We start from the raw sequence: 141,226 nt of genomic DNA, 5'->3' as shown, positions 1-141,226 counted from the left end.
ATCATGACCTGAGCCGAAGTCGGACGCTCAACCGACTGAGCCACCCAGGCACCCCAAACATTTTTTTTAATGTTTATTTATTTTTGAGAAAGACAGAGACAGAGCATGAGCAGGGGAGGGGCAGAGAGAGAGGGAGACATAGAATCCAAAGCAGGCTCCAGGCTCTGAGCTGTCAGCGCAGAGCCCGACGCAGGGCTCGAACCCATGGACCGTGAGATCATGACCTGAGCCAAAGTCAGACGCTCAACTGACTGAGCCCCCCAGGTGCCCCAATGCTGACATTTTGAAGAGCATAGGCCAGTTATTTTGTACAATGGGCTTGTTGACGTCTCCTCATATTCAGATTCAGGTTGGGCACTTTCGGTGGGAAAATCACAGAAGGGACATGTCCTCAGTGCATCATATCAAGAGGCATACACTATCATTTAATGGTAGTGGTGGTGATGTTATCTTTGATAATTTGGTTAAGATGGTGTCTTCCAGGTGTCCCCAGTGTAGTTACGATTTCACCTTTTGTAATTAAGAAGTATCACATGGGGAGACACTTCGAGACTATGTAAATATCGTGTTATTCCTCACACTTTTATCCATTAGTTTTGGCATCCATTGATAAATTCCTGGCTGATTTATTTATTCCTGTCATCATTATTACCAAATGGTGACTTTCTAAATAGGTCATTCCTTCTACTTTTCTTAGTTGGCTTTCTACTGTAAGGAAGAGTTTTGGGTCTCATTTATTTATTTTTTACTTATGAGTCACAATGGCCTCGTAGATTCTTACTTTATTCTGTAGGTTATCATCCCTTGCTGCCATTATTTATTTTGATGGTCAGGTTGTCTCAGATTGGTCCAGTGAAAGCCCCCCCCAATCTGGCTATGTGCTTTTCACATGTTTCCATCACTTTGAGGTACCTCCTCACCTTTTGCCACAGGAAGATGTACCAAGCTCATCTCGTACTTTCCCTGCCATTTACTCCTTTTAGTGGAGAATGATGTTTATATGCCGAGATCTGGTCTATACATACGTGCCCTGCTATTCAGGTCTGTTAGCACAGAGAGCTGGGGAATTTCACGTGCACATACATATGCACACTCATATACACAGTCATATACATTTATATTTACTTCTATGTTTAGCTATCCATATGTATTAAAACTATTAGTTCATATTAATAACCAAATCCAAACAATGCCTCATGGTCCATTTTATATATCCCCTCTCTGCATTGGCAACTCCTTTCTTGACAGTGAAGAGTCTGGATCCCACTATCAACAATATATTTGTATATTTGTTCCATTCTGGAACGTGCAGAGAGTAGTTTCAGAATTGCTAACCCGTTTCTTTGCAAAAAGGAAAGCCACTAATTAGAATTCAGGATTTGTTTAAAGTCTTTTTCTGCTGTCTGGGGGCACATGATGCAAATACTGAGTTCGAAATTTACTTAGTTCTCCCCTTTGTTTTGTTCTCCCCTTTGTATTGTTCTGTGATGTCTGAAACATTGCTCTGTGTTGTTTATATTCTCATTTAGGTCCTCTTCCCTAACCTTGTTGATTTTTCTTTTTCTTTTCTTTCTTTCTTTTTTTCTCTATTTCTCTCTTTTTTTTTTTTTTTTTTTTGAGTATGTGAAACATTAACATGGTCAGGGTTATACAAAATATTATAGTCAGAAAAGTACATTCCACCACCTCCCATCTTCCCTATTCTTCCCACTGCATTCTCACTCAAGCTCTGCATGCAGCTGTTATGGACTTATTATGTACCTCACAAGTCCATATGGTGAAGCCCTAACCCCTGGTACCTCAGAATGTGACTGTTATTTGGAGTTAGGGTCTTTAAAGAGGTAATCAAGGTTAAGTGAGGTCATACGGGTGTGACCTAATGCAACAGAACTCTTTGCTTTTAGAAGAGGAGGTTAGGACACAGATAAGCACAGAGGGAAGATGGTTATTTATAAACTAAGAAGAGTGGTCTCAGAAGAAATGAACTCCACCAACACCTTGATCTTGGACTTTCAACCTTCACATGTGAGGATATACATCCCTGCTGTTTCAGTGCCCCCCACCTCAAACCAATCTGTGATACTTTGTTAATGCAGCCCCAGCAAACATACAGTAACCAACCTCACTAGTCCTTCATTTCTTTCCTGTTTTTTTTTTGTTATTGTTGTTCAAATGAGCAGGCATGTACATATTTTTTTATTTCTCCTTTTCTCTTACATCAAATGTAGTATACTATAGTATGCTTGCATTTTTTCCTGTAATGTTATGTCCTAGAAATCACTCCACATCAGTACATCAACTGCTGAATAATAAGCCAACCATACATTCCTAGAGTAAATCCCACTTGTTCATGATGTATCATTCTTTTAATACGTGTAGTAAATTTTCTAATAATTTGTTTGGGATTTTCACATCTATGTTCATAAGGGATAAAGGTCTGTAATTTTCTTTTCTTGTGACAATCTTGTCAGGTTTTGGTATTAGTGTTATTTGTCCCCATCAAAGGAGTTGGGAAGTGTTCCCTCTTTCTCTAAAAAAATGCATAAAAATTGCATAAAATTGGTGTTATTTCTTCCTTTAATGCTTGGTAGAATTCACTGGTAGAGTCATTTGGGTATTTTTTTTTTTTTTTCTTGTTTGTTTTGTCGGGGAAAGGTGAGGAAAGAGGAAAGGAGAAAGGTTTTATTTATTTATTTACCATTATCATTATCATTATTATTATTATTTGAGAGAGAGAGAGCATGTGAGCAGTGGAGAGGGAGAGACAGACAATCTCAAGCAGGCTCCATACTCAACGTGGAGTCTGACATGGGATTCAATCCCATCAAGACCTGAGATGAAATCAAGAGCCAGGTGGTCAACCACTGAGCCATCCAGGTGCCCTGAGGAAGGTTTTAAATTACAGATTCAATGTTTAGCAGACATGACTGCTACAGCTTTCTGTTTCTTCTTATGTCAATTTTTATTAGTTGTGTTTTTCAAGGAAATTTGTCCATTTCATCTAAGTTGTCAGTGTTTTAACGTACAATAGGCTGGTTCAAGAGAGCCTCTCTGTGAAAGCAATATATGAGCAGAGACCTGAAAAGGGGGTGGGGGCAGCACATCATGAAGATATCTGGGGAAGAGTATACCAGAGAGGGAAAACAGAAGGTGCAAAGGCCTTGAGGCATGCATGTGCCTGGTGTGCTGAAGAACAATAATCAGGCCAGTGAAGAGCGAGAGTGAGAGAGAGAGAGTGATAGAGATGAGGTCAGCAAGGTAATGGAGCCTACACCACTTAAGACCATCTAAGCCATTGTCAGGTCCTTGGCTTTTGCCCTGAGTAACTGAGGGTTTTAGGCAGAAGTCTGTTGTGATTTGACTTATGTTCCAAAAGTCAGACTGGCTATTGAGAATAGATTCAAGGATGGAGAGAGAAAGACCACACAGGAGGCCTTTGGTCCAGGGAGGTGGCCGTGCAGGTTGTGAGAATTAGCAGGTTTTTTAGTGCAGAACCAGTGGGATGCGCTGATGGCTTGGAGGTTGGGTGTGGGACAAAGAAAAAGGGACAGGGAAGACTCTGAGGGTTTTAGCCTGAGCAATGACCATATACTGGGTTAGGGAATATTGTGGGAGGGGCAGGTTTGGGGGAGAGTTCAGAACTCAGTCTTGGAAAGGTATTATTAGTTTATTATTAGACACCCAGTGAGGAGTTAAGAGCACGTGGTTGGGAATGTGCAAGCAGAGTTCGGGGTAGGGATATAAATTAGGGAGACATTGGCATGTGGGAAGCATTTAAAGTCGTTTGACAGGTGGATGTCACCAAAGGAGTGAGTGAGAATTAGGAAGAGGTCTGAGGGATGACTCTGGGGCTGTCCTATGTCCACAGGTCGAGAGATGAGGGGCCAGGAAAGAGACTGCTGACCAGTGAGCAAGAAGAAACAACCAGGGGCATGTGGTCTCCTTGAAGCCCACTGAAGAGGAGGGAGGTCAGCCTTGCTATAGGCTGCCAATGGGTCTGGCACAGTGAGGACTGAGCGCTAGCCATTGGGTTTAGCAATGGAGGTCACTGGTGACCTTGACAAGAGCAGCTGGGCACAGCCGGAGAGCCAAAGCTGACAGAGTGGTTTCAAGAGGGAATGGGAAGACGGTAATTCATCTGAGTATGTGTAGACAGTTCCTTCCAAGAATCTGTCCTTCTTGGAGAATTGGGGTGGCACCTGGGGGAAATGTGGAGAAAGTACAGTATATTTTAATTAAAGCCACAAATACAAGAGCCATGTTCTCCATGCCTAGGATTTGTCATTGCTGCAGCACTCTGGGGACTCAGAGGTGATAGAAGATGCCATCTCTGACCGCGTGGAGTTCAGCAGCAGAGATGGGTCTATGGAGATTGACAGCCCAATGCGTGATGCACTGCGATGGGTGAAGCCCACGGGCTGGTGGGAGCCCTGCTGTGGGGCCTGAAACCAGCTGAGCAATCCGGGAAGTCTTCCTGGAGGAAGTTGGTGCTGGGTTGAGACTTGAAAGGGAGGCGAAGGGGCCTCCACCCTGGGGAGGCTTTTCCATAATGTCTCTGGTTGGTAATCTTGCCTTTGTTTTTGCACGGCATTCCCCATCCTTGTCTCCTTAGAACTTGCTTCATTCTGCTTCTATTGGTCATTTATCTGGATTCCATTTCTGGGTATCAGACACCTTCCATACCCAGATGCTAAGCTTGGTACTTTCTCCTGCATTATCTCAGTGCCAGTGCGTCCTCAGAGAAGCACTGAATTGCCCCTTGCCTTCCTTGATCTTTGAAGATTCCCACCACGCCCATCATTTCCCTGTCACCTGGTGTTGTCCTAGGTGACTGGTATTCATGGGCCTGTTCCAAGCCTTTGTCAGGCCTAATGGAGACAAAGTGCTATGGTTTCTCAACATCTTGTTTCTTATTTGTTGATGGCACATTTAAGAGAGAGTTGGGGGAATGACTGGGGCCGCAGCCCCAGGCCCCGGGATCAGGGGCATCAAGGCCCACCTAGAGGCCTCAGGCACCCGCTCTGGGCATGTGCCTCCTCCCCTGGCCTCAGACTCTCTCCTGAGGTAGGTGGACAGCATCATCTCTCGGTTCCTCCCAGCTGTAAAGTTCTCTGTTCTAAATCCATCCATCAAACACTATTTTGAGGGATTCGAAGTGCAGCCTGGGTGTTTTACATTATCCCACACACCTACCTCACACCTTCCAGAGTTCAAAAGTCTCTTTTGATTGGCACGGGCGGCAAACGGACACATTTCCGGACCAGAGGGGCTCCGTCCGCGAGCCTCTTCTGCCCAGGAGCTGACTGGTCGTCACCTCCAAATCCTGCAGGGTTGTGTGCTCCCGGCGGCAGGTTGCACAGCGAGGAGCGAATTCTCCTAAAGTTAGGCCTCTGAACCACCCGGAAGGGCCCTTATTTCTTCAGTGTGGCGCGGCCAAGCACAGGAAGAGTCGGATGGAGACACAGGGCCATCGGTAAACACCGGGGGATCGGGAGCTGGGGGGTGGGAGACCCCGATTGGCTCAGCATGAGTAGCCTAAGTCCAATCATGTCACAAATCCTGCGTGTTATCACTGTCACGGAGCCATACTCCCGCTCCGCAAATTGGTGAATACATTTCCAGTTAATTCCCCTTCGCCCTTTCAATCAGGACGCTCACGCGGTTCCTGGATACGGTGGCCGAGAGGCACAGGCCGCCGGGATCCCATCCACGTTCGCGCCCACATCTCCCAGCCTCCCTTGCGGTTAGGCGGGGTCACGTGAGGAGCTCTGGCCAATGGGCTTGAGTGCGAGCGGGCTGAGGCTCCGGAGAGCCGGCGCGACGCTACCGCGTCCTCCTTCCTCTGCGGTGGCCTCGGAGGCCCCGAGGTGAGGCTGGAGCGGCGGGAGAACCGCCCCGGAGCCTAGGCCGTCAGGGGAACCCGTGTGGACGCCTTACGGCCAGGGGTTGGTTTGTACCGCAGCCTGGCTCACCCTGACGGACATGAGGACGTGGAAGGGAATGAGTCCCGAGCCCCTGGCAAAGCAGCCTGTGGGCCCCGCCTCTGCTGCCGCGGGCAGGGCGGCGCTGGCCTGGCGCCGAAACTCGGGTGTCCCCTCCGTAAACTGGGATACGGAGTCTCACTGACAGGGCGGACGTGCCGGAAGAGAGGATTTGCACGTCCAGCTGGGGCCTGGGCCCCAGGAGGGGCACGGACCGGTGTCAGTTCTCCGCTCCCTCCGGAGCTTCGCGGCCTCGCAGGGAGACCAGCCCCTCCAAGAGCTCAGTGACATCAGCTTGCCATCCGGGCGTGCGTTTGGTCAAAGGTGCAGACGCCTGTGCCTGGGCGTGAACCCAGCACTTCTCAGAAGTGTGAACTCTCCGCTCGCCTCCCCCGCGGCTGCGCACGCAGGACCGAAGGCGGCGGTGGAGCCATCCGGAGTCCGCCCTGCCCTTGGCGTCAGCTTTCTTAAGAGGGTAGGTGGACGAGGAAGGTAGAGAGGCCTCTCCCTGGTCTTCCACATGTGCAGGAGCAGGGCTGGGTCTCTTTGCCTGAATGATACCACGGGTGCGTGTTGGGGGAGAGAGCAGGGCTTCTTCACTCGATTACATCCAGAGCGGTTTCAGCAAAAACGCAAGAGACCTGTCTTTTATCCGGTTCCATCTTCCTGAGCACTGTATGGTCAGTTACTACCACTACCACTTAGCAGTCGGTTCCTGTTGTGTGTGTGTGTGTGTGGGGGGGGGGGGGGGGGGTTAATTCTTTGCTTGTTAAACCCCAAAGTGAAAAATGAAACCCAACCACCCACCAAGCTAACACCTCCAGCGGCGGAAGAGTTTCAGAGAGGTGCTGGCTTGTTTTGAGTGTGCTTCCTTGGGGGCTGTGATCGGAGGCTGCTGGAAGCTCCCGGATATTTCCTCCACCAAAATGTGGCTTTGCCCCAGCTTCTGCCACTACAGTCGGAGTTTGAAGGATGCGCCAAGCTCCGAGCTAGGACAAGAGGTTGGCGAGGGATGCACGAGTGGGTTTCTGGGTGGAAGGATGAGTCTGCTTTCACCTTGGCCTCCAGATAGTCATAGTCCAGTCATTAGTACCCTTTTTTGAGGCCAACAGTTCTCATTAACATTTTTGCAAATGCAACATTCATGAGTTGTAGGGAGGGCCTGTGGCCTCTGAGCCCCCTGAGGGCAGGGTCCTCATCTGTGTTGTTCAGCTCTGCTCCCCTGTGCCTCGTTCATGCAGGAGCATTATTACTTTCCTGTGGCTGCCGTGACCGAAGTATCACAAACTAGGGGGCTGAAAACAACAGACATTTACTGTATCCCGGTTCTGGAGGCCAGACGTCTGAAATCAAGGCATTGACAGTGTTGTGCTCCCTCTGAACACTCCAGCTTCCCTCTGAAACCCTGTGTCTCCTTGCCTCTTCCAGCTGCTGGTGGCTGCTGGGCTTCCTTGGCATTGGATATATGACCTTTCCCCTGTGTGTCTACTCCTTTTCTTAAAAGAACAGCAGTCATTGGATTAAGAGTTCACCCTAATCCAATATAACATCACCTTAACTAATTACAGCTGCAAAAGCTCTATTTCCAAATAAGGTCATATTCACTGGTACAGGGGTTGGGGCTCAGCGTATTTTTGGGGGACACAATTCACCCCACCACAGAGCGCAATCCGTATCCACCAAGTGAAAGATCAGATGTTTGGGAGCAGAGAGGGCATGGGAAAATGAGGCAGAACGGGTCACAGAGAGATGGGCTTTGCATGGCAAATGTGCTTATGTAGCAGTCCACACACCGTGGTACGCCGTGATGCAGGAGAGAGAAATGCTCTTTACCCAGTTCACCACTTTGCCGAGGCCCAGGGTCTTTCTCTTCTAAGGGCCATTGTGCCCTTTTGCCATTCATTCATTCATTCATTCAGTGACTCTATTGAGGCCAAACCCCAAGCTGAGAAGTAAGATACACTTCGCTTGCCCCAGGAGCTCCCAAGCAAGCAGGGAAGGCAGCTGTGACAAGGATAATTTGGATACCTTGGGCTGGTAGATGTCGATACAGAACTCTATAAGGAATCTAGCAAAAATGTGGCAGAGCAAGGTTTTTTTTCTTTTTAAACATGCCCCTTTTTTGAGTTTTATTTTATCCAGATCAGGACCCCTGGCCTGAAAGCTGTTTGACCTCATGATTATTGGGGAAAATCTGGGTGCCTTGAAAAGGGTGAGGATGTTCTCTGCAAATATCAGAGCAGTGGCACTGATGACAAGGGCACTTCCCCAAGACTGCTCAGGGCTGGAAGCAAAACATCTCGAACACAGGTTGTGAAGGTTCCAGGGGCGAATGTCCTCTGCAGGAAGAATAAGAGCCATCCTGTAGACTTCCCTGTTCCAGAAGGCTCCGTGGTGAATACATAATTAGGCCCTCTGTAATTACCAGTTTGAATCTGCCTAGGACACTAGGGCTCCCACCCCCTAATTTACCTTATAAATTTATTCTGCTAAAAAAGTCGAAAATGTCAGTCTTCTGTGAAAGCTGCATAAATGAATTATCTCCCCGGATGACAGAAGGTGGGAAGGAGGGGGAAGCTTCAAGAGGACATTCTTCATTGTGAGTGTCTAAAAGTACCCCACACTTAGTGTGCACCCAGCACAGAGCCCAGCCGGGCTGCTTTCCGAGGCCGAGGCCCAAGCTGTGTGTGTGTGTGTGTGGGGCGGGGGGGGGGGGGGTGGGAAGCCTGAGCACCAGGGCCAAGAGCATGAGCTCCACATCCCTCGTGGGTGGGGGGAGGTGGCGTTTCAAACCAGCCTCTGCGGACCTTAGAAAATCTTAGCTCTGAGAGCTGTTTCACATGCTGGAGGCCCCCGAATGGAAGGGAATGAGGGAAAAAAGAGGGAGCTTCTTGGGAAGGGTCTCATCCAGTCCGACAGTCCCCCTGCACCCAGGATGGCCCCATGCCAGGATGGGGCCCTTCTGTGACCCTGCATGCATCTCAAGGCCAGATGCCCCCATGGAGCTCTTCACAGCCCAGTGCTGGCTTTTTTAATTCTTTCACAAACCTATATAAAAAATGTATGGCGAGTCTTCAGTGACGTTTTAGGAGGTTTGGGAAATCAAGTTCTTCTAAAAGCCCTTCTAATGCCATAACCCTAGCACAGTATCGGCCGCCATTCCGGTATCTCTGTCCAGTCTTTTTTTTTTCCACAGGTGGCTTGTATGTTCCCACCCCCACCCTCCAAGCACTGCTGCCGCAACTTTTTTAACTTCTGGGGGCAGAAATGCCGATCCTGGGGAATTTCGAGACTAAAAGGAGGGAATGACTGGTGGCACTCTGGTCCCCATCTCTCAAGTGACACCCACTCACATTCTGAGAGGCTTCCTCCCGGCCTCTGTTCTGCGGGCTTGGCTCTTCCAGCTGCCGTTCCAGGTTGTGGATGTATGAGTCTTGTACTGAGATCTAGCTGGCTCATTCATTGATGACCTACTATGTGCCCACCGAGGGCAGGGGAGAAGAGGCACGTCCCGGCTGTCTGCTTGGAAGAAATCAAGGCCCGGTGCTGTGTGGCAACCCACTTGCCGATAAAGACTGTGGGGTTTTCCTCTGGGTGTTTCCAGAGGCTGGTCGGATCCGTGGCACATAGTAGGGGCTTCATCAGGATTAGTTGAATATGTTCATGAATGAAACCTGGGGAGGATTCCTCTCTTCCTTCCTGAGATGAAGTGCTGAAATGCACGCAGGATGTGGTTCTCCTCCAGAGCCCAGCACGAGGCCACCAAAATAATAATGTATAGAAGTTGTTAAATGCTTACCGCGGGCCAGGCCCTGTGCCTGGGGCTTTCAGATAGGTGACCTGAGGTAATCTTCATGATCGTCTCAGATGTAACACAGGGGGACCTAGGACGCCAAGACCAAGAAAAGAGGCTGTTGACCTGAGGTCTACCAGCCACCAGTGGGCACAGTGAGGCCTGAACCTGCGCCTCTCGGAGATGTACGTCCAAGCTGCTCGTGCCCTGCCCTGCATATCTCACAAGGTTGCTGGAAGGACAGACTCAAGTCAGGGAAGTGGAGGGACTTTGTCCCCCGTGATGCTCTGTACTACTCTGAGTGAGTTGTCTGTTCCAGAACTTCAGCAGCAGAACCCCTGTCTACACCACTCCCTCTCCCTGCAGAGGCTCATTGCCTCTGTGAGTCCTTTTTGGGATTCCAGATCTTACTTCTCTCTCCTTCTTCATCCCATTTTTCTCTGCCTCTGTTATTTTGGTTTCAGAGCCATCGGTCATGTTTTTTCCCTGGATGTTGCCATCCCAAATGAAAGGGGAAAAAAAGCTTCTTCTGCTAATCCCGTCGTAGACCTGGTTTCTTTTAAAATTTTCTCCTTCTTCCTCTGTCCTCATCCTGTGCTGACTTGGCCTTTGCTATTGTGGTTCCGCATCTAGTAGTGTCCCCAGCTGCTCGCTGCTGTGGCCCTGCAGGAGGGCTGGAAACCGAGTCTGGGTGGAGACTGGTGTGGTTGGACATGGAGACAGCCTGGGGTTCATTCTGGCCCTGCCTCTTAGTGGCTGGCCTTGGCTTTCCTGGGAATGAAGGTCCTTGTCTTCCCAGGATTAGATCAGGCAAATGACCTAACAATGTCATTAGACCATCGCTCTTTGACCTAGTAGGACTTGAAGGTCTTGGAGAATTCTGTCATCTGTGACCAAAGACCCCTGCCCCCCATTCCTGTGCTCCCATGGCACTTAGGACACATGGGCTGGAGTACTTTTGGGGGGCTCTATTAGATCTGGCATAGTCCTGTCACTGTGTCATTGACTTCTGCTTTACCGTGTGTATTCCTCAGAGCAGGGGCGGTATGTGAAATTCAGGCTTGTCTGAATGAGGAACCCGGGTACTGACCGTCACACGATGCCGCCATCTGGGGCCCCAGCCCTCCACGTTGTGTCTAGCAAGCTGGCACCCTATCGGTGTGTGTTGTTGAAATGTTACGAAGTGACTGCCACGTGCCAGAGCCTGGGCCAGGCCCACTCACCTCTGCTCCCACGGGTTCTGAAGCCCTGTCTGATGAGGGAGATCACCCGGCAGAGAAATAAACGCCCTCTCCTCAGACCACCCAGCCGCTGGGTGCCTTTCACGTGGTGTGAGATGTCAGGTGTGTGCCCCCGGCTGCAGGTAGCGCAGGACGGTGCAGGGTGGGGGCCAGGGGCGGGGGGACTTGGGGCAGCAGGCGGCCCTCTTGGCTGGTGGGGAGGGGGCTGACAATTGGCCTGGCTGTCACTCCTGGCAGGCAGGGCTCAGGGGGTGGATGCCTCATCCAGACCCAATGTCCATTTCTCATTCAGAAGGAACCCTCGATGGGCGCTGTGGCGGTGGCTGAGGCCAGTCGAGTGGCGCTGGGAGCCAATGTCCTTGTCACCTGCTAACAACTCGTGGGGAGCTTCCACCAGATTACGTGGGATGTTCAAGGGCCATGTACGTCAGTGGCGGCTGTCACCACCAGAGGCCGCGCAGGGCACCGGTGCAGCTAGGGAACCTGTGCCACTGTGTGTGACCACTGCCCAGCCCGGCAGGTCCTTTCTAGTCACCGGGAACGTTGAAGTTAAAGACTTTGATGGGGAGCGGCAGCGGGGAGCAGCCCAGCGCATCGCGGAGGAGACGGTGTTTCCTAACACTTCTGGAGGAGAGAGTGCCAACTGGCGTGGCCATCTCCGCTTTGGGGGTCTCCTGCAGCCTCTGCCCAGGAGTCTGGGGGCTCACGTGCACTTGCCCCTTACTCGGGAACCGTAACCCTCAGAGATCAGAAGGAGCATGGGAGTAAGACGATTCAATAAACTCACAATAAAACATCCAAAGCCTTTCATACTTTCTCACTTTCTTTAACTCAATTTATTTTTCATTTTGTGGACAGAGATTTAGTCCGGGTATTAGTTTATGATTTTTTGCTGAAGGAATTACTCAACACACACACATATAAAAAGGAAATATTATTTTTATCATTTATTTTGTGCCATGTATACCATAGGAGAAAAAAATGGAGCGAAATCACTTCAGTACCGCTGTGTTTTTCATTACAAAGTTATTACATATAGAAATTACTCCAAATTATCTGAAATGAATGGAAATTATGAGGTTTAAATTCCCCAGGTTACTGCAGGCACAGCTCTGGAAATTTATTTTGTCATCTTGCTGAACATAATTGCTACAACAAAATTTCTTCCATTTTACAACTGCAGCATAACTTATTTATACCGGTGTAGCTGTAATTTTACATCAATAAGTTGAATGGGAAGGAATACACAGGTGGTAATTGAAAACAATAATTTGTGCTGAGGTCCAGGTGGAACGGTTGGCTGAGGAAAAGACTCCAGTTACCATCGGCAACAGCTCTGTGTCACTGCGGCCTCTTCCCGTCCCGTTTGCCAACACCCGTCGCGCCATCCAAACATCCTCAACCGTGTCCCCCGGGGCTGCCACCGTCAGAGCCAGGGTTTGCCCAGCTTCGAACGGTGGCCCGTAGATCCTGGTCAGGAAACTGAGGCCTCGGGGCCCTGGGGGGGATCGAGGGGCCCGTGCTGCCTCTGCGGCTCTAGTCCTTTCCTTCTCATGCTTTCCAACCTGCCTGTGGGTTGGGCGCCTGTAGGTACCCGCAGCTAATTAAGGTGTTTGATAGATTTCACTTGGAGTATGAGTTCTTGCCAGAAACATTGACAGTTCGATTCCCCGAACGCCACGCAGTGTTAAATCCACTAATGCTTTCTCCTTCCCAGCCGGAATGTGTGGTCTGGGTACAATCCCGAAATGGTCCCCAAGCAGGCGTCCTCACTCTTCAGTTCTCTAATTGTTCCTGTTAAGCAGATACAAATAATGAAACTGCAGATGCCAGAGCTAACTCCCAACAGCTGATGAATCTACCCGCATGAATACAGAGGTCCAAATTCAGATAAAAAAAAAAAAAAAAAAAAGACCGTAAATCTGTCCTGTTTAGATTGCAGCCCATTGGAGACAGGTAAGAGAGAGGTGGGTGTCTATGCTCCCGTCTCGTGTACCACTCCAGGACACGTGTGGGAGGGGACGAGGGGCTTTGTCACAAGTTCAAATGGGAAATGTTACTGCCACAGCCATATTTTAGAAGCCATTGTTGTTTCAGTGTTCCCAAAGGCTTAAAGTCACAGTGAAATCATCTTTTTTAAAGGACCCAGATTAAACTAATGCCAGAATGCACAGCAACCCAGCATCTCGGTTTTCCCTGGGTGGCATTAATTATCTTTTGTTGTAGCAAATTGTCTGCCTTGTAAATTGAGCCGAGAGAGTGTCTTCAAGCAGATGCAATGGTTTAATATGCGCACAATGAAACAACTTTTATAACTTCCATGTACTCTACATATATTATTCCATCCCCAATTATGTGCCTGCAGTTCAAACTTTGTCACAGAGGCTTGCTTGTCGTCCTGCACCCTGACCCCTTCTCTATGAAACAGAGGGGAATCCACTTAAGTGTTTTCTAGCATACAAAGTACCTTTGTTGAATTCACTGGGAAGCATTTGTGACTGTTTCTGAAACTACAAAACAACAGACGAGACCTCCCAGATCCCTTTTTCTTTTCCAGGTCTGGAAGGCATATCTGAAACAAGGTGTTGGCTGGTTCTTATTTTTATTTTTTTGGTAAGCGCCCCCTTGCAGCATTTCATTAGCTGTGCCTTCTGAGGGATGCTAGCCTGACTCATGCCTCTCTCTCTCTCTCCTTCTCTGTTTTTCCCTAAGCGAGTACTTCCCTCTCACTTCCCTTTCCCCCACTTCCTTTGTAGAGCGCATCAAGGCACAGACAGGAGTTTTCAGAGCCTGGGATGGGGGGGGGGGGCGGGTGGAGCTTGCAACTGAGTCACACTCACCTACAACTCCAGTTTAGCATTTCCTGAAACTTCCTCTTTCTCAAACTGCTTAAGGATACAAACTAATTAATCCTCACAGCCTCATAAAACCCTTGTTAGGAAGGTGATCATTATTGTCTCCAACCCCAGCTCCTCCCCATCTCCTATCACCAGACACCTCATTGTAGTGCCAGTCCTGACGACAGCGGTTGACAGCCAGACTCAGAACTGAAAATTCCCTTCTGGATCCTGGTTCTTTCTCCAAATGAACCATTTCAACTCTCTATCTCTTCCTTGTCTGTGCTCCAAATAGGGTAGATCGACAGTCACCAGACCACTAAATTCAGACTAGCGTGTGCATGTGTGTATGCACGCATGCATGTATGTTTTGCATTTTCAGTTACACAATTTGTAGGCTCGGTGACTAGAGGGAAAGCAGCATAGAGCCCCTTTCTGTGCAACACACACACACACACACACACACACACACCACCACTCAGCCACTCTGTCTCTGTATAAGTAGGGGTGGGGGGTGGGATTTGGTGGAGTTTGATCATCTTTGTGAACAATATTTTTTCCCAAGTCGACCAACTGGGTGATGCCAGTCCCTACCAAATTTGAATTGATGACTCAGAATTAAAATTAGCAAGGCAAGAAAATTCCAAATGAGGTGAGAAAGCAGTAGAAATAGTTCCAGATCCCCTAGTACTGAGCCATTCAATATCATTTCTGATGACAGGGACAGAGCTAGGAACATTCCATGTGGGTGTGAGTCTTTTTCATATACGGAGAGTTGGGTAAGTATTTTTAAGGAAAATAATACATGAATCAGGAACAGTGAATTTGGTTTAACCCCCTGCAGGCTGCAGCTATAAAGACAGCAGGCAGTGATGTTTCTTAGTTTTCCTAGAGCTTACCTATGCTTCATGTCCTTAAAGCAATAGTTGGAAATTTACCAAGGTATCAAGCCCAAGTGTTTCTTGCAGAAACAAGTGAGGTGCAATGATAACCATGTTTTAACAAAAGCAACGTTGGTAAATTCATTACATGGAAAGAATCAAGCGAACAATTGCCGGAAGGCAAGTGTTGTGGTCCTGTCTCTGCAATAAAGTGACAATGCAAAAAACCCCTCCAAATCCAGCACAGCCTTAATTGAGTCCTTATGGCATTTAGAGGTTTGCTGTAATTTTCAGAAATGTCTTAAAATAATTCTAGAAGATATGCCAGGAAGCACAAAAGGCCTCTTTCGTCTTTTTATGCTTCTGGATTTGAGAGCTCCTAGAGATTCTAGAACTGTAAGGAAGGAGATAAGGGCCATTTTGAGAGCCTTATTAATATGTATATTAGGAGGCACCTGGGTGGCACAGCTGGTTAAGCCTCCTTAAGCCTCCAGCTTCCGCTCAGGTCATGATCTTGAGGTCTGTGAGTTCGAGCCCTGCATGGGGCTCTGTGCTGACAGCTCAGAGCCTGGAACCTGCTTCGGATTCTGTGTCTCCCTCTCTCTGCCCATCCTCACTCATGCTCTATCTCTCTCTCAAAAATAAACATTACAAAAATTTAATATGTATATTAATATGATTTGCTTAGTACCACGATTACAGTTTCCTCAAAAATTAAAACAAGTCAATCAATCCACTGATCAGATTGATGTGTTTTATATGTCCTCATCTTTAGTCAATAGTGTTTATAGATCCTGAGGTAAAGAAATTAACAGGCAGTTTGCTTCTGAGTTTGCTTTACACCCGTGAATATGGAAAGATCTGCCTTTTCTTTGCAGATTTTTTTTTTTTTCTTTTTAAGCACCAGAAATGAAGCCCAAAGTAATTTGGTAAGATGTGTTGCTCAGTTTTCGCATTGCTACAAAGTTATTTGACTACATTTTAGAGGGTGGATCCCTGTTTAAAAAAAACAACAACAAATGAAATGTGGATTTTCCTTCTACAGAAACATTGGGAGTTCCCATTTCTATTGACACGACTTATCTTGGTTCTTTCCAGATTTTTGTAAAGACGTAATATAAAATATAACTGCTCAGAAGGCAAAGATAATATTGTAGGATCTCAAATAGAACCCCACCTCGGCTAAGAGCTAAATATTGAGAATCATTCGAAGAATTTCAAACAAGAAGCCTTGGCTTAGGGGGTCACGTGTGTGTTTAATCTGCCCCCACTGCATGGAATGCTGCATGCGAACACACAGGGAATCCGAACCCCACACAAGGTTAATAAAAATGCACTCTGATTTGATGAAATGATTTATGATTTTGAACTACTCCTCTATAAAGAAATTTAAAGTGACTAAGAATATGGGGGATTATCTGCTGGAATGCACTGTGAAGCTAGAAAAAGAAGAGCAGGGAAATATTTGTGAGTTCAGAAAGCTTTCTGACATCTGCTCTTTCTCTCTCTTTCTCCCCTCCCTCTCTCATTCCCTTCCCCTCCTTCCTTCCTTCTTCCTTTCCCTCCCTTCCTTCCTTCCTTCCTTCCTTCCTTCCTTCCTTCCTTCCTTCCTTCCTTCCTTCCTTCCCCTTCCTTCCCTGCAGAAAATATGGCATTTCTTTCCATCTAATTCCAGTCTGCATGAAGCCCCCAGTCTGGACCAGGCACACAGTAGGCCTACAGCACGTGCTGGAGAAATGAGTTTGAGGTATGGTAATATTACTTCAGGATCACATTTGTACCTGTACTTTTTATTTTTATATGTTACTGTGTTAAGCACCTGTGCGCACAAGTGCGTGCACACACACGCACACACACACACTTTTTGGGGACAGGACAGACTTTTATGTATAGAAATGTTTGGTAGATAAAGGGGTGGGGTGGGGTGTGTGTGCGCGCGTGCGTGCAGTGACCTTCTCAGAAGGGTACTGGACACCCCGCCTGTCTAGGGTCCTGAGTAAGGAGTAGGGCCCAAGCTCCGCCACCCCCTCTGGCACCGTCTGTGGTCTGGGCATCAAGAGAGGGGATATATTAGTGGGGGGCTAGCTGCCAAAGCCAGGCGGGGTCGAGGGAGAGGTTAAGGTCGGGGGAGAGGCGGCTATTGATCTTGCGTGGAACGAGAGACAGAGAGCGCAGCAAGACTAAAGGGGGAGCTGTGAGACCAGACATTAACAGCTTTCAGCGCTAATGATGCCCGTGCCAGACGGGCAGAGGGAAAAAAAGGAGACTGGAGCGGCAGCTGGGATTGCTCTCTGCCTGCACCCGGCCGCCTCTCGGGCGAGGAGGAGGGAGGTGGAGGAGGAGGACGACGAGGAAGGGGAGGAGGAGGGCGAGAAGGGGGGGGGGGGAGGAGAGGGCAAGGGGGCCAGCCCAGGGCTGGGCAGGGGCAGGGCGGCCTCTCCCCGGCCGCCGCGAGGTGGAGCGCGCCGGCGGGTGGCGGCGTGTCCGGCCCTGCGCCGGCCCGCCCGCGCGTCCCTCTTCCCGCCGTCGGGGCAGCGCGGGGCCAATGAGGAAGTGCTCTCCGGGTCCGTCGCGGCCCGCGCCGCCCCCTGCCCGCTACTTCCTGCCAGGGGTGGGGCAGGGGTGCCCGGGTCCGCAGACCCCGCCGCCGGAGCTCCTACCGGAGCTCCTGAGCGTCCTGCGCAGTACGCGGAGGGGGTCCCCTTTCTTGCAGAGGGCTGTCGCAGCCCCCCCCGCCCCTCCCCCCAGGCCACAGACCGCGTCCCCAGTCCTGGTAATTAACCCCAAGAGGGCCAGGGTCGCAGGTTGGAATTTTGGGCGCCGGGCCACCGGCGGTGCCGAGCAACAGGCTAGCCTCGGCGATTTGAGTCAGACCTGCCCCAGGCGCTGTGTGACCTTGGGCAAAGCGCTAACCCTTTCTGGACTTCACCGCGCCGGTTCTCAGACTGAGAGCTAACTCCCAAATTTAGGAGTGTGGGCCGGTTGGGATGACAGTTTATGCTTTTCTTAAGTTTATTAAAGGTGCGTGTGAGCATTTTTTATTTAGGCCACTTTCCTGGAAAGATTTTCACGCTGGGGCTGGATGGGAGGAGGGAGAGGTAGGTGCTTCTGGACTTTGGGCCACGTGGAGGTGGGGTGGAGGGCAGCTGTGTGTAGTCGAGGTGGGGGGAATGCCGATTCCTACCCACCCCCTCCCTGCCCAGTGCTCACCTCCTCGGACGCAGACCCTTCAGCCCAGTCCTTAAAATTGCATGCTAGGGCACATTTTATTGTTATTAAATTAGGGGTGGGGGTTTGGACTGGGAGTTCACTGCGCTCTAAGTTGTTGGTGCCTTCGCCCCACCCAAGACCTTGGGGGCGAGCTAAAACTCCATGTGTCCCCCAAGGAAAAGGCCCCGAGGGAGGCGGCGCGCCGGGAGGCGTCACCGCCCAGCCAGTCGCTGGAGTGCGGCCGCCAGAGCCCGGCCTGGGGGCGGGGTGGGGTGGGTGCAGCTGGGCTCGCCCGCGAAGCCCAGCCCTGAGCCAGGCCCCGACCCGCCCTGGCCGCCTCCCGGCCCAGACCAGAGGAACCCTGAGATGGGAGAGGGGTCCAGCGCGTGGCGCTCCCAGCCATGGAGGCAGATCATCACATAAGACGAAGTTGGCCGCGGCCTGCGGAGGGATGGGGCGCGGGGTGAGGGAGATGTCCACGCGGCCGAGGCCTGGCCTTGTCCCCAGGCCACGGACAGGCCCCCACAACTCCTCTTGTCCTCGCCGGCTGGAGATCAAACGGCTGACAAGGCAGCTGTGTCCTTCCCAGTCTGACGGGAGATTTCAAGTCCTGCCCTGGGCGGAGGCGCACTGGGGGTGGGGGTGGATGCTTACTTGCAGGTGTCACTAATTGTCAGGGGGGTGAGAGGGGACTGGGGGACCGGAGGGGGTCACCCACCCGAGTATCTTCAGCGATCCGGCCACGCCCACTTCTGGGCCAACCCGTGCATGTCCCTCTCCCACGCGGAGCACCCTGTCCCCTGACCCCTACGCTTCCCACAGACCCAGGCCTCAGGGAGTGGGACCCGTGTTTGACCTCAATGAGTTTATGGGGGAAAGGCACAGATTCGGGTGAATGAATATTCCCTCCGGAATGGGACTCACACAAGGTCTCACGTTCCCTTTTCCCCCAGTTGTGCTCTTAATTCTTTCCTTCTCTTACTGTCTTTTATTTTGTCGGCGTGGCTCTCCCAGAGTGTGTAATATAAGGATTTCTATAGGAGACATTTTTTGGAAGTTTAACCCCGACCCCCCCAATAAAACAAAAGTAAAAACAGCTAAGCTCTTCTCCAAGGGAGTGAAATAAACTGACCATGTCCCCTTGTCGACCCCAGTCCACTCAACACAGCCCTTCCTCGCTTCAGTCCAAAAGAGCTTTTGGCGGGGTAGGTGGGGACTAGCGTTGATTCAACTAACTTCCACGCACTCCTTACTCCTCCTTCCTTCTCAGGGGGTCCTGCTCCCCGGTGGGGAGGAGGGATGAACAGGATTTTCTTTTATTTAAAAATACCCTCCTACCCCCCCTTTTGCGCTGCGGGTGCACAGGGAGAAGAGGAGCGCCCCAAAACGCTGTTTGCACGTGTGGCCGGCCTGGACGAGTGTGCGCACGGGCGAGTGTGTGTGTGTGTGTGTGTGTGCGCGCGCGCGCGCGCGCGCGCGTGTGTGTCTCTGTGTGTGCTTTCTTGTTCTCTTACAGGGTACAATGTTAAAAAGCCACCGCTAGTCGCCCCCAGTGCTCCGACTCTCTGGGTCTTTTTGTCTCTAGTGCAGATTAAACGTCACGTCCGCACTTGAACTTGAATTTTATCCCATTGTACAGAGGCAGCCCCAGCCATAGAGAGACCGAGAGCTCCCAGAGAACCCGGACTCCGCCATCTTCACGTTGCAATCTATAGCTCCCAGTCCGCGCCCGCACCGACCCAGGCGCACTGGGCGAGCCGCCCCTCAGCCCCGCTCCCCCCGGGCCCGCGGCGCCAGGGGAGCGCTGGGGAGCGCTCGCGGGGACCCGGCAGCTTCTCCGGCCGGCGCCAGCCTGCCAGGTGAACTGGGAAGGAGCCGCTCCTGGAGTCCCCCCAGAGCCTCGGAAGGGTCAGTCTCCGAGAAAAAAACAGGCAGCCCGCAGAAAGCCCAGAAACAACCGAACCCGGGCAGTTTTACATTGCTTTGGGTTTTTTGAGGGGGCGGGGTGAGGGGGTACGAGACAAGTCCCCAAGTTTTCTTTGCTTTTTTTTCTTCTTTTATTTTTTATTTGTTTGCATTTTTCTCCCCCCCCCCACCCCACCCCCCCCACCTCCTGGTAGAAGTGCGCTTTCCACCTACCAGACCCTGAAAGAAAGTGTCAGGAGCCGGTGCAAAATCCGGTTTAAGTTCAAGAAGGCATTTGGAAGTCCAGGAGGCCAAGCAGTTTGAAGAAGTGTAAGCGATTTTTTTTTCCTTGAAAAGAATATATTTTTAAAGAAACCAGCCAGTCCGCGGCAAGCAACAGCAGATTTTTTTTTTTTTTTGCCTCTTTCTCCTATTTTAGATCGAGAGATTTTTCTTTCCTTTTTTTCCTTCTCTTTTTCTTTTTGCAAACAAAGCAAAAAACAGCATAGAAGAAAGAGCAAAATAAAGAAGAAGAGGAGGAGGAAGAGAGGGCAAGAGAGGAAGGGGGAAAAAAAAACACAAAACACCAACCCGGGCAGAGGAGGAGGCGCGGCGGCGGCGGCGGCGGCGGCGGCGGCGGCGGCGGCGGCGGCAGCGGCAGCGGCAGCGGCGGCGGCTCGGACCCCCTCCCCCGGCTCCCCCCATCAGTGCAGCTCTCCGGGCGATGCCAGAATAGATGCCGGGGCAATGTCCCGCCGCAAACAGGGCAACCCGCAGCACTTGTCCCAGAGGGAGCTCATCACCCGTAAGTGTCCGCTGCGTGCGCGCCAGGGGCCGGAGGATGGGGCTCCGGGTGCCCGGGGCTGGGTACACCGAGCCGGGCGCTGCCGGGCCGAGCGCCGGGGCCGCCCGCGGGCTCGCGGAGGCAGCTGCGTCGGCCCAGAGCATGGTGGGGGGCGGGGGGGGGCATAGGAAAGTTTCTTTGCAGCCCCGAGAGTCGGAGCGCTGCGCAGGCAGACGCGCCTAGGGCTCGAGGGCCTGCGGAGCGGGCTCCGGGCCGGGGAGGGGGCGCGCAGGCTGGAGGAGGTGTGTGTGCACGCGGAGCCCGGCTGGACGCTCGCCCCTCCGAGCGGCGTGTGTGGCGGCGGCGGCGCTGGTGGCGGGGTTTGGAGAGGAGGGGGAGGGGGCTGGGGGAGCGGAGGGGGAGGGGGGAGCCGGGAAGTGGGGAAAAGTTGGCGAGCGCGTGGGTCCGCTCTGACGGCGCGGGCGGAGGAGAGCGGGGTGCTCTCCGGCCTAGGGGAGATGCGGGGCTGTGGGCCGCCGGCGGCTCCGAGTCCCCGGTCGCTGCACTCGGCCGGGCAGGGCGCCGGCCACGCCGGTCCTAGCATTCCGCCGCCGCCTTTCTCTCCCCTCCTCTTGCTATTTGCAAAAGAATCCAGCTGCGCGGCTGTTTGCTGGGCTCTTGCCTCCCCCCCCCCCCACCCCATTTCCCCACCTCCGTCTGTCTCCTGGGATGATCTTGTCTTCTATCCCCCACTCCAAAAAAAGGTGGGGGGATTGGGGGCTGGTGAAAAAAACCCCGCCACGGGGAAAAAGAAGGATTGCCAGCCAGGATTGGTAAAACAGGGATGTGCTTGTAAAATAGGAAAAAGAAAAAAAAAAAAAAAGAAGAAGAAAAAAGAAAAGGAGAGAGACCTATCAATCTCTTACCCATCTTTCTATCTCAGTATGTTTCATCTCGCTTCTCTAAATAAACAAGGCAGGTCGCCGTGGAAATCCGCCGGCTGAAATCGTGTGGATTTCCAGCAAGGGGCCGGGCAGGCAAAGTCAGGCAGCGGGGCAGAGACGCAGCAGTTTCCAGCGCCCCAGTTGGGTTTATTTAGAAAGGGGAAAAAGCGAGCGCGAGCCGGCCAGGTACGGTGTTTGCAGGGGAGCTCGCCCCGAGTGCCCGCACAGTTGCAGGGGGAAGGACGGCTCGCAGCGATCCCGGCCCGGCGCAGCCCGCGGGGCCGCTGATCCGCGGCGCGCGAACATCTCCCCGCGGTCCTTTCTCTCGCGGTGCCTACCTAGATCGCCGTTGCTTTCTTTCTTTCTTTCTTTCTTTCTTTCTTTCTTTCTTTCTTTCTTTCTTTCTTTCTTTCTTTCTTTCTTTCTTTCTTTTTTTTTTTAATTGCAATAGAAATAAAACATCCTCAGGGTGCCATCGCGACCATGGACAGGTTGTGTTCCTGGAATCGTCCGAGCACCTCGTCGGGCTGGGGCCGGGCAGCCCGCGCGGAGGTGGAGAGGGCTGCGCGCCCAGCCGCAGCCGAGGACTGGCTGCGGGGCGGCCGAGAGCCGAATATTTATGTTATATTTTAAAAAATTTAAATAAATAAATAAATATATAAAGGGGCTCTCCCCTCCCCTGAACACCCAGCATAGGAGCCATCTGCTCGGAGCATTTGCTGCTGCCGTCTCTCCTTTGTTACAGCAGATACATTAGTAAGAATTTGTGGATTTATTATTGTTTTTTTGGGGAGGGGAATAGATTTTAAAGCGGGGTTCGCCTTGGGAGAGGGATGCGTTTTTGGTGGGAGGGAACAGAACTTCCCTTTTATTTTGCACCATTGAAGACTCACTGGTTGCATTTAAAACAAAATGTTTTACAACCAGACTTGAGCATGGTTTGATTAAGGTCCCTTTTTGGCCGGTTGACATTCCGTCCTTTTACCAAGCCAGCAGCCATCAGCTTATGCCTCTGCGCCCCCCCCCCCCACCCCCTTTAGATGGTGGACTGGTGGTTACAATGTCTATATTGGCAGAGGTTAATTTCTCTAGGAGGCAATTTGCCCCTCCATACCCTCTGTGTAATTGTGAGGGGTTTTGAGGAGGGGGAAGTTGAGGGGGGGTGTTCGGGCAGTGGGGAGCAGTCTTAGGGCTGCATCTCCAGGCTGGAAGCAGCGAAAGGAGTCGGGAGTGTTTGCAGCTGTGTTTAAGGGGGGGAAGAAGCAGGTAGGTTTGTTTTGCCTTTGCTCTCTCCTCCTCTGGCATTCCTGGGACAACAGGAGAAAGCCCTGGTCAGGAAGACTGGTGGCAGCTGGGCGTGGGGGACAAGGCGTGCCTGGTGCAACATCCTTCCATCCTCATTTGTTCCCCCTCTGTCTCTCAGCCTTGCTCGGAGTGGTGCTGGGGACAGACAGCCGCTGGCTGCCACTGGAGCAGGGCGGGAGGGAGAAGAGAGAGGCAAAGGAAAAGAGGGGTGAAGGAAATCTTGCCTGCCTTTCAGGGGCACATGGAGCTCAGGGCATGTGCAGGGGGTCAAGCAGAGAGAGTGGTTCAACCAGTTTTCAGACAAGGCTATTTATGATCAAAAAGCAGCTGGCTTTTCTGTTTGTCCTGTGTCACCCCGGGAGGTGGGAGGGCAGAAAGGGGAATGGCAAGAATTAGATGCAGTTTAGGCTGCGTGGCCTGTGGAAGTGTCTCTACACAGTGATGCAGGAGTCGTGGGTTTAGGGTGCTGGAGAGCCCTGGCCAGCAAAATGAGTTCTGTCACAGCCCTGACCCGGGGTTCGCATTTTAGATTTTAAATGTGAAAGGAACTGCCCCAAATGTGGTATGTGTTCAGTGGGGTGGCAGCCCGTGGTTCTTTAGAGACGAGCAACTTAGCATAACTGCTGGTCTGGGAAACGGGAAGAGCACAGAAATAGCAGATAATCTTGGGGGGGGGTGGGTAGAAGAGCTCTGTAGTGAGCTGGTTAGATATACAGACAGGGACGGAGAGAAGTATAAACCAGTGTGGGGGACAGCTGGGGATGGAAACCTGGGCTTCTGGTTTGTTTCAAAATATTTGACCCAGATGGGTATGGCTTTTAGAACCGGAGGACAGACACAGCTATTAATAAAAACAAACACAAAACAACACAGTGACAACAGTGAGGAGGGAAGAAGAAGGGGGCAGTGGCTGACCAGGCAGAGGGAAGGGTTGTGAGCCCACTGTGCCAGACAGAGAGAGTAGGGGGAATGAAGTGCAGTCCAGTCCATGAAGGAGCTCCAAGGCTTTTCAGAGAAAATAAGATGTCCATGGCAAATTATACAACCCTAGCGAAGGTGATTTTTCAACAACTTACCAACAGGTTTCCTTGGAAGATCAGTGATTTTCTGTATGAATTCACGATTTTGCAAAACAACTAGAGACCCAAGGTTTGACACGGGAAGTTAGGCTAACTGTGTTAATTTCACGGTTGCCTTTTAAATTGGGTTTTGCTGTGGCTGTGTGTTTTGGAGGTGGCTGGCTTCACAATGACCTTAACTCTCTGGGGTATAGTGTATCTCCAGTTATCCACAGTCTTTCAAGATTGGGCCTCCGATAAATTTCACAAGCCATGGGCCCCTCTTTTTTTGGGGGGGGGTGGTGGGTAGGGGGAGTGAAGTTTGTCTCCCACTCTGCACAGAAGGGAACCCCATATCATTAGAAGTGTGATATAAGTCAGCTGCTCTGATTCCACGGGAGAATAAAAATGTGTTCATCAGAGGTGTTATGCCAGGCTGATTTTATTCATTTGTAATTCACACCTGAGAGAAAACAGCCGTGAGCGTATTTTAACAACCCTTAATATTTTTAAAGGGTATTCTTTCCCTCCCTGAATATTATGTACATATGCATATTTCTTCCTTTAAGGGTGGGAGCTTGCTATCTGCCCGGACTTTGGCCTTGGCGATTTTTGTCTGGCCTTCAAAATATTTCGTAACCGAGAACGAATCATTTCTCAAGTGCTGGAGCGAATGCGGTGGCTTTGGTGAAGCCTTAGGAACATGGAGGGAGGCTGGGGTCAGACGGCTGGGGTGGGACACTTTGCTGACCACAGCGCGGGACCAAAGGGGGCTTCCTGACCGAAGAGAAGGCCAGCTTTAGGTGCATCTGACGGTAATTGGCGTTAGGTCTCAGGTCAGATGGAAACACGCAGAGCGGTTCGTTTACAGATGCCAGCTGCTGACTGTGGAGCGCACCAGTTTCTAGCGCCTTACCACAAGCGAGCTCTCGACGCTTTGAGCTTAGAGCATGTCTTCGACCAGCCTTTCCTTTTCTCCTTTTTCATCTCCCTTCCTGATTGCTTTGCATTCTCTGTTGCTTGTTGTGATAAAATACTTTTCCAAAACAAACTTTCAGTTGAATTGGCTTCTGGTTGATGGCAAGCCTGAAACGCCGCGCCGTGCCTGGTGCCACTTGGCAGCTAGGGGGAGCTCGGTGCCCGTGTCATGCCTTGGCGCCTCGCTACAATGGGCCAGGAGCGAGCTTCCGTGGGTTTCCACCCGCTGCCGCAGCACTTTGCATTGCTGCTGCAAAATGTCTTAAGTGTGAAGTTGTAATATTGATTTTCCTGCAGAGATTCGAGCGGGACAAAAATGAGAATATAAGTTTGAGAAATCATTTTCAAGCTATTGGCATTGATTTACAAGCCCTCACTAGGCAGATGGGGGCCTTTTTCTTTTTTCTTTTCCCGATTTTTTTTTTTTTTTAAACAGTTAGAATGGTTAGTTCGAACGGGTGTGTTTCCCCCTATTAGTCTGTGGTCTTGACTTTCTGCAAATTCCATTAGGCTCTTAAGGCATCCGTGATCAGATTGAGGGCGGGACTCTGGGAAGAGTATACATCATTTTGTCCATTTCTGTGTTGTATGTCAGAGACCCGGGGAACGGTCGAGAATCACTGCTTTTGGGAGTCATGCTCCTAAAACAGCTTGATGAATGGAAATCCTTTTAGCTCAGGTTTTATAACACTTGGATTCTCAATTCCATTTATTAGGTAATGTTCCCACTGTACTAAGGGAAATAGCACCATTCCCCAAAGATATCAAATGCCAACTCAAATAATGTGTAAAACTTTGTTTGGAAGGAGTATAGGCTTGCTAGACCCAGCGTTGCTAATACCTTTCGCCCCCAACAGTGCCCTTAATGGATGGCTCTTAATGAGACTCTTTCTCTCCTAAATGTGTAATTTAGTGCTGGGGCATATATGTGCTTTTGATCACGGGGTTTCTGGATCTATCATGTTGTCTCCAAGTTCAAGAAATCTGCAGACAGCACAGTTAACCCCGAGTCTTGTGCTTGAGTTCAGTATATGGGCAGAAGAGGTTGCCCTGAGACTGGAAAGAGTGCTTTATTCTAACCTGAAAGAGAAATAAATTAGGTCAGACAAAAGCCTAGTGCTGTCATCAGCTGAGAAAGAGGCTTCACTCTCCAGTGCGGAGGGCCAGCAATTTATCTGATGATTTCTCTACTTCATTCAATGTTTGAATTGAGCCAGTCGCGAGCATATCGCGGCTCATTTGACAACTCAAGATGAAGTGGCACAGTCACCTCACAGCCTTGGGCTGGGCAGTGGCCTTCGGCCTGCAGAATATCGTTAAAAAAATTCAGTTTAGAAATAGCCAATCCTTCACCTTGGAACTTGGGAGAGTTTCGCGAGCTGTAACTGAACACGGACTGCAGATATGACGGTGCTTGACAATAACAGTGTATGTGGGAAGGGTAGAGATGGGGTTCTTGACCTTTGGGGACGGCCTCCTGCATCCCGTGTGGCTAGAGGAAGGCCCCTCTGGCTGTCCCGTTAGGGCCTACCTTTAGCGGAAGCTCTCTGAGGACTTGGGACTCCAGGTTTAATGCTGGGGTCACACCTGGGAGGACAAGGAAAAATAAACGCTCCTTGGGGACTGCACCCAGCACCACACGGTCAAGTTGCTGATGCCGGCTGAGCATCCTTCTCTGAAGGTGGTGGTAGCTGTAGGCACACTGACGTATTTTTTCACGGGGAGAGGGCACAGAGAGATACTGGGAATGAATGAATGTCACCCAGCTGCTCTGAGTATGGCTTTGTCGCTTTGCAGTGCTCTCCATTTACTCACACGATCGGGTCTGGGGTCCTGCGTGCCCTGTGGGCCCCTCCCCCCCCCACCCCGTTCCCTCTTCCCACAGATCTCTCTTCCTTTCCAGGGAGGCAGTGAGATCTGCTCGTGTTCTGCTCCCCATTTCTCTACCCCTCCCCAAGAAAAGCTGTTTGTTGATTGCCTCTTTTGAACAGTACTTTCCCCAAGGCGTGTATAAAAAGTGCCAACAGCAGGCTATTTGGAGACCCGCGAAAGCACAGGGACACACTTCTTTCGTCTACTTCACGAGCCAGTGGGGGGGGGGGGCGCGGGGGGGTGGGGAACAGCATCGGTTTTACTGGCAAAAGTGACACCAGATCGAGGTTTGATTAATGGTGCTGCGTTCACCGGGACTTTGCGTCCGGCATTTTGACACACGCAAGTCTTTTGTGTAGTTGCTGAAATTCAAGAAATTCATTCTTTCTTTCCTTTTTTTTTTTTTTTTCCTCCAAGAGAGCTGATAATCTCTGCTTGGGTGTTGAATTAGCCAGCCCGAGTTATTTTACTAGAGTGAAATCCCAGACCACACAAAATTAAGTAACTTCAAAGTAAAAAAAAAAAAAAAATCCTCTGTTGTATACAACTTTTTTTTATGACCTCCTTCCACTGAACTGCAGAAATACAAATACATTTGTGAATGTGCTGGTGAGTTCTCTACTAAAACAACGCGCATAAATGACTCGAGAAAGTTGAATGCCAGTGTTGCTGTGATTAGCGCGTGCTTCAGAAATGGATGTGCTGCTAAGAAAAAAAAATTTTTTTTTTTCATGGGGTCATGTTTAAATTTCTACCTTGGAAAGGAGATGTTGAAAATGGCTTCTGTCCTTCCTCTGTCGCTCTCAGCCTCAGAGAATGTCCTCCGGCTAAAGGCTTACAGGCTGGTGTCCTGTAAGGGTCCTTCTTTTCTTCTGCTTAGCACCTTTGAAAAAGCATAGCATTAAATAAAACAAATCTCTTCATTTGGCCTCAAAGCGTGCTTTTATATCCTGTCATTATGAGCCCTGTTGTGGCTCTGCAGATTTAAGGCATTTGCAGCTTTGTGGACTCTGCTGAACGTGCTTGGAAGGGTTTCTATGGTGGTAAATCTTTTTTCTTTCTTTCTTTTTTTCACTTTTAAAGCAACTATTTTATTTATCAAAACATAGGTCACTCCATTCTCTGGTTTTGTGGAGTTGGCTTTTTATTAGTAACCTTTTAGTCATGGACAGGATCTGTGAGCGCACCTGAACGCTGTTTTCTTTATTCATTTCGCCCTTTTTTTTTTCTTTGGCTGCCTTTGAATGTGTGAGACCAGGCCCCCTGAGCTCAGTTTTTGGAGTTCTGGAGAGGTGGATGCGGTGGGGGGGAAGGGAAGGTCGGGTGATGGTCTGCAGTGCAAGTTGGGATGTTTTTCAAGGAGCTGTTGTTGAAACCAGGCTGGGTTGTGTAGGGCAGTGTGTGCATGTGGGGGGGTCCTCCTCCCACCCTCAGACCTCCCCATCCAGCCTCTGTCACAGGGCTGAGTGACTGAGATTCTTCCTGTACCCCCAACAGGAATCCCCGCCTTCCTGGAATGCAGGCCAGACTCAGGCCTTCTCCTGCAGGCCCCGTCAGCCAGACCCCAGGTCATGTCCACGGGTTGCCCAACAAGGAGGTGTCTTCAGTCTTCTCCCTGTCTTCCTACCCGGCTGCCAGAAATCGGGACGGTTTCACTGGAGGCTCCAGCAGGGGTTGGTGTGGAGCAGAAGGGGCCTGGTGGGGTGGTGTGTCCATCCTGACAGCGGATTTGAGGGCGGTAGACAGGAGGCCTTTGGAGCATCTGGGAGAGGCACAGGGTCTCAGCCAGCAGCTCTGAGACCTGGACCGGCTGCACTGCTCAGTCCTCCCGAGAGGGCAGGGGGTCAGGTGAAGGAGCTCACCTGTGCCAGGCGGCCTGCTTATACCTGCCAGGCTGTGTCCTCCCAGGGCCAGAGGCCGCCCTCGGCCTTGCTGGCTGCAGGAATTCGGTGGGCAGACGGGGCTGGGGCCCGGACGGTGGCTCCCACCCTCAGACGTGTTCTAACCCCTCCTGGCCCCGTGAGGCCATTCCTCCTAACGCATGCCTGGCTGGGCTGACGTTCTGCTCTTATCTCCGCTGCCTCTGCCGGGCACTTCATTATTCCCAATGTTCGGAGAACTTCATAAAACCTCTTGTCGTGCCTTTAAGCGCCATCTAGTCATAGATTATTTTCTCCACCAAGAATTGATTCCTTCTCTCTCCCATCCACCCGTCTCCTTCCTCCCCTCCCCACGGTTGTTATTTTCTCTTGGATCCAATAAATTAAAAATTGATGGCAGCTCAGAAAGTGTTGTGCTCCGTCGAGTGCGCGTGTTGGTGGCGGTGTCGGTGCCGCCTGGAGTCTCAGCCCCTCCCGGAACGTTCTCGGGGAGGAGAATGAAAAGATCCCTTCACAGATTATTGGTGAGCATGGCTTCCGTCTTCGTAGGAAGCAGGTGTAAAGTCTCCAGTCGGACGCAGAGCTCTGGCAGACAGATGCTGAACATTTCTCGTAAACACGCGTACACATCGTGATGGCGGCTGTGACGTTGGTGGCACACGATTTTAAGAGCCTGGCACCCCTCCCCCCACATCCTTCTCCTACCCACTCCCCCATCACCGAAATAATAATTCTTCATAGGTTTCTCTTGGACTGGGGCTTAGCGGTTAGGGATTTGGATTTGAATCGGTGCAGGGTAAGGGCGACATGGGCCTGTGTGCTGTATGTGAAGCAATGCACACACACTCTGGGGACAGCAGGCGGTCGGCCCCTTGGCTGGAATCCCCCAAAGGGCAGGTGCATGGGCAGTTGTTACAGATGGACCAGGGCGGGTGGGGCCCTTGGAGCCCTGCGTGTGGGGGAAATCACTGGCCAGGTAAGGCCCTGCTAAGCCTTTGCAGCTGCTGGGGGTTCCTGTTGGCTGCTTGGCCGGGTCGGTGTTAACGATGTCTTTCCATTTCTGTCTTCTGCCCCAAATTCCTTCCCAGCAGAGCTAAGGCATGGGGGAGTTTGTCTTAGGCTCAAGCGCTTCCCCATCTACTTGACAACAAATAACCATTATTATTTGCGAACCCTGATTTCATTGCTTCTAAATGCGTTTATCAGCTGGGAGGAGGCCTACCCTTGTAAATAAAATGTGGTTTTGTTGTAAAAGAAAATTAACTCTGTGTGTGTGTGTGTGTGTGTGTGTGTGTGTGTGTGTGTGTTTGAGAGGCAGGATATGTATTTGTCTGGTAGCTTTAGGATTTCGTAGTTCAGAACTCACCCCAATGTGACAGCTGACCCTGCGTCCACTCGTTTTTCCTCTTAATAAGTCAAACATTTTAGCAATCCCTGTACTTTATTCGGCTCATAATAGTGAGAGCAGCAAGCAGTATTTTCCAGAGCCGCCTGACAGTTGGGGAGCTTTTCACGAAAGCTGAAATCCTCCCAGAGGAAGGACCTCATCTCTGCCTTCTTTCTTTAAGGCCTGAGTTTGCTGGACAAGGCAGCCTGAGGGGCTGGTTTGTTGGGGGGGTCTGGGAATTCGAAAAGCTGTTTTTGTTGTGTGTCTTTTCTCTTTCCTGGTGGTTTGTTGTCTCTGGGTGACCGTTTGGGCCGCTCCGGCTCTTCCAGCAGAGGCATGGGGTCAATGAGCTGTGTGGGGGCCCTGAGCCCCAGGTGCCCACAGGACAAGGAAAGGAGGGTTCCCAGAGGGCCAGACGTGTCTCCCTTTGCCCTTCCTTGAGCGTGGCCAAGTGGCTTTTTCTCCTTTTATTTCTTCCAGCGTCGATACGGTTCTAAGAAGGGACGCACACGCGCGCGTGCACACGCACCCCACACACCCGGCTTGGTATCCGCCTGTCGGCGGAAATGAAACCACAGCCCGTCTTTGGGGGTGTCTCCGAGGGCTGTGAGCACAAGCCTCCAGGCTCAGCCAGCTGTCTCGGTCCACCCCCTGCGACCCAAAACTTGACAGTTGAGGGGTTCGTGCTGACTCTGTTCCCTGAACTTTGGGGGTGATGTTGCCACCTTCCTGGGAAGTATCTCACCCGGCAGGGCCCCACACCCCAGGGCTGGAGAGAGGAAACCCCATTCTTGGAGCTGTCATCTTTGAGTTTGACTTTCAACACTGACAGTGGGAGGGAAGATTTGTTTGTTTCTTTTGCCCCTGGCCCTCCCTAGGAGGCCGCTAGCTGGGCCCTGGGCCCTGGGTCTGGGAAGTCCGGGTTCAGAGCTGTTCTGTGGGACACCCTGCAGGGCTGGCTGCCCAGGAGGCTTGGCTGCAGAGGGGGGCTGGGGGGAGGGGCGGTGCCCAGAGTCAGGACTGCAGCACAGTGAAGGGTTTTGGATACTTTCAAACTCAGTGCAGGGGATTCACAGGGCCTGCTGCCTGAGGAAAGTGAAAAGGCAGAGAGAGCCAAATAAAGGAAAGAAAACCAGATGTTGCCAAAAAAAAAAAAAAAAAAAAAAAAAAAAGAGAGAGAGAGAGAGAGAGGTTGAGAGAGAGAGAGAGAGAAAGGAAAAAAGTGTTGGTACCCAGTCCTTAGCAAAGGATAGTAGGCAGAGTCAGGAGAGCTTGGGGACAGGCAGGCTTCCTTGACCTTTGCTAATTCTGAAAGAAGTCTGTGTTTCTTTTGAATTAAAGGGACGAATTGAAATTACGTAGCTTAAACCCTGGGAGCAGAGAGGAGGTGTTGGAGCTTTCTAGAGCTCCTCCCAGGGGAGCGGACAGACAGGGCTGAAAAAGTTAATGAAAAGCAAAACAAAACACAACAAGGAAAAGAAAGATTAAACTATTGAGCAGCAGGAAACACCTCCCGGTCCTCAGCGAGGATGGTCACGCTGGAAGGGTGGCCGCCTCGGTGACGGTGACGCAGCAACGTGCCAGGCCTACTTGCGAGTGGCAGTTCAGACAGGACCGGGTCCGGCCACCCTTCCCACCACGGAGCTTGGAGCTTGCCCCGTCTGTCGGAATGCTCTGTTTCATTTTGTACTTTTTTTTTTTTTTTTTTTTTTTGCTTTTCATCTCATTTCCTTTGTGCTTCTCTCCTTTTTTTTTTTTTTAACAAAACAATATTTTGACATCCTCCTCCCATTTATTAGAGCTCCCTCTCTAGAAATGGCGCACAATACATCCTTATATTTCTAAAGAACTGTTTTCACAGCCCTCTCCTTTGGCTCTGAAATTATGTATATGTAATTGGTAATTAAAGGTGCGAGCTTTTCAATATAAACAGTATTGCTCAATGTTAGATCATTAAAGGGAAAAGAAGCACCGAATAATTACCTTTTTTACATTCTGACAAACCGTTCGCAGGAATCTGGGTCCCCCCTACAACCACCGTTCAGGCGTGAGGGTTGTGATTACATTTGAGCCATACCAAAGCATCTTTTCATAACATAAATTGGTAAATTAATTATGTAGCATTGTCTTCCAACTCCTTTTTAAGTAAATTCTTGATTTCTTTTTTCTTTTCTTTTCTTTTCTTTTCTTTTCTTTTCTTTTCTTTTCTTTTCTTTTCTTTTCTTTTCTTTTCTTTTCTTTTCTTTTTTTTTAGAGTGTAATGAATGGTTCCCAGGGCTGGCTTGGTGAAAACCGTTTCTCTTACCTTTTAGGTTCTTTATGTTAGAGGTATGCCGGCAACAGATTTAGGATTTCCTCATCTTCGTGGTATTTTTGTGCTGCCATGGGTCTCATGCATGTCTCCGTGTAATTCACGGAGGAATCGGTCTGTTTTTCTGTAACCACAGGCAGGATCTCAAATCGTAACTTCCCTTCCCAGCAACACCTGCGTATCAACCTGTCCACGCGGGTTGTACCATGTTCTGTGGATTACACAACCCGTTCTAGATTCAGCATCACCCATGGACTCTCATGGGCCCTGAAGAAGCTGTGTTTAGAAAATACAGAACAGTGATTTACATGGAGGATAGAAGATGCCACAGAATTTTTTCCTTAAATTATCTGTTCTTTGGCTCTGGCCCGTCAGTAACTTCACTGCCACGGAATGTGTTTTCCTCCCTTCCATTCCTTCTCTCTGTTCCTCTGTGGTTTTCATCATCCCTCACTAAATACCATACAACTGAAAATTTACCTGCCTCCTCGGGTCGCAGACCTCTGGCTGTCCCTTGGCTTTTCTGAGGACCCCGATACTTGCTCTGTCTTTACGACTAAGTCGTTGGCTCCTGAAAAATCACAACCCAAGTTTGCTCAGACCCCGAGGGAGTGTGCAACCTCGTTGCCCACTTCCCTTATTTATGACACTTTCGGCTGCCGAGAGCCCTCCAGTTTTCCCCCTGGGGGTTGCTGCTTTTTGAGGCATTTATTGGTTTCAAAATATTTGGGTCCTATGTCCCCTACCAAAAAAAAAAAAAAAAAAAAAAGGAAGTATATCTGCTGCTAAAGAAACGTGAAAATGTACAGCCCATTGAAAGTGTGGCTTGTCATCTGCCAAGAAATGCGTTTGGAGCCTGAACAGTTTTTTTTTGTTTTGTTTTGTTTTTTTTTCCTTTTCTTTTTCTGGGAGTGAAAATAAAACCAACCAACAAAAAGGACAGTGGGGGAGTTGATGAGTGTTGGGAAATCTACAAAGTGGTGGAGGGCTGACCAGGAGCAGGGTGTTTGGCAGGAAAGCCGGCTCCCTCTTGCAGCCAGCCGACTCTCTCGGCATCCTTTCCCCGGCATTGTGTTTTTCTTCAGCCTTTCTTTTTGAACCAACACTCACTTGTTGCTTTCTGAGCATGCGGGCTTCTTTCTCTCCTAAGGACTGGCTGCCTGACGCCCGTCTGGGGTTCTGCTTTCTTGTCTGGGGTGCAGCCAGGTCTGAGGTAGAGGAATACAAGCAAGGCTCCCATGAATGGGGAGGACATGAATGAACGGTGGAAGGGAAGGGGGGAGGGGCGGCCGAGCCAGCCCAGGCAGGGGGAACCGGCTGGAAGCTCTCAGCCTCGGCTGCCCACTGGAATCACCTGAGGAGTCTTAAAAAAACAAAAAGACAATCTGATCTTTGGATCTCCCTGTAACTGGTCTGGGCTGCCGTCTGAGCACTGTGTGTATGTGTGTGTGTGTGTGTGTGTGGGGGGGGGGGTGTTCGGAGCTCCCCGGGTGATTCTCAGAGGATGTAAAGTGGGAGAGACTCGTCTCTAGCTTGAAGCACTGGGCTCGTGACACTGAGCCTCTTGTGAAAGCGGGATGGGTGTTCTGTGCACGCGCACGTGTATGTGTTTACATGCTATGTCGTAGGGGGGATGCAGGGAGGGGGGGAGATCGACAGCAAATAAACTACAAAGCAGTCAGTTCAGAAGTGAGTTAAGCAACAAACGGGAGCTGCGGAGTTGCTCCTGGGGCCTCAGTTTGCCCATCTGTGGCTTCCAGGGGTCATGCGCGGACTTGGTGACCTCTAGTACCCTGCAGCGGAGGGGCCCCCTCTTGGTGGGGAAGGGTTGGGATGGCCGAGGGGTGCCTGTGATTGCCTAAGCCCATCTCTGTCTTCTCTACCCCCCTCTCCTCTCTCTCTTCCAGCAGAGGCTGACCATGTGGAGGCCGCCATCCTCGAGGAAGACGAGGGTCTGGAAATAGAGGAGCCCAGCAGCCTGGGGCTGATGGTGGGTGGCCCCGACCCTGACCTGCTCACCTGTGGACAGTGTCAGATGAACTTCCCCCTGGGGGACATCCTGGTTTTTATAGAGCACAAGAAGAAACAGTGTGGCGGCAGCCTGGGTGCTTGCTATGACAAAGGCCTGGACAAGGGCAGCCCGCCGCCCTCTTCGCGCTCCGAGCTCAGGAAAGTGTCCGAGCCGGTGGAGATCGGGATCCAGGTCACCCCCGACGAAGATGACCACCTGGTCTCGCCCACGAAAGGCATCTGCCCCAAGCAGGAGAACATTGCAGGTATGGAGCGTTGCACCGGCCAGGGCACCGCTGCAGCCACCTCCCGGGTCCCACGCCTGCCTCCCCCCTCGCTGTGCCGGGGGTCGGTACTGGGAGGATCTGGGGCCTATGGGGATAGGACCACCAGCCAGGGCTGGCCCTTTCTGAGGGGCCACTGTCTGGGTGACCCTCAGGATGAGACAGGCCTGGGGCTTAGAGAGGCACAGCTGGCCGCTGGTGGCTTTGCTTTTGGCAGTGAGACTGTGTTGTGGGGCCTAGTCCATAGGTGGCCGGGAGTACGGAATGGAAATTCGGAAGGCTAACTGGCCCTCGGTTTGCTGGTGTTCTTGGCTCAGTCTCTGGCTGTGCAGCCAGATAGTCTTGGGTTGGCGTCTGTGTTCACGACTTGGACAAATCAGTTTTTCCATCTATGAAATGGAGCTAATGAGACCTATCTCCGTAGGGTTGTTGTGAGGTGGAATGAGATGTGGCCTGAGGGGAGGGCCTGGCAGGCACTTTGGAACAGGAGCCCTCATTTCCTCCTCTTCCTCTCTCTGGCCTCAGATTCCCATCTGTAAAAAGAGGTGATCTCAGAGGCCCCTTCTGATGTTGCCTGATCCTTCCAGGAGGTCTAAGGACGGGCCTGTGGGGACTTGTTGGAGCACCGCGCCCCTCCCCTTTGGCATGCCCACTCAGCTGACCACCTGGACAGCCGACTCTTACCACCTGGACGAGCAGGTGTCAGGTTGCGTCCTCCAGCTGGGTCTGCTCGCCACAGTGAATTGGCACCCGTCGGGCCATGGCTGTGGCACACCAGAGCCTCGTCCGGGGAGCCCACGCTCTGTGCAAGCTTCTGGTTCGTACTTCTGAGCCTGGGAGGCCCAGCAGAGAAAGAGGGCCTTGGTTGCCCATGTTCCCTAGAACCTACAGAAAGATGGCATCAGGGTGCCTGCAGATGAGGGTTCAAATCCTGCCGGTTGACATTGGACAAGCTGCTTCATGAGTCTAGGACTCAGTTTCCTCATCTGTTAACAGTGGGTGAAAATACCGGTGGGCCTGGGGTGAGGACTGAATGAGCAAGGGGCTCCATAAATGATTTGCTAGTGGAACTTTCCCATCGGGGTCCCCTCTGGTGCCTCAGTGTGCGAGTAGGTGCCGGCTGAGTTTTCGGCATGGCAGCTAGCAGAGGTGCTGGAGGGACTGAGGCTCTGGGTGCTCCTCCTCGGAGGGTGGGCCTGCTGGAGCAGAGGGCTCCATCACCCAGGAGGCAGTCAGGGCGATGCAGGAAGCAAGCCACCTGGCAGCTTGGAGAGGTTGGGCCTCAATGTGCCCATCTGTAAAATGGGATGAATGAGCTCTCTCTTGGGAAGAGACTGTGGTTGTGTGCAGACTCCCACTGGCACATGCCGGGTGCTGGGGAGACCCTGTCAAATCCTACTGGCCTGTGGGCTTTGCCTTCTGGTGGGGGTCCTGGAGTGACCCCTCTCACCTTGTCAAGTTGCCAAGGGCTTTGAGGAGAATGTCCAAACACGCTCAGGGCCATGGTCACATAAACCCCGGTTTCTCAGAATGCCCTGTGGAGCTTAGCGATGCTGCCTTCGTTAGGGTTGGAACCTCTGGTCGAGAAAGGTGCTGGGTCCCTTAGGTTGGTGTTGTTGGTGTTCCCGTGGCTTTCTTTTCTTTGACACTGGCGGCGTAGTTTTCTCCAGTAGAATAAACACCTGGCGTCAGTGTCCACAGACCTTTCTGGCACGGGGGGGGGGGCTTCTGCCCATGAGACTCTGGTCCCTACTACTGTTTCAATGGATGGAAAGGCATTTTGCTTTCACCAAAAACCGTCCGAATCCTCGTTTTACGTTGAAGGTATTTCCCAGCGAGAGCCTGCCGATCACTGTGGGCAGGTGGTTTGTTTAAGAAAGCCACTGAATGTGATTTCATAAAAGGCAAAGTTAATCTGCAAGGCGGCTTTGTCCTCATCCCCCCACCCCTCCCCGCGCCCCTTTTCTCGGGTTCTAATACTGCAGCAGCCTACAGTATTTTTATTTTATGTGTGACGAAAGATATTCTCGGCCTTTTCTGTTCAGCAACAGGACGAATGGATTTCTTCATTCTCGAAGAAATATGTAAAATAATCCCTTAGAAGTCTAAAGAGATATGTTTGTTCAAAGCATTTAAAATGTTATTTTAATCAAAGGCACAAAACAGTCTCCATGCTGTGTCAGCTGAAGACAACCACGATGTCTAAAGACATCATGCTTTCTTTCCAGTCTCCCTTTTCCCTTTTTCCCCTCCCCACTTGGGCACCAACTTTTCTTTTTCTCCTTCCTCTTCTTCTTCTCCTTCTTCCCCTCTTCCTCCTCCTCCTCCTCCTCTTCCTCCTCCTCCTTCTTCTTCTTCTTCTTCTTCTTCTTCTTCTTCTTCTTCTTCTTCTTCTTCTCCTTCTTCTTCTTCTTCATTTAATAAAAAGGAAAAGATTAAAGAATAAAACTTCAGTGGCTCCAATGTGTAAAGGAATTTAATATGGTGGGAGCATTAATTATTTTAGCTTAATTGAATTCTGAGGACTTGCATTACTTGCATTTCTGTAGACAAGCCCTGTTTATTATTTCTCTGTGTAGATTAACAGTAAAGGAAACACAGATAACTTTCAGTTATTTATTGTAAAATAAATGTGTCAATTCATGTGTAAAGCAAGCTGCTCAAAGATAATTGAGTCTTTATATTTTAAGAGGGGGACTAGGAATCACAGGCGCTTCTCCGCCCGGGCTTCCGGAAATCCGCACAGCTGCTGCCCAGGCCCGTGGCACCGCTGGCCTCGCCCGGGCCTCCCCTGTTCCTGCTTCCCGTCTGTGCTGGGGAGGGATGCGCTCGAGCAGCCCGTCTGTGCCCCGCTATGCTTCCCAAGGCCGGTTGCCGGTGAGCCGGTGGCCGTTAACCTCTTGGGTGTTGGTCTCTGGCTTGGCTGTCGCGAGTGAGGTGCTCATGGTGACCCCGAGTGCCTTTTCTTTCCTGGAACCAACAGTCTGTGTGTTGTCCAGACGGGTTCTAGCCCTCCATGCTTCCAGAGGCGGGGATCCCGAGATGGAGGGGTGGGGCTGGCCTGTAAATATGTGGGCTCCCTTCCACCCTCACGGCCCGCCCCCCCCAGGGTGAGATGGGGGTTGAAATTCGGTCAGTCATTGCACCCCGGTAGGATTCTGGATCAGCCCTTTCCTTGGGACACTGCAGTTTGGAGATGGGCATAAAAGGAGTAGTTGATTATTTCTTTTCTTTTTTTTACTGACAGAGAAGTAGGAGAGTGGCAGGAGGAACTTTCTGGACTTTGTATCCCGGAGGGCGTTCATTCTTCGTTCGTTCATTCATTCATTCGTTCGTTCGTTTGTTCATTTACTAAACAAGCACCTGTTGTTCTTCCCCTGCCCGGAGCCTCCCCACCTGGCCAAGGGGTGACAGAACCCCCAGGGGGTGGGAGCATGGCCTTCTGGGCTGCTTCTCTGTCCCCCTTGGGGGACATGGCGGAGTATGAGTAGGTAGCAACCTCACTCTTGATGTGTGCAGTTACGGCCCTGGGCCCTGCACCTTGGCCGTGTGCTGCGGCCAGGGGAGGTCCATGGTGCCTGTGTCTGAGGCCCATCTGGGGACAGACGGGCGGGGGCGGGGGTGGGGGGGGTGCTTGGGCAGAGGTGGGGGCTTCGGCCTGGAGACCCGACTCAGGGCAGGCGTCTGCCTCTGTAGGAGTTCTTCACATTTCCTAAGTCCCCTTCCCAGTACATCCTCCCACCTGTGCGGAGGCTTCTGATGGAGCTGGGAGGTGAGGTAGCAGATCCTGGGGTGGGGGGAGGGGGAGAGGAGGTGGGTTCCGTGGTTTGCAAAGAGCGGGAGTCTCTGAACCGTTATCTGGGACGGGTGACTTGAGGAGGGGTGGGGAGAAGGGGGCTTGGGGTGCTTGGGGCTCCCAGCCTGTACCAGGGAGGCCACGTGCTGCCTGCCAGCCTTGGCCGGGTGACCTGACCTTCCAAGCTGCAGTTTCCTCACCCAACAGTAACTGTGGGGCGCGGATGATGTGTGCCTGGCACCCGGCCCACGTGCCGCGGCCTTCCGCCCTCCTCCTCCTCCTCCTCCCCCTCCTCCTCCTCCCTTGCTGGTGCTGTTACCTCAGCTCCATCGTTCCCTGCTGTTAGCGGTGCTAAAGTAGGCCTTCCAGGAATTGGGGAGAAACTTCCATTGGGCTCGGGGAATTCCGCCGTGGGAAACCGAGTCCGCACAGCTGTTGTGTGTCCCCCTCCCCCAGCCATCTTTGGTCACGTTACTGTCGCGTGGTGACCGCTCAGATAGTGGGTCACCCTGGGGAGGACCGTGGGCAGCATGGGCTTTGGTGGCGGTCGGGAGGGGTGCGATTCCAGACCCCACCCAGGCGGGCCGCCTCACTTTTCTGGGCCTCGGGTTCCTCCCCTGTACCTACTTTTCAGTCCCATGCCAGGGACGGACGGAGGCCTATAGGGCACCCACCTAATGCAGGGTCCCCCTGCAGCCAGATGCCTGACAGGCGGAAGCTTCTAAAAAGCTTTCTGAAAGAGCGTGGACCCTGCTTGAAAGCACGAGGTGTTTGCTCCCCAGGGAGAATCTTGAAAACTCACCTGGGGTATCTCTCTCAGCCATTTACACCGATTCCTCCTTAGAAATCCCCATTTTATAGCCACTGGAGGGAAGGCTCTTGATCACAGGTAATTCGTTTTTACGTGTTATCACCCCTTCCATAACCAAATGGAGCTGTAACCGGAGGAATGAGCCATCAGCTGTCAGTCATAGGTTTACCTTTTGCCTTTTTTCCCCGTCCTTTCCCCAAACCCCAAATGTCAGATTTCTGGAGAAATGCAGGAGGCAGGCAGCGGGTGACAGGAGGTGGCAGATCCCCCTGGGCTGGAAGGAGCAGGCAGTTCCCTGCTGCGATGGCCCCACCCGCTCTGCACATCTTCATCTAGAACCTAAGAAGGGACAGGGATGCGCCTGGAGGCAGGAGTGGGGGGGGGGGGTGGGAGGGGGTCCTCATAGCAGGCGGGACACAGGCAGGGGACTTGGTTTGGGGTCCCAGTGACCCATCACTAGTCAAAATGTGTTGCAGAAAAGGGCTTCTGATCAGCCAGAGGATTTACATGCCGCTCTGCAAATGTGCACTTCAGACTTTAAAAAAAAAAAAAAAAGAAAAAAAAAAGTGAGAGATAAATGTGAAAAGGAGAATATTAGCTTGGCCAGTGGAAGAAACTAAATAACTTGCTTGTGCTGGAAAATGGAGATAAACCCCACTTGCAGGGTGTCTTTAAAAACTTGCGCTTGATATATTTAGAGTTGTTATTTTGCCTCCAAATTAAGATTAGTTAAATCCGTGTGTGTTGTAGCATGGATTATATTTTTGTATTATTAAATTGTGACAGCTAATTATTAGTTCTGTCTGCACCAAGGAATAGTGGAGGGTGCTGCCTGAGAGACATGGCCCTGGGGCTAGGCATAGTAGGGTTGACCCCAGAACTTGGGCAGGGCTGGTGGCCGATGGGGAAGAAAGAGGGGGCCTACCTGGTAACCCACATCGTGCTAGGTGCTTTTCTTGGCTTATGTCGTCTTGAAATAGATACCAACCTTAAAACAGATACCTCTAACCCCGCTTTGAAATAGGTATTTCTAACCCCACTTTGAGCTAATGCTTGGAGGGGCTAAGGGGCTTGCCCAAGGTCACACGGCAAAGTGGAGTCAGACTCGACTCTGCCTGGCTACCTCAGGTAGCCCAGGGAATGGAGGTTTCTAGGGAAGCGTAGTCCAACGCTGCCTGGCTGGCGAGACCTGTGGGGGCAGGCGCTACCTCTAGACCCTGTCCAAGGTCTTCGAAGAGCATCCCAGGGTATGACACTTGCGGATATGGCCCAGGGCCTTCAGGCCCCAGAGGTCTTGACCCACGGTCTGTGGTAACATCATACTGTTGTCTGTACTTCGTGGTGAAGGTTTTGGAGAGGTGGGCAGTGGGGAAGAAGGCAATAAGATACGAATGCAGATGGGTAGATCTGGGCTGGGATTTGGGGTTTGCCAGTGACTTGTTGAATGACCTTCAACCAGTTTTTCACCTCTCCAAGTCCCCATTTCCTGTAGCATGGAGATATCTTTCAGGCTTGTTGCAAGGTTTGATTTAGACCACGTATGCACGCACTAGGTCCTTGTGGAGTTGTTAGCTGTTATTCATAATGGAGAACCACTGGGGGGATCCGTGTGGCGATTGTGGCCTCTTGGCCTGAGCTGGAAGGGTCTCCTTGCTGACCCTCCCATTCTTACCTGGAACTGGTTACTGGCAGGGCTGAGCCCAGACCCCAGTTATCTGGAGTCAGGTGCCCTCCCGCCACACCAAGCCGTGTGACTGGAGGCAAGCCCTTTTCCCTTGCGGAGACCCAGTTTCCTCACTTGTAGACGGGGGGCCAGAGACTGAAGGTAAATGGTACCAACGGCTGCAGAGTGTCAGCAGCTGTAAACATGACCGTCGCACTGAATCGTAGTTGAAAATTGTATTGAATTAAAAAGAAGACAAGGGACGCCTGGGTGGCTCAGTCGGTCGAGCGTCCGACTTCGGCTCAGGTCATGATCTCGCGGTTTGTGGGTTCGAGCCCCGCGTCAGGCTCTGTGCTGACAGCTCAGAGCCTGGAGCCTGCTTCGGATTCTGTCTCCCTCTCTCTCTGTGCCTCCCCCGCGCATGCTCTGTCTCTCTCTCTCTCTCTCTCTCTCTGTCTCTCGCTCTTGCAAAAGTAAATAAACATTAACAATCAATCAATCAATAAATAAATAAATAAGTAAATAAATAAATAAATAAAGACAGACAAAAAATCCTAGTTAGCTACAGGGTCATTTTGGTTTTTTTCCTCAGGTTTCCTTTAGGTTTGGGGCCCTTATTATCTGTGATTTCCAAGCTTGCAGAGCCATTCAGGAAGAGGAGAGAAAGTTAAGGAAGGGAGCCAGGGAAGGCGCTGGCTCTCAGGTGGGGAACCCTCAGCCTCAGTTATTATTATTATTATTATTGGGTTTTTCATTTGACAGTAAATAGTTAGCAGTTGGCGTAAGTTTTTTATTAGGCACTTGACAGCTAGCCTTTTTTTTTTTTTTTTTTTGCCAATTTTCATTCCTGACTGATGCATAACCATTAGCTGTAGAAACTGTTAGGAGGGGGCCCTGTCCGTAAACTATAACTAGGGCAGTCCGGCTGTCACCCCTGTGCCCTCGGGTTCGTCTTTTCCCTGAAGAAACAAAAAGACTGCATTTTCATATTTGGGTTTTGAATTTAACGCGTACTTATAAGAACTTACGGTGGACCACTCACTGTTTGAAGGGCTTGGCAACTATTGACTGATTTAAACCTCCTCACACCTCCAGGAGCTAGGGTGCTGGTATGAAGCCCACAATACCAAAGAGGAAACTGAAGCACAGAGACGTTGAGTAATTTGCCCAGGGTCACACAGCTGGTGAGAAGGGGCCGAGGGTGTGAACTCAGGCAGTCATGCTCTTCCTGTGGCGCCGCTGTGCTTCCCGTGGTCGTAGTTCGTCCTCTGTTCCCATCCACTGTCTCTGCCCCATGAGAGGTGATAAATGAGTTACTACTTTCGTTTTGTAGGTGAGGAGACCGAGTCCTAGAGGGGTTAAGAGGCTTTTGCATAAACACTTCTCGAGGCAGCGGCAGAGTCGAGCCTGGGCGCCGGGCTCCCGACTCCCGGCCAGTGACCTCCTCACAGGGAGCCCAGGGGACCACGAGGGTCTGTAACTGCGGCTGGCACAGGCCGCTTCTGCCAGCCAGACGACGAGTGATCTCCACCCGGAGGGGCAAGCTCCGCGACGAGACCTGGGGTCTCGTGGGAGCTGAAGAAGTCGGGACGGTGGACCTGCCCCCACCCCGGTCCTGTGCACATCGGTGGGTTTTGTGCCGACCGCTGTGCAAAGCCACCCTGTTAGGGGCTGAGCCGGGCCTACTGAATGCGGGTGGGGAGTGGCAGGCGGAGTGGGCTCGGGCCAGAGACCCGGGGTACGTGTCCATGCCCTGCGGCTGACGGGGCGGTGTGACCTTGAGCGGACCCTCCCCCTCTTTGGGCCTGAGCTTCCTGAGCTGAAATAGGAGAAGGAGCTACCAGTGGTTTCCAACAGCTGCAGGCTCCCCCACCCCACCAACTCCCGCACGTGTGGGGGAGGGGAAGCTTCCTACCTACACTCTCCCACCCAGCGGCCCGAAAGGCTTTCCTCCTTTGGGCTTAGGAAGTAACTTTCTTTGAAGACACTGGTGGCCAAAATGAGAACTAGTTCTGCTCAAAGCTGCAGAGAGCCTTCCGGGAGGATGTGCTGCCTTCACGGAGAGGGTGACCGAGTGTGGGCTCGGGACCACTCGTGTATGTCTTCCAGGCCCTGACCCTGATGTTGTGGGTGTGGTTTGGTGTTTTTTTTCGTTGTTGTTGTTAAAAGGACCTCCCTCCCGAATGGTATAAACCTCAGGCCCCACAAAACCTGAAGCCAGCCGTGACCCAGGCGTTCCTAGGTGGTGACCGGTTGACCTAAGGGTGTAGGGGTGTCGGCCTTGCCCAAATTAAGCCCAAGAAGGAGCTCCTGGCTCCAGGTGACCAGGACTTGGAGGCTCCGAGCTGGACCCAGGGACCTGGAGGCCTTTCTGGAGAGGGCAAGGCTTCTAGGTTTTATTTTATGTAATTATTTTTTAGTTTGAATGTTTATTTATTTTTGAGAGAGAGACAGAGACAGAGTGTGAGTGGGGGAGGAACAAAGAGAGGGGAGAAACAGAATCCAAAGCAGGCTCCGGACTCCGAGCCATCAGCCCTAGAGCCGGACGTGGGGCTCCAACTCACAAACCGCGAGATCATGACCTGAGCCGAAGTCAGACGCCCAACCGACAGAGCCACCCAGGCGCCCCCTTGTTTTATTTTTTTCATTTTTATTTATTTGTTTCGGGAGAGAGAACACGTGTGCGCATGAGAATGGCTAAGGGGCAGTGAGAGGAAGAGAGGGAATCCCAAGCAGGTTCCAAGCAGAGCCTGATGCGGGGCCAAACTCATGAGCCATGAAATCATGACCTGAGCTGAAATTGGCCGCTTAACCTACTCAGCCACCCAGGTACCCCTAGGTTTCATTTGTATTTTGTTTTTTAAATTTTTTTTAAACAATTTTTTTTTAAGTTTATTCATTTTTGAGAGAGACAGAGAGAGACAGAGTGTGAGCAGGGGAGGGGCACAGAGAGACAGCGAGAGAGACGGAATCCAAAGCAGGCTCCAGGCTCTGAGCTGTCAGCACAGAGCCCGACATGGGGCTCGAACTCACGAACCGTGAGATCATGACCTGAGCTGAAGTCGGACGCTTAACCAACTGAGCCACCCAGGCGCCCCTGTTTGTATTTTGTTTTTAAGTGGGTTTCCTTAGGGCCCTCCTGGTGGTCTGCTTGTTTTGATCTGGAGGAGAGGGGATGGCTTAGGAAGGATGATTCTGTGCTGGGGTGGGGGTGGGGGGATGAATGTGTGACAGGAGAACGAGTAATCACTTGATGAGAGTTAGGTTGGGAGAGTGCTTGCTGCTGGTCCCAACTGCATGAAAACTGGGACCCCAGGCTCCTTTGGGTAGAAGGATATGAACAAAATGGCCTTTTGTTGGAGGTGGGAAGTCAGAACCCCCCATCCCTGCTGTGGAGAGAAGACAGCTGTTCAGATGCAATGCCGAGGGCAGGGTGAACCTCTCAGCTCAGGACAGCCACCTAGTTTTCTAAGCCAAGGCAACGTTTGATCAGGGCTGTTGACCGCCCCGGGGCTGAGTACCCGCACACCTTCCATAACCTTCTGGTTGCAAGTGTGGACACGGCCTTAGATGCAGGCAGATAAATCCAGACTCAAAGGTACAAACAGGTGTGTGGGTCAGTGCCCACCCATGATGAACCCCCATGAACAGAGCCCTGCCCCTTGTTAGCCCCCGTGCCTGGATTGTGAGGAAGCTCCAGTGAGGACATCTGTCCAACCCTGCAGTGTCCAGAAAGCACAATTCAGCTTTTCTGACTTCAGGTACCAAAGGAATCCTTGAAAGTCATAGAGAAAGCACTCACCGGCTTTGTTTTAAAGACTTTTCCGGGCAGAGCATGGCATCTGGAGAATGTAGTCCCCCAGCTGGGTTCTAGGGGTCCCCCCTTGAGGGGGGGGTCGTGGCCAGGGACTGTCTGTCCTGGGCTTCCTCTCTAGCCATCTAGGGTTCTTTGTTTCCCTTTTGGAGAAACAGGACAAAGCTTTGATGACCCCTTCCCACCCCAACAACTGGCTAAAACGTTTGATTGAGGTTGGTAGACCCCACAAAACTAAGTTCTCCGAGGGAGCCAGAGTGGATTCCTTCCCCCTCCCACCGAGAGTTCAAAGCCAGCCAATTAAGAAACCTAAACAGTGTGGTCTTCTCCTTGCATCATTGACATCATTGGCTTGTAAAACTTTCCCTGCAAAGGAGGCGCCTTTATTCGCTGGGAAAAAGAAGTATATAATTTTCCTGACCTGGCTTTTGCTTTTGAGGGGAAGGAAAAGTGAGAGGGAACTCATTTCCAGAAACAAACAGGGCCCAAGATAGCAAACAAGTTCCACACTCTGATGTCCGGGACTTGCTTTCCCACAGCACAGCCATTCGGGACACCGAAAATGGCATTTAGTGGAAGACGCGAGACCCTCGGGGCTGCCTAGTGCTGGGGGTCCCTGGTGGGGGGGCGCCTTCTAAGACAATGGGGAGCGGTGGGGAGCTGGACATCAGAATCCAACCAACCCTGAGACTAAACTGCTCCCATGAAACCAGGCGCCACCTGCCTCACCACCAATGCAATGTCCCGTGTGCCCCGACGGTTGCAACTTTCAAGACTCATCTTGCCCCCTCTCGATCTCCAGCGACCCTCCCCACTCCTGGTCTCCTCGCCTCCGTCCCTGACGGTGCCGCCCCTAGCAAATCATTCCCTTCCACGTGGGAGGGGGCAGGGGCAGAATTCCAGATGGGCCCGTCGGGGACTTCAGGCCCCGCCCCTGGGGGGGCTCCAGGGTCCCCTCCTCTCACTTCCAAGCCCGGGCAGACCCGAGGCGGGTGGTGCACAGCTCAGGCGGACCCCGCGCGGAAACGGTCGGACACTGGCAACACCGTGATTGCACCGGGGGCCTTCTCCGCGGTCGGTGCCCACCCCCCATCCGGCCGGCTGCGGTCCCGCGGGGGGCTCTGAGGCGCCGCTCCCGGGCCTTTGGGCGCGCCTGGTCCCCTCCGGGCAGCCGGCCTCGCAGATTCGCCCGCGGCCTCTCCAGCCTGCGCCCCGGGGCGCGCGGTTAGGCGACCATCAGCCACGTCGCTTCTGCTCTCCCGGCCCTGGCCCGCCGCGCACGTTGATTGTGTCTTCTTGGGGCGGGAGGGCCGAGGGGGCTCCAGGTCCATGCATAATTCGGGGGCTTAATGGGCCAGCTGCCCGAGCGGGGCGGCGAGGGGCGGGCGGAGGCGCAGCTGACCCTGCCCGCGTCTGGCCTCGCCGGGAAGGCGCGCTTCTTTCTTCCTCCCGTGACAGCTCCCCTCCCCCTCTCGGCCCGGGTCCGAGGGGGGCGGGGAGTGGGCGAGTCGTAGGGTTAGCCCAGGGGAGGGGGCTTCCTCGGTGCATTCCAGCAACTTTTGCTTTGGGGGGGGGGGTGGGAGGCGCGCAGTGAATCGGAGCCTCCCCGGGACCTGGCTCCAGAGGGAGCCGGGGGAGTTGGAATGCAGGTTTCCTCGGAGCACTCTGCAGCCCTCGAGTCTTTTTTTCCGAGCCCCTTCCCCCCGCCCCCGGCGGCCCCTTGTCGGCCCCCGCCCGGCAGCAGCCCTGCGAGCTCGCCCTTGGCCCCGGGCCAGCCCCCTTCCCTGGCAGCGGGCGGAGATGGATGGAGGCGGAGACCCAAGGTCAAGGGCGGGGAGCCCGCCGGCCCGGGGCCCCTTTGTGCGCTCGGGCCCACCCCTCCTCCACCCTCCTTCCCCTCCCGGACCCCCAGGCGCGCGCCCTGACTAGTGACCTTCCCGGGCGTGGGGAATTGCATTTCAGGACCCCTGAAAACTCCCGCCAGTGGCCCCAGCCTCAAAACCAGCGCGCGAGGGGCGGGGCTCCTCTCTGGGGTGGCGTTCCTTCCCGGGCATTTGTCTTGGGTTCTGGGGGCGCCCCGGGATCCCTTCTCCGCCCGCCGCCAACGCTCTGAAAGGGTCGCGCCCGACCGAGTCCGGCATCAGCCCACCTTGGCCCGACAGAGCCCGGCAGTTCCCCGGATCCAGGTGAGGCCCGTTTGCAGGGAGCCTCAAAGAGTTCCTTTGTGCGTTTGTGTCCATCCAGGGCAAACAGTCCCGTCCCAAAGTGGTTTTCTTTGTGGCTTTCCACACCCCCCACCCCCCGGTGGGGGGAGGAGGGAGAGCCTGCTTTTCTAGAGGGAATTCCTGGGGGCTGGGATTTTAAAACACTCAAGAACAAAAGTGTTTTCCCAATTGTGTGGGAATGGAACCCTCTAGTAGAGTAGGGCACAAAGCCTCGTGGAATTACAGGGAATTAATGTCAGTCCTTCCTCCAGCCCGACTTCTCTTACAATAAGCACCCCCCGAAAGAGAATTTGTATGCAAATGGTCACCTTGCTAGGAGTCTCTCTTTATTTTTGCTTCTTAAAAATTGGCCTCCAATTGTTTAAAGCACTCCAACAGACCCTTAAAGACCCAGAAAAACAGTGGTTGGACGCCCAATGTATTTACCACAAAGCTCTTAAGAAAATGTTCAAACATTTTCCCAAAGCTGTTACTCCAGAAATAAAAATGTATGCTGTTTGCCTATAGAAGATTAAAAGTTTACCTTCACTGTGACAGCTTTTCTAGGCTACAGTTGGAACCACGTCTCTATTTTCCATTATTCAGAAATAGGTCTGAACCAAACGGAATACATTTGCTGTAACAGGAATCGAGGTAATTTTTAAAAATATGTATATACATATTTATTTATGATTTGGGCTGACCCAAATCATAACAGAATATCGCACTTTCTGTGCTATCAAAGGCTAAACTATTTTGTAAACAATGCCTTCATGGCATTTAGAGTAAGAGTCAATCTTAAATCTCAGATTTAGCTATCCCGAACTTTGAGCAGCTTGCTTTTCTTCTGGAGGAATCTGAAGGCATTTGTCAATTTATTTTTTTGAAAGGCCTACAGAAAAGGTAACAAATTCAACACTTGGGAACTCAAAGCTGCTGGCAGTCCTGGACAGGAAGGTTTTCATATCTGCCTGAACTTGCTCGGTGATTTCTCAGACGTCCATTTATAACAGTTCCAACAAGATAGAATCTGCCTTTGAATATCTGTAAATATCTGTAAAGATCACAATCCGGCACTCGTAATGGTCCCAGACTGGAAAGGCAGATTCTCGTGTTTGATTAATATTTATGTTACCGGATTCCTTTACAGAAAGAAAGATGAAACACTAATTATGTGTGTGTGTTTGAGGGGCCCTATCCTAGGTCTCTGCAGTCCCTTTAGAGGGATGTGATACATTTTAGGATTTTTGGAAACAAGGTGCCTATGGGGGGAATTGTTCCTGTTGGGCTTGAAAGGCAGGTAACTGTGTGGTTGGCTGACTTAATGGCTATTACACGAGGAGGAGGAGGAGGAGGAGGAGGAGGAGGAGGAGGGGGAGGAGGAGGAGGAGGGGGAGGAGGAGGAGGAGGGGGAGGAGGAGGAGGAGGAGGAGGAGGAAGCCAGCTTATCTCTGCCTTCTTTATTTTGACGACTCCACAGTGATAAAAATTATGGGTGATTTCTCCCTCTAGTTTTAGGTTAAGCCTTGGGGCAGGGCAGCGGAAGTTCTCTGGTCTAGAATCCTCCTGGAAGAGAGGATTCTGTAGCCCTGCCTGGGTGCCCTCGTGCCTTCTGAGGGCACACACCAGTTTGTGTCTGAATGACGGGGTGGGCTGCTTTGTGTTGTGGTCTCTAAGCCACTAGCCCGGTCTGCGAGGTGCAGGTGATTTGCCCTGCTTTATTCAGGAGCCACGTGTGGGACATTTGCTTGGGAATGGGGGGTTTTGTCAGCCCTGATGCTGTTGAAATACCCATGGAATTGTTATCTAGAGGCATCCGGCAGAGGCCTCCTTTGGAGATGCAGTTAAACATCTTCAGTTTTATTTGAGAAATCGAGATTTCTGTGTAGGATTTTCTAGAAGCGTGGCCTCCCGGAGCAGCGCACCTGAGCCCCGGTGAGCCTTTCGATCCCTTTTTGTTGCCACTGGAGTGTTAGGGGCCACTGAACTCGTGGAAGCACCGGAATCAGGATGTTCACACAGTCTCAGATGTGTTTGTTCCTAAACAGCCCCGGGCAGATCAGTTCGTGTCTTAGTTTCTTCACCTAGAAAATGGGGATCTCCAATTGATTATGTTTCTGCCACCGTATCCAGATACGAAAACAAACCATTCCGCGAGAGTGAAGTAATTGCTGATTTCAGAGACATCGCAAAAGTATAGACTCTAATGTTGTTCAGTCCACGGGGGCAGGGTGACTAATTTGCAAAAGGGAAAGGAATCAAATAGCTACTTGTGTAGCATGTCATTTTCAATGCAAGGAGGAAGAATTAGGGGATTTAGCGGGGAGTCTAAGGGGGAGGGCTTGAATTTTCAATTTAGTAACCTAATACCAGTAGGAAATACCTCTCCCCGATTCCCATTCATTTTGGGGGACTGACACGCCACCCCAGCTCTTTGTTCCTGTTGGGGACTGTCACGTGATTCAGAATCTTAACACGGAGTGGGGTTAGCTGTTACTCTTGACCTGAATATACCAGAAGAGGTATCTTTACTGATGTTTGGAGTGTGGCCCCAGAAGGACAGGGGTTGCGCAGAGGGGGTGTAGACTTGGGGGTGCAGAGGAATGCATACAGCAGGCAGTATTTAAGTGCACAGTCTTGTTAGGTGCAGAGGAGGAAGGAAGTCGGTGCAGACTGGTGAGGAAATTCTCCTTTTTTTTTTTTTTTTTTTGGCCACCACCTCTCAAAGCTAACAAAAATAGGCATTTATGCTCCCAGAGCACACAGCTGGCTGTTCTGAAATGGCACCTTCACTGGGGAAACGGGGAGCCCTGACTGTCCTTTTGGGTCTCCATCTTACTTTTGGGTTGTTGTTTATCTTTTGATGAGGCTTGGTTCCTTTTTTCCAGCCAATGCTGAGTGGAACCTGAATTAGATTTTTAAAAGGAAGGACCTCTGGCAGGGCCCAAAACCTCTGGTTTAGTCTCACCAGTTAGAAAATACAGATGCTTGCTTTATGTATTTTGTTGGTTCACCCCCGCAGGACTCAAACCCCAGGCTTGAGTTTGGGGGTTGGTGGGGGGGGGAGGGGGCAGTGTGGCACTCTGCCTTCTCCACCGGGGACTTGATAGAGCCCTTGTTCCCTAGCATTAGAGCCAGGGTAGGGTGGGGGGCACAGCAGATACCCGTAGCCTGCTTTGGTGCAGGCAAGGAGCCAGAAGCTGTCTGGTGCTCCTTAATTGAATACAGATCTCGCTCAGTTCCACGTGGCCCTGTGAGGATGGGCAGGGAGGGCAGCGATACTTACCCCCTCTCCCCCGTGTCTGGACTTGGAAGCTCAGAACCCCCTCCCACCAGCTTGAGGGGCCTCAGCGCCTGTCCCAGCCCCCAGACCAAGGCTTTGCAGAAAGACCAGGGAAGTGGGCAAGAAGATTGCGCGACGCCCATGTAAATATTGTTTGCAGGAGCTGGGTCTTGTATCTTTGTTAGTGGCGGCTCGTTAATTAACTGGCATATTAGTGTTGCCTTCTTTTGACACATGCGCGTATTTCGGGGCGGAAGAATCTTGTTCTCCTAAAACTGAACCCAACCGTTTAGGAAGTCCTCGTACAGAACCGCCTGCCTCCTCTCTCTGTCCCCGTTGTCCCCTGCTCCCTCTTCCTGTCCCCTCCTCCCCACCCTTCCTTCAACCCAAGTGGGCTCCTAGTTGCATAGAGGACAGGCACGTTAAACACAGCTAAATAAATCGTGTTTACGCTTGGCATTCTTGGTAGTGAAAAATCTGTTGCCTGTTTTTACTTCCTTATTTCTCAGCATTTGCTTCCTACCTGTTTTTGAGCACATGCCCAGAAATAGTAGTTTTGTCAAATGAGGGGATAATGCCAGCCAGCCTTTCTTGCTGCCAAGGAAGCTGCTGGATTTTGCAAAACAGAGTGACGTTTTTTTAGTGACACTGATGTTTTTTTTCTCCCCCCAAGAAATTAGGATGTAGCATAAGAGCATTAAAATGCACTTGGGGAAGAAAAAAAAATCCCATGCAGTCACCCCCGTGGCACAGGGACACGCGCGGAGCAGGTGCAGGTTTAGAGACAGGTCTCACGTTCGTCTGCACTTGGGGGCTCCAAGGGCAGGAGGCAGCCTTCAGATAGGAGAGGATGCTTAGGGCCTGGAGAGCTGAGTCAGGCTCCCTTCCCTTCAGCCCCAAGACTTCATTTTCTCTGCCATTTTGGATGATGTGGTGTAAAGATTCTGTTTTTCTTTTTTTCTGGTTGGTTGTGTGTGTTTCGTTTCTGAGGCCTTCTTGAGCAGTGCCTGCTCTGTGCTCTTCCTCTGAGGTTACCGTTAGATTCTAGTCCTGATCCGGGTCTGGAGCTATCATTGTTTATATAGAAGAGTGGCCAGGGAGACCCCTCCCTTTTTCTGCATCTTTATCCACCCTGTCCTTTGCGGGGGGGGGGGGGGGGGGGGGGGGCGGGCGGGGGGTAATCTGAAAAGTCATTGTCATGATATGCTGTTTGCTGGGCAGAGAATTGCAGCCGAGACAACAGATTAAAAAAAAAAAACATTTTTTTTTTTTTTTTTGAGCAGTTTCAAAAACCATTAAAAAAAAAAAAAAAAAAAAAAAGACAACGCTGAACGCTCCTACCCCCGGCTTGTCTTATCCGGGAATCTTTGCTGGGTTTCTGCAGTGGGTTCTGTCTGAGGCCCCAGCACACCGGCTCCGTTTCAAAGACAGCCAAGGGAAAAAAAAAAAAAAATTACAACAAAATCAAAGTCCGCGTGCTATGATTTCCCCCAATTTCTAATGGGAATACCCTGCAATAGAAATGATATTTCCATGGAGGACTGTGCTACCGGTTTCTTTAATTACATTAAATAGCGGCATAAACCTCAGCTGCTTGTAAACCTCTGTTACACTGGCAGTGGCTCGGGGAGCGTGGCTAGATTGAAGCCTAAGGAGCAGCGTTCCCCGTGTTAATGTGCTAACAATCTTTATTCAATTAATCCCGCGAAGTGTTAATTTTTACAAATTTTGTTGTGCACACACTGCATATCACCGTCAGTGTGTCAGGAGAAGAAAATGGATTTCACGTCAAGAAACAAGGAAGAAGGTGGCTGTCAGCCTGCTCCCTTAGAAGAAAATTTGTGATTGTAGCCGTCAAATGCTACCCATGCTGAAAGGAAGGCTCACAATATGTATATTACATGCCGTCTACATGCAGAAAACTCAGTTTAAAGGAGCTACTTTGTTGAAAGTAATTACAGGCCTGCTCAATGTTTTAGGCAGTGACATTTCAGACTTGGCTTGGAAACATAAAGAGGCCACAGAAAGATTTTGTTCTTACGGGATGCAAAGCAGCGCGCCTCAGTATTCTCTATGTCCATTAGTAGGAGGTAAGAAGAATGAAAAAGGAGAGAAAAACAAAAGACTCCGTCAACAGCAAAAGGCAGGGGAGAGCTGGATTTTTTTATTGATGGTAGAGATGGTTGCACGTAATTCTCACACATGTAAGTGAAACCAACAAATGCATTTAAACTATAGCAGTGACTCCTTTTCTACAATTTCTTCTTTCTTTCCTCCTATTTTCCTTTCTTTTTTCATCCTTCCCTTCCTCCTCCTCCTCCTCCTCCTCCTTCCTTCCATCCTTCCTTCTTTCCCTCCCTCCCTCCCTTCCTTTCTTCTCCTTCCTTCCTTTTTCCCTTCCTTCCTTCCTTCCTTCCTTCCTTCCTTCCTTCCTTCCTTCCTTCCTTCCTTTCTTCCCCACCTACTCACCAAGTTCAATTTCTTTCCCTCTAAAACACGAAACCCTGCTGGCCCTCATGGTTGCACATTCCCTTACTGTGCAGGTAGGGATTTTAGAGTCCAGTCTTAATAAAGGTTGATGATGCTCTCAACATTCCTCAAATCCATGACTCCGTCTGTACCTGGGACCGCTGTCCCTTTTCCTGGCTGCCTCTGGCTTGGAGTCCTTGCAGTAACCTCCTTTCTGGGCACTCTGTTTTCTTGATGTGCTTTTTTATTGTCTGTGCTGAGTTGTTTTCATTCTCGATTCTGTGGGATGCTCAGAGTTCAGACCTCCCCCTTGTATTTACTACATCGTGTTCTCTGCGCATGGGGGCTGAGCCAAAGCCAGTGTTGGGAGTTTGTGGGGCCTGCAAACCGCAACAACTTTTTGAACTCACCAGTTTTTAAACATGTTCTGTAGAGGACCAGCTTTTTAACAAGTGTCAGGATTCAGTGTTTCCAGGTCATTCCTCAGATGTCAGGCACAGTGGATGCTGATGGGGGGGGGAGGGGGGGCGGGGAGAGTGTCCTTAGTTTAAAACTCACTGTAGGCACCAAATCTTGAAGAGTCATCTCGTGGTGTATTTCCCTCCTGTGACATGTGGCTTCTGTCTTGACTGAGGTCCCTCCCTGTCACCCCACCAACTCTAAACTAATGCACTCCACGGGGAGTGTTCATGGGGAGGGACATGCCTAAGAGATGCCTGGCCAAGGCTATCATTGGAGTCTGGCCACAAAGTGCCCATCTGGGAAAGGGGCATGGGATCCTGACCCCAAGTCCCAAATTCTAGATGTTTGGAATCCAGATGACTTATCCAGCTTTTTACTTCAGTTCATAGGATGCGCTTTGTCTCCAGGAGTGCTTTGGGAAGGTGTGCGTGATGTACTGTTAATGGCTCCTAGTGTAACGTAATAGGACATTACTGAAGGATCTTGGGTAAATCGCAATCCAGGGCAGAAACTGGAAGACTGAAGCAGCTACCCAGCCTCTGATCAGAAAGTCTGAATCTGGGGAAAAGGGGCAAATTTCTCTGCTGGGTATTGACCAGCTGTTTTTAATGGTGAGATTCAGAGAACCTGTCAACTCCTCTTTGTCCTTGGCCTCTGTGGATTCCCCAGTATGCATGGAGACATTTGAACGTGGCCTACGTTGCTGATATATGCACGTATGTGTGTATATGCATATATGTATCATCTCTGTCTACTAGATGTGCATATGCACATTTTTCTAACGGGTGAAACATCTGGTTTCACCTTCTGTTGTGCCCAGGCCTGCCCATTCCAGGAGCGTGGGCCCCGATCTGGTGGACCCTGACTGCTGAGGTCACCCGGGAGGACTCCTGTCTGTTTTTCTGTGTGCGTCTCAAAGCCGTGGTTCAGAGGCCTCAGCATCCCGGCCAGAGGACAAATGATGGCGGTTTATTTGCATTCCAGCAGCTGAGAGGGCTCTAGGGATTTCCCTGAATGATGAGCAGAAGAGTTGAAGCTGTACGTTTTCCCTGGCAGATGTCCACTTGGGGGTGGAGTGGTCAGCCCCGAGCACTTGGTCAGTTTACCCTGAAGAGTTGGCAGAATATGATTCAGACACATCCTTCCTCCCGAGGAGCACCTGACATTTCCTGTGCTACTTTACCGGGCCTTTTGGAAGGGCCATAGAAGGTTTTGAAATTTGTGATGTAACTCTTACAGATCCTTGGCCCAGGGCGTTGCCCCAGAGTGTTTCGGCTTCTTGCATCTTGAGGAAACTGGGTCCGTGGCCATTGAAACAGGTGCTTTTGGACCCGGCGATGGGGTGGGCGTGTGTGCCTGCTTCTGACTGCAGGATGCAGTGGCCGGGGACAACCTTCCCTTTCCAAACCTTGGTGAAAGTGTTGTTCAAGGGCACGGTCATTGCTTTGCCTTGCCTCTCCCTTTTCGGGGATGCATTAAATGTTCAGCATGCTGGGGAGCGAAAATAGTTGAAGCGGTGATTCACTGTGACAGATCTCAGGAGTGCGCGAAGGGGGAGGCGTGAGGCGGAAGGTGGCCTGTCTCGGGGTGCTGGAAGGGATTTGCTTCTTGCTTCCGCTCGGTGGCCCAGCCTTCTCGGCGCCCTGATGTCCACGAGGGCCATGAGGGCATGTAGGGGTCTCTGGATGGTCACTGGGGAAATGGCACTTGGACTGGCCTCAAGCCCAGAGATGTTCTTGGAGGCCCTTGGCAAGCCCACCGCTCCCCGCTGCCTGGCACCCGCAGTAGCCCTCTCTAGGCCGTCGGGAAACCAGGCAGGCCCTCTCACCTGCACGGGAAGGAATCCCCACCCTCCCAGCCATGTGAAAGGGCTGCCGTTTTTAGCAGGAAGCCAGAGTAAAGGCCCAGCTCCCATTGGAGCTTTGTTTTTATGGTCCCCATGTGATGGCCCTGAAGGATGTCTTTAAACACAGCTGTGCAAACCCTGTGAGACCTCATTTCCCCTTTCTGTTGCTGTCTTATAAAGGATGCTAACACGTGCACCCCCGAACTCAAAGCCGTTGCAGCAAGGACCAGAGACCCGTGATGGGCACTCAGACTTGGCCTGACTTAGAAGGAGGATCCAAAAGTGGGAGGTGGGGACTTGGTGGCCTCAGCTCCACGCAGAGAATTTCTCGATCCCCCAAATGCTCTGGTGCGCTGAGCTGAGCCGGGCTGCACCCACAGCCTGCTCTCTTGGCCTGACTTGGGGACCTGTCCTGACATTTGTGGGTTTTCATGGTGACTTCCATGGCGTTCACGTAAATGCTTGGATTCCCTTTCTGCTTTGTTGTTCATGATGATGATGATGATGATGATGATGATGATGTATTTTATAACGAAATGAAAAAGCAAGTTCTAGCATTTGCTGGTTACCAGCCCTTGGTGGTTAAAAATGAAGAAAAAGACATTAAATGATACCTGTGGAGTGAGGGAATTTATTTTCTGAGTGCCCCGCCCCCCCCAACTGGTGTAGCTCTGAAATTGAGTAACAAAGAAGGCTGCTTAGAATCCTTCTCTCTTCCTGCTGTCTTAGTCCCCCCCTCCCCCCCAAAGAGAGAGCTGAGAGAGACAAATGGTGGGAAGGCTGGGTCTTGTGGGGTGAGTAGCCATTGCCTGTCTCATTTAAGGTGGTGCTCCACTTCTTTCAAATAGGAAATTGCCAAAATGGATGTCATCGGCTGCTAATTAGATGTATTTTAACTGCAGGATCATTTTACCAGCTAATACTGTTATTATGTGCTTCAATGTGAACCCATGGTGGAGCTGTTAAAATATGAGCCAGCGGCCCTAGCGCACAGCTAATGAAGCCTGCACACCATCGGTGGGGCTCTTCCCTCGGTGGCTCTGAGGATGCCCAAGCCAGGCCCCGTGGGAAGGCTGAGTCCTTGCAACTTCCCAAGACGTGCCCCCGTTTATTCCCTGTGACCACCTTGTTTATGTGTTTTGACCAGGGTCCGATTCCAGGGGAGCCCCTCAGCTCTCTAGATCTCACCATCCACCCTCTCAGGCCTTTGGGCCAGCCTAGAAGCAACTCATGACCACCTGTCCTGATGTGCCAACCCAGGCCCCATCACTGTCGGCGGTGGGTGCCCCAAAACAGGCCTGAACCTCAAGCATTGGGTTTTCAAGCCTGAGCTGGCTTCCCTCCATCCTCTCTGTCTAGCAAACCGGAAAAAGAGCCCTGATTTCCCGTCGGTGTTGGGGGGAGGGGGGCTAGAATTGGGATGTTTCTTACATGCGAGCAGTGCCTTTGACTTTACTCGGTTCCTCGGTTCCTCGGTCTCTCTCCCCGCGCCCCCCTCCCCCCCCCATACATAGCATTTTGATCATCCTTAAGACAAAGTAGCTGGCAAAATATTTAAGCGATCCGAAAGAAATGTTTTTATTTGCCCGCGTGCGAGTTGGGTTATCTGCCGATCTTGTTTATGAAATTTGGGGCTGCCTTTCCAGCAGTCTCTTCGCCTCTCAAATCTTTCCCGGCTCACATTTCCATATTTCTGCGTGCATGTTCTTTGTTAATCACTTGGCAAGCGCTTATTTGAATATTAAAAATTTCTTTAATCATCAAAGGCAGGAGCACAGTCTCATGAATATTCATATTTTCCCCCCTCCTCAGACTGGATTCTAGTTCATTACCCTGCAGTAAAAGCCAAACAGCCATCAATCGCCCTCATTACAGGCTCTGGCGTTTTGATTGGCTGCCTGCTGCCCAGAGCTTTTTTTTTTTTTTTTTTTTTTTTAATTTTTTTTAATTTTTTTTTTTTAATTTTTTCCTCTTCTCCTATGAGCTGTCTTGTACAAAAAAAAATCAACAATGCAAGAATAAATTTCTCTGGTTGAAAAACAACTTTGCAAACTTGTCAAACAGCCCTCATGGCTTGCTGCTGTTGAAGCGGTCACCAGCACTACCCCCACACCCCCTCTTAAAAAAAAAAAAGAACCCAGGAAAAAAAAGGGGGGGGGGAATTAAATAAATAAATAAAAAGGGAGAAACTTGAGCCTCAGAGATGAATATTTGTCAAGAGAGTTGACGTAAGTTTCATTTGCATAATGACTTTGTACTTCTGCATTAATAAAATTTGCATATGAAGCCATGTTAATTACTCCTGATCATGCTTTTTGCATTCATGCATAGTAATTTTCTCCGACTTGTGAGAATTAATGTCTTGGCATGGGGGGGAGGGGGCGCGGGGATTGTCAGGTTTCCTTGCTAGTGGCCCTCACTCACCAGCGCTCGCTCCCTGTCTGTCTCCCTCCTTGATCTATGACTCATTTTTGCGCTATCAGTAGGAGTTCTTGGCTTAAAAAATGTATCAATTGAAAAGCACCAGTAGGGAGAAAAATACACGTCTCCTGCACCGCGTCTTCCCGAGCGCCTGGCGCTCGCTGGGAATCTGGAACCCTCCGCGTGGGAGGGGCGCCCGAGGATTCAGCACTGGGAAAGGTGCTCGCTCCCCTCACGACCAGGCTCGGGCTTTTCCGGGCGCGTTTTTTTTGTGTCTACATGCCGGTGGGTGTGGGCGTGCTCGCGGGGTAGTGCGCATGTGTGAGTCCCAAGCAGGAACATCTATCTGCAGGGCCCCTCTAGGAGAGAGCGCGGCAGGTTCCAGACCCCCACGGAAAGGATGCCTTGCAAACTGCCTTACATCCTGATTTGGAGCCTAAGAAACGTTTTTAGGGATCTTATTTTTGGACCTTTTGGGGCCTCTAGAGCAACATTCTAAGCTCTGTGAGCCTCCATTTCTTCATTTGTGAGGGTGGGGGTCGCTGGCCCTAAATACTGTGATACGTGTATTCGTTGTTGTTGTTGTTTTTTTCTTTCCCTAATGAAAGTGAACTTCCATGACAAGGAATCGAGCCAGCCAGGGCTTTATTTTTAAGCCACCTGGATCCTGAATAAAGCTGACATGGCGTCTTGGTGTCCCTGTGCCACATACCTCGGTGCTGTTCCAATCCCAGAGGGGGAACCCACCTAGAATCGTTTGTAAAAAAGTGTCTTGCAGGGCTCTGCGGGTGCTTTCCAGAGCCAGGAGAGCACCCGGCAGGCATTCCCCGCCAGGCTGTGGGAAGACCCACAGGGAGCAGGAAAAGTTCCAGAGTGGAAAATAAATGGACCATAGTAGCCGTTTATCCAGTGAGTGTTCGCTAGAAGCCAGGCTCTGGCCAGGCTTGCCCTGACCTTCCTTTAGAGGCAGGGCTCCGAGAAGGTGACTCGGCCCAGGTCACGTGGCCAGGAAATGGCAGAGGGGATTGGACCCAGGCCTCTGCTCCCTCTGCTCCAAGGCTGCTTCTGAGCTCCGGGCTTCCTCTGTGTTGCCAGCGTGTTGCCTCAAGTGCTCGGTCAGGTGCATTCTCGATTTCCTGTCTGCACTTCTGAATGCACACACTTCTTCCTCGAGGACCGGTGAGGGCTGGGAGGTGGCCTGGGAGGCCTGCTGAGGCCAGAGACAGTCCTCGCCTTGGACTTTGCCAGTTGAACGATTCTAAGGTGTGCAGTTGGTGATTTTGAGTATATTCGCGGTGTTGTGCGACCATCACCACCGCTAATTCCAGAACCGTTCATCACCCCCAGCGGAAACCCGTTTCCCACCAGCCTTCACGCCCCTGCCCCCAGCTACTGGCAACCTCTTGTCTACATTCTGTCTCTATGGATTTGTCTACTGTGGACATTGACTATCACACAACGGGTGGCTTTCGGGGTCACCTTCCGCTTTTGCTCTAGCTTCAGAAGAGGTTTTCTGGAGTATCCACCTTTGGACTGAGCTCCAGGTTTAAGTTGCTCCGGGTGAGGGGGATCCCCCCAGGTCGGAGGTCCTCGGAGAGCACCTGGAGTGTCCTCTGTGGGCAGCTTAGGGTTAGAAGCCACTCGCTCTTGCTGTCCTCTCCCTGCCTCTGCTGAGCCAGCCCCTAGAGCAGGTGGTCCTCAGAGAGGTTGGAATTCTTAAGGAGGCTTTTGGAAGCCCCTCCAGGGGGCAGCATGGCCCCCACTGCTACCTGAGTTGGGGGACGACTTTGCCTTTACAGGCCCTGGCCTAAGCCTGGCCCTTCCAGAAGGAGAGGTTTGTGGCTGGACCTGCCCTTTGACCCTTACTCGAAACCTTGGAGACCCAGGTCCTGCTCCGTCACCGCTGGGGAAGACAGTCATCAGGCCCCAGACACTCCTGTCACTCTTTCTTAGCCATGGTAAATGGTGGTGGCTGTGTCACCGCCTTACCCAGAGCCTGGAGGCCTGGGTTTGCTCTTTTTCAGCCTCCCGTGGCCTTACTGAGCCCAGGGACCCTCCAGCTTCCCTCTGCTCCACGCGGCCCTTCTTCTCAGCATCCCAGGGCACCCCAGTCACTCCACCCCAGCTGCAGCCCGAGGGCTGGCGGGACATATCCGGCCTTTGGAGATGCAACTGGGTTCAAGTCCCAGATTTCCCGGAGCTCCAGCACCCCCTCTGGGACGGGGGACACTTTTCCTTGCTGAGTGACGTATTGGTGGTGAACTGCCTGCTGTGGTAGGTGCTCTGCACAAAGCCGTGTCGGGAGCCTTCCTTGGGGCGAAGCCAGACTGACGAGGACAGGGCCGAATGTGCAGTGGCCGGTGCTGGGGTGGGGGTTTAGGCAAGGACTGGCCAGGGCAGGCTTCTGGGAGGAGGCAGGTGACGCTGGCCTTAGGTGCCTACTTTACTTGGGGGCTTGCACCGAATGTGTGGCTGGAACTGTGTGGGGTTATTGGCCGTGCCCTCCTGGGACCGTCCCGGGCTCAGCAATTCCCCGGGTCCCGAGCTTAGCCTCATCCGAGGTCCTCATTGGCCCAGGGGAGCCCACGTGGCTTTGGCTTCTTGGCAGGACATTTGCAGGGCTTCTCAGGGGTCCCGAGGCCCCCAGCCCTGGATAGCACACGTTTTGTAGAGGCAGGTGCTGTAGCTAAAGAGTTCTGGTTCCCGGAGCCGGGCGGCCAGGGTTTGGCGGGGCTGGCTGCTGGCGTCTACAGTTTTCTGTGGTCACGTCACCGGCTTCCTGGTCTGCGCAGTGGGTCTCCCAAGCCCTGCCCCGTGGACGTGTTGGGAAGCTCACTCAGGATGAGGACTGACAGGATCCTGGCTCGAAGTGGGCTTGCAGGGTCCCGTGGTTCTCCTGGATGGGGGAATCCCTTGTGGGGGCCACAAAGTGGGCAGACCTCCACCCTGCAGATCCGTGCGGGGTGGTGAGCGGCCTCGGGTGTCCTCCTTGGCAGAGCTGGCCCGGGGCCCAGCTGCCCCTCATCTCGTTGATGTTTTCTTTTTGTCTCCCTGATGCTTCCCTGCTCAATTATTTACCCGGGGAATTCGGGCTTCTTCATTTGTGGTTTTGGCAAGGGCTTCACACAGACTTTTGCCCTGGTGGTCTCTTAGCCATTTAAGATAAACGGCCAAATCAAACGCAGGCCTTGCTGGGGAGCCTGCGAGCTGTGGGGCTGGGCGGAGGCAAGCCAAGCTCCTGGCCCTGTGTCGTGGCTGTTAGACTGGGGGGCGGGGGGGGGGGGCGGAGACGTCCCAGCCAGGGCTGAGGTGTTAAGAGGGGTGGTGGGCAGTGCCTGGGGTTTCCTGGGGTGGGGGGAGCGTTCAAAGCCTCTCGAAAAGCCTGGGGGCTTGTGTGCCGTGTGCTTCCTGCTCAAGTTGCTAAAGAGGACGCTGGGCTGGAGAGAGACACCAGCTGGCCATCTGCCAGGCCGCAGGCTAACTGGTGCCCAGGTGCTCAGAGGTAGACTGAGGTGTTCGAGGCCTGAACACACAGCCCGTCCTGATAGGGCCAACGGTGGTGGCTTGGCGCTTCCCAGCTCTTCCAGAGGGGGGGTGGCCCAGATTTCTGGGAACGAATCCCCAAAGGAAGCCAGATCCAGAACACTCTAGAAGCCCCCACATGGCGGGTGGGGGGTCTTCCTGGGTACAGGGGCCCTGACAGCTTCTTTTGCCCCCGCCCACCCAGGGATGGGAGTCTGGTCCCAAGACGGCCCAACCTGGCAGCTGTGGAAGTAGGACCCCCTCACCCCTCACCCCCACTTCCCATGGCCTCTTACCCGCTCCCCCAGCCTGTGCCCAGGTGCCTTCCCTGCAGGGAAGCCTGGCACCCCGGGGCCTCCCACTCTGGAAGGGTGGCCTGCAGCCCTCTGCCCCGGGCCCCTGTCCCGCACCCCGGGTCCCTTGTACGGTCCAGGGCCCGACTGACCAGTCTTTTTTATTGTTTTTTCTCCAGGGCCGTGCAGGCCTGCCCAGCTGCCAGCGACGGCCCCCATAGCTGCCTCCTCCCACCCTCACTCATCCGTGATCACTCCACCTCTGCGCACCCTGGGCGCCCCGCCGCCCTGCTTCCCCCTGCCGTGCTGCAGCGCACGCCCGGTCTCGGGTGACGGGACTCAGGGTGAGGGTCAGACGGAGGCTCCCTTTGGATGCCAGTGTCAGTTGTCAGGTAACAGACGGCCGCGGTGGCGGGGGGGGCGGGCTCCCAGGGGTGGCGGGGTGTGCCCTGGGCAGGGCCGGCCGCTGCCTCTCCCAGGTGGGCTGGGCAAGGTGGGGACCCAGGGAGGATGTGTGGTCCCACCCCAGTGGGGCACCGGGGAAGTGGTGAAGGACGTCAGCGGAACTGCACACTGGTGCCCCTGTCCCCATCACTTAGGAGGTCCCCGGACGCCTCCGCCCTTTGCGAGGGTCTCACTCCCAGAATGCATTCCTTCAGCTTCCAGATTTCATCTCTTTGGGCTGTTTAGCTAAACCTTAATTGGATAACGCTTAACATCTGAGGTTTTCTTCTGCCCCCGCCACGGCCATCCCCTCTCCCCCACCCCAGTCGCTGCCCCCCTCCCCGAAGGCAGCGCTGGGAGAAGATTCCCTTCCTGGCTGCCTGTGTCCATCGCTGGAGCCGTCCAAAATGCTGAGTTTCTCTTTGCCAGAATGTGTTGCCCATTAACTCTGAGACAGAAGAGTCACTCCGAAGGAGCCCTTCAGCTGTGGCGGTGGGAGGGGGTGAAGCCTTGTGGGGTTCCCGTGGGGTGGGGCTGTGCACACGCCTACTGTGCGCCTCTCTGCAGGTCTTTGCGGCTGCGCAGTATACAGATGGGCAGACGGGGGGTCAGCACAGCGGAAAGACCTGTTTTCCATCACCCGCCCCATCTCTCTTCCCGAACACGACCCGAACTCGTGCTGTGGCCCAGGGTCCCTGGAAATGGCAGGCCAAGGCCTCCCGCCCCCTCCTCTCCTGGTCAGGGCCTGGTGCCAGGATGCTGACATAGACACAGGTGGTGGTGAGGGCCCTGAGGCCTGGTTTCCAGGCAGGGGCCAGGAAAGGAGAAGAGTGGGTGCAGAGCTGGGGCAGATTCAGTTTGTCTCAGCTTTGTCCCCAGGCGTCTTACAGGCTTTCCCTTGATTTGGGTAGAGAAAGGAAAACGATTGTTACCGGACAGATTGTGCTTTAATTGAAACTGTCTGGAGGGACTGTCCGTGGTGGAGCCAGGTGGCCCTGGCTGCAGGGGCCAGAAGTCCCTAGGCCTTCCTGCTGGTCAGGTGGCCTGCAGCCTTCAGCAGCTCCCGCTCCGATGTCTGGTGGGCTTATACCTGGAAGTCACAAAGTGAAGACTAAACATGTCCGGGAAGGGGTCGGCACCACTGGCAAAGAAGCCAGCTCCCTGCTCGCGGCCACCCTAGTGCCCCTGGGGGATTGGGGCTCCCGTCCCAGCTCTGTAGGTCCGTGCTGTGATCCCTGCTTGCTGAGCGAGGGATGCCTGCATCGTCTGGGCGGTTGCCCTGCTCTCGTGGCTTCCTGTAATTAGTGCTGCAGCCCCTGCAACCACTCGGGGGGTCGCGCTATCAAAGATCAGCCTGAGTGTTTATGACTAGACTCGGTCAAGGTCTGCGGTACAGAAACATGATTTCCCCGGCAGAGGTGCACCCGGGGCTTTGCTTAACCCTCTGTTGGCTCTGGCTCTGCTTAGAAGCTGCCGCCGTGCTGAGCGGGAGCTGTTACATCCCCATTTTGCAGATGGGGAAGCAGAGGTTCGGGGAGGCTGAGTGGCTGTCTTCGGGACGCCTCCCACCCAGGTCACCCTCTTCCCACGGAGCCTCGTGCCCATGCCTGCATCCAGGGGTGTTCGCGCTGGATGGGCTCACATGCTCGCCCGCAGCCGCCCTACCGCCCACTTCCTTCTAGGGACCGTGTGTGGAGGGCCTGCTGTGTAGCCAGTGCGCTGGGCCTTTCGTGTGCCTTCTTGGATTCAGTTCTCATAGGAACCTTAGGACGTCACTCTCCCCACTTTACAGATGAAGACATGAGGCTCAGAGATGTGGAGGTCTGATAGCTCACATCCATTCATTCATTCTTACACGAAAAGCCCTTTCTTGGGCACCTAGTTTGTGGCACTGGGCAAGCCAAGGAGTCAGGCACGGTGGACCCCTGGCCTCTGGCAGCTTGCATGAGTGGAGATGGGGAGAGCGGGATCAGGGTCCCACAGAGAGTTTGCTTTGAAGGGGATGGGAGGGCAGAGGTGGGATTTGACCCTGGCTGATCGTCCAGAACCTGCTTCATCTTTCGTATTGGCTCTGCTGGCTTAGAGGCTTTCTTGGGTTTTAGAGCTTGATACTCTGAAGGCTTAGAGTCCGTGAGCAGCCCCCAAATTGATGTCGGTGCTCAGGGAGGAGAGTGAGGCAGGGTGAGCTCTGTTCCTGGGGTCTCCAGGACCCCCCCTTCCTGACCCTCTTCAGAGGCCTGTCCTCGGCCTCTGGTGCTAGCTAGGCTGTGATTTCCAGGACCGTCTTCGTTCCCTGTCGGGTCCCCGTTTGTTAGTCTGCTCCGGGTTGTTCCCCCATCCTTTCTGATCAGTTTCGATACCTGAAAATATCCTGCTCCGAAGGTTTTTGTCCCTTTGTGGCTTCTGTCCCTGGCACTGGGCTGTTTGCTGAAGTGTTTTTAGTGCCTATTTAATTAGTAGTGGGAATGCAGTCATTAAATCCACAGTAACCCGTTAGGAAGAAGCAGTCCTCTGTAAAGATGGAGAGGGGCCACCGTCCTCACTTTGTTTTGTCTCTTTTCAGATCAGGATGCACTGAACCTATCTCTTCAAATTAATACGGAAAACCCCGGAGTAACCGTGTTTCACACAGGTTAATTGCATGCCCGTGAATGCGTTCAGAGTTATTTATAGAAGGATGTGATTTTATGGGGGAGAAAGCCACACAGGTTTGTGTGTTTGTGTATCTCTCTGGTTGCTAGTGTCCCAGACAGCCCCGCCTCCCAGGACCCCAACCCCAGACCTCCTGATGGTCACGGTGGGGAGAAGGGATTTGGGCTCTTTGTTGCTTTTTGACTCTGCTGAAATAATGGGGGGGGGGGGGCTTTGAGTCTGGGCATTCCTGGAAACTGAAGTTTCTCCCCCGAGAAATTTCATGTAGGAACCACTCCAGGGCGCGCCCGTGGCGTCCGGAACCTCGGCCTGTGGTCCTGGCCTTTGCGCCACCTGGCCAGTAACCTTGAATAAGCCAGTCTCCCTCTCTGGGCCTGTTTCCTCTTCTGTAATGAAAAAATATGTATGCCTATATACACTTAGCTAGGTATCATATCATCTATTTACATGACGTTTAAAAATGAGACTCCACGTTTGACTTCTACAACAGATGATACTGATCATTGTAGTTTCAGCTACAGGCTGCTGTGGATGACTGGGCATGTGACTTGGTTAAGGTTCTCAGGGCAGGGGTGGGGTGTTCAGAGAACGGTTTGAAAACCACTGGGCTTTGGCTCCCCTGAACCTTTCCCCTTTCTGAGGTTTCTAAGAGTGGCAGGCAGTCATTAGAATGTATCCACTGCCTGCGTGAAGGCTGCTGCCCTTTATGGCTTTGTGACCTTGGGTGAGTCGTTTCCCTCCTCGCTCCTCAGTTTCCTCACCTATAAAGTGGGGGTAATGATAGTACATGCCTTGCAAGATTGTTTTCAGGACCGAATGAGGTCCTATATGCCAGGTGCCGAGCCCAGTGCCTCACGCTGAGTAAGCCCTGTGGAAGTTCTGATTCATGCTCGAGCAGAACGGGTTTTACAACACCACGTCATTACGTGTCCCGCGCCGTGTGGAGTTTTACTTCAAGCTGGACCTCCAGGTTCCACTCTTAGAGGCCTTCAGCCTCTTGGCTGGCTCAGATCATGTACCAGCATCGTGAGGTGGACAGGGAACCGAGAAACGTCATTGCATATTTAAAAGCCACAACTGGTCATCAGCCGCAGTGATTGATACACGCGCTTGGTGAAGTTCAAGGTCTCACGGGAGTGGAAGTGTTTGGATTTAATAGAAGGAGTCAGTTGCAGCCATTAGTAGATGCTGAAATCACAGGGCAATCTTGTAAAGTTAAATTCAATTTACTTTTCTACTGAAATTGTGCTTGCTGTGTTATTTAACTAATCTGGGGTTTCTTGGCACGGGTTAAAGGGACAATAAAGATCAAAGAATTACCTGTAAGTAAATAGTAGGGTTTCACAGTAGACGGTATCGTGTCCTCCTTCAATTATATCCCAGTGTTCATTTGTGTTGGTTTTTATAACCGGAGCCATCCAATGGGACACTGCGGACTAGACCACCCTAGCTGTGGAAGCTTGATGCAATTAATACAGTCTGTCTGGAAAGTGGCCTTATTTCTGGAAGTTTTATGTTAATGATATGGTCTGTGCTTTGCACATTTTATACCAGAACAAGAAGCACGCTGTAGTTTCATTCTGGACTGGGTTTGATTAACACCGGAGGATCAGTGGGAAGCCAGAGGGTGATGCCGACCGAGGTGGCGGCACCAGCCAGGCCCCCACCGGCTCACCACCTCTCTCCTGGTGCAGGGGGCGCAGGGGCGCCCCAGTAGGGCATGAGGGCCTCCCTGGAGACTCTGGAGGGAGGGGTGAGTATGGGGCTGAAGAAGAGAAGTGAGTGTTGGGGGAACGCGTGTGGACAGAAGCACTCCGTCTGGGGAAGGTTCGCGACGTGCTCTTGCGATTTCCTTTGCAAAGTTGCATTTGCTGTGAGTCTGCCTGGGCTAACCGGGTCCCAGTGTCAATGGGGGCTGGCTCGCTGCAGAAAAAGGGCTCGCAGGGGAGTCATTAAAAATTTTAAAGAGTCATCTGTACGCCTTGCGATGTCTACCTTGCCGAGGGAGCCGGTGGTCCAGCATTTACAACCCATGAGTGATTCTTGCATGCCTGTTCCGCGTTCTGTTGTGGTGTCCTCCTGCCTCTTGGGATCACACCGCTGCAGAGGCTGCCCTGGACCGCCTGTCTTTAGAGCCCAGATGCCTCCTTTCGTGACTGGGGGAGGTACCAGGAGAAGCCACGGAGAGCTGGGGATGGAGGGAGGGGGCAGAGGGCAGCAGGGCCTGGGAGCACCCCAGAAAAGCCCTCTATCCGGGAAGTCACGTCTGCTCCGACACCTATGGGATCCAAAGGCGCTGGGTCTCCAGGGACCAGACAGAGCGCAGTGCTGCCTAGTGGGGGAGGGGGGGCGGGACTGAGGCAGGGGCACCTACCAGCATGACTGTCCTCGGATAAAAGGGGTCCCAGCAGCGTCCCGGAGAGGAGACCGCTGCAGCCACGCCAGATTCCATTTCACTCTGAGCCGGCCCTTCGGACGTTCTGAAGGCAGAGCTAAATCAAAGAATTCTGTTCAAATCCGTACAAGATGTTGCTGTTTTCCTGCTCTGACAGGAGAGGCATTTGGAAGTGCAGTTTCTTTCTTTCTTTCTTTCTTTCTCTTTCTTTCTTTCTTTCTTCCTTTCTTTTTCTTTTCTTTCTTTCTTCTTCTTTTTTTTTATAGCTGTCTTAAAAAGGAGTTTGGCTGTTTAGCACAGCTGGTGCTCATTACATTATGCACTGGCAATAAAATAGCATGTGTAATTAATTTTTAATGCGGCACTGGATGCAGCGCCTTAAAGCAGTCAGTGGATGTGAGGAACCAGCACTGGCCACCGACATCAGACATCTCAGAGCACGTGGCCACGTTCTGCGGCCTTAAAGGGCATCCGAAAGTGGCCGAGGAGGCTGGGGCCCTCCACGTGGAGTGGAGTAGTCCAGACGTGGGTTCGCCTCGGCAGACCTGAGGCTTGAGTTCCTGGCTGCTGACCTAGGACCAGGGGTCGCAAGAGATCACCCCGTCGAACGCCTTCATCATCTGGGTGGGTCACCGGGGCACAGGCTGCGTGTGACACGAGCTCTGGGTCCTTGATGCTCTGCCCGCTAGGCCCTGTTACCTCCTTGAGTTCAGACTGCAAACCGGGGAGGGGGTCACCGTCCAGCTGAAGCCGCGTGAAACGGACGATGTGAGTCGGCGGCAGAGTTTTTGCTCCGAGGAGCCCTGAACGTTCAGCTTCTTGGGCCCTCAGTGTTGCCATCTGCGGTTGGAACACGCCTCCGTGTGCCCTAGGCTTGAGACGTTCTGTGGTTGTGCTCTGATCCCTGGCTTCTGCACCCCTTCTCAGGGCTCTGTGATGCCGATTCGTGCTTGAAACGAAATGTCACTGCGGACGCGTACTGTGCGGAGAGCCGTGGGCCCTGTGGGACCGTGCTCCGTCCTTGTTCTCAAGGTGCCTGGGTGGGGATATGTGACCCTGGGCTGGGTCTCAGTTTCCTTCCCTGTGAAATGGAGCCGCTGGAAGTACCTGCTCATCATTGGAGGCTCCACCGCGTGGCCACTGTGTTGGGGTGGCCACGGCTGAGCACCAGCGTGTGCAGAAGCGGAGGCAAGGGGAGAGGGGAGGGACAAGAAGGAGGCCGCCGGGCTGTCGAGAACCCTCGGGTGCCCCGTGCCCGATGCCCACGTGGCTGCCATTTCTTTGCAAGTGTGCGTGCTGCCTGGGAGATTACCGTTGGCCCTGCTCCTGTGACTTGCCAGTGTTTCCCACCGGGCCTGCTGTGTGCCAGCACCATCCTGGTCACTTGGCAAACTTTGCTCAGGCCACCCCATCCTCCTAACGCCCCTAAGAAGAGGCAGCCCCCCTCTCCTTTTGCTCATGAGGACCGTGGGGCCCCCAGCTTATAGCTCTCCCCTCCTGTTTCCCGTTGGGGTGCACAGTGGCTCAAAAAGGGGCAGCGGGAACGCAGCTCGAGGTGGGAGAGCAGACCACATTTGGACATGGGCCCGGGAGCGTCCCCAAGGTCTCCCTTCATTCGCCGGCCGTGCTGCTGCCTGATGGGGGGCAGGGCGTGGGGGACCGGGAATGAGCGCAGTTGGGGGTCTTGCCACGGTGGTCGGGTGCACAATGAACGCGAACCACGTGCTCTGGGATACCCTTTCTCTGCTGAAGAAAACTGAAAGGACCAGGCTTACAGGAGCAGGGAGGTCCCCGCAGACCTTCTGGGATTTTCCTGATGGGGAAGGTGAGGCTGGAGGCCAGGCAGCTTCTTCCAGCGGGTGCCCAGTGACAAATGTGGATGTGGGTGTCAGTTAGGAGGGGTCCTGCTGACCCAGAGAGCCCCCTCCAGCTCTGGCTGCCCCTGAGAGGTCTGAGCTCTGAGTGACTGCTAGGCACACAGAGTACCCAACCCTCAGGCCACCAGAGGGAAGGTTGAGGCCTGGGGCATGGGTAAAATTTTTTCTTATGTCCTCGCCCTCAAATTGGGTTTCTGGGGTCTGGCTGGGGGTCTGGGAGCCTGCAGGTGGCCTCATTGAAGCCTCTGTCAGGTCCGTGTGACTCCGCATCTCTGGGTTTCCAGTGCCCGGGTGGCCGTGGTCCTGTAGGTGCCCGGGAGATGCTGGTAGATGGCCGGGCCCCAGGAGGGGTCGTGTTCGTGTCGGTGAGAGAAAAGAGGACACACAGAATGCTGTTAGTTACCGCCTCATTTTTGGTACACAGTCCCCAGAAGCAGTTTTTCTTCACCGGAGAGAAACAGACTTGTGTCGTCCTTAAAGCTCGAGTTGTTGTCTTTTTTTTTTTTTTTTTTTCTTGGTGGAGGGGAACAAACTGTGCTTGACTTTTTTTTTTTTTTTTTTTTATTTAAAAAAAATTTTTTTTTTCAACGTTTATTTATTTTTGGGACAGAGAGAGACAGAGCATGAACGGGGGAGGGGCAGAGAGAGAGGGAGACACAGAATCGGAAACAGGCTCCAGGCTCTGAGCCATCAGCCCAGAGCCCGACGCGGGGCTCGAACCCGCAGACCGCGAGATCGTGACCTGGCTGAAGTCGGACGCTTAACCGACTGCGCCACCCAGGCGCCCCTGTGCTTGACTTTTTAAACCCGAGGGCCAGGCAAGGTGGAGGGGCTGTGTGCTGTACGTATTTCACAATCAAACCCAAATAGTCTAAGCCGTGAAATAGAGTTTATCCAAACATAATCAAGGCTGGCCGGTTTAATCCAAAAATCTGTGGGGAGAAACCCTTGGTGGGCAGGGGTCCCTCGGGGTGGGATTTCGCACACAGCCTGCCATCCCACCTGAGGAGAAGTGCCACCTGCTCACCTCTTCAGGCCCCTCCTTGGGGGTGGGCGTGTGACCGTGGTGTGTGGTCAGTGGGCGTGGGAACGTCAGCCCTGGCAGGGTCTTTCTTAACATTTGGCAGTGGGGCCACCCGGTTATGGTCGGGTTACCATTTCTGGGCCCTCACTGCGTGTCAGGCCCTCCGCAGGGCCTTCCTAGACATTTCAAGCTTCCCAGCACCTTCTTTCCCAGGAGGCAGCCTATTCTGTAGTTTGCAGGTGAGGAGACGGGCCGGGGAGGTGGTAGAATGTGCCCGAAATTGCACAGCGGGTCGGCAGTGGACGTGGGATTTGAACCCAGGCCTCCTTGGGTCTAGGGGACACAGCCTGCTCCTGTCCTTGCTCTCTGGCTCCCGGACCACCCTCCTGCTGGCCTGCTACCTGGCAGGTGTGAGTGGGAGCCCCAGAGGGAGAGGCGTGAACTAATGAAATTATCCTGGAGTGCCGGAGGGCTGGCCGGAGCGAGCCCTGGATAATAAGAACGCCTGTACTTGAAGACTTCAGCCGAAGGGGTCAGAGGACTTGGGACTTCTTGGAAGAGGTTAACGCAGAAATGGAGTCACTGCCTGCAGAAACAGGGGCATTTGGAATCTTTTCATAAATCCAGACATTTTTAATCCATGCCTTTGTTAACAGGAGGTGGGGAATGGCTGATGGGAGGGGCCCCTGGATGCACACGTGGGCCCCGAGAGCTGTATTTAGCCCGTGCCTCCTGATGCACCGTTTCTGGACTTGGCATGTGCTTTGTTAACAAGTGCCTCATTTTAGTCTTCTTTTAGAAAGTTTATTTATTTTGAGAGAGAGGGAGAGAGAGAGAGAGAGAGAGAGAGAGAGCGTGATCTTGAGCTGGGAAGGGGCAGAGAGAGGTCCCCAAGTGGGTTCCGCACCATCAGTGCAGAGCCCGACGTGGGGCTCGAACTCATGACCCCTGAGATCATGACCTGAGCCGAAATCAAGCGTCGGACACTCAACCGACTGAGCCACCACCCAGGTGCCCCTCATTTTAGTCTCGATCTGAGAGCAAAAGGAGCCACCGCTTGTGGGCCCACCGTGTGCCACGGGCTCTGTAAGCGTCCTCTCCGCTGATTCTTTCTCACAAGGGTGTGAAGATATGTCTGCTGGATCTTTTTTTTTTTTTTTTTGTAATCTGTGGTAAAGCATACACAAGTTATCCTTTTAGTCATTTTTTAAGCGTCTGGCTCTGCGACATGAAGTATATTCACATTGTTGTGTGTTCCAGTGCTACACCCCCACCCCCGCCCAGCTCCAGAACTTCTGTTCTCCCAAACCAAACTCCGTCCCCATTGAAAGCTAACTCCCCCACTTCTCCCGTCCCACATTCTACTTTCTGTCTCTACGAGTTTGACGTTGGTGAGTATCCCATGGAAGAGGAATCAGACAATGTTTCTCCTTCTATGGCTGGTGTATTTCACTCAGCACGATGTTCTCAGGGTTCGTGTATGTTGTAGCACAGGTCAGAATTGCCTTCCTTTAAAAAAAAAAAAAAAGATATTTACTTCGAGAGAGAGCAAGCACGTATGAGTGAGCAAGGGGCAGAGAGAGAGAGAGAGTCCCAAGCCGGCTCCGTACCATCAGTGCAGAGCCCGACACGGGGCTCGAGCTCACGAACCGTGAGATCGTGACCTGAACCCAAATCCAGAGTTGGACGCTTAACCACGACGGAGCCACCCAGGTGCCCCAGAATTGCCGGACGGATGCTATTGCCTCGTGTGGCTACGCCGCGTTGTGTTTGTTCATTCGTCCTGCGAGGGATGCTCGTTTCTGGCTGTGGCGAAGGGTGCTTCTGTGCACGTGGAAGTGGAATCGCTCGACCGCGTGGTCATTCTGTGCTGAGTTCTGCTTCCTGAGGAGCTGCCCACCTGTTTTCTGAAGGTGGCCGTATTTCACGTTCCGCCTCAGCAGTGCTCCAGAGTCCTGTTTTTTTTTTTTTAATTTTTTTTTCAATGTTTATTTATTTTTGGGACAGAGAGAGACAGAGCATGAACGGGGGAGGGGCAGAGAGAGAGGGAGACACAGAATCGGAAACAGGCTCCAGGCTCCGAGCCATCAGCCCAGAGCCAGACGCGGGGCTCGAACTCACGGACCGCGAGATCGTGACCTGGCTGAAGTCGGACGCTTAACCGACTGCGCCACCCAGGCGCCCCCAGAGTCCTGGTTTCTACACTTCTTCACCTGATCCCCCCCCCGCCCCCGAGACTTGGGTGTGGACCACAACTGGCCCGAGTTACGTGGTAAAACGGGAGGGTCTGGAATGCGGCCGGCTCTTGCTGAGCTCAGACGTGGCGCCTGTGGCCGTTGTGCCGGGCCACGTCCCCCAGGATGTTTCCTTTGAGGGTCTCTCACCCTGGGGTAAGGGTCTCCTATTTTTCTTCTAAGTGCTTCTTCCCAGGGACGGCCCGTCTCCCAGGCTGCTGATTTTTAGCAGTCAGCTAAACGTTTTGCTAGCTTGAGAGTTTGGGGAAGAAAATTCTGCAAGTGGACAGTTTTCACTTTCCTTTCTGCTGTGTCCTCAGGGTGTTGGTTTGGGTTCGGTGTAGCAGGAAGAGCCGCACACTTTAGAGTGGGGACACCTGGGAGCAAGGGAGAGCCCGCTGGTGTCCTGGGTCCCGCCCTGCCCCTCTGCGAGCCTCTCTGGGTCCCCATCTCTTGGGTATCATCATGCCAGCCTTGCTTCCCCGGCTGGGCTGGGAGGAATGGGAAGGGCGGCCCCCTGAGTTGCACTGTAGGATGTCTTCCTGGGTCTGCCTCTGTGATGGGGTGGCCTCGGGTCCTTTGTGCAAGGGGGCTGGGGGAAGTGATTCTGGGGCTCAGTGAGGATTATTATGTAAGGCTGTGGTTTCTGTCGCCCTGTATTAGTTCCTAGGGCTACGGTAGCTAATGACCACAGGCGAGGTGGCTTCCAACAACAGAAATTCGTCACCTCGCAGTTTTGCTGGCCACAAGTCCAAACTCAAGGTGTGGGAAGGTTTTTGCTCCCTCTGGAGGCTCCAGGAGAGGATCAGTTCCTGGTCTCCTCCAGCTTCTGTGGCTCCCGGCGTTCCTTGGCTGTGACCACATCCTGTAGCTCTGCTGCTGTGGTCATGGCCTCATCCTTGGGGCCTGTCTTCTCCTCTCCTGGACAATTAAAACTAAAAGAACAGTTGTCATTACACTTAGAGCTCACCCGGATAATCCAGGGCGATCTTGTCTCAAATCTGGAACTTAATTACACCTGCAATGATCCTTCTTCCCAGTGAGATCATGGTCACAGATTCCAGGGATTTGGTTATGGACATCTTTTTGGGGGGGGGCACTCTTCAACCCACAACATACCCCTTGCTGGATTGTAAGCCCCTTCAGGGCGGGAACCCCATTTTGGTGTCCCTTGTGAACAACCAAGTTTTGGGACCGATTCAGGCATATGCGACAGAGATGTACTGGGTTGAGCCTGGAGCCGGTCTTCAGTGAGATAGCCACCTTGCCCCCAGGAATGTGGTGATTTTCAGATGCCGCCACCTTTGGGCAAAACTCAGACTTCCATGTTTTATAGAAGGTTGTGTACCCCTCCCCCCACCCCGAGTTCTGTCCCTGTGCCAGATCAGAACACAATTATTAACAAGGGGGGGGGTGGCTTTAAAAAAAAGTCTGCAGTGGTTATTATGAGAAAAAATTAGCAGAGCTGAATAGGAACTAAAAATAGCTGGACACATACTTGCCTATAATCTATTTTTTTTTTTAAGAAAATATAATTATTTTTGTAAACTGGCTCTGAGAAGCCAGGAGTATTTTTAGTCTGCATCTTCTAAGACGTGCATCTTTTCAGGAAGAGCAGCTTGGAGCCCACTGGAGTGTGATGTCACCCAGCCAGGCTGCAGAGGCTTGCAGAGCAGGGGCGGGGGTGGGGTGTGTGTGTGGCGGGGGGGAGTCAGAGGGTCAGGACCCAGTCCCGGCCCCGGTTTGCTGAGCATGTATTTGATGGGGAGATGGTCCACGAGCAGATGGACTGTGGCCTCCGTGGGTGCCGGTTGCCTGGGATGTCCCGTCCCAGCCCCACCGGGCCAGGGGCTGTTAGCATCAGGAGGATTGCAGCTGGCTCGCCACGGGGGTCGGGGTGGTCAGGGGTTCCTTGTGGGCAAGGCTGACCTGATCTGCCGTCCTTGCTTGATCCGGGTCTGAGTGGGCCTGCAAGAAAATACCCAAGACTTGAGGGAAAACATTCCATGGCTTTTTTATTTGGAGCCAAACATTGCCTCATGTAATTTTCTCCCTGGTTTTTCCCATTGCCTCTGCCAGTGTCCTTGGGCCTGGCACAGACCCCGTAATAAAAGGCCCTGTGTGCTTGTGTGTTTATGTGTGAGTGTCTCTATGTGTGTGCCTGTGCATATACGTGTGTAGTGTGTGTGTATATGTGAGCGTGTGGGTGTGTGCACGTACGTTGGCGGGTATGTGAACGTGTGTGTATGCATGCACGTGTTCATACATGGGCACGTGTGAGTGCGTGTGTGGGTACGCGCATATACACACTCACGTGTATGTGTTTTCATGTGTGCACGTGAGTGTAGACGAGCAGGTATGGTGTGTGTGTGCATGCATGTGTGTGGTGGCGGGGCACTTATCGGCACAGCAAGGGTCACCTCCCCTCCTCGCCCAATGCAGGGTGTTTATGATGGAAGCACTTGGGTTATTTTCCTTCCTGAACTTTGTAATTCTCCCTGGATCGCGGAGTGCGATCGTGTTTCAGTACCGAGGCCTGCTGTGAGAGGCTTTGAGGGCGAATCTCTCTGGGGGTGAATTTGTCTTCTCACTCCCTTCCAGGGGAGGCCGCATCCCCGAGCCTGCCCCAGCCTCAGACAGGACCCACTGTTCACAGTGCTAGAAGACGTGGCCAGTGCTGGTGTGACCCACCCAGGAGGGCGTGCGTGAGGACCACGGGCTTTGGATCCAGATGGCCAGTTTGAAATCCCGGCTCTGACATGTACCAGCTCTTTGACCTTGGCGAGTGACCTAGCCTTTAGGACACCGGTTTCCTGGTCTGTGAAACGAGGTGGTGGCAGCTTGGTGGGACGGGTAGCAGCCGGCTAGCCATTTAGCGTGGGCTTCACCCTCAGCACCCCTCACCCGGCCTCTGCAAGGAAGGCACTGCCGCCCCCGTTTTACAGATGTGGAAACTGAGGCAGCCTGACTTCGGAACCCTTAACTGCACTATTAGACTTGAAAACCTCTCCCGGTTACCTTCTACAACCTTCAGCAGCGGCTGGTGTATAAAGGTGGCGAATGGCGGCAGGTATTACTCTAACATTTTTACTGTCATTATAACTATAATTATTACTATCACAGTCATCATCATTGCCATTTCCCTGGGTGGAAATATTCCAGCATCCACGTGGCTTTTCCCCTTGTGGCCGAGTCCCGCCTCCCGACATCTGTGGTTTCCGGGGAGGCCGTTTTCATCCCGTCCTACCCACGACATGGGCATTCTTACCTTGCGTCCCTTGGCCCGTCCCCCTGTCATCCCCCCCCCCCCCACTTTAGGGTCTGTGTGCATTTGAGTTTTCAGAAAGTCTTTCTCCTCTAATCGAGATAATGAGCACAGTATTTCCAGAACCGCTGCACTAAAAGTCAAGTGCAAAGTGATGGTTTTCATTTGTTGTTCTCTCTCCTTCTCTCTCTCTTAATATGCATCTCTTTAAGGAGGGATTGGCTGAAAGCAAACGGCTAATAACCTATGGATTTATGGAGCCAGCGCGAGCCGGCTTAATAAGCTTTTATACCTGGAACCGGCGTTCTGTCCCTTTAAGTTGAAACTCCGACTTGCTTGGTATTTTACAGTGCCTGGTTTCATTTATGCTGGAGCCAGACTTACTATGTGAGAGCCGTCCGCATGCTGGAATTAGTCTTAAGCTTGCTTCTGTGGCGTTGCCAAATTCCATGTTTGTGTTTTATTTAGAATTCTTTTCACGGCCAGCCGATTCTGTTCCGGCACACACAGGCGCTGTTGCGCCCCATGGAGAAAATAAGCAAGCTTGCGTTTTCTTTGGCAGAGGCCGCGGCCACAATAGACTGCGGTCTCCGAAACATTTTTTAAAAGCTATTTTAACCCATAACAGATGCATAAAGTCGGCACAGGCATGCCAGTTTTCTTAGTTTTAATTAAAAAATAATTACAGTCTAATGGGATGTTAGTGACACATTTGGATGAATGGTGGGTGACATTATCTGCAACTTAGAAACGAGTGCCTCTCCCTTGGCCGGAGCAGAGGTGGGGAGGAGTTGGGGAGGGGATCTGGATATCTGTTCTTCATTGCAGGATGGGGGTTGGGGCAGTGGGTGCCGTCCTGGGCACCGTGAGGTCCAGTGGAAACCTCCGTGAGCGGTGTGCCGCACTCAGAAGGGACATCCTGCTGTGGCCGGCCGGGTGACAGAGCTCCCGGGACGCGGCGACGAGCGTCCCAGAAACGGTGGTGTTTTGGTGCAGCCTCCGTCCTGGCATGCTCGATGGGGAAATTCTCACCTGCGGGGCTCCTCAGCAGGCGACAGTGGTACCTGGGCGCTGTGGCCTCAGACCAGCTTCTCGGCTTCCGTGATCCCCCTTCCCCCTCAGGAATGACCCCTCAGCTCTGGGACCTGCTGGGGGCCATGTAAAGTAAGAAGATGCGTCTGAAAGGTACAGAGGCAGAAAGACTGTCTTGCCCGGTACTGCTGTTTCAAGAAGTCTGCCCCCCAGACGCTCATCCTGGGTTCCGTTTTTATGCAAAACTTGACTCTCCTCGGAATCCAGAGTAGAGTGTGGTGGGCTGGGACATCCCCAGGAGGCAGGGTCTCTGTGGAGACTCAGGGCGGGGATGTGGACGGAAGCATGCGGACTTGGCCAGGAGGAAGGGATCGATGAAGGGATGGGCGTTTCTGGGGCTTCTGTGATGTCTCATTACCCCCACTAACTAGGCAACCCCCACTAGGGGGTGGCGACAGGTTGTTCTGACCTCCGAGCCTTGGTTTTGTTGGCCCGTACCCAGCGTGAGGAGCACGCCCTGGGCAGAGGGAGGAGTCCATGTCCTCGGGCTTAGTCTCCCCGGAGCCAGCTCTGCTGGGAGGAGGACCCTGTAGGGTCGGAATGATGGGGGCGTACCTCTCTAATAGGCGCTGGGAGCTGTGTTATCCAGAGCCTTCCAGATCAAGAGGAAGATGCCTAGCCTAGCTGCGCCCTTGTACCCTTCTTGCTGTTGGACAGCCTCATGTCCGACTCACGCAACACGCCCTGTCCGGGCCCCTGTGCAGCATTACCGGATGCCCTTCGAGTGGGCACCCCCGCGGAGTGCCCCAGAGACAGGCAGGTACTGGCTCCAGGCCACCACATTGAGTTAGGGCCTGCCTGGCTGGCCTCAGACCTCTGGGCAGGCCCACGGGGGACCACCCCATGGCTCACAGTGGGTTCTGAGAGACAAGGGACAGGCTGGAGACCTTTATTTTTACTTCGGGGGTGTTGCAACTCACTGTCGGTGGAGTAAAACGAGCGTTTCTTAGACAATGTTTCCCTGAGTCCAAATTCCTCAGAAGTGAAAATTAAGTTCCTCTATTAAAACCATGAGTCATACCAGCCCAGATGAGAGCCATCGTGGCGTTCCTCGAATTTTTGGAAGGGAAACATCGCATTCATGTTAATCCTTTTCAATTATACCTCATTGCTGACAATCCACTGGGCGTTTCACATCGCGGACCTCTGCACTCTGATCGCTGTGGAGGCTTGCACGCAGCACCCGAGAGAGAGAGAGAGAGAGAGAGAGAGAGCGAGCACGAGCACATGGGGCCTCTGTTTCCCTTTATGTGGGCACACCTAGGTCCGGGAGCCTTGCTGCCTAGCGCCCCAGGGCTTCCTTCGTTTCCTCTGCAAGGAGGGAATCTTGGGTCTTGGGTATCTAATTGCTGCAAATGATTAATGTCCACTTGCAAAGATTCCATGTCTGTCTGCCCACGTGAACTGGAAGCAGATGGGAGTGGGGTGGAGTGGGTTCCCTGCTCCATGCCTGGCCCTGGCACAGAATCCCGGGGTCCCCTCTTCCTGGTGGGTTTCCTGCCCGGGTGAGGGTGCAGACAGGCTAGGTTTTTTTGTTGCCTCAAGGAAACTGGTCTGTAGATTTGGTGTTATCGTATCCTTCCCAGAATGCCTCCAATAACCAAGTCGGGGACCAAGATAGGGAAGTGTCACTGGTGGGGCAGGGACAGAACCAGAGACTTTTTGCTTTGGGGGAAAGCAGCCAGAGATGCCCGGGAAGTGGGAGAGGGTGGTGAGGCTGGGGTTAGCTTCCCTTGGCTGTCGCCTCTCACCTTGACCATCACGACCCACCAGGCCTGGGCCACAGGTGGGCTGACCTTCGGTCCCAGATGCAGCTTGCAGGGGGCAGGGCGGGGAGGGAGTGCCTCTGGGAAACTGCAGCTTTGCGTATGTGAGAAATCTGAGACTTGCAGTTCAGCGAGACACAGCTGTCAGACCAACCCGGACGGAGTTCTGTCTCTCCTGCTTGGGGTGTGCCGCTTGAGTTTTGGAAATTGAACCTTTTTGGGGAGAGGGTCCATTTTGCTTCTGCTTCTCTTTATTCAGCAAGATGCTGCACCCTGCCCGCTGCGCAGGTGAGTCCTCTGGTAGGAGGAGCAGTGTGGAGGGATGCATCTGTGGAGGACGGAAGATGAGTGGGGCACGTCAGGACAGTGGAAGTCATTGACCCGAAGGGGACAGGCTCTTGGATTTGGAATCGGATACAAAGTGTGGTTTCTGAGTTGGGAACCATCACGGTTTTTTTTTTAATGTTTATTTATTTTTGAGAGAGAGAGAGAGAGAGACAGAGCACGAGCGGGGGAGGAGCAGAGAGAGAGGGAGACACAGAATCCGAAACAGGCTCCAGGCTCTGAGCTGTCAGCACAGAGCCCGACACGGGGCTCGAACCCACGAACCACGAGATCACGACCTGAGCCAAAGCCAGATGCTCAACCCACTGAGCCACCCAGGTGCCCCTGGAACCATCACGTTTTGGGGGGGTGATGCGTGTGGGAGATTGGAGGGGGCTGGACGTCAAGTTCATTTACTCCCGTTCAGCCGAAGTTTCCTCTTTTTATAAGAACAAGCCCCTGTAGCCGATGAGAAGGTCAGGCCGGAAAGCAGACTGTGTTACTCGTTACGTCCCTCACAAAGTAGACAAGGACTTAGAATGGTGGCACCAGCAGTGGGGGCTCCAGAGAGCAGGGAGGAGCATGATGAGAGCCCCTGGACGGGAGGTGGGCCAGCGTGTCAGCTGTGGGACCTCTCCGTCGGCACATTCATTAACCTTAAGGAGGTCAGGGGAGTAAGAGTGACGGCCCCATGTGTCCGGAAGTGTGTGTGTGTGTGTGTGTGTGTGTACATGTGCACACATGGGTGTATGTGCACATGTGTGCGAACGTCTGGGACCAGGCTCCTGGCCAGCTGCTCTGTGGTGCTTTGTAAAGGGCCAGGGAGCAGACCAGGAGGCAGCGAGGTGCCCAGGTGCCACCACGGGCTCTCCTGAGGATCCCGGGATCCTTACCCCTTTGGGTGCCCACAGACTGCCCTGAGGCTGCTTTCAGAGGCAGAGCCTGGTGGGCAGAGAGCCCTGCCGGGGACCCACGAGGCCTGAGATTGCTCTGGCTCTGCCCTTTCCTCACTGGGTGACCCTGGCCCTTCACCTCCATCTTGGAGCCTGGGTTCCTCGCTCACTGAAGGGAGACGGTGCAGGGTGTGTGCCCAGTGCTAAATACAGGGCCTGGCATGGAGAAGGCCCCAGCGAGGGGAGCGATTACTGATCTCATGATGACAGTTGTCACCGTAGGTGACACCGTGGAATCTTCTCCACGGTGACCCAGCAGTCTGCGGTGCTGCTTGCAGCCGAGCTGAGCGGGTGGTGGCGAGGGCTGGGCCCCCTCCCACATCAGGGACCTCCCACATCCTAGGGGTGGAGCCCCCAGGTTTGGGAGTGTCCAAGTCCCCTCTCCTGGACCAGTGTGAGCTGTTCTGTGGGGGCAGCAGTAAGTGCCTGGATTCAGTTTTGGGGGCATTCTTGTCCCTAGAGGGGAGCCCTGCCCTCAGTCTCTCTGCTTGGGCCACCTGGAGTCCCCTGCCAGGTACCGGCTTTCCAGTTTGCTGGCCTGTGTCTGTTTCTTTCCTTGAATGGCCACCCACACCTTACCGTGGACTCAGACCTCAAGCTGTCAGCTTCTTGGTGTTCGGGTATGAGCCGCTGGGGCTCCTCAGGGGCCTGTTCCAGGCCTCGAACAAAGGGGCTGGAGCCAGGGAGCTGGCTAGCTGAGTAGAGAGCTCTATTCTCAGTAACTTCTCCCTGGAGAGAGCCTTCTTAGTAAACACCTCTGCAGTCAAGGTGGACTGGAAAACTGTGCCCTTGCATTTACTGTGGCTGATAAAGCCCAGAGATGTATGGAAATTCTAGGCAACTCTTCCTCCCCTTCCCTGGTTTCAGCCATTCTTTTGGACTAACTCTCCCAGCTTTCCTCTTTTCTGCAATCTTTGTTGTGTCTGTTTTTGTTTGTTTCCCAGAAGAAAGGGGATGCTGTGGTCCGGAGCTGTGTTAGGGTCCTGTGTGGATATAGCAGGCACACCTCCAGTGCTGGCCTCCTATACCTGTGGCAGACATCACTAGTTGATCACAGCACCTCTTCCCTCTGGTGGTGGGGTGGGGGGGGGGGGCTGGGCGCCTCAAGCGGACAGGTGAGGCAGCCACTACTCATCGATCACACCGGCCCAGAAGTTGAAATCTCATTTCCATCCTGGCATGCCTTTGAGGAAAAGTCGACGTGCAGACTTAGGCAGAGGGCATGGTCAACCTGGCCAGTTCAACCCTGGGCTGCGGTCTCTGGGGTCCTGCCTGGGCCTTCCTCTGATCTAGCTTCCGGGAGCAGTGGGTCCTGCCGGCCTGGGGCCCAGGTTGCCCCCCACCAGGCCCGGCCAGGCTCCCCAGGGGTGTGTGTTCCAGCGGCACCTTGTTGACATCACTGTGAGCCCTGACGGGTGAGCTGCTCGTTCCCTCTTGTCCCAGTGCCACGGGGGCTCCGTGGCTGTTCTCCGCTCCCAGCTGGGAGCCCTTGCACTGACCTTGTCCTGGCCTGGGACTTGGCTTGTTCTGTCACATGGCCTCTGTGGTCTCCGTGGATTTCCACCTCAGGGCCGTGGCCTGCTCTCCGGTCGCTTGAGAATTCCCTGCTGATGTCAGTGAGGCTGTGTGTTTTGAACAACAAGCAGCAGAGTTTTGGGGTCTAGTGTGCACGGGGGCTGAGAGAGGTGGGATGGCAGCTGCGTCTTACAGATGAGGAAACTGAGGCTCAGAGAGTCAAGGCTCCCCTTGGAACTGCATGGCTGGGAAATGGCAGCAGAGGACTCCGTGCTGGTCGCGAGGTCCCAGCCCTTCTGTCCTTCTCGTGAGGCACGGTTTGAGTGCAGAGCCTATCCCGTGCAGCTGTCTGAGTCTCGTCCGCTGTCACTGTGCTGTGCCCGGGACATGTTCTGGCTCCCCTGTGGAGCTGCCCCCACCCTCTCTCCGCCTGGGCGTCCTTGTTCCTGTCCACGCTGGACTTGCCAGCTGCAGTGTTTGTGCCTGTGTGTGTGTGCGTGTGTGTGTGTGTGTGTGTGTGTGCATACGCGCGCATACCTCCCCTCTAGACCGGACCTTGGCTGAGGCAGGGACGGTGTCTTTTGACCTGTGTATCTCTGACACGAGAGTCGTGGATGGGTATCAGACTGATTCTTCCAGCAAACACGCCTCCGTGCTACCCCTTTGTGCCTTGGGCCAGGAACGTGTCAAAATGGGGCCCGGCCAAATTCTGGAAAGGGGCTTTGCCCCCAGCCTCCCTGGACAGGGTGGAGGCAGCTGCATGTGTCGCCTCCCAGGCGAGCGTTATAACCAGAATCGTGAAGTCTGGAGCCACAGGGAACCTGAAAACCTTCTTTCCTCTTGTTAAAGGAAAGACCCCGTACTTGGTCTTGCTTTGGTTGGTTCCCCATCTGGGCCGTGAAAGAATGGCTCTTTTAGGACTTCAGCGCTTCTGGAGACCTCGAGAAAGCTAGGTGTGAATATTAGAGCCTGCCAACAGCCAGTGGCAGCAAGTTCCTAATAAACAGACTCCCAAGTAAATAACGTGGTGATTATCAGGCCAGCAGCCCCAGAGACGCTGGGCTCTGTGGGGGCTGGTCCCCGCCCACACCTGGGATCCAGGGCTCAGGGCCTGTGGCTGACATCCCAGCTGTCAGCCTGGCTTTGCCGGAGAGGGAAGGGATGGGGCACCTGGGCGAGCTCAAGTTCAGACTGTGTGGCCCAGAAGGACGAGGGCTGAGGTCCTTCAGCTCTGGCTTTGAAGGGCTCAGAGTCCCCCACGGGAGAGTGAACTCCCTCTGGCTGCGTTCACGGCCTCCAGGGCCCGCTGGACTCCTCTCCCAGTGCTGCCTGCTGTGCTCAACCATGGCCTCTGGCCTCTGTCGTAGCTTCTACCAGGCCTCTGTCGTAGCTTCCATTTGTTATAAGATGCCCACTCTGTGCCAGGCCTGGTACACCTGTTATCTCATGTCCTCCTGAGGCTGCTACTGTGATATTGGTATGAGGAGGCGGGGACGTGGGGCCTCTGTGACTCGCCCGGAATCACCCATTAACACATGGCGCGTTTCCAGCTGGAGCTGTGGGACCCTGCTCGGCCAGAACCCCAGTGCTCAGGGCAGGTTACTGTCATGTGTCTGAGCCTGGCCTCATGGGCTTCTCGCTCTCTCAATGGGCCCTGGGTACCTCTGCCCTCCAGCCTGGCCAGACTCTGTCCAGGGAGTCCCTGGGTCTCCAGGCAGCCGGGACCCTACTCGCCGAAAAGCTCCCCCAGGCAGCGCTCAGTACACGCCTGTGGGCCCAGCTGGTCAGGTTATATCCTCCTTGGACAGCAGGGCTCCCAGGGCACAGGGTGTGCTTCGCGTGTCTGCCTCTGGGTCTCAGCACTCGGTGCAGGACTTGGCACCCAGGAGGGTCTGCATGAATGAAGGGTGTGTTTGGAGCCTTCTTGCTACCAGGAGTGGGTGGGGGACTGGAAGTGACTGGAGTGAGTGCCTGAAGCTTGCTCAGCTGCATCATATGCAAGAATTCGCGTCCAGAGGACTGGGCTGGAGGGGGCTTAGGTAGGAAGGGAAGGAGTGGGGGGCCTTACCCAGGTGAGTTCTGAGAGTGGCATTTGCAAAGGCTTATGGTGATGCAGAGGGACCCCTGAGCTGGAGTGCCGTCCTGTTCTCATGCCCTCTTTTGTTATTCATGCCATAGCTGCTTCCATAATAAAGGGATGTGAAATCTCTTACTTTAAGTAAACCAGTGGCAGGAGCCTTCAAACAGCCATAAAAGGATGGGAGTCATACTAGCAAGGAAGGGACTGGAGAGCTCTTCCGGGAACCTGTATTTCAGTGGAGCACAGAATTGGGCTCTGAGCCTCCTGGCAGCCTGGCCACAAGGGAACCCGGGTGAATTCTGCTTTGCTTAGGAAAAAAAATGGTTCAGGATAGAGAGATTTTTGCATCAACCTCAATCCTGGGAGACTTCCTCCCATGGTTTGTTAGCTCAGGTAAGGCCTTTATCTAACATGAAAGTCCAGATAGTAAATATTTTAGGCTCTCCGGGCCAGTGACCTCTCTTGTAGCTAATCAACTCAGCCATCGCAGAATGAGAGTATTCATGGACAGTGTGTATGTACCCACTTGGGTACGACTGTTGTTTCAATAAAACTTTATTTACAAAAGCATGTGGCCAGTCCATGGCCTGTAGTTTGTGGGTCTCCAAGATAAGGAGTAATAAACGTGATGCTGAGGGATCGTTCTAACATTAGCACACACAAAAAGCAGGCATCTTCTCATTGACCTTGGTGGTGGTTGAGACAAAACCTAAGTAGAGAGTCTGATCCGTCTTCCATCAGACCTCCTCTGTCCAGACCATCTCCCAGACCTCATTCTGCCCCTGGAGAGAGAGAGAGTTACATGTATATCCGGTCGGGGGCCACTGGCCCAGGCGTTGCCCTCCCAAAGCCTCAGCCTGCAGGTGGAAGGCAGCCCTGTGGGCTCCCCTCCTGTGGGACCAGGCTGTCCCTGTGGGGTTGATCTTCCTTCCAACAACTTGTTTCTGCAAAACAGATACGTGAAGGAAGACCAGCAGTTGTTGGAGGCAAAATAGGAAATTTCTGTGAATTCCACATATTACCACATACTTTTTTTTTTTAATGTTTTTATTTATCTTAGAGAGAGAGAGAGAGAGAGAGCGCCAGAGTGCGAGCATGGGAGAGCAGAGAGAGGGGGAGACACAGAATCCGAAGCAGGCCCCAGGCTCCGAGCTGTCAGCACAGAGCCCAGCGTGGGGCTCAGACTCGTGAGCCTCGAGATCATGACCTGAGCCAAAGTTGGACGTTAACCGACTGAGCCACCCAGGCAGCCCCTTTACCACGTCATTTCAGTTTGGTTGTTTACTCACTCCTGACCCCCATTCCACAGAGGCTGTGAGGACTGCATAGACGTGCATTTTGCTTCTTTTTCTTCCTCTGCAAAATGGAGGTTCACAAAGCACCAGGACAGGACAGGCACACAGGAGGTGCAAGGAATTAATTTTCTTCTTTCCTTCAGTGCTAGAGTGGCCAACGCCTTGTAGTATGGTTGCATTTAACTAACAACTGTCAGAAGTGGGTGGTGCAGCCTTTGGGACGATCCTTGAATTTTTCCAAAACTGTGGAAAACCTGAATGAGGGCACCAGAGTAGACAGGAACTCTTTGGGGGCCCAGCTGGCTCTGGCATCCTGGGTGGGGAGAACCTCTGGCCACCGGGTAGAAGCACTGTCTGTCGCTGGCAACTCCGGAATTCTCTCTCAGCTGCCCAGATGGTCTTACTTTCACGGACCTGCATTATTTTAATTCTCCCTTCCCGCTGCTTCGAAAGATCGCGTTTCCATTAAGTAATGATCATTGCATCCAACTGGGACCAGGTGGGCAGAGTCTCGGATCACCTGCGGGCAGGTGTTCAGAAGATGTGCCTCCACACTCTGCCCACCTGGTCCCAGGTACCTGTCGGTGAGGCAGTGGCAGTAACGATCTTGTCACACCAAGTGGGCTTAATTTAGGTTCTAAGCGAAGCGACTGTGCCCTTGCGGCCCTGTTTTGGATACATTCATAAATGTCTTTAACATTTTGAACAGTTTTAGAAATGTTTATTTACTTACTTTGAGAGAGATAGAGTGCGTGTGTGTGAGCAGGGGAGGGGCAGAGAGAGAGGGAGAGAGAGCATCCAGAGCGGGCTCTGTGCTCCCAGCACAGAGCCTGACTCGGGACTCCATCCCACGAACCGTGAAATCACAACTTGAGATGAAATCAAGAGTCGGATGAGCCACCCAGGCGCCCCCTTGAACATTTTTGAACGGTGTCCTTCATGATGACCTTCAGGGACCCAAGGATGGAATTAGGACACTGGTGCTCAGTTTTGTCCGCTTGGGCTCAGGCTCGTGCTCTGCCTGGGAATGAGGCGCATTGCCCTTGGAGAAGGATTTAGAAATCTTGTCGGCTCATGTCTGTGCCCAGCTCCCAGCTGCCCAGCACTGGCCTGGGCACGGAGGATGTGCTCGGTGCCCTCATGTGTTGGGAAGGCAGCTGAGGGGTCACTGAGTGCCCCGCCCGCCTTCCTGGGCACTGTTGGGGGGAAATTCCGCCACCTGCCTTGCTGTGCCGGCTGCCCCGTCCCCCACCCCGTGCCGCACCTGTGGTCACTGCAGACAGGAGAGACTCGGGGCCGCTCAGGTACAGGCCAGCAGCTCACAGCTGCCTCAGCCTCTGTGCCGATGATGCCAGGGAGGGAGATGCCTTCGCTCCAGATGCCTGACAAGTGGCTGGCCCCCAGAGTCCACCAGGGGCCTCCCACACAGCTCAAGCATGGGTGCCGTCTGCAACAACTTCCCGGGACAGTGGCTGTCCCCCTTCAGCTGCACACCCCGTGTCATCATACCCGAGATGACCTTTTCCATTCCAAGGCTAGGATGTGACTTGAGCAGGGTCCCAGAGGGTCCGTGCTCTGTGGGCTGGGGCCGGGGCAGTGGGAGAGGTTGGGGTTGTCCTCGAGAGGTAGAGAGGGCCACTTCCTCCGGTGCTGGGCTGCAGTGATGCTTTTAGGGGTGTGTGTGGGGGGAGGTCCCTTCATAACTGCGCCCCCACCTCCCACCTGAGACAGCCTGCTGCAGAAGGTGCATATAATGGACCCATTTGTGAAATCAAAGAGCAGAGAATGATAGAGTGAGCTCTTTGAAGGCGGTCGTCTTGTCAGGATCCCCACAGTGCCTGGCGCGTAGTAGGTGCTCAGGACATGCTTGTTGAACAAACAAACAGAGGAGGAACCCGTTTTGAACTCGCTGTTGAGACATTAAGGCCACGGACACAGCACCGTGTGTTCTGTCCGTCCCACATCCTGAGGATGTGTGCGCTGTTTCTGCTGAAGTGTAGACAGGATTTACAGGTGCGGACCCTCCATTTGGTGCCTGCCGTGGAGACCTGCTCTGCCCTGCCGAGGCCGCAGGCGACGAGAAGGGGGCCGGTGGGCAGCGGTGCTGCTCTCGGGTCCTCTCCAGTCTCTGAACCTCTCTGGGAACGGGCGATCTTTGAGATAGCGCATGGAGGGGCCCCGCCTCATGCCTGGGCCCGCTGGGGCTTTCTTCTGTCAGAGCGGGGTGTGGCTAGTGAACGGCTGACGACCGGGGGTGAAGGGGCCCCGTGGGATTCTCTGCGGACACAGTTTCCAGTGGCTGCCCCTCCCCCAGAGCACGTGGGCCACGAGGCCAAGTTGTCTGGTCCAACTCCCTGCCCCACCGGAGACCCAGGTCCAGGGAGGGGAAGGGTCTTGTTTGGGTCACTTAGCAGGGGTGGAACTGCATTAGACCCCAGGCTTGTTCCGCCTTGCTGCCCCACTGCCCCCGTGGGGAGCTGGCCTGAGCGAGGCTGGGGTCAGGGGTCACACTGCCCTGCACTCATGAGGGCTGTTGGACGTGGCCTCCAGTGGCCACGAGGTGGCTTCTTCTGTCTGCCCAGGGCTTTGGAAGGATGCAGACCCTGCCCTGGCCTTGGGGGGAGCCTTTGGGGGAGGCGCTCTTGCTTTCCCCTCGGCCCCGTGAGTCCTCCCCTCCATCCCTTGAGCTGTCACGTGGTGCCATGATCTGAATATTTGTTTCCCCCTGCCTCCAGTTCATGTGTTTAATCCTAGCCCCCAAAGTGATGGTATTAGGGGGCAGAGGCTCGAGGACGCGATTAGGTCACGAGGATTAGTGCCCCCTTTTGTAAGAGACCCCAGAGCGTCCCCGCACCCCCAGTCTCTTCAGCCACGGCCGGAAGGCTGCCGTCTGGGAACGAGGCAGGGGGCCCTCACCCGGCGCCACATCTGCTGGTACCTTGATCTTGGACTCTCGGCCTGTGGAACCGTGACAAATAAAAGTTTGCTGTTTGCAAGCCGCCCGGTCTGTGGTGCCGTCAGGGCGGCCCCAGTGGACTGAGACAGCTTCAGGACGGGGAGCCCCTGGGCTTTCCTTTTCATTCCATGGCACATTCGGCTGACCAGCCAAGTGCTCCCCGGCACCCTCTCTGACCAACGCCAGCAGACTTGGTGAGCTCCTCCTGGGCTCTACCCCATAGAAAGCTTTCACAAGAACAAACAAACAATCCCGGGTGTTCGCACAGAGGCCGGCGTGTCTGACTGGTGCTTGGGTGCGTCCCACTGGGTGGTACCTGAAACCCCCGCCCCTGGAGGCACCAGGGTCCCGAGACAGGTGCGGTGCCCAGAGTTGCCACATAAAGAGCCAGGGGACCTTCAAGGAAGGCGGGGAGCTCTGGAAGGGGGTCTGAGCCGGATGTGAAGGAGGCAGAAACATTCCCCAGTGGTACAGATCTCGAGAGACCGTGTGAGGCAGAGGGACTGGACCACCTGGGGTGTGAGGGAGCAGGAGACTCTTCGGGACTCAGGAGTAGCTGCAGTGGCTCGATGTGGGGTGCCCGTCAATGAGGGCAGAGAGGGTAGAGAAGGCTGCTGGCAGCAGATGAGGATGAGTTTGGGGCCCCGGTGTGGGGGGCTGCTGTTTCCCCAGGAGGCAGTCCTTGGTAGGCCCCTGGGGGCCCCTGGCTGCGTGACCTTGGATAAGTCACCTCACTCCCCTGAGCCTTAGGTTCTCATTCATAGACTGGAGGGACCCCGCCCCCACCCCACCCCCATGGTGAGATGATGATCGTGCTGATGACGACGAAGATGGTGCTTGCTTCATCAGGCGGTTGAAGGTTTGAAGAAGGGTCTAGTGTGAGTGTGCCTAGTATTTGGGAAAGTTGCCCTGATACCGTGTGGCCCCTCTTCTCCCCCAAACCCCTAGTATTTGAAGCATAAATTTTGATAGTTTTTCTTTAAACAATTTTTTTTTTAAATATTTATTTACTATTGAGAGACGGAGACAGAGCGTGAGTGGGGGAGGAGCAGAGAGAGAGGGAGACACAGAATCTGAAGGTGGCTCAGGCTCCGAGCTGTCGTGTCAGCACAGAGCCCGACGCGGGGCTCGAACTCACAAACCACGAGATCGTGACCTGAGCCGAAGTCAGACGCTTAACTGACTGAGCCACCCAGGCGCCCCAATTTTGTGATAGCTTTGCAACTACTGATTGGCTTTAAGCACTTGATGGTCAATTTGTTTCTCAGACATTCTTTAAAGTGAGTCTTGTTTGGCTTCCAGGACTAGAAATCTCTGGCTCAAGTTGCTTTTTCCTTTGTAGAAATATTTGCATGGGCCACTGGCCACTTCTCTTGGGCAACTGGGTGCTCTGCGGTGTGGATCCTGCCCTTAGGAAACCACTGGGTGTCTGAAAGTTGGGGTGATGTGTGTCCACTCTCTGACTTGCCTGGACGCTGGGCCTCCTCTCCACCATGCTGGGCCTGGCTGTGCCAACTTCTCTGTGTCAGCGGAGTCTGGTCTGGGAGGAAAAAGGCTCCAAGGGCTGCCTGAGGCAGCTGGCCGAGGATCGGGAGGGAGGGGGTGCTTTGCATTTGGTTTGGCTCAGCAAATACTGACCAAAGCTTGCTCTCTGCCAGGCCTGGGGGAGGCCCTGTCCTTGAGTGCAACCATTGTGGTCTCCCAGTTTCCATTGTGGGTCGGTCCGGAAGTGTCCGTGCCAGCCTCCTGCCCTATACGTGGGCAAGTACATTTGCAGGGGAGCCCAGGGCCCTCCCTGGCCATGACCCTGTCTGGAGGAGCGGGCCACGTGGGGTGAAAACAGATGGCCTTCCACCCTAGTCAGGGTCCCATGCAAGGTGGCTTCTCTGGGCTGGGGCAGAGGGTCATCTCCCTTTCTGGGGAGCAGATGAAACGCCTGGACCCCAGAAATAGGCCTGTCATGGTTGAGGGGCTTCCAGATGGGGGATCCTGAGCAGAGCGTGCTGAGTAGACCCTTTGCCCGATGGCTGCTGTGCCTGGGCCTCAGTTGCCACCCGCGTCCCCCGCCTCCGGCTGTGGGCGCTGGCCTTTCACACTTGGCACCGGCTCAGCTCTGGGCTTTCCGAGCAGGGATGTCAGAGTTCCAAATGGGACTTCCGCGGGGCCCTCCCCTGCCCACCAGGGTGGAGCTGGCTCACCCCTCAAGTCTGACCGGGCCTGGCTTTGGGGGCCCGGGAAGTGGGCGGGCTCTCTCTCCCCTGTGACGTGGATCCCTGCCACAGCCCAGATTTCTAAACACTCACGGGTGGGCCTAGTGGGGTTTCACTGCTCACCCGTGCTGTGTTAATAAGATGGTTTAAAAAAAAAAAAAAAGAAAAAAAAGACAAGAGCCCTGCCTGCGGTGGGATTTGGTGCCTTTAGAAGCAGAGGGACAGAGAAGTAAGGGGGAGCTCTTCCACAAGAAATAGACTCTCACATCTTGGGATTTGGGGAAACAGAACAGGCGAGGCTTTTTTTTTTTTTCTTCCTTCCTTCCCAGGCACTCCGTATTATTAAGACACTCTGTCTTATAAGGGATGCCGGATAATTAATCCTGTGGCGAGGCAATAGCAACAAACGTTAGAATATATTTAAATAATGAGGAAGCTCTTTAATGTGGACCTGTAGAATAATTGTGGGCCAGTGGCATGAAGGAGCGGGGATCCAGATTTATTGAAATGTACTCACCCCTTCAGAAGACGGGGGGTGTGTTCTTTTGTGTACATGCACACGCACACGCACGCATGCACACACACAGCGTTTAGCCAGAACCCTGCTAAGTCTTTTCCCTTTTCAGTCGAAAGGAATCAATTATGCCTTGTGGTCGCTTTCCAAAAACCACTTTTGATTGTGTGATTTTGTTTCAGTCGAGAGCTCCAATCAGCCCCTCAGAAACAAGCTGGGGAATAAACCCTCTCACCAAATATCTGGGCGTCCGTGCACATTCTCAGCAATTGAGAATATTGACAGCGATCAGAATTCCGTGGCTGTTGAAACCTCGCCTCTAATTGAACTGGGAAAGGTAAACCCAGATTCAGGGCTCTGCACGCTGTAATTGCAATAATTTAATTTAGCTATTTAACCTGTAATTCAGTGGTATTTATTAAGGAGCACGGGAGAAAATGAGGCCATTAGGAGCCAGAGATGAATACATTGAAATGAAAACGAACACTTCTAACTGCCAGTTGACCTTCGGTTTGTAGCAGTTTTTATTAGGCTGGTCACGGTAATTACCAGGACGTGAATCAGGGAGGAAAGTGAATAATTCCGTAATGAACATTTTTATTCATTATCTCGCATTTTCAGGAAGCGGAGAAGCACTGCGCAAAAGTATCGGCAACTCGCCTTTTCTGTTTGTTTTTTGAAAAATGATTGTTTGTGGACAATGGCCCCGTGCACAGCATCATCCTGAGGAGGGAGTTGGCAGCCCGGGAGGCGGGAGAGAGGCGCACGGGTGTGTCGTCCGCGCTGGGCAAGCTCCTGGGCTGTGCCGGGGAGACTGCTGTCCGGACGCGGTGGGCATCCACCCGGCAGGGACCAGGAGAACCACATGCCTGCCGGGCCGGCCGGGGACGCTTTTCCAAAATTAGTGATCAAATGGGAAGTTTTCTTGACGTGTGCTGACCCAGGCGTGGGGTCAGCCAGCTGTTTTTGCACCCTGTCAGGGTGAATGGTCTAGAGGTGCAGGGTTCCGGGGGCCCGGGGGATAGCTGGGAACACGTAGTGAGATGCTTCATACCCCTGGACCTGCACATGGGGCGCCATCCTGAAGGTTCGCCAGGGATGTGCCGGAGAACATGTACACGCGCCTGCAGGCTCCTTGTAATGGTGGAAAGTTCTGGAAGCAAGTAGATCCCAGGAGGGAGGAGGATAGCTAGAAGGTGCAGTCTCCCGGTCGTATGGTGGGACACACAGAGCAACCAAAAATAATGACTTCACGGTGTCTCTAGCGATGTGGGAAAATGCTCCCAGTGTAACTCCAGGAGAGAAAAGCCCACACCAAAACTGTACGTGGTATTTCTTTAAAACTCAGAAGACCCTCTCACGTTGATTTCAAAAGTTATGGTGACTTTTGCTGATTGGAAAAAGAAGTTTCTAGCTGGGCATCTGTGATTTCATTAGCTCCTCCTGGCACTTCCTAGAAAACCATCCAGCCCTTCGATGTAGCAGGGGCACGTACATGAGCTGAAGACTGTGTCAGCCCAGCCGTGGGGACAGCTTCCCAAAGTGGCTCAGTACCCTTGCGCCATTGGGAGGCGCTTTCGGGAGGCGCCTTCTTTCATTGACATTATTTCCATTCTCTGCTTGTGGCTCCAAATCGGAAGTCAGGGCCTCCGTGGTGCCCAGGCCTTCCTCCTCTGGGGCTGGGGTGCATGCATCCGAAGTGGGACATCTGTTGAGTTGGTGGCCCTGGTCCCTGCATCTCCTCTTCTGCTGCTGCGCACCACATCTCTGGCTGTGGTCCTTTCCATTCAGATAGAGATGTTAGACTCGCACTCTCTAAATGCAGCCAGAGGAGCAAGTATAGTGTGTACATGTGTGCGCATGTGTGCGTGTGTGCATGTGTGTATGTATGCATGCATCTGTGTGTATGTGTGCACATGTGTACGTGTGTGCACGTGTGTGCATATGTGTATGTGTGTGCATGTGTGCGCGCATATGTGCACGTGTGCATGCATGTGTGTATGTGCTCGTGTGCATGTGTGCATATGTGCATGTGTGTATGCATGCATCTGTGTGTATGTGTGTGCACGTGTGTACATGTGTGTGCATATGTGCACGTGTGCATGTGTGTGCATGCATGCATCTGTGTGTACGTGTGCATCTGTGTGTGCATGTGTGTGTGCATGTGTGTGCATGTGTGTGTGTGCATGTGTGTATGTATGCATGCATCTGTGTGTATGTGTGTGCATGTGTGCGCGCATATGTGCACGTGTGCATGCGTGCATCTGTGTGTTTGTGTGTGCATGTATGTGCATGTGTACATGTGTGTGCATGTGCACGTGTGCATGTGTGTGCATGCATGCATCTGTGTGTATGTGTGCATCTGTATGTGCGTGTGTGCATGTGTGCGCGCATATGTGCACGTGTGCATGCGTGCATCTGTGTGTTTGTGTGTGCATGTATGTGCATGTGTACATGTGTGTGCATGTGCACGTGTGCATGTGTGTGCATGCATGCATCTGTGTGTATGTGTGCATCTGTATGTGCGTGTGTGCATGTGTGCGTGCGTGCATGCATCTGTGTGTGCATCTGTGTATGTGTGTGTATGTGTGCACGTGTGTGCATGTGTGTGTGTGTGTGCGTGTGTGCATGTGTGCGTGTGCATCTTGGTGTTGTCAGAGGAACCTCATTAGATACACAGATGATACCCGCTCCTCCTCAACAGGGTCTTCAAGTCCTCCCTGGAGGCTTGCTTCTTGGGGGGGGGGGGTTGGAATTCTCTTTCCAATTTCTAATTTCCCAGCTCCACTCATTTTGTTTCTTAAGTGCACTATTGGTTATTGGGGGAAGAAATACAATGACAGGTCAGCCCTGAATTCAGAGTGTCTGGACCCCCCTTTGTGTAACAACCTCGGCTGACTGGCAAGAAGGGGTGAGGGGGGTTCCTGCAGGCCCCAGGGCGGTGCCTGGCACGTGCTGGGCCCTCTGCCCATGTGCCTGTCTGCCTCTGGTCTTCTTCTTGCTCATCTGCCTACTGCGTCCGACCTGATACCTCCATCTGTAATCCTGTACAGGCGCCAAAGAGATGACTGTTGGCAAAGGCAGTGTCGGGTACCTTCTTAGAGCACGGGCTAGGGAGGCTGGAAGGCCCGCCATTGGCTTCTGGCTCTGCATCTCGGGTCTGGGTGTACTCCCAGGTGTGAGAAGGAAGTTCCCGAGATTATGTCCATGTCTTCAGGCCAAGTTCTAGCACAGAGTAGGCTCCTGGTGAAGGTTCCTTGTTCCCCCTCCAGCTCCGAGCTTGCTATTACCATGCTCAGCATGATAATCACAACACCTCCCTAACTGCAGAGGGCCCAGTGGCACCTTGGATGTGAAAACACCCAGCTTATGCCAGATGCCCATCGAAAGAGCTAGCTGGGCTTTTGAGGCATCTAATATGGCTTCAGAAGCATTTGCATTTTTCAGAGTAGATGGGTGCACATGCTCTCTGCACACAGGGCTTCTGTGTCATCGTTGGGGGCCCCAAGATCCCCTTGCCATCTCTCCCTGTCCTGTGGACACAAGGTATGTCTTCTCGGCCATGGGCACATATTTCCCCAAAGTGCAGCTGAGCCCTCTGAACCTCTGAGGCTTTGGGTCTCCTGGAATCTCGGGAGCATTTGCCGGAACAGCTGCAAACGGTGCGTGGCCAGAGGGAAGGGGCCGCTGCTAAGTAGGAGCCTGGAAAGGCTGTGTGCGTCCTGGGACCTTTGGCTGAGGACGCATTGATGGCCATGGTCGTTGTTGGAGGGGGCATGGGGCTGTCTCCTCGCAGAGCTGGCTGGCCCACCTGCCTTGTAGGGGAAGAGGGAAGGCCAGAGCATCTAAGCCTCCGTGTTGGGGGGATAGCTAGGGCACCCCCTCCTCATTTTCTTAAGGTTCAGAAGAGAGGGTCACGGCGCTGTGTCCCAGCAGCCACCATAGCAGAACGCGGCCTCCTCGTTCCTGTGGAGGAACTTTGGAACCTTTCCTCGTGGTTGCCTGGTTACAAGATCATCTGCCCAGAGTTCCCCAGAAGGGGCTTGGCTGGGGAGCCACAGGCAGGGGAGTCGGGGGAGAGTGGCTGCTGTTGGGAATGCAGTGAGTACATTCGATCATATCTAATTCCCATTTATGTTACGTCGGACAGCCCCACTGCCCAGCTGCCCTCTTGAAGCCTCGGACCGCTGGGGTTTTTTGATGCATGAATGAAGCCTGGGAAGTGGGCCAGGACTTGGCTCATGGGCTTCTTCATCATTTATTAGCTTCTAGTTTTAATTGTTTTCCGACTTCTTTCCAGATATTTATCTAGCAAGAATTGTCAGTCCTTGCTGCGCTGTGCAGACGCAAGGGGCGTGCGCCAACTGCAGAATGTTAACGGCTCTTCTGGGCGGCGGGCAGGCGTTTCAATGGAGTCAAGCAGGTGTCGGGAAAGCAAGCTCCTACTGTGCGTCGTCAGCCGGCGCCGCGTGATGAAGGGGCCCGGATGGACCGGACGAGGCTCCTATTACAGAGAGGCCTGCTGTCCCTGGGGAGGAGGGGGAGGCAGGTGCTGTCACATAGAGACGTACATTTTGTTTGGAGCGCCACCTGGGTTACAGGCCCCGGGACGTGTGGCCTCAGGCAGAGACCTCTCTGAGCCTTGGGTTCTCTGTCTGGGATCTGAGGTGACAAGCCTAGCAAAGGTTACTGAAAACGCTGAGATACTCGGGAAGTGTCTGATTGAGGGGACAGGCAATTGTTTTGGGGGTGCTGTGTCCCAGGGAAGTGTGGTGGGGCAGGGTGAGGTCAGGACGCTGGGCTGCGGATGTAGACATGATGTATCACCTGCCATTTTGTACTGGTCCCACCTGGGAAATGGGTTCTGGGGGAGCTCGGCAGACGACCTGTAGGGCGTGACGGGGGCGCCACTGGCAGCTTCTCTTCCTTCCCTTCCAGAAGGAGCCCTGGGTCCGCCATGTTGGTGCCTGAGGCGGTTTGGGAAGGTTCCTGAATCAGGAACCAGGGCTTGGCTGGTGTGTGACCTTGGGAAGTCCTTTCTCCACACCGGGCAGCCTTGGTTTCCCCATCTGGTACTGGTTGGGGTTGGGGACTGGGCGACCTTGCTTGTCACCTACCCTTAGTTTCACGATTTGGGTGGCCTTAGGCAGGCGTGAGTCAATCCTCAGCCTCGGCTTCCTCGTCTTTGAACCTCAGTGAAAATCCATACTTCAGGGACCGCCGTGGGGGTGGAGAAGGGCCCTGCTGACCAGGTGCCCGAGATGCAAGTCTGTCGGCTCTCTGAGGGTCACCGTCATCAAGGGCAGTCGGCTCTGTGGCGGAGATGATGGGCTCTTGTGCCAGACTGTCCAGGCCTGGGTCTCGGGTCCTGCACTTCCCTTCGGACCCCGGGCCTCGTAAATAAACCCGTTGAGTCTTATTTTTCTCCCCCAACGAGAGAGAGATGAGCTTACTGTTGAGGCCATTTTACTGATGAGGACTGAATGAGAGGCACAGAGAAGTTGAGTGCCTCATCCATGGTCGTCAGCTAATAACTACTGAGCCTGGACCAGAAACCCATAGTACACATGGGGCAGCACTCCTGGGGGGCCAGCCTTACACCCAGGCCCCTGGCTCTGCCCCCCCACTGTAGAACAGGGATCCAGAAGTCCCAGCTCCTTGGCAGGCCTGGCCCACCAGACCTGGGTGTGTTTTCTGAACCAGTGCAGGCCATGCACTGACAGCTTCCTCTGCCACTGGGGACACTCTGGGACTGGAAATGTTTGTCTTCCAGAGGGGGAGGAAGTGGGGACAGGCACCCCGTGTGGCAGCCCTACCCCCAGCCCTCAGTTTCCTGATTTTGCTTCTTTCCCTGTCATGTTTAGGAGATTTATGGTGGAGACCAGATGCTTCGTGTGCAGGGACATACACGTTTGTCACAGAGTTCCCATTCCTTTGGGAACCTGTTGAATTTGCAATTTGCTCTGGGGCCGTATTGATTGGCAGAAACCATCAAAACCCGCGGTGCCCTCGTTCATGTTGACAAGCGCGGGGTCCGAGAAAATGGCTGGGTCTCGTGGCCCTAAGGCCCTGGTTTGAGGCGGCTGTAAGAAAGGGGGGGAAATAAAATCCCTCGGTTTTCAGCTTGCTTCTTGAGCGGGAGGTTAAAAAGCCCATTTTCGACTTGGGGTTTTTAAAGACCGATCCCTTCTGAGATTTGGCCCAAATGATTTGAAACAAAATGATCATAGGGTTGATTAAAAAGTGTGCCATCAATCTGTCTTTGTGGTCTGGACTGAAGCCCCTTGTTCACAGTGGAGTTTGTAAATGTGTGTTTGACCATTGTTTCTTCACTCAGTTATGCTTCTTATCCTAGATTTGGGTGTACACACTTATTTCTTAGAAGGGAAGCTTTTTTTTTTTTTTTTTTTGCAGAAGGGAGTGGTGAAGTGGATGGGGGAGTTCACCCCTCTGCAGGCAGAAGCTGAGTTCTCTAGCATGTTCTGCCCAGCCGATGGTTATTATTCCCCCAGAAAATAATGTCCTTTTTTTTTTTTTCTTTTCCAACTTGCTTTTAACATTCTGCCCTTGGCATCTGTTCTAGGCATTGTGGACGAACCGTAGACTGTGTTCTGACAATGGGTTAAAGCAAGCACTTATTGAAAAGCATTCTCTACTTAATTACATTTCCTTCTTCTGGAAGCTATTTTAATTTTTTTTTTTTATAATCACATGTTAATTGTGTATTAGCAGGGCCTTTCTGATTAGTTGAAAACATAATGAAACCTTTGTAAACAACACAGAGAGAAAGAAAGAAGGAACGTGTGAAGCACAGGCAGTGCTGAGAGGCCAGAATGGCTACATCTCTTGATTCCGGGGAGGGGTGGAAATTGTACCTGGATGTCCCTTGTTTGAGTGATGACCCCCGCTGCCCCAACCCCCCCGGTTGGGGGAGGGGTGCGGGATCATGGCTACCGATCAGTGAAGGGAGGAGGGGTAGCTTCCTGAGGGGTCCTGCTCTTCCTGCCTCTGAGCTCTGCCCTGCTGCCATTCATTCATTCCCTTACTCATTCATTTCCTTTGCGCATTCATTCATTCACTCATTCACATTCTTAGCAGTAGCTTCCTCTGCTGAGCACCGATCAGGTGCAAGGTTCTTTACACGCACGCTGTAGACCCGCGTACAGGGGTTCATGCCACTTGGGGAGAGGGGAACTTAGCTCACACTTGAGTTCACTCATTCACGTTCAGCCGAGCCTAGAAGCCGGAGAACCGGATCTGTCAGGCCCAGGGACCCACATCCCCCAGTGTGGTTCTGAAGTCCTCGTGCCCCTTCCTGCACAAACTTCAGCAGGTTCGGAGACAACCTGGTACCTGTCTAGAGGGCAGATGGGTAGGAGGAGCCAGCCGGGCTGGGCCTCTGCCCGTGTGTGTGTGTGTGTGTGTGTGTGTGGTGGGGAGCAGGGGGCGCACGGAAAGGAAGCGTGCACCCGTCCCCAGAATGTGGCAGCATTGTTTCGTTTTCCACCTTTTGACATCTTTATTGAAAACCCCAGCCCCTGTTCACAGCCCCTATTGTGGCGGGAGGGGCCCCGAAAGCCCTGCTCTGTTCCCCATTTGGAGGGCTGGGCTTACAGGGGTTTTGCAGTTCCCAGGCTGTTATTAGGGAAGCGTGGCCGGGGCGTTTGAAATGCAAGCGCTACTGTGAGCGAGCGCCAGGTTCACCGTGCGCGCTCCAAGGAAACGCGGCCAAGGCAGTGTTGTGAACAGCCGCCAAGCAAAACACACGCATGCCGTCCAGCGGAGCCAGCTCACTTCTGCAAACAGAGGAAAAATTGACTTTCTGATTTGGAGTGTTTCTGCAACTAAGAAGAACCACTCCAGTGATTGTTCTAAAAATATTCTGGAGGCAGCACGTTCTCGAAGGCCTCGGGATTCTGAGCGGTCCTTAATTGTACTTTTTATGTAATCTCTCTGGATCGTGGTTTTTAAAAAAAGGAATTTGCTTAAGCCCGTGCGGTCATCTTCCTGCCCCCCCAACCCAGCCGCTCATGTCCCCCCCCCGCCCCCTCCCCCCAAGTATTGCTGCAGCGTGAAAGAGTGCCATACACAGCAGAAATTGTATTTTTATCTCTTTGACTTCAGGAAGTATATTTGGGTTTTCATCTCCTGCAGCCGCTGTCGCAGGGCTCACATCTGAGCAGCCGAATCTAGGGCAGCCCCTCACGTCCCTGCTCTGGTGGCCGAACCCAGTTCTGGAGGGAGGCGTCCCCCAGGCGAAAGGGCTTCTCGAGGAGGGCTGGGGCGAGGGGGTGCCGGCACCTTTGATGCCCCTGCTCCCTCTGCCCGTTCAGCCTGGCGTCCCCCTTCACGAGGCGCAGAGCTCCCTGGGAGCCCCGGACCCGCCGTTCCCGGCGACTGTGGGATTCAGATGATTTCTGCAATAATGAAGCTGACTGGGTTGCCACCAGCTCCTTTACTGCCAAAAAAGTAAACGATGTCGGCCCCTCCTCCTTCTCTCTGATTCTCTGTTTTCTCTCCACCCTCTCTCCCCACCCCTCCTCGCTCTCTGCCTTTACCCCGACTCCCCACTTCTCCCTGGCTGTCTGTTTTGCAAGTTCAGCCCACAGCGCCTACAAGGCTGGAGGATTTCTTGTCGTTGGGTGTTGAACAGCATCCCTGCCTTGACCCAGTGCCAGTGACACCCTCACCTCCCCCAGTCGTGGCAATCAGAAATGTCTCAAGACATCGCCAGTCCTCACTGGAGGGTTTTTTTTTGTTTGTTTGTTTTTGTTTTTTGTTTTTTGTTTTTTTTGTCCCAAACTCTCAAGCAGAAAAAGGCCTGGAGATTATTAGGACCTATTTTTAGGTTTACAAATAAGCAATAATAGGGTGGGAGCAAAGGCCTTGGAAATGGAGAATGAGCCCCCACTTGAATTTCACCCCCCAGAGTGAGTTTTTAAAAAAAGAAGTCGCAGGATGCTCCCGGTTCGAGGGATGGCCCCGGTGTGGCCGATGAGGGTCGGTGAGCTGTCCCTTCACAGCTGTGTTTGCAGGAGTTAGAATGACCAGTCTGTGCCTTCACGTAATCAAGCTGTTTTCTCTAAAACGTCTCCTGTGCTGAGCTTATCAGGCAGCTTTGCTAGTGTTAGGTAACTGATCACCTTATTAGTGAAGCGACAATCGAGAGGAACTTGCCAGTGGCTTTGGCATCATATGCCAGGACTTGCTCTGTACGATCGCCCTCCCTCCCTTCTTCTTTCCTTCTCTGCCTCCTTTCCTCCCTCTCTCTCTTCACTTCCCCCCTTCCCTTAGAGATTTTTACCCCCGTGGTAGGAATCAGACGTCGCCTGCTCACTGGCAAGCACCTCATTTTGACGACACAGGCCGTTCCCCGTTTGCAGGAATCCCGTTCTGTGGCCTTAAACGCTGACTCATTGCTGGGGCAGCCAGGAGGGTCAGATGCCAGGTCATTTCGCCCATCGGCAGACTCATCTTCGAGGGATCTGGAAGTGGGTGGTCAGCGGGTCTCGTGCCGGCCTTCCTTGGGGCGGTGCGTGGCCAAGGATGCGTGTGACCGCGAGAGAGCGATTTCCTGGGCTCAGCCAAAACCCATGCTTCCGCCGGCTTCTCTCCGCCAGCTGGCCACCAGAGACAGCCTGGAGGTGCGAGAGCCATTTGGAATCACAGGAGTCCACCTCCCCTGAGGCCTGGGCTTCTCGGCTTTGGGTTCTCCAGTGCAGACCGGACGGCACCACCCTGGGGGCCTCCTGGCCCCAGATTGTACAGTCGGTTTGGGCTGCTGGTCCCCTGCGCGCCCCCCTCGCCCCCCTCACTTGCTCCGCCCACCCCCTGTGTCACTAGCACGGCCCCCTGCCCCTTGGCATTGCTGCTGCTTTCATGTGCCCTTTTGGGGGGGGGGCAGTGCTACGAGAACCAGCTGGCACCTGCTGGGTGTGCCACCGGCAGGAGCCACATCTCGCCCAGCCCCCGAGCCGTGGTTGGCTCTGGCCATTGGGCCTGCCCAGCCACCACGCTGAGGCAGCCGGTGTTTCCAGAGGGGCCATGTTGTAAGCGTGCCCGTCATTCTCTCCCCTTCGCAGGTGTGCGTGCGCGCGTGTGTGAGAACCCGTGTGTCTGGGAGGTGGAAGGGTTAGGTCTGTCTTTTCCATAACCTCCGAGGCACTTGCTCCCTCTGATTTTCTTGGCGGCACCGGGCAGCTTGGCTGCGCGCGGAGCGCCCCGCACTGTGGACGCGGTGCGGCGCCTGGCGAGGATGACCATCTCCCCGGCTGCCGGCGGGGCTGGAGGAAGCTGGCACCGTGGCGGAGGCGAAGCTCTGCAGAAGTGCCGCGGGTTTTTCATATGGAAATGTGAAATAATGGGGTGATTAAATAGAGCTGTATATTAAAGTACATCTGACATTAGAATTACCATAATGTGCTGTAGCCTTAGGCTGAGTACTTTATTTGCCATCTGCGTCGGCCCAAAATCCCCCGGGGAAGCGCTAAAATATTCTGAATAAACTCAGCCCGAGTTCTTATTGAGAGTAAAATACCATTTGTGGCACGTCGTATTGATTCGTCTTAATTGTGGTGCAGAAAAGAACATTCACTCGCTGATGACTTTTGTGCTCGGTGACAAGCTGGCTGGAGTAACTCAAACACTGCAGTTGGTTAACCTGGACGGGGCCAGGCGGGCACCTCGGCCCCAGCCAGGGTGCGGCGGTGCCCCACCCCCCCCCAGGGGACGCGCCACAGCTGGGGCTCCCCGCCAGCCCCACCGCGCTGTTCTCCAGGGAGGGTGCCCGGGAGATGGGTGCCCCATTCGGGGGGGCAGGGGAGGTTCCCGCGCTGCCTGCGGGCCCCTCGCTGTGCCTGGCCTTGCCCCTGCACCCGGGGGAAGCGCTGACCGGCTGCGGAAGGACGATGTGTGGCCCGTTGTCCTCAAGGGGCCATGGCTTCCGTCTCAGCCTGTGGTCGGAGAGGCGTACTGTGCATATTGAAGAAAGCAAAACTAAAGAGAAGGAGAAGGGGAGGAACCCACCCACCCAGGCAAACCCAAGCGTGGCCGGTTGCCGGTTAGTGGCGGTGGGACCGGGTAACCGTCCCTGCAGCCCTTTGGAAGGGGTGGGGGGAGGGAGGGCGGCACAGTAAAGACAGATGACTGGTTGGTGGGAAAACACTTGGTGATCCAGACAGCGCTCCCCCATTCGCGCGGTCCAGTTTTTATCCTATAATTGCCTATCATTATACACAATTTAAATATTCAAACATTCTCCACAAACCTTGGGCTAGCGTGTTTTTATTACAAATTCAGAACAAGGGAATAACCTTTAACTTCAGAGACAAATGAGACAAATTTACAAGTGCATGTCTGCTGTTTTCTTGTGTTTTATCAATCCCCGTGGACCGGAACACTTTTGCTATAACGCCACTCTGAACAATATACATATATTACTACTTGTTTGTAGTGTGTCGGTAATGAGTCCCCTCTGCATTCGCTAACCTATATAACTCGGCGTCGAGGCTCTCCATAACGTCAATTATCTCCTCGGAGCTAAACGTACACTCCATTAAAACGAGATTTACTGCCCCTGCAATACTTCTTGGGGTGGAATGTGGAGATTTTTGTGGATTTAAGGAAAGGAAGGAAGCCTTATTCCTGCCTGGTGAAGGAAGTCATGAATAATGGAGAAGAGAGACTTCCTGTGTCAGCCAGAACGCGTGCGTGAGGCACCACGAGGTGCGCCCACGTCTGCTCACAACGGCTCTCAACACACACCCGCGGCGCGTGCCTTGATTTTTTTTTTTCTTACCTGTTCGTTTCTTAATTCACTCTTTATTTTTCCATTAAATGATAAGGAGGATTTGCACCATGCTTCCTCTTCACATCCTCTGCTAAGTTCCTGTCCCCAGAGTGCCGGAATCCTTTCAGAAAACCTCATATTTGGGGGAGGGGGGGGGTTGGGAGGGGGGGGCCAAACCACCAAAATACGTTTATCTGTCGGCCCACCACATCCCTCTGTTGTAGGTCCTTTTCAGAGAAGTCTGCAGAAAGATTTCAAGGGAATCTGACGACGCGTTCGTCTATTTTGGGGAAGACATACTATTTCCAGCTGATTTGAGCGCCTTATGCAAAGGGGGGGGGGGAGTTCTATAAAGATGATCTTGAGGAATGTGCCGTAGTTTTTTGAGGGTGCTGTAAGTGAGTTGCCACATCTCAGATCACTCTGTGTGTCCTGCCTCTGGCTTCTCCATCTGACTAGCACACAGTGCTGTTCTCACCCTTCCCCGAGATGCCCCCGCGGTCAGCAGTATTGCTTTGTTTCAGGGCTTGGGTGGCTGTTTCCTGAGCCTGAAATGCACACCTGGTCTGACCACAGAATTGAGCAGTTGAAATCGAGACTGGGTGGGGGGGAATCTGGGGTGCATGGTGTCAGCAGCTGTAGTTGAGTTCTGATACTTTGTTCCACCGAGAACCTGGCCTGCCCTGTTCCTGAGGCTGGCTCATGGGTCTAGGGGGTTCAGACGGGAGTCTTGCTGGAATGATAGAACTCCTGCTGGAGAGAGTGATTTAGAAGCCACCTTGTCGGGCCAGCGGTCCTCACAGATTGGATTTTAAATTTCCTCCTTGCATTTCCCAGGCCCCCCTGGCTTCCTTTCTTTATATCTTACGGTTTCATAGTTGGGGAAGGGTGGATCTGGTCTCAGAAAGAGCCATCTAAGGGGTTCTCCTGTGTCCTTTGGCTGTACTGTCTGTCATTTTGTTGTATGGAACAGTTTCTGACTCGAGTAGGCCTTGAGTGTGGGTTTAGAAATCTTCATATTAAAAAAATATATATATATCTCAAAGCTTTCACCGTGATGGAATTTCTAGCAATGGAATTTGTTCTGTAGCCAGCTCAGTTTCTTTGTGGGTTTTCAGAGCCTCCTCAGATTGATCCAAAACCACATTTTCAGTCCCGTATCCTTTTCCTCGCCTCTGTGAGTCTGGGGTCCCACGACCCTTTGTGCATGCCGTTTCCTCTGCCTGGCACCCCCTTTCTCTCCTTTCTCTGCAAGATAGACTCATTTTTCCATCAGAATTCAGCTCTAGGACCTCCCCCTCTGAGAGGTCTTCCCTGATCCTCCCACACTGCCAATCTCTCCCTCCTCTGGGTCCCGTGCCACATGTCACACTGTAGACCTCGTGGCCTGAAGCCTTACTAGAAACGTGTGGAATTATTAGCTCTTGAACTCAACTGTGGGCTCCATGCGGGCAGATGTGCATTTCTGTGTCCCTTCACTCAGCACGGGGCCTGGCACGCGGCAGATGGGTCCTGCATTTGTAGAGCAAAGGGAGGAGGGGGGAGGGGCATATGGCTAAATGATATTGAAGACATCCTTTCATCCCCAGCCCCCTACCTGTGGCTTCCTGGAAGGGAGGGGTCACGGCCGGTCCCCCTGAATAGTGCCTGCCAGGTTGGCATCTGGTGCATGATGGCCGAATGGAGAATGAATGAATGAATGAATAAGAAGGGCATGTCTCTAGAGCATTTGGGGCACAGTTAGATTTCCTTGGGTTCACTAACTTCCCAGGTGTGCCTCTTTTGCTGGAAGCAAGATTCAGTGGTGTTTTTGTGCACGACCAGCTGTCTAGGGGAACGATAGAGGCTGTGGGGGAGGCTGGAGGCCCAGCCACCCAGCCCCGAGTTAACTCCAGGCATATGAAGCGCACCGCTTACCTGGGCCGCAAGGACGCTGGCAGGGTCGGCGGACTGTCCCCCAGCACGGCGAGGCTGCGTGAAGTTTTCCCACCCGTGTAAGGTCTCCGTTCTCAGCCAGGGTACGCGTGCTGTCTTCTGCGTGAAGCCCGCAGCTTGCTGGTGTTCACCAGCAGGTAGAGTGGTTTGCGTGCCTGCTCCGGGTCCCTCCCCGGGGCCGGTGATAGTGGCCTTTGTGGTTCCATGGACGGGGCAGCCAGGTGCGTGTCTGGACACAGCACAGGCCCTGGGCTCAGACCCTGTGTGAATCTGGGGTCTGTGAACCATAAGCCGTGTGAACTCACCTGTGATGAGACTTAGTTTCTTTTTTACACCAAGTCTGGATTAAAACCCACTTGCCAAAGTTGCCGTGAGCATCGGTCTAAGAGCACAAGTCCAACACTGGCACGTGCAGATCGCAGGCAAGTTGAACACTCCAAGGTCAAGGACAGATTATGATAGTACGAGTGATCAGTATCAGGTGGTATTCCCTGGATGCTGTGGGAACATACTGGTGGCGGGGGGGGGGGGGGTGGGGGGGTGGGGGGTGGTGTGCCGGCTCTCACAAGACGTTTTGCAGGTAGAGGAGCAAAGGCAAGTATTCTGGGCACAGGGAAGGGCGGGTGTAAGCTGGCGTGCATACATGAGGACTAAATGGGGCCGTGCAGACAAGAGCCCCACAGCGCAGGCTCTGAACCCAAATGCAGCCGAGCCCAAATATTCTCCCCTCTTCCGGCACCACGGCTGCCTACGGAGCGGTGCTCGTACTTTTCATCAAATGACTGAGAGGGGGCATCAGGTGTTCCGTGAGCTCTGGCCGCCTGGGCAGAGTCCCTGGTGGACAAAGGGTGCCCGGCTCCTGTCTGTGCAGTGAATGAATGAAGAGCCCGCGTGGCCTTTGCCCTCAGCAGGACACCCACTGCTGCCTACTGAATTCAGCCCCGTCTCACCAGGCTCCCCACTTACCGGGCTTCTGCGGCCCGGGATCCACAGATCCCAGACAGTGGCACGCTTTACGTGGTGACGAGGGTCGAGAGGATTCCGAGGCCTGGAGGGAGAGCGCAGGGATGGAGCGGCCGTGTCTCTGCCACAGGCACTGGCGGACGGTGTGGGCTCCGCTAACCGGGCCAGCCGAGGCTGGCTGAGCACCCGGGAGATCGTACAGGATAGTGTATGGCTTTTACCACCAACACCGGGACCAAGAAAGTGCATCTGTTCCCCAATCAGCGTGACTTCACAGAGTCACCGCGGTGCCAGCCCAAAGCAGCACGTCTCCACTTTTGAGTTAGCACACGGGCTGGAATGAAAGGTCAGGTAACCAAGGCATAGCCTCCCCATTACCATGTCCAAGTGCCTGGGCCGGGGCCGAGGTCTGTACATCCTCTCCCTTGACCAGGCTTTTATCAGTCAGCACGTAGCTCAAGAGCACGCCGCGGGGCTGACCGCCTTCTCTCTTCCAGCCTTCCGGGTCCTCATTTGTGATACGGTGCCTGACACCATGTCCTTAGTTGGGGGTTGTCTGGAGCCTCGGCTGAGGTCCCGTTCTAGTCAGCTGCGGCAGGCTCGTGCAAGGATTTAATGGCGGTTAAGTTACTGCTGGCATTATGCCCGTAGCCGTACCTTCCTGCTCCAAGAGGCCGAGGTTTGACAGAGCACATTCAGAACGAGCAGGGGTGGTTGTACATTTTGTAGATGGCCATGCTCAGAAACGATACAGACGGCAAAACCCACGAAAACCGCTGGGGTGGCCAGCTGACATTTTCTCTCTGGGATCACGAAAGGGGAGACCGACTGTATTTAAACTAAGAAGGGGTCTGCACGTTGGAGGGATAATAGTGATGATACTTATTATCGTTTTGGAACTGTGGGGACGGTATTGTTAGCAGTCACAGACACTGGAGGAGGACTGGGTGATTGGCTGGTGACCCAAGTGCTCTCTTTGGGCACTGGGCACCCTGATGTCCAGAGACGGGAAGGGCCTGCTGTAGGAGGACCCTGAGATCCAGCATCCTGCCCCTGCATCCAGGTCCTGGGTCCTGTTGCCCTCCCTCCCCCCAGCCCCCCGCCATGGGCTTATTTGCTTTGTGAAACGTCTCCCTCCAGGGGCAAGGCCTGCGGTGGCCCCGAGTAGGTTCCATGAGATGATCGGTACCCTTCCCTGAAGGGACACACAGTGTGGCAGGTGAACCTCGTTTTTGGGCATTTTCATTGTAAAACAGGCCCTGACAAGCGTACAAAGAACCATCCATCCCTCGGTGGCACTGCGTGCTGGAGAGATGGCCGGGACCGAGCCTGGGGTCTGAAACCCTGAGGACGGGCACGGCCCTCTCCCTGCTGGCTGTGGGACTCTCCCTGTTTCTCGGAGCTTCCGTTTCCTCACGTGCCGGCAGGATGCAGCCCTCGCCTGGCCTTCCTCGGAGGCCATGTGAGTAACGATGAAATGCGCTAATGCACGCAAAAATGCCAAACCAGCTGTAAAGCACTTTGCAAACTGTGGAGGGCTGTGTGAAGCCAAGACCCAGGTCTGACCTCTGCGGCCGGGTGCCCGGATTCTAATTTTGCTGCCGGCTTTGGAGAACATGGCCCTGCTCGAGCTGGGAGTTCAGGTACCCTTGCTGCCCGCCTCTGAGCAGCAGTGACCCACTGCGTCTTCCACAGGTCCAAATGCCCTTCCAGGTGGTGTCAGCTGGCCTTTAGAGGGACCTGTTAAACTAGCACGCTCAGTTATGGCCTTTTCGTTGAATAATCAATTAAAGGTGTGGTTTTTAAAAAAAAATTTTTTTTATGTTTATTTTTTGTTTTGAGAGACAGAGTGAGACAAAGTGAGAGTGGGGGAGGGACAGAGACAGAGGGAGACAACAGAATCCGAAGTAGGCTCCAGGCTCCGACCTGTCAGCACGGAGCCCTACCTGGGGCTCGAACCCACAGGCCGTGAGATCATGACCTGAGCAGAAGTCGGACACTCAACCGACTGAGCCACCCTGGCGCCCTAAGGTGTGTTTTTTTTTTTTTTATTTAAAAAAAAATTTTTTTTTTCAACGTTTATTTATTTTTGGGACAGAGAGAGACAGAGCATGAACGGGGGAGGGGCAGAGAGAGATAGGGAGACACAGAATCGGAAACAGGCTCCAGGCTCTGAGCCATCAGCCCAGAGCCCGACGCGGGGCTCGAACTCATGGACCGCGAGATCGTGACCTGGCTGAAGTCGGACGCTTAACCGACTGCGCCACCCAGGTGCCCCAAGGTGTGTTTTTTTATTGAACATCCCCGATACCTTTATTGGTGTTATTAGAGTAACCGGCATACCAAGGAGGAACAATTATTTAAATGCTCATTAAAAACAAAACAAAACAAAACAAAACCCCTCCTGGCAGAGGGAGACTCTCATTTCATCTGCAAGAGTCCAGTTGCCTGTCGGTTCCCAAGAGGCACAAAGAAAAATGATGTTTCCTCAACGTTTGCAAGTTCTCACTTCCCCAGAACCTCTAATGCATTAGGCAGGCCGCGTTACAATTCTCCCAGGTTTCATTACTGCCAGACTTACACAGAAAGGCATCGTTGAAACGTGGATGCACCTGCCAGGTATGAGGATGAACACTAAACACCAAAACCTACAAACTTCTGCACAGTGGCACACGATTTACGGCGCGTGTCCACATACAGGGTCTCATTGGATACCTCCAGCCCTCTTTGGAGGCAGGCGTTATTATTCCCATTCTACTGATGAGGAAACCGAGGCTCAAGGAGGTTGTGATTTGATCGACTTCACGGAGCTGGAAATGTCAGGGCAGAGGTGTGAACCCATGCCGCCGTCCAGGCTCGTGGGAAGGGAGGGTTTCGAACTTGAGGAAAACGTAAGGACTGCCTTTAGAGCCGTTAAAGCGAAGAAGCTGGGTTTCTGCCAACTGAGGAGTAAAAATGTCTGAGGAAGGCAGCAAGCAGGCAAGGACAGACACGGGCCCTGGCTTCTGAGTTGCCAAGCCTGATTTAGTGATGCAACTGCAGCTGACATTTCTAGGTCTCTAGGCCGGGTCTGACGTCAGTTCAGAATAATCTAGGCATCCACCTGTCACTCGGAACCTCAGCAGCCCCAGCAGCAGCGTGGTGGGAAGTGGATCCTGTCTGGGCGGCTGGCAAAGTCATCACCTCATGGAGCCTCCGGCTCACCTCTGGGCAGGTGGCCCTGAGCTTGAGGAGGGAGGGGATCATCACCTCTGGTCCCGGGGAGGGGAGGGGAGGGGAGGGGAGGGGGCCGACCCTCTGGACAAGAGTCTTCCCTTGCGTCTAAAAAAATGAGGTGTCCGTGACTGGTAGGCCGTGAGTGTAAAATATTTAGCGAGTTTTCGAATAGAAAAATGTTCCGAGTGGCTCTTCAAAGACTTCTGACACTGTTCACTTGTGAAAAGTGAGCAGCCCCTAGTGCTCAAGGCTACTTCGAGGCAAGAGAGAACCGTGAACTGGTAATGTGGAAATGAACGTTTTATTAAAAAAAAAAAAAAAAAAAAAAAAAAAGGTTGGGAGAGTGGAAAGGGACTCGTCTAGGGAGGGCCTCTGAGGGCTGTGAGATTTTTAGAAAAGTCAGAAGCTGTCATATCCCGGGAAGGCTGTCCCTGGCAGTCTTGCCTCCGCGAGAAGGAAAGTCTGGGAACCGAACCACAGCAGTTCATTCAGGGGTGCGGGAAAAGAAAGGGCTTCCTCCGGCGTGAGGAGTGGCCCTGGGATCCGATGTGACAGACGCCTAGCTCTTCCCCACCTGACGGTGGTTTACGGACAGGTGACCCCCTCTTTGAGCCGCTCCAAAATTTTAGCGGGCATCTTTTTTTTTTTTTTTCCCCCCTTTTCTTTCCTTTTCAGAAGTGGAAACATCTGAGCTCTTTAGAACATGTAGCTACTTGCTTCCCAGCAGCTGCCATTTTGAGTTACAAAAATGTTTTCATCGGCCATTTCGGCTGAAGAGCAGTCTTTATTCCTGGCCTGCCAGGGAGTTCTGCGTTTTCTTCTGACATCCCCATCCCGCACCGGCGGTGGAACTTTTAGAAAACGTGTGGCCATCAGAACAAGAAACAGGAAGTGCTGTGGAGTTGAAGCCCAAGGAACGAAGATGATGAACAAAGAGATGGGGGGGGGGGAGGGAGGCGGAAGGAGGTGGCCCCACTTAAAAACATGAAGAACAGCTGTGTGCCATAAATCGATTAATTAGAGTTTCCGAAGCCAAGGTGAAGGGTACAGAAACGCTCTTTAATTTGAAGATCTATGACCTTGTGGGATGTGGCACTTCATTTGCGTTATTAGCTCCCGTGTCAGAAAGGGACATTTTATTTATCTTCTTGTTATTTATTACGTATTTATTCTGCCTTGCTCTAGAAAAGGATTTGAGCGGGACTCTAAATATTATGGCTTCTGGCCAGCTCTCTTGTGAGGCAGTGTGAGGCGAAGGGTTCTGTTCTCCCAAGTACATTAACTAATAAGCTAGGATGGGAGATGGCGTCTTCTTTGCCAGCTGAGGGACGTGTGCCGGAAGGGAAGGCCCGGGGCCGGTCCTGCTGAACGGCATCCCGGGAGAAACATGGCGGCCCAGGGCCTTGGGAGGCCCCCCTGCCATTTTCCAGGTGGGCAAAAGTCTCCTCAGGGACTCCCAGCACGGGGAACTGAATTACCCAGACGTACTGGGCACACCGGAGGAAGAGAATTGCCTCAGCAGATCTACTTGAGCTGGTTTTAAAAGCGAAGTGAAGTCGAAGCTCAGAATTCTTTTTTTTCTTCTCCGTCCTTCCCCCTGCCCGCTGGTGTCCTTGCCACCACACACGTATATACAGACTAGGAGACGAGAGCGGACTGAGGATTCTTGGAGGACACCAAACCTGGAACGCACGTCTTGGTTGCCGGTGGGGGGTGCTCTGGCCCGGCTGGTTGTGTGGTCTGGGAGGATCTCCACCCGGCGCCATGGGGTGTGCGCACGCTGCCCCCCTGAAGCTGTCCGGCCTACCCTGCGTAGGACTCAGGCCGTTGGGTCTTTGAGTCGCTTGGTTTTTACAGCTAAGCATGAAGTCCTCCGGAAACATAATTCGAACAAGTCAAAATAAAAACAAATCTCTGCATGGGATTTCAGAAGTCCTCAAGTCTGTGGGGGAAAGGTCGAGACGGAGGGGTCTTCTCCACTCTGCACTGCGCTGTGTTCTCACGTCATCTTCCTGACTTGGGGCGTGGAAATTCATCTGCACCTTTGGCTTCTCCGGGGAGTCTGCGGCTTCCATGCCTTCTCAGCGTTAAGACCTTCCAGCTACAGGAAAGCTCTTAAAAGGGGTTTTTCAAGATCGCGGCTGTGATGTCTTGTTCTCTTTTCCCTCCCGGCCAGCGAGCGAATCTCGGGGTAGAAAGCAGGGCCCGCCCGCACCTGCGCCTTTATAGGAAGCCCGAGCAGAGGTTCAGATGGAAAAGGCAGCGAGTTTGGCCCGCAGGGTGAGGACGGCGGCCACGAGACAGGTTCTGGCTGAAGCATTCAGCCTCCATTTTGTGACGGCCCCGATGATGGACAAAGACAGTAACGTTTTTGGCTCAGTGCCCACAAGTGTCCACTACGATTTGCTTCCGACGCCACGGGAGCCAGTGTGTAACAAATCCACACTTGCCACCATTCATCCTGACCACCCCGTCAGATTTGACATTCCCCCGTGCGGTTAGCATTCTGGCAAAGGACTTCATGGAGGCCGGTGGCCCCCTATCCAGCCCCCTCCCAGCGGCCGGTGGAGGCCGGCTTCCGTGGTTAGGGCCATGGGAGGAATGGGGGGGGCCTCTGTGTGTGAGGCCATCGGAGGAATGGGGGGGGGCAGCCGCCACACAGCAGCGATCTTCTTATGCTGAATTCCTTCTGTTCCTTCGTATCCACGTTTAAATTTGATGGTGCTTTCTGAATGTAGTGTGGTGTGTGAAACCCTAGAGGGTCCTATAGCAAAAATCCCAAACGATGCAGAGGGATCAGCCATGTCACTTCAAAACAACGTCTGCCAGGCAGTTGAGTGTGACTTGTGTGTTTTAGAACCTCCTTGGATCAAGTGTTGACTAACCAGTGGTTCTAAAGGGGGGGGGGGGCATTGAGCTGCGGTTTTGCCCCCACCAGGGGACACTTGGTAACGCCTGGAGAGTTCTGTGATCCTCATAACTGGGGGAGGGAGTGTGACTGGCTTGTAGGGGGTGGGGGCCAGGGATGCTGCGGAACATTCTACAAGGCACAGGACCCCCTCCCCCCAACACAGTCATCGAGATCCAAATGTCACCAGTGGCCTTGGTGGATAAAATCCTGGTCCCTCACGGTTGTGGTGTCCCTGCTGTTTTCTCGTTGACATCGGTCATTCTCACCAACGCGGCCTCATTTGGCTTCTGAGGCAATGGGGATAAGAGCGCCTCTTCTTTAGGGAAAGCAAGCAGAAGCCTAGGAATTTGGGGTTGCTTGCTGAGGTCGTGTGGCCGATCTGGGCTCCGCGGGGGCAACCTGCCCACAGAGCCAGCTTGCCTCAGCCTTCCAGCCCCGTGGAGCCTTGGCCGGAGCGTCCAACACGTCGCCGGCCTCGGCCTGCTCCGAAGGGGCCCCCCCGAGGCCGCCCTCCAGAGCCGCGCGGCTCCCCCCACCGCCCCACCGCCCCCCTACATCCCCACCGCGCGCCTTCAGGTCCGTGGCCCCGCGGCGCGCGCGCCCCGTCCGCTTCTCACGCTCTCTCTGCCTTTCTGTCCGTGTGTCTCCCCAGGTAAAGATGAGCCTTCCAGCTACATTTGCACAACATGCAAGCAGCCCTTCAACAGCGCGTGGTTCCTGCTGCAGCACGCGCAGAACACGCACGGCTTCCGCATCTACCTGGAGCCCGGGCCGGCCAGCAGCTCGCTCACGCCGCGGCTCACCATCCCGCCGCCGCTCGGGCCCGAGGCCGTGGCCCAGTCCCCGCTCATGAATTTCCTGGGCGACAGCAACCCCTTCAACCTGCTGCGCATGACGGGCCCCATCCTGCGGGAGCACCCGGGCTTCGGCGAGGGCCGCCTGCCCGGCACGCCGCCGCTCTTCAGCCCGCCGCCGCGCCACCACCTGGACCCGCACCGCCTCAGTGCCGAGGAGATGGGGCTCGTCGCCCAGCACCCCAGTGCCTTTGACCGAGTCATGCGCCTCAACCCCATGGCCATCGACTCGCCCGCCATGGACTTCTCGCGGCGGCTCCGCGAGCTGGCGGGCAACAGCTCCACGCCGCCGCCCGTGTCGCCGGGCCGCGGCAACCCTATGCACCGGCTCCTGAACCCCTTCCAGCCCAGCCCCAAGTCCCCGTTCCTGAGCACGCCGCCGCTGCCGCCCATGCCGCCCGGGGGCACGCCGCCGCCGCAGCCGCCGGCCAAGAGCAAGTCGTGCGAGTTCTGCGGCAAGACGTTCAAGTTCCAGAGCAATCTCATCGTGCACCGGCGCAGCCACACGGGCGAGAAGCCCTACAAGTGCCAGCTGTGCGACCACGCGTGCTCGCAGGCGAGCAAGCTCAAGCGCCACATGAAGACGCACATGCACAAGGCCGGCTCGCTGGCCGGCCGCTCCGACGACGGCCTCTCGGCCGCCAGCTCCCCGGAGCCCGGCACCAGCGAGCTGGCCGGCGAGGGCCTCAAGGCGGCCGACGGCGACTTCCGCCACCACGAGAGCGACCCGTCGCTGGGCCACGAGCCCGAGGAGGAGGACGAGGAGGAGGAGGAGGAGGAGGAGGAGCTGCTGCTGGAGAACGAGAGCCGGCCGGAGTCGAGCTTCAGCATGGACTCGGAGCTGAGCCGCAACCGCGAGAACGGCGGCGGCGGGGTGGCCGGGGTGGCGGGCGCGGGCGGCGTGGGCGGCGCGGCCAAGGCGCTGGCCGACGAGAAGGCGCTGGTGCTGGGCAAGGTCATGGAGAACGTGGGGCTGGGCGCGCTGCCGCAGTACGGCGAGCTGCTGGCCGACAAGCCCAAGCGCGGCGCCTTCCTGAAGCGCGCGCCGGGCGGCGGCGACGCGGGCGACGACGACGACGCGGGCGGCTGCGGCGACGCGGGCCCGGGCGGCGCGGTCAACGGGCGCGGCGGCGGCTTCGCGCCAGGCGCCGAGCCCTTCCCGGGCCTGTTCCCGCGCAAGCCGGCGCCGCTGCCCAGCCCCGGGCTCAACAGCGCCGCCAAGCGCATCAAGGTGGAGAAGGACCTGGAGCTGCCGCCCGCCACGCTCATCCCGTCCGAGAACGTGTACTCGCAGTGGCTCGTGGGCTACGCGGCGTCGCGGCACTTCATGAAGGACCCCTTCCTGGGCTTCACGGACGCGCGCCAGTCGCCCTTCGCCACGTCGTCCGAGCACTCGTCCGAGAACGGCAGCCTGCGCTTCTCCACGCCGCCCGGGGACCTGCTGGACGGCGGGCTGTCGGGCCGCAGCGGCACGGCCAGCGGCGGCAGCACGCCGCACCTGGGCGGCCCGGGCCCCGGGCGGCCGAGCTCCAAGGAGGGCCGCCGCAGCGACACGTGCGAGTACTGCGGCAAGGTGTTCAAGAACTGCAGCAACCTGACGGTGCACCGGCGGAGCCACACCGGCGAGCGGCCTTACAAGTGCGAGCTGTGCAACTACGCGTGCGCGCAGAGCAGCAAGCTCACGCGCCACATGAAGACGCACGGGCAGATCGGCAAGGAGGTGTACCGCTGCGACATCTGCCAGATGCCCTTCAGCGTCTACAGCACCCTGGAGAAACACATGAAAAAGTGGCACGGGGAGCACTTGCTGACTAACGACGTCAAAATCGAGCAGGCCGAGAGGAGCTAAGCGCGCGGGGCCCCGGCGCCCCGCACCTGTACAGTGGAACCGTTGCCAACCGCGAGAATGCTGACCTTGACACTTGCCTCCGCGTCTGCGCCACTTCGGCACCCCCCCCCGCCCCCCTCCCCCCGCCCCGGGCCCCCACCCCCCACCCCCGCGCGTCCCCGGGGGCCCCGGGGGAGGCGGCGCTCCAACCTAACCTGTGTCTACGAAGTCCTACGGAAACCCGAGGGTTGATGGAGGCAGTAAAAATTGTGGAGCCTTTTAACTGTGCAATAATTTCTGTATTTATTGGGTTTTGTAATTTTTTTGGCATGTGCAGGTACTTTTTATTATTATCCTTTGTGTTTAAATTCTTTTAAGAGATTTTGTTGGGTATCCATCCCTTCGTTGTTGTTTTTTTTTTATTGTTTTTTTTTTTTGTTTGTTTGTTCGTTTGTTTTTTTAAACCCAGTAGTAGCCTGAGCAATGACTCCCGAGCAGTGTAGAAGGGAAGCTTATCTTTTAAATTATAATTTGGGGGGGGGAGGGCGCTGCTTTTTTGAAATTTAAGCTAAGCATGTGTAATTTCTTGTGAAGAAGCCAACACTTAAATGACTTTTAAAGTTTACTTTTTTTAATTCCTTCTTTGGTCCTGAAATAAAAAGTGGCATGCATTTTTTTTTTGTTTTTTGTTTTTTGTTTTTGTTTTTTGTTGGTTTTTTGGTTTTTTTTGGGGGGGGGTGGATGTACAGCGGATAACAATCTTTAAAGTCGTAGCACTTTGCTTCAGAGTTGGAATGGAGATGTAGCACTGATGATGTCCTGAGTAACAGAGGCCTTTTCTGCAACCTTTACATTATACAAGGAAACGTTTTAGTGGTGGGGGCCCCCACCCCGAAAATTCCACACTGCCGGAGAAATGCCAGTTTTTGAGAGCTGCCGGGGGGGGGGGGGGGATGGCCTGAGAGCATTCTACAGTGGTGTGGCATCAGCAGATACTGTCCTTTTCTTGGGGTGTGGGTGTGCCCTGGGGTGCCGCCTTGGCTCTTTGCTGTAGATTAGGCTACGTAAAATGGGCAGAGGGTACCTTTTTTTGGGTAGACGGTGATCTGCAGTGACACAGGAAGAAAGCCACCGTATTCTTTCAGGCTTCTTCTGGCTTGATGGCTTCTCTCTCTCTCTCTCTCTCTCTCTCTGTCTCTATCACCCCCACTACAAAAAGTCCCAAGTCCTATGTTGCTACAAGTGATAATTGACCGTGTCTCAAGCAGACAAGTGCCCTGGACGAGGTGAATTGAGAGACGTTAGTATTCTCTCATTTAATGCACACTGATGACATTGTACGGACAGGGGGGAAAATCTTGCAAATTTCTGTTCCCTTTTACTGGAAAAGCAGGGAAAGAGTTCCATCCGAAGGTGCCCAGCGCTACTTTCCAATTTTTTTTTTTTTTTTTCTATCCCATTAGGTTGGAAGGTACTAAACATTGGACTGTTGAGATTAGACATTGGAATTCTGTTGACCCGCACTTTAAAGCTTTTGTTTGCATTTAAATTAAATGGCTTCTAAACAAGAAATTGCAGCATATTCTTCTCTCTGGCCCAGAGGTGGGTTAAACTGTAAGGGACGGCTGAGATCGAGTGTCAGTGTTGCTAAGCATGGCATTCACAATACTGGCACTATAAAGAACAAAATAAAATAATTTATTGGACAGTTTTCCTACTGCCATTCAATTTGACGTGAGTGCCTTGAAAACTGATCTTCCTATTTGAGTCTCTTGAGACAAATGCAAACCTTTTTTTTTTTTTTTTTTTTGGAAACGAAAAGACTTTTTAAGAGTAAAACAAGAAAAGTACATTCTTTAGATACAAACAAAGCCACCTTTACCTTTAATTAGATTAAATTTTAAAAATCCTGGCTGAAGATAGAGGACGTGAAAATGCCATAAGGACCCAATCAAACGAAGAAATAAACCCAGCACAACCGTGGACATCCTTAGCTGAATTATCCTCAACCCCTTTTGTTTTTGGGACAACGCTGCTTAGATTTGGCGTGGAGGTGATTTACTGCTGAATTAAAACTCAAGTGACAGAAGTTACACGCTGATATCGTTGAATGAAAAACAAAAAAACAATTCAGGAACAATGGCTAATTTTTTTTCTAAAGTTAAATTTAGTGCACTCTGTCTTAAAAATACGTTTACAGTATTGGATACATACAAGGGTAAAAAAAAAAATCGTGTGTATGTGTGTTGGAGCGATCATTTTTTTTTTTTCAAAGTTTGCTTAATAGGTTATAAAAAAATGCCACAGTGGCTGCGTGTATATTGTTTTCTTTTGGTGACGGGGTTTTAGTATATATTATATATATTAAAATTTCTTGATTACTGTAAAAGTGGACCAGTATTTGTAATAATTGAGAATGCCTGGGCATTTTACAAAACAAGAAAAAAAAAAAACCCTTTTCTTTTCCTTGAAAATGTTGCAGTAAAACTTAAATGGTGGGTCTATAAATTTGTTCTTGTCACAGTAACTGTAAAGTCGGAGTTTTAGTAAATTCTTTTCTGCCTTGGGTGTTGAATTTTTATTTCAAAAAAAAAATGTATAGAAACTTGTATTTGGGGATTAAAAGGGGATTGCTACACCATGTAGAAAAAGTATGTAGAAAAAAAGTGCTTAATATTGTTATTGCTTTGCAGAGAAAAAAAAAAATCACATTTCTGACCTTGACCTTATTTTTCTCTTCCCGCCCCCTCTGGAATGGATATATTGGTTGGTTCATATGATGTAGGCACTTGCTGTATTTTTACTGGAGCTTGTAATTTTTTAACTGTAAGCTTGTCCTTTTAAAGGGATTTAATGTACCTTTTTGTTAGTGAATTTGGAAATAAAAAGAAAAAAAAAACAAAAACAAACAGGCTGCCATAATATATTTTTTTAATTTGGCAGGATAAAATGTTGCAAAAAAAAAATTTGTATGTTAAGTCCTATTGTACAGGAGAAAGAGGGTTGTTTGACAACCTTTGAGGAAAAGAAACAAAAGGAAGTCGTTAAATGCTTTGGTTCACAGATCCTTTTAGTTGTATATATTTTTGTCGGAATTGGCCTATACAAAGGACTGTTCGAGCAGGGCTTCTCCCCGAACGCCCCGAACCTTGCATCAAGGCTCCCTGGTGTGGCCACAGCAGACCGGATGGGAAATCCTTTATTCACGTTGAGTGGGAAAATCGGTTTTCGTAAAGATGTTGGTGACATCTCGCAGGGTCCTCTTGTTCTCTGAGAGGCCATCTGTAAGATGTCAGGGGTCCGAGGAGAGAGCGAGAGCATCTTCCTTCTCTACCGTCCGTCGTGGCGGTCACCACCACATCTCCCGCCCGTAAGAGCGGAAAGAAATGCAAACCGAGCTCTCTTTAGTCCTTGGGAAAACCTGAAACAGACAAACGGAAGATGTAACGACAAGAGCTGGTGAATCAGCTAGGCACAGGTGACGTGAGCTGCTGTTGAGAGCACCACACACTGGATTTCAGGAAGGAGTCCCCGTCACGACCAGGGCCTTTCATGCCGCGGAGAGTGTTGGCCTGTTGTCTTTCTTACCTGCTCTGCTGCTTTTCTCGCTGAAACCTACATTCCGTCAGTTTCCGAGTGCCGAGGGCCTGGGATGAATTCGGTGCCTTTCCATATCTCTCTCCTTCCTCTGCGTTTCCTCTCCATCCCTCTCTATCAGCCCGTTGTTTGTCTTCTTCGTCTTTATTTAATTTCTTCTCTTTCTCCCTCCCTGTACCCCCCTTTTTCTTCGTCCTCTTCTTTTTTTTTCTTCTTCCTTTTCTCTTTCTCTCTCTTTCTTTCTCTCCCTTTCTTTCTTTCTTTTTTTTTTTTTTTTTTGTAAAGCCAAGTAGCTTTAAGATGAAATAAAGTGGTGGTTTTTTGGATGAGGGAATAATACATTTAAAAAAAAATACCTATATCAGGAAGCCATTTTTTTTATTTCAGGAACTGTAAAAACCATTGTTTCAGGTTGTGAAAGTATAACCAAGCATCTTTTTGGGCAATTTCTTTACCAAATGCAGAAATCTTTCTTCTGGGAGCTTTTCCGTTCAGTACGCCCCTCCCTCCTTGCCACCTACCTTTGCAAAGTGAACAGAAATGGGGAGGAGGGGAGAGAAAGCTGAGATGTCAGTTTCCTACCTGCCCGACCCGACCTGAAGACCCAGGGGCTGCCCTTTCCTTCGGATGCCCTGTTAAGGTACTTGAGAGCCTCCAAGGTGGTCCTCCTGTCATTGCGAAAGCTAGCCAGCCCTCACCAGCTTACACAAAGTCACCAGAATGCCAGGACTAAGCCATCCTAAAGCACAAAGATTGTGTCTCTGTCGACCGCAGAGAAAAGCGCATTATGCTTCTCTCTCATGTTTAAGAAGCCAACACTGGAGCAGATGATGCAGTGAGAGGGGCCCCGAGCCTGGGTGACCCAGCCGACCTCAGGCCGGGTTCCATACTGCCACAACTTTGTTCAAAGTTGCCCCAAATTGGAACCTGCCACTTGCCATTAGAGGGTCTTTTACGGGGAGAGGGGGAGGCTGAACTACTCTAAAGCAAAATGTCAGAAAGTAAGGAAGCCAGCCTTTCATCCCGGTCCGAAGCGACGTAGCGAAGGTTCGGTTGCACACAGGCAAACCCGTGATTTTGGTGCTCTTTGTATCTCAAACCCTGCAAAGCAAAGTTCCATTGATTTAAGTTGTTTGCATTTGTACTGGCAAGGCAAAATATTTTTATTACCTTTTCTATTACTTATTGTATGAGCTTCTGTTGTTTACTTGGAGGTTCTGTCTTTTACTACAAGTTTGGAACTATTTATTATTGCTTGGTATTTGTGCTCAGTTTAAGAAACGGGCACTTTTTTTTTTTTTATTATGGATAAAATGTTGAGATGACAGGAGGTCATTTCAATATCGCTTAGTAAAATATTTATTGTTCCTTTAATTCTCTGTACAAGATTTTGGGCCTCTTTTTCCCCTTAATGTCACGATGTTGAGTTCAGCATGTGTCTGCCATTTCATTTGTACGCTTGTTCAAGACCAAGTTTGTTCTGGTTCCAAGTTATAAAAATAAATTGGACATTTAACTTGATCTCCTAGCCTGGTCCTCTTCTGTGTCTTTTAGGGGTGGGTGGGGGGTGGACAGCTCATTTCCCAGGGGGGACTGAAGGTCTTTCTCCATTTTCCTCTTGACCCAAACCCTTGTGCCCACATCTGGGAAGACAGGAAATAATGGCCTGAGACACCAGCAGTTCTCTTTGTTTATCTTGCGGAGCCGCGTGATTTAGATCAGGGGTCCTCAGTCCTCGCTGCACATTGGAAGCCCCTGGGAGGGTTTGACAGTCCCAGTGCTCGGGCCCCCCACCCACACCAGCTTCTATCAGAATCTCTGGAGGTGGGATCCAGACGTCAGGGTTTTTGAAAGTGATCCGGGTGATTTTCCTATCCGGCCACAGTTGAGAACGAGTGGCTTAGAAGAAAAGGTACTTGTCTGGGAATGGCAAGACTCGGGTCTAGTTTAATTCATTTTTTTTTTTTTTTTGAAATTTATTGTCACGTGGGTTTCCATACAACACCCAGTGCTCATCCCAAAAGGTGCCCTCCTCAATACCCATCACCCACCCTCCCCTCCCTCCCACCCCCCATCAACCCTCAGTTTGTTCTCAGTTTTTGAGAGTCTCTTATGCTTTGGCTCTCTCCCACTCTAAAAGGTCTGGTTTAATTCAGCTAACATTTTCCGACTCCCCAGTGAGAGCCACTGGGTGTGGCACTGCGAGGTCAGAGCGGGACAGAAGCCCTTCTCAAATGGCTCTGTGCCCTCGGGCAGGTCCCCCGGGTCCCCCATCAGTGAGGTGAGGTTGTTGGACTGGAGAGCATCTCTGACCACCTGTGACTCTTAAGAGAATTACCTTCCCGTCCCATGTGCCAGATGTTAGCGGACTTGAGGAAATGTTCTTTGGGGGTAATCTCACAGAGCCAGAAGAGGAAACAAGGTCTTTCAGAAGGAAATAGCTTTTAGCTTGATGTTTCCTAGTGCCCGGCCTGGAGCAGCCAAGGTGGAGAAGGAAGAAGGCATTCTTCCGGGTTTCAGCCAGTTAGGCACACAGTTCCCTTCCGTCTCCTCCTCGGGAGTGAGCATCTGAGCCCACGGCTCTGGGTGAAAAGGGATCAAAGGTCCCCTGGGTTCTTGTCCGCTCTTCTTATGTTTCCTGCTCTTAAAGACACAAAGAACATTCCACGCGAGTCATTTCGGCAACCTCATTGGGCACCACCGTGAGCCAGGTCCCCACCTAGGCAGCCCGGGGCATCTTGGCAAGGCTGCTGCAAAAAAAAGAACACACACCGTGAAGCCATGCTTTGTGGGGGCTGTGCCCGCAGAGACGGGAGGAGAAACCCGGCCGCGCGTTCCTCTGTGTCCCGTTTTCACCCCCGAAGAGGTCACCGTTCTCCCGAGGCCATGCCTAAGCGCTGGAGGACAAGACGTGGGATTTGAACCGCAGCACCAAAAATGGTAGCCATTCAGGAGAAGACCTGCCCTGCCTTCTAGGGGCTCAAGGAAGAAGAATCCCCAGAGAGGAATTCTCTTCTTTCCCGTGGGCCCTGGGCTCCGAGTCTTCTCCCAGCTGGCTTTAAAACGCAGGTGTCCGAGACTTTGTGTGTTTTCCCACCCGGAAAACCGGGCAAGGGACAGACATGAAAGGCTCACCTGCTGTCTTGTAGCCTGTTCCCTCCCTCAGCCCTTCTAAGAAGGCCACGTTTGGGGGTTGCCCGTGGGGACAAAGGAAAGTCTCTACTTGATTCCCACCGTTGTCCCATAAGTAGCCCTACCACCCCAGGTCGGTCCTTTCCCTTTGCCGGTCTCAGTCTCCCCACCCGTAAAATGGAGACTCCAGGCGATCTGGAAGGACACCTTTTGCCTTTGAATGGTTGGACCCCGATGACCTCTGTGTGCCCAGAGTACCAACGTTCGGTGGGCATGTGTATGTCAGAAATGTTCCCCATTCTGATGACACAGATCAGGGCGAGAGTGAGTCTCCTGGGCTTCTGCTGGTCGCAGTGAGGTGTCCTCAGCCACCCTGCAGGTCACAGATTCTGGACGTTTTCCAAGGAGTTCCTCCTCGTACTTGGGGCATCAGAGTAGGCTGCTGAACACCTGAGTCCGGAGCTGTAAGCTCCTCAAAGTTAGAAAACATTGCCTTCTGCCTTGGAGAGAAAACGAGGTGGATAGAACCTCAAAAAATGTTAAATGTGAGGGGCGCCTGGGTGGCTCAGTCGGTTAAGCGTCCGACTCTTGATTTCGGCTCGGGTCATGATCTCACGGACTGAGCCCCGTGTCGGGCTCCACGCTCAGCATGGAATCTGCTTGGGATTCTCTCTCTCCCTCGCTCTCTCTCAAAATAAATAAATTAGCATTAAAAAAAATGTTAACATGTTAAAATATATGACAAAACTTATGTGACCTCCGAGCCGGGGAGACGAGGATTCTGACCTCATGTGTAGATGAAGTCTGGGTTACCAGCTGCCTGCATGGCATAGCCTTCAAACCAATTTTTACTGGATTCTGGTTACAGACCATCTAGGATGCTCTAAAGAAGTTGAAGCTGGTTGAGATCAGGAGTCTATTTCACTCCCCAAGCAAGGCCTGAGCTAGATATCAAGTCTGGGCACGGAGGGAGGTCTTGGGCCTGGTCTTTCCTCTTAAGCAACTCCTTGTTCAATGAGACAGATGCACTATGAAACCAGACTGCAGGATGGGGTGGTGTGGGCAGTGAGAAGGGCGCAGGGGGAGGACAGCTGATCAGCTGGGGAGAGGGAGGAGTAGGGAAACTGTGCAGCTCTTTAAAAGATGAGTAAAGATTCACCACGATGATGAGGACAGTGAGGGAGAAAAGGCACGTCTTGCAGTGGGTATGACAGGGGAAGATGCATGGATATTGGAAAAGCACAGTGAAGCCCACGGACAAACAGAATTTTATAGTTGGCTGAGACTCTTAAAGGTCATCCTGTATTATCCCATATAACATGGGAATCCTCTCCCAAATCCTAAGGTATAGCACACCCATCCATCCACCCATCCACCCATCCATCCACCCATCCATCCATCCATCCATCCATCCATCCATCGATGCATCCACCCATCTACTCACCCATCCATCCATCCACTCATCCATCCACTCACCCATCTATCCATTCACTCATCCATCCATCCATCCATCCACCTACCCACTCACCCCATCCATCCACCCACCCATCCGTCCATCCATCCATCCATCCATCCATCCGTCTACCAACCCACTCACCCCATCCATCCATTTATCCATCCACCCACCCACCCACTCACCCCATCCATCCATCCACCCATCCACTCACCCATCCATCCATTCACTCATCCATCCATCCACCCACCCACCCACCCACCCACCCACCCACTCACCCCATCCATCCGTCCATCCATCCACCCATCCACTCACCCATCCATCCATTCACTCATCCATCCATCCATCCACCCACCCACCCACCCACCCACTCACCCCATCCATCCATCCATCCATCCATCCACCCATCCACTCACCCATCCATCCATTCATCCATCCATCCACCTACCCACCCACCCACTCACCCCATCCATCCGTCCATCCATCCACCCATCCACTCACCCATCCATCCATTCATCCATCCATCCATCCATCCATCCATCCACCTATCCGGCCATCCACAAATAGTTCATTTAATAAACATTTATCAAGGACCTATGCTGTGTCACAGACTCTTCTGGGGAGCTACAAATCAATAAGGTGCACCTTTGCCTTCCAGAGGTTTCCCTTTCAGTGGGCAGGATAAGACACCCACCATTATATTCAGTTATTTGTTCCCTTAACTGTCCTGGGGTTCCTACAGAGTGCCCCCATTCATAGGCCTTGGATACAGTCATGCCCCGGCTGACGCTAGTTAGCTGGGGAGGCAGAAAGTGAACAATCAACGTTTTTCCTTTTGGATGGGAGCATGGGCTCCAGCAGGAAGCTGGAGGGGACATTAGTGTTCTTCATTACAGATTAGGAAACCCAGTCTTCGGCCCATTTCATACTGCCGCCATCTAAACTGTCTTTCTTTACTATGGCTTATTCCTCACAGGCTGTAATGAACATATATTTGTGTTTCTGTCATCCCTTATAATTAAACATTTTTAGAGTAAGCAATGTCCAATTTAGGACACATCCCAGCATGGGAGCCCAAGGCTCCTGTCTGGAGGAAGTGGTGGTTACTCTTCCTGTCCCAGTTCCCACATATGATAATGGTGCTGGCATATCGCTGGTGAGACAGGCCATATGCAACTTCTTTCGGCTCCAAATGCACTGCAGGCTCCAGAGGGGAGGCTGGTCTCCCACCACCTTCGGCGCTCAGCACGACCTTTGTTTGGAGGTACCCGTGAGAGTTCAGGTTTGTTCCCTATATCATGTTTCAACCACATTCTCCCATTTTTCTCTCAAAAGCCCTGGATTAGTGCGTACCAAAAGCCTAATGATATCCTGACTCTTTGATCTGGTGATGTAATCCTCAGAAACGATACTAAGTATACTAGTTAGCGATTTCTTGAGAGAGACCTATAGACAGGTTGCCTCAACATTTCGTTCACTTCCTTATTAATAATTTCCATCCTTCCTCCCCCCACAAGGCTGTGAGCAGGCCAGTAGGAAACATAGTAAAATATGAAAAAGCAGTAAAACATCAGGGGCGGAGAGATGAAAAGACAGAGTAAAATGTAAACACCTGCGTAAGAATATAGCCGAGAGAAACAGGCTATATGTGGCTACGCTTCAATCATGTATTGGAGCCTAAGCTTCTTGGGAGCGAAGGGAAAAAAGAAACATAGACTCAATGCTTATGATTCAAGAGGAGAAAACATGCCAGCCAATGACACATAATAGCAAAATTTTCAAAGCAGCCTCTGTGTTCAACAATAAAGGAGTGAGTGAATGAGAAGGTCCATTATGGGATGTTTATATCCCCCTAACACGAGAGGTTGAAGACTTATGTAATACTAGGAAAACTGTGCGTGAGATAATGTTCACTTTCAAAAGAACGGAGACCGTGCGCATGCTAGGATTCCACACGATCGCCGCATGACGCGGTGTCGATGTCTCTCAGATGCGAATGCTGGAAGGAAAGCCTCAACAGAGGTATTTTCTCCTACCCCGAAGTTTCAGGGGGCTTCGCCCTATTGCTTTTGCAACTGAAAATACTCGAGTGGATACTGGGAGTTAGGCCCTCCCAAACGCCTTCCCAGCATTTGCTGTCTCTTGGAGCCATTTGTTCTGGCTAATCATTCCCGAGGAGATGCACAAGTGGGGCACATGGTCACCACTGGACAACATGGAAATGCCCGCACATCCCATAACCGAGCACTGATCGCAACAGAAGCAAACGTGTCTTTTTTGATTAAATAAGCAAAAAGGGTGTTTTTTTTTTTTTCAATTTTTTAATGTTTATTTATTTTTGAGAGAGAGAGAGAGAGAGGGGGAGAGACAGAGCGGGGGAGGGGCAGAGAGAGAGGGAGACACAGAATCGGAAACAGGCTCCAGGCTCTGAGCCATCAGCACAGAGCCCGATGCGGGGCTCGAACTCACAGACTGTGAGATCATGACCTGAGCCGAAGTCGGACACTCGACCGACTGAGCCACCCAGGGGCCCCATGATTCTGGGTTGCATTTCAGTGAGCCCCTTCTGGCTGCATGTGGTGGGCCGACTGTCATGGGCAGGGGGTAAAGCAAGGGTTGGGGAAGGAGACAGGAGATTAGCTTGGATTGACATCAAAAGAGGCGGAGGTGGCCAGCAGAGGTCCGATTCAGGACTCCTTCTGGAAATGGAGAGAAGGAAATAGAGACGTGCCGAGGGACTGGTTGCGGGTGTGGAAGAGAGGTAGCCATCAAGGATGACGGTGCGTTCTTGGCCCCAGCAGCAGGTGCATGGCCACTCACGGACCTAGGGGGAGACTGGAGGTGAGGGGCATCATGGGGCAGGTGGGAAGGGGCTCGGGGTTCTCTCTGGCCCGGGAAGCTGGAGGTGCCCGCTGGTTAATTGCTGGTGATGCCTCTCTCACCAGGTTATCAAGGGAATTCAGACATAAACATCTGCAGAGCAACAGCAAGGCACCATTAGTGACAGAAAACACTAGGGGTACAGACTGCCTGTGTTCATAGCTTAGCTCCGACCCCGATGAGCTGGAGATCTTGGCCCAATCACATATCCTGGTCGTGCCTCAGTTCCTGGCCCGTAAAATGGGGATGCTAATAGCGCTTCCCTGTTACAGACTGAGTGTTTGTGTCCCCCACAAATTCTTATGTTAAAACCCTGACCCCCCCAGTGCGACGGTATTTGGAGGCAGGGATTTTGGGGGGTAATTGTGGTTATGTGAGGGCATAAGGGCGGAGCCCCTTATAAGAAGAGGCACCAGAAGCTTGCTCTCTTACTCTCCCTGGGCACACAAAGACAAGGTCATGTGAGCACCCAGTGAGACGGGAGCCAAGTTCGGAGGCCTCAGCGTGAAGTCTACCCACCGACACCTTGATCTTGGACTCCCAGCCTCTGGAACTCTGGGAAGCAAATGTGTGCCGTGCGAGCCCCCCCCCCCCCCCCCGCCCCCCGTCCACACTATTCTGTTATGGCAGCTGAGCTGATCAAGGCAGACTCAGGGTTATGATGGGGATGCGCTTAATTATTATTTGCGCGTGTGCCTCTGTATCCGGTGACCCAAGCACCTGGAAAGCTCTGGGCCACTGTGACTGGGCTTCAAGTCTGCCCCCTTTCTCAGAGGACCAGGTCTGGTGTCCTCACCGGCGTCAGCCCACGCTTATCGGTGAAAGTAGCCCGCGGACCCTCCGTGCCCTCTGAACTGGACGTCCGGCTCTCTCTTCCAAGGAGCACGTGGCACGCCTAGAGATTCACCGAAGCTCTGCTCTACCCGCGTCAGCCCTCACCACCAGGTTCACTGTGATGTTATATTCTCATCGGCCAGCGACGGTCGTTTCCAGGGCTGGCCACAGGGAGAATCAATCACTGTCACCTAGCGGCTGTCTCCACCACGGCCACGGAGAACCAATGGGCGAGTTGTTTAGGATGCTTTCGGCCGCGTGGCCGTCGGTTCTACGGTTTTGCTGCCGCTGCTCCGGGTTCTCTCGTGTCGAGGATTCCTCACGGATCTGATGCCCTGGTGGCTGACGGTTTCAGATTGTGAGCTCATCTTTGTGGGTTTTCCCTCGGGGTGGGTCCGATGAGGTCGGGTTATAAGAATGTCCTTCAGATCACCTCCCGCTCCTGTGGGAGCCTGGGGTCTTCAGCCGGGAGAGCGGGACTGGGTCCCGCACGTGCTTTATTCCCACCCAAGCCCCAGGAGGGCCACATGTTTCGTCCCCAGCGGGTGTAGCGTGTCTTGTTCTGTTGTCGCTGACGGTAGCAGCTCTCGGAAACCCAGGCTTTACGCAAGAGGTGCCCAGCTTCCCAGGGGCTGATGCCGAGCTCCAGTGCCCGGTTACATAGTCCCCTTCCGGGTCTGAAACCCACGAGCTACGGAATCAGCTCTCCCAAATCCGGCATCAATTTCTCTCACTTTCAGTGATTCCCTTTCTTTCAAATTTAGATACACACACACACACACACACAGTTTGTATAACCATATACTATAACCTCACATTATATAACTCTACCAATATAGTCATGTGTGTATAACTATATCTGCACCAATGGATACACACACCAGCTGTATAATTGTATAGTTATACAGTTTGTAACTATATTGTTATATATATACACAACTAGATTGCTATACACCCATATGTTGCATATATAGATACATGTGTGTGTATAACAATATGATAAGATAAGGGTTTGTGACATTTTATTCATCTGGAAGTCTTATCCATGATTTCTAGGACTTGGCATTGGGAAATAAAAATCTCTCTTGATAAGTCAGTGGGTTTTGTCTTGTACCAGAGTCCCTCTTGTCCTCAGTTTTGTTCTCGAAGGTTCCAGTTACCTTCCGTCAACTGCGGTCTGGAAGCTGGTGAGCCTCTGTACTGTCAGGAGTAGTCTGACACTCTCTCACCCACCTCGCTTCACCCCCCCCCCCCACGTGGGCATTTAACCATCTCACATGGTCACAAGCAGGGTGATCACAGCATACTAAGATATTCTGAGAGAGAGAGAGAGAGAGAGAGAGACCATGTTCATATAACTTTTATTACAGTAAATTGTTACAATTGTTCCATTGTATGGTTAGGTATGGTGGTTCATCTTTCACTGTGCTTAATTTATCAATTAAACTTTATCATCGATACGTACATACAGAAAAAAAAACCGTGTCTGTCGGATTCGGTACTATCTATGGTTTCGGGCAGCCGCTGGGGGTCTTGGAACCTATCCGCTGCCGATACGGGGGACTTCTGTGTTTGAGTCATGTAACTGGTTGTGTGTCCCTTTTTGCCACGACTTCCAGGAAGCCCAGGGTTAAAGTCGGGGTTCCATCCAGCATCCACGTATATATGTGATCTTACTGTTGCCTCTTCACTACTTTTGACAAGACGGCAGAGCAGGGAATGAGGTAGGTAACTCCGGTCGCCCCCGATGCCGTCCCAGGACACCCTGCTCGCACGGCTCTGCTCTTGCCCAGACCCCCGTCGTAGGGAAGCTTCCGGTCTACGGTCCGCCACGACTGCCTCGTGGCCGCTCTGATATCACTAAATTGCACGGTTTAAAAATCTAGCGTCCTGTTCTCTGTCTTCTCATCAACTTGGACACTTCAGTGTGGCGGAAGGAAGTCCACACTGTTCAGGACCGGACACACTTGAGGCTGAGTAGGAACCTGAGCTCTGCCTCTTCCCAGCTAAATGCCTGGGCTCTGTAGTCTCTTAGCCTCCGTTCCGGAGGCCGAGGTATAAGGATCACACAGGAAAACGTAGATAAGGTACCTGGTGCATGGAAGGCGCCAACAGAATGCCATTTGCTTTTCCTCTCGCTTCCCAGCTGGGGTCCTGTGCTCCGAGCAAGCCCCTGACCCCAACCCCACCCCACTCGGGGCCCTTCTGCCGGCTGCCTCCCGCCCCCAGGCTCCCCCACACTCTGCAGAGGCCCCGGCAGCTTCTGGCCTGCCTCCTCCTCTTCTTGGCGCTGTGCTCCTCGCTCGATCCCGCCCCCCCACCATGTGTGCGCCTCCGGGGAGCCTCGCCTGGCACAGTCACAGAGACACCCACTTGGCACAGCCCCGAGCGCCTGGCAGCTGGGCAGGGGGTGGCTGGCACGTGGGAGGGGGCCGGCTCCGGGGGTGGGGTGCCGACCTGGCCTGGGCTGCCCCTCACTCGAGGGAGGGCTCAGAAGGCCCGGCAGATGGGAGCGCGCCCTCCCCTCCCCTTCCCCCCACTGTCTTGCTCTGTCCGTCTGTCTATCCCTGAGTCTCCCTTGCCGCTGTCTCTTCCCTGTCACTTCCTTGTCACTTCTCGTGCTCCTGATGTCCGCACGGTCCACCCAGGGCCCCCGTCCCTTCTCCCTGGGCAGCGCCCAGCCTGGGCCGTTTGGAGGGCCCTGGGGATTGGTTGGCCTTCCCTAGAGCCCCACGGTCTCCCTGAGGACTTGGAGCCCCCCAAACCTTATACTGTGAAACTCTTTGGGGCTCCCTCCAATGGAGCCGCTGACTTCATTCTGGGATTTTCCAGGAACATCCTTTGGTTTCAGCCTCAGGTGGCTCTGGGGCCAGACCAACTCGGGTTGGGATCCCAGTCACCCTCTTTCTATACGCGAGACCACTCTGCGCCCCTCTTTCCTCCTCTGCAAACCGTGGATCACGGCAGCACCTCCGTCTTCCTGCTGACACGAGTCAGACTCTCGGGGCCACTCACGCCAGTGGCCGCCACCCTCCCGCCACCCCAGCGACTCGGGGAAATAAACTCGGTGTCGTCCCAGGCCCGTAAAGCAGATGGCGGGCAGCTTTCTGTGTGGCGACTCCGGGCTCCAGCCCCTTCCGTCTTGCGTTCCCGCCGTCTTGTCTTCTAGAACTGCGCTGTCCGACGAAGTAGCTGGCAGTTAGTTACATTTAAATTAACTAAAACATCCATGGAGCTAAACATTCGTTTCCCTGGTTACACGAGGCACCTGACAAGAGCTCAATAGCCACTAATGGCCGTCGTGCCACGTGGCACAGACCCGGGGCCTCTCCGCCACTGGGGAAAGTTCTACCGCCTAGCGCCGCTGGAGTCTCCCGGGGGGTCCTCTGCACCGAGCCCTCTGCAGTGGAAGGTATGGGGGCCCGCACGCAGGGTCCTTCCAGGCCGGGCTTGGGAGTGGCGAGTGCCACTCTGTCCCCACCCCCTTGACCAGAAAGCAGTGACATGGCCCCAACCTAGAACTTCAGGGGAAGCTGCCGCGGCTTCCGCGTGGCATTCAAGTCCTGTACGAGTGGATTCAACGTATCTCCTTCTCTTCCGTTTCCCATCCCCACCCCACCTTTGCTCCCTCACCCCACGTGGTCCTGAAGGAGAGAGGGCACCCGTTTCCAGAAGCTCTCTCTGGGAAGACAGAGAAGCCCCCTTTCCTAGAATCCGCTGGCCAACTTCCTTCACCTGGAAATGGACCACATAGCTCTTCCGGAACCAATTCTTTGGCCAGAAGAAAGCCATAAGCCAATTGGCTTAATCCCAGTTTTTGAAACCAATCAAGGTAGCGGCGGGGGGGTGGGGGGGTGGGGGAGATAGAATTGGAACGGAGATTGGGGGCCATGTTCCCTCCACCCCCAGGAGATAGCTGCGGCCCAGTGCGGGAGAGACGGGAGGGATGGGGGGGAGGGGGCACCACCGACGCTCTGCTGGGCCCTGGAGGTGTGGGTCTGACCCGAGCCTGGTCCCCCGCTGCCAGCCAGGTCAGAGCCAGGTGGAAGGAAGTCTGAGAACCTGGCACGGGTGAGGGTCCGAGGCACGCTTATCTGGACTGCACGGCATCTCCAAGCACGTTCGGGAACCTGGCCGCTTCGTGTTTAGATGCTCTGACTTTTATGCTTTATAGGTCATCGGTCACCTCCGGCAGGAGGAGCCAGAGTGAGTCAGCTTGGCTGATGCTCATTTCTCTTCTCTTTCTGTTTCCCTGGGTCCGTCCTCACCTGCCTGGCGTTCCCTGCCCTCCTTCAGCTAGGTTTTGGCACGCCGGGTACTTTTTTGTATGTTGCTTCCCCCCTAACGAATGCAGAATGCTTTATTTACTTATATTTACTTAATTATTTATATATAAATATATAAAATATATAAATATATTTATTTATTTTGTTAGCGGTTACCAATGATCAACACTACATTTTGCAAACAAGTAATACATTCTAAGGGCAATTTGTCTACGAATTGTGACCTTTTGATGATGCGTTTGGTTCCCCACCTGCCCCCCCCCCCCCACCCCAGGGAAGTTGAGCTTCTTTGTCATACAAGTTTGATTCATACTTTAATTTTTTTTAAAAAGCAAATGGTCTGTACAACACATTGCAACACTGAGCTGATTGCCAACGCCGTTGTGGCTGCAGTCAATATTTCTAATTTACGCCCTTCGAGATACACAGGGAGCCCCCGGCCCACTTCGCCAGCAGCCTCAAACGCACACATCTCTGCCCCTGACATTTTATAGTCTGTAGTTTTCTTAATGTTATATGGATTTTTTTTTTTTTTTAAAGGAAGGATAATTTATGCCAGTGCCTGTTAATGATGCACCTTTAACCGAAGATAAAACACGTCCCTTTTCCTCCCGATTCCACCCTTCTGGCCTGGGTGCTGCAGATCGTTTTCCTACGGAAAAGGAGGTCGGCTCTTTGAATCCCCCGACCGGTGCATAACTTTGTGTTAATTACCTCAGGACGAGAGAGTGGCTCAGAAGCAATCATCTTTGTTTGTTAACACACCCTCGCTGTGCCACCACTCCCCATAAATAAAACATAACTGAGATTACAATGTCATGTTCGCCGGGACTCCGGACCCTGCTAACTGCTCTCGTAGAATGCACAAGACAGCTCCCGGCAGCCGGGTTCCGCTGTGAGGTGGCCCCATCAGGATCGCCTCTCATTTGCTCAGTCACCTCGTGCCCACCCGGCCCCGGCTGGGTCTGCAATCCCCAGGCGCTCTGATGTCGGGCAGGCTGGCGGGAAGCTCCCTTCGTGGCTCCTCCAATTCACGAGTCAGGCTCGTAAGTATGCGATGGTGTTTTTCGCCGCCCGGAGGGGTCCCGAGTGGACCGGCAGGATGCAGAGCTGTGGGCGGGAAGTTAGCACGCGTGGGCTGTGGGAACAGCTGGAGTCACTGACAGGCATGCGATTATCCCTCCACGCCGGTGCCTTGTCCCCCATGTACACAGATAAGAAAACGAGAGACGGCCGATGAGACGAATGAGTTGGAACAACGTAATAAGAAGATTGAGGCAGGCGCCGGTTTAAATAGAATGAAAACACTCAAGGCGTGGGTTTTCCAAAGTCTGCTTTGCAAGTTTCGCTCTGAGCTTCCTGGCTGTCAGAGAGAAAAGGGCTACAGTGGGTATTATGCAGGAGGGAAAGAATCATTGTACCTCAGGGCGAGCAGGGTGCTTCTGTGTACTTTAATCTCAAAACAGTTTCTCTAATGGACCCTCCTATGGAGTTATGCCTCTCAATGTGTGGTCCGTGACCCCCGGGGTGTGGCGGGGTGGGGGGCGGGTAGGAAAAAGACTCCCGGGCAGTCACAAGCTGCTTAAAACTTCACATTCTGGGGGCGCCTGGGGGGCTCAGTCGGCTAAGCGGCTGACTCTTGATTTCAGCTCAGGTCATGATCTCACGGTTTGTGAGTTCAAGCCCCGCATCAGGTTTCGTGCTAACAGCATGGAGCTTGCTTGGGATTCTCTGTCTCCCTCTCTCTCTGCCCCTCCCCTGCTTGCACTCTGTTTTTCTCTCTCAAAAATAAATAAGCATTAAAAAAAAAATCCTAGAGATCAAATGCATAGACAGAGTTGAAATTTCTTTCATTTGGGGTGAAGGGCACTTCGTTTTTAGTGAATTATCAATGTGCTCTTGAACTCATGTGGTTTTCAAAGTTTTCTAGTCTTATATTGGTAAATAGATTGGTAGAATAAGTTAAGTGTTAATTTTGTTAATCTTTGTTTTTCTTGGTAATTGCTTTGGAAAGCAGGAATGGGTAGGGTACTGAACCTCAGGGCATTTGCTTCAGACAAGAGTTGAGAATCACTTATAAAAAAGACCATGACAAACCTCACCTGCATCCCGACACCAGTGTATATTTAGGCTGTGATAATCCTACACGCGTGATGTCACTAATAACCGAACTTTAAACTCTATGCAGCAAAACCTGATACAATTAAAAACAAAAATAGACAAATCCACAGGTACAGCTGGAGAGTTTTTATTTTATTTTATTTTATTTGCTTATTTTGAGAGAGGGAAAGAGAGAGAATCTGAAGCAGGCTCTGCACTGTCAGCTCAGAGCCCAACGCGGGGCTCAAGCCCGGGAACTGTGAGATCATGACCTGAGCCGAAATCAAGAGTCAGGTGCTCAACTGCCTGAGCCATCCAGGCGCCCCCAGTCGGAGGTTTTAATATTCCTCTCTTGACACTTGATAGAACAGACAGACAGCAAGTGAAAAAGCACGTCAAAGGTAACGTTATCAATTAACACCGTCAGCTCACAAGGACCTGACTGACACGTATAGAACAACAGAACACAGGGAACATCCACCAAGGCGGACCATTATCTGGGCTACCCAAACAAGTGGTTTGGATCAGGAGAGACAAACTTCCAGTTGTCAAACAAACAATTCGTGGAAACGGAATCTACAACACAGAGAATGCAGGTCAATAATATTGTATTAATTTTGTATGAGGGCAGATACGAACCAGAGTTATTGTGATGATCATTTCATAATGTACAAAAATGTCAAATCACTATGACGTGTACCTAAAACAAATAGGATATTGTAAGCCAATTATACATCAGTAAACACGGAATTGTTATTTAAATCAACAAACAAATTAAAAAAAAAACCCAGACCGGGCAAACGAAACATCAAAATTTGCGGGACACGGCTAAAGCAGTGCTTAAAGAAAAATTAAATGTTTGTATTAGAAAAAAAGTTCTCGGGGCGCCTGGGAAGCTCAGTCAGTTGAGCATCTGACTTCAGCTCAGGTCATGATCTCGCGGTTCGTGGGTTCGAGTCCTGCATCGGGCTCTGTGCTGACAGCTCAGAGTCTGGAGCCCGCTTCAGATTCTGTGTCTCCCTCTCCCTCTGACCCTCCCCCACTTGTGTTCTGTCTCTCTCAAAAATAAATAAACATTAAAAAAATTTTAAAAAAGCGAAAAAAATTCTCAAATCAGTGCTCTTCCACTTTAAGAAACTAGAAAAAAAATACAACAAACTAAACCTAAAATAATAAAAAAGAAGAAATAATAAAGAGTGGAAAGCACTGAAATAGAAAACAGGAAAAGCTATAGAGAAAATTAAAGATATAGTTCTTCAAAAGATCAATAAACTGATAAATGTCTAACTGGACTGATTAGGAAAAAAGACAGAAAACACAAGTTACCAATATTAAGAATGAAATAAGGGACATCACTTCATGTCCTACAGATATTAAAACAATAATAAGAGAATGCTACGAACACATTTATGCCAACAAAGCCCACAACTTACATGAAATGGAAAAGTTCCTTGAAATTTGCATATTGCCAAAGGTCATTCAAGAAGAAATAGATAGCCTGACTAGCTCCATATTTATTAAAGAAATGAAATTTGTAGTTAAAAAACTTCCCACAAAAACAAAACAAAACTGCCAGATTCAGCTGGCTTCACCAACCATTTAAGAAAGAAGTATTATTAATTGTACACTAGAACTTCCTGCAAATAGAGGAGGAGGGAGTAATCTAACTCCTTTTACGAGGCTCGCATTACCCTGATGTCTGAACCACATAGAGATATTACAAGAAGAGAAGACTACAGATTAATATCTCTCTTGGACATAAATCCTTAACAAATATTTAGCCAGTTGAATTCAGTATGAATTCATTGTATGAAATGATGATATATCATGACCAAGTGGGTTTTATTCCAGGAATTAAAGTATCAGTTAATGTAATTCACTATGATAGCAAACTAAAAAGACAAAAAATGTATGCTTATTTGACAAAATTATTTGAAAAATTATGTTGACAAATATATGATATTTGACAAAATTTAACACTCAGTATTGGTTAAAAACCTTTGGCAAACTATTTATAAAGGAATTTCCTAAATCTACAAAAGTTTACAGCTAACATCATACTGAGTGGTGAAAAACTGAACGCTTCCCCTTAGATCAGGAACAAGGCAATGATATCTGCATTTACCACACCTATTCATCATTATATGTGATATCTTAGACAATGTCGTAAGAAAAAAAAAAAGACATATGAATTGGAAAGGAAGAAGTAAAACTTTTTCTTCCCAGATGACATTAATTTTTGCATGGACAATACCAATGATTTGACAAAAATCCATTTAGAACTGACAAGTGAGTTTGGTAAGGTTGCAGGATACAAGGTCAGTATACAAAAGTAGACTGAATTGTCTTTTTTTAAATGTTTATTTCTTTATTGTGAGAGAGAGAGAGAGAGAGAGAGAGCAAGCAGGGGAGGGGCAGAGACAGAGAGAGAGAGAGAGAGGGAGAGAGAGAGTCTCAAGCAGCCTCCGAGCTGTCAGCACAGAGCCTGATGCGGGGCTCGATCTCACAAACCATGAGATCATGACCTGAGCTGTTATCAAGGATATTGGATGCTTAACCAACTGAGCCACCCAGGCACCGCAAAAATAAATTGCATTTCCTGCATAATATCAGTGAATACCTGTCATTTAAACTTTTAAAAGCAATACCATTTATAATTATATGAAAAAAGAAATGTTAAGGGAGAAATGGAACCAAAAACATGTGTGTGTATACTGAACACTGAAAAACATTGCTGAGAAGAATTAAAGAAGATTCAAATAAAGGAAGAGATACATTATGATTACAGATCACAGGACTGAGTATTTTTTTTTTTGATGTTTATTTAATTTTGAGAGACAGAGAGACAGAGCACACGTGGGAAAGGGGCAGAGAGAGAGGGAGACACAGAATCCAAAGCAGGCTCCAGGCTCTGATCTGTCAACACAGAGCCTGACATGGGGCTTGAACTCACGGATGGTGAGATCATGACCTGAGCCAAAGTCAGACGCTTAACCGACTGAGCCACCCAGGCACCCCTCACAGGACTCAGTATTAAATCTCCCTATATTTATTCATATAGTCAAAGAAATCCTAATTGAAATTTCAGCAGAAATTTTAAAAGTAGAAGTTTACAAGCTGATTCTAAAGTGTATGTAGAAATAACAAGCATTTAGAATAGCCTAAATAATTAAAAAATATTGGGGGTATTCATATGACCTGATTTTAAGACTTACTGTAAAGTTGCAGTAATCAAGATTGTTGGTATTGGCAGAGAGGTAGATTTATAGATCAATGGACTAGAATACAGAGTCCAGCAATAGACCCAGACATACGTGTTCACTTGGGTTTTGACTGTGGTCCCAAGCAACTCAATGAACGATTGGATATCCATATGCAAAAAAAAATAAATCTCAACTTTTACTTCCCATCTCAAAAAAAAATTAGCTCAAAATGGTTCACAACCTTAAATGCAAGAGCTTAAATTATAAAACCTCTAAAGAAAACGTAGGAGAAAATCCTCATGACCTTGGATTAATTAGGCGAAGATTTCTAAATTTTTTTTTAACGTTTATTTATTTTTTGAGAGACAGAGACAAAGCATGAGCAGAGGAGGGGCAGAGAGAGAGAGAGGGAGTCAAAGAATCCAAAGCAGGCTCCAGGCTCTGAGCTGTCAGCACAAAGCCTGACTTGGGGCTCGAACTCACAAACCGCAAGATCATGACCTGAGCCAAAGTCAGACGCCCAACCGACTGAGCCACCCTGGCGCCCCTAAAAATAGGCAAAATATTTGAACAAACGCTTTGCTAAAGAAGATATATGAATGTCACATAAGCCCAGGGAAAGGTACTCAATGCCATCAACCATTAGGGAAATACAAAGTAAAACCAGAATAAGATACCATGACCAGCTAAGTATAATTGCTAAAAATTGAAAAAAAAAATTGATAACCACAGTGCTGACAAGGATAAAGAGCAACCAGAACTCTCATACAAATGTAAAATAATTACATCCTAATGTAACGGAAGGTAAAATCATAGCTTTGGAAAGAGTTTGGCAATTTCTTACAAAGCTAAACACGCCTTTACTGTGGACCCCTGACAATAGCATTCCTTGGTACTCACCTAAGAGAAGTACGTAAGTTCGCACGAAGGTTTTCGCTTAAATTTACTCATAATAACCGAAGAGCCTGGAAACCACTCTAATGTTCATCGGTGATGATATGAATAAGCAAACAATGGAATGATAGTCAGCAATAGAGTGACAAGCTCCCCTTCCATGCAAAACACGATGACTCTCAAACGCGTTACGTTACATGGGAGATGCCAAGTGAAAGAAGCTAGAGATTCTATGTGCGTTAGCTTCACTTGCGGAACATTCTAGAACAGGTAAAGCCGCAGTGATAGAGGGCAGACCCATGAATCAGAAGGGCGGGAAGAAGGGCACGAGGGAACTTTAAGGGTGATGGTGTTCTAGATCATGAATATAGTGGTGGTTATTGCGGTGGCTACATTTGTCAACACTTAACCAAACTAAACATTTAAAGTTGGTGAAGTTTATTGTACAACAGCTGCACTTCACTAAACCTGACTGAAAGCAAGAATGCCAAGACTAAAATTCAGCTGTTCACAGGAGAGCAGGAAAGGTGAACTGGGGAGGAGTATGCCGTTCTGCGGTATTCCGAGCGATTTTAATTATTTGGAGGAAGTCATACAACAAAGGTTTGGGTTAAGTTTCTTGAGTCTCAGGACTTGGAACCAGACTGAGAAATTCCCAGAGTTTATGGTCCCGGTGCCTCTCGTGGCCATGGCCGACCTGACTAACCAGTCATTCCTCTTGCTCACGAGCCCAAATGTAACTTTGAATCCTCCTTAGTTTAGCTCCAGCGGCCACAACCCTTTCTTGGACTTAGCCTGAGACACGAGATCGTCATCGGTAGGTAGATGTTCTCTCCATGGGCTGAAACACAGAATCCTGATGCTTCCAGGCGGATGGACCCTTGGACTTGACCTCCTCCCCGCAAGGGCTCCAAGTATATCCTGGGGGAAGGGCCCCCATCTGGATGTCACGGGGCTCTTTGTGGCTCACCGGGAAATTCCAATTCTCTCAATTCCTGGAAACCAGACCAGAAACACCTTCCCTAACAAGTCATATGACCCTAGTGTGTGATACCCGCAAATTTCTAGATCGCAAATTATTCTTAATTCCTAAGTATGAAGTTGCATTTGAGTAAAGATGAAGGCAAATGCCCACATCTCACTGGCTTGTTTTAATGGGAGGGGTGGACGCGGTGGGCTGAACCGGTGTCTGAAGTCAAAGTGCTGTTGGACACTGTTCTTTGACTTCCAGCCCTGCTGTCGTGACAGGGGAACGCACAATGCGCTCCTCACGGACTTACTTTGCGCTGTAAGAAGCCCCCGTTTTTGAACTTCTTAGAATCGGTATTATTTTTATAAGCGATGGATGTTCATCGTTCTAAAAACGTAAGCGACATATAAAAGGACAATATAACAAGAAAAAATCGCGAACACCACGCATTTGGTCACACCCCCTCCCCGGGGAAGTGCGCCTCATTCAGGAATCTCCTTGTGCATGAATCAGGTAGGGACGGGTGGTTCTTAGTCATGGCGCTTCGTGGTGAGAGATGGACATTTAAAAGAGATCCCTCTAAGATTAAAAGAAAAAAGACCAGCCACTCCACCTTTCTCTGCCTTAGTCTCCTCGTCTCCAAAACGGTGGGTGACACTTGCATCACAGAATTGTGACAAGGGTCAAATGAGGCCACACGGGCAGAGTGCCTGGCCCCGTGTGGGCACGCTACAAATGCGCATCCTTTTCTTTCTGGTGGTTGAGTGGATGGAGGAATCGAGGTTTAAGTGGTGTAGGTGTGGGTCCTGGAGGGGAGTGGGTCACGCACTCATGAGTGTGTGGCTGGAGAGAGTTTAAGTAAATGATGTTGAGAAGTCAGGAAACCAGCAAGGTCTGGTGAGTACCCCAGCATAGCATAGGTGATGAGCTGTCCCCATCGGGTCTGGTTTGGAGGGGTGGTTGCTGGGCCTCGAGAAGGGGCAGAGGGCCAGGGGCCGCCCAGTAAAGCCGATCCACATGCAGTGGTGAGGCCTTTGCGTGTGCTGTTCCCCCTGCCGGGGATGCCCTTTGCATTTTCCCCAGGCAGCCCCGTGGGGCCCCTCCCAGGGCGTGGACCCTACCTTCATTCCACCCCTCTTGGAAACCAGTGTCGGCATTCGTAGAGTAACTTTTTTTTTTTTCTTTTAAAGCACAAAACCACTTTGTTATTGTTTTAAAAAGGAAAGCTGACTTGGAACCCGATCGCTAAAGCAGATAAAAGTGTGATTTATGAGTAGACGTGCTGTGCGCGTGCGTCTGTACTCGTGGTATTTACTGAGTGGAACTGTAGCGTGACTGGGAGGGAAAGGGTCCTTGCCACCAGGCCACGCTGCCTCCTCCACGAGTTTGAGCTTAGAATTGGCCTTCAGCTGGGACTCGGCTTGACGCAGCCCCAGTGGCCAAGAGAGACAGAAGAACGTGGCAAGTGTTTGCAGAGGGGGGTTGGAGCGAGGCTGTCGGAGGAGTTCATGACGGCGTAGGTTCTTGAAGGAGGAGTGGGGTTTGTCAAGAGGAGATGAAGGGGCAGAAGAAGGTGGGGCAGCAGGGGTGACGGCGGAGAGACCCCGAGGACATGGCGCCTTCAGAAAACCGCCTGGCGTTCGTGTGAGGCCGGCATGTGGGGTGCATGTGGAAGAAGATGGCGCACAGGGACGCGCTCGTGTCTTAGAAGAAGGACTGCCTCTCCCAGGAGATGGGACTCACCCTTGGTGGCTCCCCAGCCATTGACTGGCTCCCAGGGGCATCCAGAAGTAGGGTCTGGGGTCCCAACGTTGCCACGAGGACAGGATTTCCTGCGGAAGATCAGTGCGTGCTCCTTTGACAGAATCCCCGAGAACCATTTTGCCCCGGGGGGCGATCCTTCGGGTGGGGGGTAGTGAAGGTGCGCCAGCCTGCCTGGCGGTGTGATGTTGGGGACGGCGCGGAGCGTTTTGTAGACAAGGTCCTCGAGCTCTGAATCTGTAACCTCTCGAGGTGCTCTTGAAAGGAGCGTTGTAAAAGGCAGAACTTGGAGGTGCCAGGGGGAGAGCAGGACCTCTGAGCTGAGTTAATTACCGCCCTGTAATGTGGCAGGAAATAGGGCCCCGAGGTCTAATTCCATCCTCGGTAACATTTGGACATTTTATGGAAGATGCCGTAGTTAACGACAATGCACCAAACAGGTAATTGTTTAGCAAAATGCGCCTGTCAGAACTCCGTGACCTCTGTGAATCATATTCCGCTCCTGGTGTCTTCTTGGGGTAATGAAATGCACTTCTGTTCCTTCTGTTGAGCTCTTCGCGTTCTCCCAGAATAACTGGCAAAATGGATGGCTGGGGAGGCTTTGGCTTGTCGTCCGCTTGCGTGCTGGGGAAATGTTCGATCGGGTTTCAGAGCAATTTCCAAAGTTTGGGAAAAATAAAATGAGGGAGGTGGCACAGCTCTGGAAAGCTCTCCAGGGTTGGCTCCGGAAGACCCCTGCGATCGTCAGCTCCTCCGGAGGAGGGATGTTCGAGGGGCTGAGCGTGGGCAGAGGAGCCCCAGCTGGAGTGGGGCTCCGGATGGGACACCCTGGTCCCCGTCCTGCCAGATTTGCTGTATCACTCTTCGGTTATTTACCGCTCGCACCTAGAGGCATGTGATGAATTGTGCCAGAGGAAAGAATCCATAAGGAGGACTTTAGGATAAGAAGATAGAGAAAAGGAGAAAGAAAATGGAAGCCGGGCTGAACTAAGTTCATGAGATGCCACCACGGGCCCCTTCTGCTTGCTAGAAATTTGGCTCTGATCTTCCCGCTTGCCAACGCAAAGAGGGGAATTTTAGCCACCCCAGATTACAGAAGAATTGAGGGTGTTTGGGCCTGGCTAAGTCAGTTTGTCAGACTACAGGAGTAGAGATGGGGCCTGGGGGCGGGCAGGGGACACGCTGGACAGCCCGGCCGCCTTTGCTCACTGTATTGGGTGGGAAGCGGTCAGGACGCTCCCCGGGGAAGGTTGAAGTGTCACAGGAAGCCGCCGGGCCATGGAGGCTCCAACCAGAGTGGTTTTCTCTACCCCAAGCGACCCTCTTACACCAGTGGGCGGGCTACCGAGGGCGCAGATGAAGGCAGGACGTGGGGTGAACCACAACAGCTCACGATGAAGGCCGCAGCCAGAAGCTTGTCAGGGATGAGAATTCTTGGGCTCCACCCCAGCCTGCAGACTCGAGTGTGGGATGAGGCCCAGGATTCCGGATTTCCGGGATCTCCCAGCTGATCTGACGCAGGCTAACGCTGAGAGTCACTGACGTCAAGCATGCTAAGTGGGGCGGGGGGGCGTGAAGCCGCCCCAGAAACCAGCTGAAGACACAAACCCTGAAGTGCCTTGCACGGACATGAGTGCTGGGGCCCGTGTCAGACATAGGTCCTTGAACCCGGTGGTGGCTGAGCCAGCTGGACGGGGCGGCACGGGCCTCTAGGAACAGGGAGAAGAGTCACGTGATTCCCCAGTGTCCCAGAGGAGGGACTGGAGCTTGAGATTGGCAACCTTGCCCCCGAGGAGCTGGGAATTTAGTTTCTGGCCCACTGCTTGGGGCCGGGGGTGGTGGGGGGTGCTGAGGGGGGAGGGGGGGCAGACCTGCGGGGACTTCTTCCCTCCCAAGTCCCCACGCCGCAGGCATTTCTCAGCATTGAAAACGAACATTCTCACGCGTGTCTCTGTGACGCGTTTTCTCCGACGTATGTGAATACTGTTGATAGAGAAAAAACACAAAGTCATTTTAAAGGGTTTCCTGAATTCTTTGTGTGTTTTCTCAGCCTCTCTGGGGATTCGAAAAGTGTTGGTGTTTTTTTGTTTTTTGTTTTTTGTTTTTTTTTTGTTTTTTTTGTGGGGCTTTGCGAGATTTTCCTTTTTCAAAAAAATTTTTTATTAAAAAACTTTTTTTAATGTCTATTTTTGAGAGGTGGGGGAGGGGCAGAGAGAGAGAGAGAGAGAGAGAGAGGGAGACACAGAATCCGAAGTAGGTTCCAGGCTCTGAGCTGGCAGCACAGAGCCCTATGCGGGGCTCGATCTCACGAACCCTGAGATCATGACCTGAGCCGAAGTCAGACGCTCAACTGACTGAGCCACCTAGGCGCCCAAGATACTTTTATTTATTTATTTATTTATTTATTTATTTATTATTTATTTATTGAGAGACAGAGCACAAGGGGGGATGGGTAGAGAGAGGAGACATAGAATCTGAAGCAGGTTCCAGGCTCTGAGCTGTCAGGACAGAGCCCGATGCGGGGCTCGAACTGACAAGCCATGAGATCATGACCTAAGCTGAAGTCTGGGGCTCAACCGACTGAACCACCTAGGCGCCCAAGATACTTTTATTAACTAATTAATTAATTAATTATTGAGAGACAGAGAGAGAGACAGAGCACAAGCGGGGGATGGGCAGAGAGAGGGAGACACAGAATCCGAAGCCGGCTCCAGGCTCCGAGCTGTCAGCACAGAGCCCAAAGTGGGGCTCGAACCCATGAACTGAGAGCCGAAGTTGGA

At 52.5% G+C, this 141,226-nt stretch overlaps 1 protein-coding gene across 5 annotated transcripts; it reads left to right on the top strand.

Moving 5' to 3' along the window:
• Positions 1–20,433: 20,433 nt before the first annotated feature.
• On the top strand, positions 20,434–118,454 carry BCL11B (BAF chromatin remodeling complex subunit BCL11B). 5 transcript variants are annotated; one of them, XM_045452035.1, is made up of 4 exons: positions 20,434–20,653; positions 34,278–34,643; positions 61,425–61,637; positions 111,307–118,454. In XM_045452035.1, the coding sequence occupies exons 1-4, from the start codon at positions 20,596–20,598 to the stop codon at positions 113,355–113,357; spliced, it is 2,688 nt and encodes an 895-aa protein (XP_045307991.1). In that variant the 5' UTR covers positions 20,434–20,595; the 3' UTR covers positions 113,358–118,454. The 5 variants fall into 5 exon arrangements, with proteins under 5 accessions (XP_045307991.1, XP_045307990.1, XP_045307993.1 ...); XM_045452034.1 differs by having other exon boundaries at positions 34,275–34,643; XM_045452037.1 differs by lacking the exon at positions 61,425–61,637.
• The last annotated feature ends 22,772 nt before the right edge of the window (positions 118,455–141,226 follow it).

This window comes from Leopardus geoffroyi, chromosome B3, assembly GCF_018350155.1.
Source record: "Leopardus geoffroyi isolate Oge1 chromosome B3, O.geoffroyi_Oge1_pat1.0, whole genome shotgun sequence".
NCBI classification, from domain to species: Eukaryota; Metazoa; Chordata; class Mammalia; order Carnivora; family Felidae; genus Leopardus; species Leopardus geoffroyi.
This window is presented reverse-complemented; position numbering and strand designations above follow the sequence as displayed.

Coding starts and splice junctions, on each gene's coding strand:
- BCL11B (XM_045452034.1), top strand. CDS start 20,596: ATGTCCCGCCGCAAACAGGGCAACCCGCAGCACTTGTCCCAGAGGGAG. Junction 34,644..61,424: donor CAAGCAGGAGAACATTGCAG/GTATGGAGCGTT, acceptor TTTTTTCTCCAG/GGCCGTGCAGGCCTGCCCAG. Junction 61,638..111,306: donor ATGCCAGTGTCAGTTGTCAG/GTAACAGACGGC, acceptor GTGTCTCCCCAG/GTAAAGATGAGCCTTCCAGC.